Source organism: Anas acuta, chromosome 4 (genome assembly GCF_963932015.1).
Source record: "Anas acuta chromosome 4, bAnaAcu1.1, whole genome shotgun sequence".
NCBI classification, from domain to species: domain Eukaryota; kingdom Metazoa; phylum Chordata; class Aves; order Anseriformes; family Anatidae; genus Anas; species Anas acuta.
In genome coordinates this window covers 13382475-13503829 of record NC_088982.1, presented here as the reverse complement: position 1 = coordinate 13503829, position 121355 = coordinate 13382475, and the positions used below count along the sequence as shown (strand labels likewise).

At 38.3% G+C, this 121355-nt stretch overlaps 5 protein-coding genes across 10 annotated transcripts; 1 reads left to right on the top strand and 4 right to left on the bottom strand.

The window, feature by feature from the left end:
* Positions 1-21178: 21178 nt before the first annotated feature.
* On the bottom strand, positions 21179-27176 carry DRD5 (dopamine receptor D5). The gene has a single exon (XM_068679914.1). It carries the CDS (start codon positions 26848-26850, stop codon positions 25387-25389), a length of 1464 nt encoding a protein of 487 aa, XP_068536015.1. The 5' UTR covers positions 26851-27176; the 3' UTR covers positions 21179-25386.
* A 12975-nt stretch (positions 27177-40151) lies between these two features.
* On the bottom strand, positions 40152-53893 carry OTOP1 (otopetrin 1). The gene is made up of 6 exons (XM_068679309.1): positions 53475-53893; positions 49855-49991; positions 46440-46498; positions 44458-44588; positions 41225-42171; positions 40152-40860 (listed from the first exon to the last, which is right to left on the bottom strand). Exons 1-6 carry the CDS (start codon positions 53758-53760, stop codon positions 40690-40692), a joined length of 1731 nt encoding a protein of 576 aa, XP_068535410.1. The 5' UTR covers positions 53761-53893; the 3' UTR covers positions 40152-40689.
* Positions 53894-55549: 1656 nt separating this feature from the next.
* TMEM128 (transmembrane protein 128) lies at positions 55550-63006 on the bottom strand. 2 transcript variants are annotated; one of them, XM_068679913.1, is made up of 5 exons: positions 62754-63006; positions 61740-61878; positions 60043-60204; positions 58792-58900; positions 55550-57246 (listed from the first exon to the last, which is right to left on the bottom strand). In XM_068679913.1, the coding sequence occupies exons 1-4, from the start codon at positions 62980-62982 to the stop codon at positions 58801-58803; spliced, it is 630 nt and encodes a 209-aa protein (XP_068536014.1). In that variant the 5' UTR covers positions 62983-63006; the 3' UTR covers positions 55550-57246; positions 58792-58800. The 2 variants fall into 2 exon arrangements, with proteins under 2 accessions (XP_068536014.1, XP_068536013.1); XM_068679912.1 differs by having other exon boundaries at positions 61740-61881; positions 62754-62997.
* A 10777-nt stretch (positions 63007-73783) lies between these two features.
* On the bottom strand, positions 73784-82681 carry LYAR (Ly1 antibody reactive). 2 transcript variants are annotated; one of them, XM_068679910.1, is made up of 9 exons: positions 82550-82681; positions 81817-82002; positions 80301-80415; positions 78708-78815; positions 77749-77832; positions 76804-77149; positions 76422-76526; positions 75458-75543; positions 73784-75128 (listed from the first exon to the last, which is right to left on the bottom strand). In XM_068679910.1, exons 2-9 carry the CDS (start codon positions 81936-81938, stop codon positions 74994-74996), a joined length of 1101 nt encoding a protein of 366 aa, XP_068536011.1. In that variant the 5' UTR covers positions 81939-82002; positions 82550-82681; the 3' UTR covers positions 73784-74993. The 2 variants fall into 2 exon arrangements, with proteins under 2 accessions (XP_068536011.1, XP_068536012.1); XM_068679911.1 differs by lacking the exon at positions 82550-82681 and adding an exon at positions 82253-82400.
* On the top strand, positions 82585-101264 carry ZBTB49 (zinc finger and BTB domain containing 49). Of its 4 annotated transcripts, none has more exons than XM_068679908.1 (8): positions 82585-82720; positions 83806-83979; positions 86117-87222; positions 93004-93050; positions 96857-96930; positions 97602-97684; positions 97764-97925; positions 99909-101264. In XM_068679908.1, exons 2-8 carry the CDS (start codon positions 83828-83830, stop codon positions 100577-100579), a joined length of 2295 nt encoding a protein of 764 aa, XP_068536009.1. In that variant the 5' UTR covers positions 82585-82720; positions 83806-83827; the 3' UTR covers positions 100580-101264. The 4 variants fall into 4 exon arrangements, with proteins under 4 accessions (XP_068536009.1, XP_068536007.1, XP_068536008.1 ...); XM_068679906.1 differs by having other exon boundaries at positions 92971-93050; XM_068679907.1 differs by having other exon boundaries at positions 82671-82720; positions 83788-83979; positions 92971-93050.
* The last annotated feature ends 20091 nt before the right edge of the window (positions 101265-121355 follow it).

Here is a 121355-nt window from a genome sequence, read left to right as displayed (position 1 = left end):
AACAATCTTGCTGGGTAGAATAAAAGCTAGTGGGGTTCAACTGCAACTTGAATTTTTTTTTAGAGCAATAAAGCAGTACAGGCTCTGGGAGATGGAAAGGTTTCTTCTTGGGTTATTTTCAGGAGTTGTACAAAGGTGGTTTGGATACAATTAATCTTTCTCCAATGAGGCACTAGGTGGCTGCTGTTGATCTCCCATGGCTTTGCACAATGGGGCTCGCAGGTTTTAGCTTCTGGAGTAAATCACTGGGACAAGGCAGGATAAAGCCAACAGAATCACAATGCAACTATGAACAGCCAGAAGCTGCATGGCAGGTAGGAACATAATTTCTCCAACTCCTTTGAAGTGCCCCTGAATCCCTATGGCCCTGCCTGGGAGTGAGATGCAAACAGGAAACTCCCAAGCCACAGATCAGACACAGCTGTTTCTTCCTCCGTGTGGAATAACCTGCATTTCAGTGCCTTTAATCTTTCATCCTTTTCTCTTTTTTCCACACTGTAATCAAAGCTTTTCAGTGCAATTTTCTTAACTGACAGGATACAAGAGATAATTGTTGAATTTTTGAGTGATTTCACCCAGAAAAACCTCTCTTCTGTTAATCTATGTATTTGTGGCTCTAACAGGAGGAAGCTGAAGCAGCTGACCATTTTTTACATGTTCAGAACTGATTTTACCCTGAAATTCTTTTACAGTGCATCAAAAGAGAGTCTTAGCTGTGTTGGTTTTTTTTTTTTTTTTTTGTATTTTTTCCAGCTACCACTCTTTCAAATGTGGAAAGCTGCTCTCAACTATATTTTTCCCACAGACAGTATATGACAGTGTGATGTCTGTGATGGAAAAAGGAAAAAAAAAAAAAGGAAATCAATGGAAACAGAAAAAATGTTTTAATTAGTATCTAGAATTTACAGTGCTGAACATATTGATCTGGAAAGTCTCCTAGTAATTACACATGAAACCTACAACATATAAATGACACAGTACTGAGCTACACTGCCCTTTAATGTCATGTGGCAAAAATAAATAAATAAAAATAATAAGTACTGCTGAATAATTTTATTCTCTTTGCTTGATTTTAGTGGCAGCAGCAATTTTGGTATATATTCTGGAGTGAGAGACTCCAATTTGTATCATTGGGACTGGACCACGGGGTACTGTAAATGAGTGCCTCATTAGGGTATAAGGGAGGGAACTTGACCATTAACCATGGAGAACTTTCAAAGCACCTTGCTGTGTGCTAGAAATTTGGTATGCACATGTTTAGTCTTCCCAAATGGGTCACTATAGTATAGACTCAAGCAACAAATACCATGCTGAAAATAAACAGAAAACAGAGTCTCTGATATATATTCCAAATCCTAACATCTGCAATCCTAACACCACATGACAAGTGGTGGAGTTGTGCTGGTGTGAGAGATGTTGTGATGGGAAATAGTGCAATGTGCCTGTGGGGAGGCTGATAAAACTCCAGAACCCATCTACAGACCCTGCTCATCCTCACCTGAGAACAGAGCAGCGGGACTCCTGAGGAGCTACTCTCATCTCTGCTTGTCATCTCAAAGTCTTTTTCTCCCCTTGAAGATGACATTTGGAGTCAAGGGGAGACCTGATGACTCTTTCCCTGACACAGATTGTCATACAAGGCTGCTTGGAATCAGGGAAGCTGGCCATCCTTATCAGAGCCAAAGCCAATCACTGTGCTTCTGAGCAGCAATATGCATATTTTTTAACCTCAGTCTAAGCTGGGAATGCAGCACCTCACAGGGCACATGAACAGGGAGGGGGTTAGACCCTTAACATCCCTAGCTTAATTTGCCAAGTAAATCCCACCACAATTTGTCCTCAGGACATGGAAAATGCTGAGGAAGGTATATTACTATGTGCCTTACATACTTAACTGCTAATGCTGTTCGAAGCTGGAACCCACTTCAGTATCAGTTACCCACGTGGTAACTACAGAACGCAGTTATCCTGATGGAAGGGGCCTTCTCTCTCTGTACTGTCATTTCATTTCATTTTTACTGTTATTAAAGGCATTCTGTAGTGTGGATGTGACCAATCCACACTTTATTGGCCCCAAAAGTACAAAAGTACTCACGTTGATAAATACGGTGAATAATTGATGAATATTAAGAATTATCTTCACTCACCAGTGGCATTTTGTCAGCTGCTGACAAATCTGAATGACCAAAGGACTTAGGAAAATAATTAAAAATAAATTAATTAATTAATTATTTAAAAAAAAAAAAAAAGACAAAACCTTCATAGAATCATAAATAGTTTGGGTTGGAAGAGATCTTGTTCCAACCCCCCTGCCATGGGCAGGGACTCCTCCCACCAGACAAGGTTGCTCAAAACCCCATCCTGGTTGACCTTAAACACCTCCAGGGATGGGGCCTCCACAGCTTCTCTGGGCAAGCTGTGCCAGTGCCTCACCACCCTCTGAGTGAAGAATTTCCCCCTAACATCTAATGCAAATCTCTCCTCTTTGAGTTTTAAACCATTCCCCCTTGTCCTATCATTATCTGCGCAAGTAAAAAGTTGTTCTCCATCTTTTTTATAAGCCCCCTTTATGTACTGAAAGGCCACAATGAGATCCCCTGAGCCTTCTCTTCTCCAGGCTGAACAACCCCAACTCTCTCAGCCTTTCTTCATAGCAGAGGTGCTGCAGCCCTCTGATCATCTTTGTGGCCCTCCTCTGGACCTGCTCTAAGAGCTCCACATCCTTCTTTTGTTGGGGACCTCTGACCTGGATTTAGGACTCTGTCCCAGAACTGGACTCATGACTTTGCATACATTAAAAGAGGGTAGGTTTATATTAGATATAAGGAGGAAATTCTTTTCTATGAGCGTGGTGAGGCACTGGAGCTGGTCTTTAAAGACCATAAATGAAGTGCCATTTTTTTGCAACAAGGTTCACACAGAGATCAAATCTGCCTCAGTCAAATTCATTTGCAACTGCTCAGTACTCTAATGATCACCTTCCTATTTTACATGTTACAGAAATTAATTTTAAATAGAAAGATATGACATACAGAGAGAGAAATGAACCTAAGAATTATCTAAATTATTCTTTCACTGTCTATCTTGACATTGCCTATTTGTCAGATACATCAGGGTTGCTGGAGCCACAGTTATAATCACTCTGCACTTGGAATATCAGGCTGCTCAGCTGAGAAATGTGGGCATTTTGCATGAAGACTGAGAGAAATAAGTAATATCTGGATACCATGGTGATAAGCAAATGATAGCATTACATTACTTCCCACCAAAGGTACTGCCCCAGCTAAAACAAGGCCTAGATTCAAGTCTTTGTTTCCAAGGTCGCATAATTAAATTTTAGATCAAGCTGAAATAAAAAATAGTATTTTCCTAAAGTAAAAATCGGATGATTTTTCTAAATTCTGTTGAGATTCTGGCTGTTGTTGTGCCTGTGTAACTTTGCATACATTAGTCCTGGGTTTATGTCACTATAATGGTGATAAAACCATAGTCCTTTACACTTCCAAGAAGAAATGTGAAGTTTATGCTAAGCTGAGATGTGAAATATTGAAACTCTCCTGGCAATAAAGAATGCTCATAGGAGGAAAAGTCTTATGGGCTTGCCAAGGCACTGAGAAACATCTTGCATAAGTCGCAGACATTGCCATGCTTGAATGGGTGCTGTTGGAGCTCCTGCACCACCCCATCCCATGCCCTTCCAATTTCCCCTATGCCCTGCAGATCCTGCCTGACTGAGGTGAGGGGACACCCAGCTCCAACCTCTCTGGAGCCCCAAGCAGGCACGAGCAGGGAGTGGAGGGAGTGAAGGCAGAGAAGATGGGATAGAGAAAGTACAGCACACATTTTAGCTGTCACAAGTTTTCAGCACTGCAGGTTATCAGAAATGCTTTTTCTTAAATATTTCTGTAGTTTCATATTACATACACGAAGAATCAAGGTGTTGTATCTTCAGTGCATTGACAAAGCCTACTTTGTGGTCAGCTAACCAGTCTTATTTTCAAGCACAGATAATGGTGTGAAAGACTATGTTGAAGGAAAAAAGGCCTTTACTCTATTTTTCCCCTTCATAATTTACTTAAATTAGTATTAGTTTCATGGCTGGAGATGCTGTGTAAATGTTATTACTGCTATTCATAGCATACGATCAATCTGCTTATATGGTTTCTTCTGATGGTAATGTGCAAATACCATGTCTCATGTTTTGAAAATCACTTGACTTACATGTAATTTGTACAATGCTTTCAGACCCTTCCAGTCAGAAAAGATGTTATAAACACAAGCTATTGTTTCCATGTGTTACTTTCTTCAAGTGAGTATAGCCTATCTAGACTCCAACCTTCCCGAATCTCTCTGTTGATTCTTAATACAAAGGCAGACACTAAAATATGATGTTAATTATTTCCATTACAAACAAAGATAAGACTATTCAGTAACGGGTTTTTCCTTAAAAATAAATAAATAAATAAATAAATAAATAAATAAATAAATAAATAAATAAAATAAAAAATCACTCTTTCTAGTTATGGATTTATCTAAATATGGTTTTAAAAATATTTAGCAATAGAATAATTAGTATTTTTCTCACAGCAAAACCCATTGTCTATTATTGCTAGATTTTTAGTGAGCACTTATTAGTAAGAATAAAATAAGTAAAAAACGTGAAAGTAGTAGGCCAAAACATGTGGACACGACTAGCACAGAGTTGAAATTTATGGGATCAGTCCCTAAAACCCTGTGTTTGGACAAATGAGTATTTACAATCCATTTTCATTCACTTTTGTATCTCCACAGGAAATTGCTCCTTATTTTTTTTTCCCCTGCTAATCTCTTAAAAGTTAAGAATTCAAATATCTTTAGTTTTAGTTTTTTGTTTTTTTTTTTTTAGTAGTATCCTTATCTTTATTTTAAGATAATGAGACCATAACAACAAATATCATTTTGTTGCAGAATATTAATTCAGCCATTGCAGAACTTTTGTATTTGCTAATGCTTTCAGCCATTGACCATGTTTTGGGTTCCATAGAGCTATGTATGCACAATTTTCAAATAGTTTATCTGGGAAGACAGGAATGACAGAACCTGTTTGTTTTACCAATATTCCTGAGAGTAAATCAACCTAAAATCTGACTCAATACATCCACAGAGTTCTATACCAAACTCCTGGACCCTGGTCCCACTTCCCTCTAAAAAAAGCCAGTGCTCAAGTGTATCAGAGCTAGAAACTTTTCAAGAGTTAAAGTATGCTTTGTAGTCAAGACTCATTAAGTACACACAGGCTGTTGCATTTTGATACACCATCAGTCTCCCAAAAAGTTCCCAGGCAGAGTCCAGGAGTTGGGACAAACCAAGGACCATTCCTGATAAGCAATTTCTCATTTCTCTGTCGCGGCTTACTGTTGAGCACTGTGGTGAGTTAGGGCATCTTGGTAGTAGGTCATCTTCCCCCACTTTTTGGAGACACTTATGCACAGCATCGCTGTGCCTCAGTAAATGTTATGCAAAACTTTCTGATTATGTTATGGTTATGGAGCTGAAAAGGACATAAAAGCTTCCAGTTTCACACTTGTCACAGTTCTCCAGTTTGCTAGCCTATAAGAATTTTCTATTGGATACACAGACTCCTATGCAAGGCAGAACCTGATGACAAAAAAGAAAAAAAAAAAAACAAAAAAAAACAAAACAAAACAAAACAAAACAAAAAAAAAAAAAAAAAAAACTTTTCCTAGATACTTCCGTGCATCTTCTGAAGTAACATATAACGCCCCAGCAATCAGACACAGGCCAAAGCCCATTACACTAACCACAGTGCTGCACTTTCAGGCTGAGGAGAGCCATCCTTTGGTTTGCCATGTTTTTCATACTGAACTCACTAAAAGAGATGCCTAAAAGAAAAGGGCTTTCTTAATACTTTGTCATTGTCAAGTGTCAGGGTAGCAGGATGTGACTCATTTTGAACCAGAAGAAAAAATCGAGAGAGAAAGTAAATGCTAAAGTTCCCAAGTTCAGCACTCCAAAAATGACTTTCAATTTGACAAGCATGAGTGGAAAAAGCTCTTCACCAGACTCTGAACTGCAGCTCTGCTTAGCTCAGGAGCTGCAAAGCACAGGTCAGGTCAGTGAGATATGCAACGGAGAGCAAAACAGAGAATACTGAAGAGTCATTTACCTCAAAAGAATAAAAGAGAGGAATCATTCTGACATGAATCTTAAAAGCCTGATGAGCATTTTGTTCTTAACTGGACTAAAAGAGGAGTGGATATAATTATAAAAAAAGGGTGTAGAGCCCCTGGAGGAATCTGGAAGACTCTTAGAGAACCTGTACATGAAAAACATGAAACACTAAAACAACTACAGTATTATTGAAGAAGTTCCCTGGGGATCTCTCAAACACACAATTCAAGCTATTCCCTATGAATAAAGCTGTTGCTATTCTCCATGGAATCTCCAGTGGGGCATAAATCAAAAGCCTGAAAGCAAAAGAAGATTATTCATTTCTTAAATGGGCACCATCTTTGCCTAGAACAACACAGAATAACCTGTTAACCCCCTGAACAAGGTGATCAAAGAAAGCAGTGATTTCTAAGTAACCTATTTCCAGATAAAGGCACTGTCTTGCAACACTGATAGTTTTTATGGGTTGCAAGTTGCAATATATGTTCAAGCTCTTAATCTAATTAATATATATTTCTAACGTGAATTCACAAATGACATGAATTCTTGTTGCAGTTCTCCACACATTTTTCATTTTAATTTCAAAGCCTTTGTAAAGAAAAATCAGCTTTTCTATAAGGGAGAGACAGTTTGCACTGTTGGGGGGGAGGGGAGGCAGTGGTCATGAGTACTGCTGGGTTGTAGTCAAAGGAATACCTATATTTTGGGCAGAAGCAACTGCAGCCTTAGAACAGAAATGCAGCGTGATAATACTCAGTTTAGCTGCATACAATAGTTAAGGAAAACAGCAAGGATTGGTCACTTTCTGAATTTAGGGTGGTATCCATAATATCTTAAATGGAGCTAACAGCATGCAGGTAAAATATTGTAACCAAACCTATATAACAAATACATTTTACTTGTCCTCTGGGCATTTTCATCTTCACACACCAATCTATCTTCCAGTTAGATTACTAACATTTCAAATATGTCAGCAGTTTTCAAGGAATCATTGTGCCTTTTAAAGTAAGTAGCTTCAAAAAAATTATTCTCCGAAGGTCATTAGTAATATAGTAGTTCATTCTTTATGTTGGTGAGATGGAGACTTTTTGAGCTAGCACATGTTTATTTTATTTTAAACTAGAGGAACCATCTGAGGAAGGCTCACTGCAAATTAAGGATGACTATCGAAGTGGGGCTGGGGGATTTCCCTTCCTACTACAACTGTAGCAATGAATAAGAGACCATGGCCAGAGGATTTACAAAGATCTTCATTAAAGCTACTGAAAGTTTTCCATGAATTAGAACAACTCTAGAGCAAATGATTTAATAGTATGGTGAAAAGTAGATAAGTAGATATATTTTTCCCAAGCACAATTAAACCGCTGTGACATAAGGTAGACCAGCAAAACATGCACAAGCAGGAATCTTCATGACCTCTCCTTTTAGCTTCCACCACAGGCCCAAGCTATGAATTTGCACAATCATACCCAGCCAAGTGGTGTTTTGGCAAACAGAATGGAAAAGGAAGGTGTATTAACCTCTTAGAGTACATGGGGCATGTATTTACATCTGACTGTCTATTATGGAACTGGTCACATAATTTACAGGCCTGTGTTTTCCTCAACCTTGGTAGGCTCCCTAAATGAATTTGACCAAAGAGTTTGTCCAAATGGCCAGCGGCTGAGTATAAAATACCCAGGCTAGACTAGAAAGAAGGGAGCACCCAAGCAGGAGAGCTGTAGCTGAGCTGCTGTGGGCTAAGGCTGCCAAAAATCTGCATTGACCACAGGCAATGGGACACAGCCCGGTCTCCCGGCTGCAGCCCAAAGGCACAGGAAGGTGTAAAACTTCCACATTCTGTGAGGAATACTCAAAGGGCTTGCCTAAAAATCCCCCAGGACACTGGAAAGAGGTATCTAGAGCTGGTGTGAAACTACGTCTCTTGAGTAGAGCTCAGGCCTCACAGAGTAACCTGGCAGTTAAAACACAAGCATCAGGCCTGGTTTTGTTAATTTTTTTTTTTAGTCTGGGATGGGATGTTCAAATTCTACCTTCTCAAAACAAATTTAGACAAAGCAGCTACATCTTTCTACATCGCTTAGGCTTCTGGAGACATGTCCCAGATGCCTTTGTGACTTTCACCTCTTTAAATTAAAGAAAAATAGTCTGTCTTTCTAGGCCTAACTAGGAGTTCCTGTGTTGCCAGCTCTACTGTTCAGATCATGACTCAAACCTGAAAATCATGAGACAGAGAAATTGTCTTCTATTCTAGGGGGAAGCAGGAGGGGAAAATAATCAAATTTCAATAATAGGCTTTGTAGCATTCTAACTCACCTCCCTTTCTGAAGGAGCTGCGGTCACTGTTGTTTAATATATTTTCTTGCTAATTTCTCAGAGGAAGAGTCTATGTTATTCTCTTCAGACAATGGAATACAATGCTCAATTTTCAAGTTGATTTCTTTCTTAGTTTCTTTTTTGCAGTGTGTAAAATTTCTTTCCAGATTTCCCCCTCACCTCCATACTTTCTCTTGTCTGCAAGTGAGCCCACTCTCACAAGACAGTCCATCAGAGTGCTTCACTTTCTTCTCTTGCACTCCTCTCTCCTGCCTTGGATCCTCTTTCACCTACCCTCACTGACTACGAGTACATCTGTAATTTACACTGAAGATACATTAGTGAAAAAGAATCATACTGATCCTCCAAGCAGCAGACAGTCCTCTGCAGTCCCAAACAGCCCCTGTGCCCACAACCCCAGGACATGAGGTCAATACAGTGGCATTTCTATAAACTGACTGATGTTTTAGAGAGTCTGTAAACCTCAAATTTAGGGCGACATCTTGCAATCACTTCCATTTCTTTAGAAGTTCTTGGCATGGAACATGACTGTTTTTTTCTGTAGAATCCTGCAAAAGTTGACATAAATGAAAAATGAATGAGTGTTTTGATCTTGGATGCTGCTTTTTGCTGCTATATCTAGAAGTGGGGATGACGGTGTGTATAGAACACCCCCTGTTTGCTCTTTGCTGTGAAGCAGTGTGATTGCACAGGATGTCGATCCTACTCACACTGGTTTACCTCTGCCCCAGCACTATACTGAAATGCACGTGCTCTACATCATATGGTGTTCTGTAAAAGCACCCACAGTGATGGCTGCAGGATGACCAACAGCCAGGGAAAAAAAAAAAAAAGGTATCATCAGGGATTAGTAGATGTGGAAAGACAAACAGTACCTGGAAATTTATCCACTTTTGTCAGCCTGTGTCATTTTTAGCTGAATTGGAAAGAAAATTGCTAAATGAACTTTTGGCTTGGATTGAAAAAGGATACCTGAAAAATAGCTTCTAAATAAGAACAAATGGAGCTTAATAGAGTTGTGAGTCAAGTTGTTGGAAGAGAAAGAGAAAAGATTTCTTTTTATAACAGTAATGATAATTCCACTAGCATAAGTATCTCTTGATGCTTGATTGAAGGTAGTACTCAAACAGACAAATGTCTGCATCATTAGAGACATAATAATCACCCATAAATTTGGGGTATATTCAAAAAATTGAATTTCATCAGATCAGCCATGCAAACAGAAAATTCTTCAAATCAGTCTGCCTTCATCTTGCTCTGTACCCACCTATGAAGGCAATAGGCATCCATCAGCTCTTCAACTTGTCTTTTATTTTTCTCTTTTTAAGGCAATTTTGCAGATGTGTCAGGCCACTGCACTACCATTATGTATGCTGTGGTATAAGTGGGAAAGTGGTGGGAGACATTACTGCCCGCAAAGAACCAGAAGGAACAAGTCCCAGAAACTTACGGTAAGAGCCCCTATGCCCTGCCTGCTCCCTATCCAGTCGTCTGTGCCTGGGGTTCACAGTGCAGGGTCCAGCAAGCCCCACAAATATCACAGAGCTCCCAGCACACAGGACTATCCCACCCAGCTGCAATTACAGATCCAACTGGCTTTCCTTTCAGTTTTTTCCTTTGATCTACAACAGAGAGAAGAGAGCAGAAAAGACTGTGCCTGTGAGCAGAGGTATACTGTAATTTATTCTTTCTGTTATTGCTGTGTTTTTTTTTTTAACTTTTTCTCAGTTTTGCAATCTTAATCTTTGCTTTGCTAGTATAATTCTACCTTTTTATTTAAAAGTGTGTACATTATAAACTCTGCCCAGCACAGTGCAATAGCAAGGTTTATGAGCATGGTGGTGCTGACAGTCTTTGGGTCTCCAGGTGACCTTACATTGAAGTGGATGAAGCACTAGGTTGAGTTTATACTGACAGGTCACACAGTGATCTAGAAGCACACACAAAACAGATCTGAAATTATTGCTGAGAAGAAATGGAGAGAAGCAAGAGAAACAAGAAACAAGGATCAAAATGGCAATAATAGCCTGAAAAGAGTTTTCCTGAACAAAAATTGTGGATCTATGAGAAAGGGATTTACAGCACAAATAATACAAGGGGCTTCCTTCCCTGTTAAAACATTTTACAACTGCCATCAAGAAAACAAAACCAAGAAAGCCAACAAAAGGAAGGAGGAAATAAAATACTCAATTATTCTTTTCTTTTCAAAGTAGTAAGTAATTGACAAAGCAATGTGAGGATCAGATACCTTTGCAGTTATGGTTTTGTGCTAGCTGTTACATCTCCTTCCTGAAATGCAATGAAATTGGTCCTAAAGCCCACCCAAATTTCTGGGGGAAATGAATAGTATGTCTGAGACCTTCTCTTCTCTAACCCACATGTTTCCTGAAATTTTAAGTCTTCAGGAAATGAGCAGGGAATTTAAAAAAAAAAAAAAGTTACATTTTTCAGTTAAAAGTTAACGCATTCAGTGAAGTTGCAGCTGTCTGTTAATTCAGAGTCCTCCTCTGCTCTTCTTTCTCATTTCTGGGGTGGGGGAAGTCCAGCTTAAATCCAGATACGATATTATGCATCCTCATAGCCTTAGATGACCTGAGTGCTATGAAAACCTCATTTTGGTCCTCCCCACCTTCACCCCCATGGTGATATCCAAGCTCAAACCCTCTCCTTGGTCCTTGGTCCTTGCCTGAGCTATGCTTCATGTATGTCAGTACCCTCATGTACCCTACTGACCTTGACCTGCTGACTTGACTTCCCAGCTTTAACTTGGACATTCTCAACCTAATGGACTAACTGGTGGCCACTGGAATCTCAGCTGAATCATATTAAAGTCACCAAACGTGCTGCTCTCCTTGTTGAGGTGCAGTGGGACTGCACCCTTGTTGTTTCCTTTTCATCCCATGCAGAGTATCCCCCCTTTTGCTGCTCCCCAGTGCAGCATTTCCACCCCATATAATACTGTATCAGCCACAAAATGACTCACTTTGGGGTCAGTTTGCTGAATTTATTTATTTATTGACCTTTTGTTGTTCAGCCTCCCACTCAAAGCAGGGCTAACTTCAATACTACATAAGGTTGTTCATGGCATCATTCAATTGAATTTTGAGTACCTCCAGAGAGGGAGGGAGATTCAACAACCTCTCAGGGCAACCCCACCCAGAGCTTAACGATCCTCATAATGATTTTTTTTTCTTTATGTCTAGACAGAATTTCCCTGATTCCAGCTTCCAACTGTTGCTTTTTGTCCTTTCTCTGTGGACACTTCCAGAAGAGTCCGCTTCCATCTTCTTTATAACCCTTTTCCCAGCTAGTCCCACTTCATGGTATCATAAACTGACTCATCTTAATTTAAGTGTCAGCATGAGTTGGCTGCAGATGTGTTACTTTTCTGCTGATCTCAGAGCAGCACAACGCTACAGCTTCTCTTCCACACAGGTCCCCTGCACATCACAAGCATTTCAGGAGGATCTCAGAATACATCAGACACTTCTTCATTATAAAAGCGGTCCTATTGTAAGAGATTTTTTTTGCCTTCTGCCACAAGATTTTGAACTTTATCTTCTGATAGTGTTAGGAGAGCTACTAAATAGGGCTGTTCATACTTTGGATATACAGCAGAGAGATTAAACCAGTTGCAGTTTCTTTTCCTTTGACACAGAAAGCAGAAACAACAGCTTTGTACTCAAATATATAATCACAATCCGTAAAGATCCAAATGGCCACTGGCAAAGTGGAGACAAAAATTGTTTACCCTAGAAATTTCAGTAATTTGCACCACACTCCATGTTTTCATTATTTCTTTCTTTGGTTAAGAAAGTCAGTGTTACAGGACTGCATTCCACAGTTTTTATTATAAACAGCATTTCTTATGAACACTATATCAAGTTTGATGTCAGCATTATGTAGCATAAAGCAGTATGTTGGAGAGTTTTTGTATGAATGTATGTTTGTTTGCTTGTTTGCTTTTTACAGAAAAATACTTTCCTTAAATTGCACCTAGCAGCCTTGTCTTTACTTTTTTTGTTTGTTTTTTGTTTGTTTTGTTTTGTTTTTGTGAAGGAGGAAAAGATCCAGAGGAAATAAATACAATTTCCAAACAATTTAGCAATCAACTAAGGAAATACAAATGACTTTAAATGCATCTGATTGAAGTATTTTGACTTGAATCCATACGTTTCAATTTGTTATTGGTAGTCTAAGTTATTACGTTTTAGGTTGGGAAGGGGGAGAATCAACCTTAGCAAACTTCTAGGCCATCAGACCTTGTACTGTCAGCTGCACCTTGAAAGCATGTATCTGATGCATGACAAGTCTGCTTTCGTTATATGTCATTAGATTTTGAATCAGATTTGGACTGAGGAAGATATAAAAATGACAAGCTCACTCAGCAACAAACCTACTCAGTTACTCCCACTAGTACAGAATGTTGTAGTTATCATTCCTTTGTAGTTCCCTCCAAATTTTAATACCAAAATAAATATGCTTCCTCATTTTAATTGCGGGAAGAAAAACAACAGTTGGTATCTGCATGCAGACCGAATCCTTCAGTCATGCCATGCACATATGGCTCCTGCCATCACTGTCACCCACATACCCACAAATGCAGGACTGGGGCTCCTATGCAGCACCGTCTACAACATGTTCTGTCACTTAAAAGCATTTGATTTGTTTCCTCAGCCTAATATGTATATATTTTTTTCCTACTAAACCCTGTGTATGAAAGTAGCTGTAATCTTTCAGGCAATGAAAAAACACTGACTGAAGAGGATTTTTGAATGTCATGTTATGTGCACAGCACTGACTCAAACAGTTAATGATGTATGGAAATGTTAAGTAAAACTTGACTCATTTGCTTTTATCCACCTGCTACTTCTTAGATATATAATTTGAAAAATACCTTCCACATTTTCACAGATTTGCATAGGGAAAGGCAGTCTCAAATCTTTTCTGACTGAACAGACATTGGATCATTCTTTGTCTAATGTCTCTTTGAGTTACAGCAATGAGTTCTCTTCAGAACCATGTTCCTTGCTTGTATTGGTGTGGGTTTTTTTTTGTTTGTTTGTTTTTCTGTTTGGTTGGTTGGTTGTTTTTTGGCTTTTCTTTCTTCTGCTTTGTTATCAAATAACAATTCCCACTGCTCTATTCCAGTTTTGCACCCCTGTGCAAGTTACTGAGAAAATTATTAAGCAATGTATTATGGCAAGGTAAAACTGTCATAGTTCAATTCTGGTTAAAGCCAACAGTGATTACAGGATTCTTCAAATTAACTAGGCAGAACTGTAGTAGGCAGAGGCTTAGCACAAGAACTATAAAGGACATTACACAACTCCCCTGTAAATAAAGTGCAATTGAAAAATTTGGACCCATTTACCATTAAGCATATAAACTCACAGATAAACTAGACTGGGAGTTATTGTTCTCTTTGCCATGAGACACAAGAAATAATGAGCCGTCAGATGAAACAGAGAGAGGCAGCAAGTCAAGAGCTGATCACAGGAACCAATTTTTCAAACCTTGTTTGATATCCTCAGATTTGAAAGTAAAAATGTAGTGAATTTATAAGAGAAAATTGAATATTTACACAATCTTCAGAAATATCTAAAGTTAAAGTTAAAATTGTACAGGAATGCCAGCTTGTCAAGACTAGGACAGCACTGATTGTAGCAGAGTAATATCTTATTATCCTGTATGGTAAACAAGCAGACTTTCAGGCACACACACTTTGCTTCATAAGATATAGAGGCTAACTACTTCAGAACTAAGAAGAACTTTTTTCCCCAAAGTTTGACCATTTCTTTATTAAATACAAGATGATCTAGTTTTTTAAAGATTTATAATCGTCAATTACAACAACAACAAAAGGAAGGAATGTAAAACATCATGCCTCAGACACTGATATTTTAAGAATAATTTAACATGAAACAGCTACAGAAAAGGAAATGCCTTCATTTTGAGTTGCAATTTCGGAAAGACAAATTGTGCAAACATCTCATCATGCATGACAGTTCCTTTCTTCTGGGATTTCGGAGCAAGATCTTCCTGAAGACTTCAGCAACCTTTGTCCCAATTCCAGGAAAGAGTTATTGGTTCATTTTCAAATAACTTCAATACTAGAATGGTAAATAGGACATACGTTTTCTTAACAGTGGAAGAAGTTACACCTAACATTTTGTTATACCCACAGTAGAGCTTATTAAAGCTTTGACAAGAGCAATTTAAGACAGTTTTCAGTGCTTTTCCTCTATTTCCTCCCACAGGAGAGGCCCCGTTGCTTGGGCTGTGGGAATACAAAAGTTATCTTACATAGGTCAGTCAATGGACTTCATTGATCCTATACTTACTAACAAGGTCTGAGTTCCAACCAGAGAGCAAACACAGAGACATAACTTCATATAACTCACATTCTAAGTGTCTTCTTCTCCTATATCACATATTTGTTAGGAAGCAGAAGTGGGAGGAAGCCACTGAGGTTGAAATGAAGTCAGAAAGCAACCCAATTACTGCTTCCTGACCATAGACAGTTTTTTGTTGGTTTTGTTAAAGGGAGAAAGTCTGGCTCCTATACTGGAGCAAAACTAAAGTCAGTCTACTGCCCTGATGGACCTTGAATGCACAGGAAGAATGCACAGAGCCACAGAGGTATTTTCACATGAGCTGAAAGCCACTGAGTTTAACACAGAACAAGTCATGCAGAAACGAGTTTCCTCTGAATCTGGAGATCAGAGGGAAAAGAAAAGGGAAGTTATAGAGGACAATTTCTAGCACAGATTCTTTTCTACCTTTACTTTAGGTGAAAAAAAAAAAAAAAAAAAAAAAAAGCGAGCTTAAATTGGGGATTTAACAGGCTGCAAATAACTAAAGGGAAGGAGCAAGGTCTGAAATCAAACTTTTGAACTCTGAAGCAGAAGTCTGCTACCTTCTAGCTGCAAACAGCACAGGTGTGTAAATTTTGCTAAAAGTGGACTGAACAAAAGCAGTGCATCCTGAATCCTCCAGTTAATAAAGAGATGTGAGCATCACCACTTAAGAGGTTGATCATGCAATGTGCTTCTACACATAGCCTGTACAGTGCACTGCAGAAAAACAGGGCTTCCAAAAGGAAGTTGCCTTCTTGTAAAGGGAGCCCTGAGATACGAAAGTTAAGATCTTGGTTAGACAAAAGATCTGGAAAATACGTCTCCCTCTGCTACTGGTTAGCAGCTCCTGAAGGAGACTATAAAAAACTTTCAGGAAAATTTATTGTATTTAATCGGTTTGAAAATAACTTTTCTTCCTGCACCAAATAATTTTCTCTCATGCTCCAACTAATATGCTCAGAAATGAAGAAGGAGAAGGGAGACAAGAAGAAAGGCAATTTTACATTGGCAAAGTCATCTCTTTACATTGCCTTCACCGCTGAATGAACTGTCCTAGTAGATTAAAATTATAGAGTTTGTACTGCTGCCATCACTGAATTCATCACATTTGCTTGTATATACAAAGCACTGAAGCATACCATCTTTTTAAACAGCAGTAGAAGGTGGGCTGTGCCTCTGTGAGCCACAAAATAAAGCTCTCAACCCAGGGAGGTGAAGTTGGAGATAAATTTAGGCCTCCCTAAGGCTACCTGAACCTGCAAACTGGCACAGATGTAGCACAAGCCCTACTCCAGCCAGCCCAATCTGTGCGTGGGGACACATCATATAGGATTGTCCTGATTTTACATCAGTTGGTCCTAGTGCTGCAAAACCTCGCTCCAGGGTATGGTAACATCCCCTGTGCATGAATGGACATGGCAGCATGTAGTGCCAGTGCTTTGCTTCAGCTCTCAGTGTGGGAAGGAATAACACAGCCATAGCACTGAAGGGTCATTCCCCTGCCAAGTGGCACACAGCAGGCACAGAACAAGAAGATGCTCACAAGTGAGGAGGGGTGCAAGTTTGCTCTCCTGGTTAATCTACACATGCAAAATCATCCAGTTTACACAGCTCTGTGTTTTATTTCAAAGCCTGTTCAGATGGGATCCAGTTTCATTTGCAACATGTACAGGGTGTACTTGAGTATCTACATCTCTACCTTGAATATCTGCATCATGTACGTCTATAACCTAGAAGGTATTGAAATGATTGAATGTCTTTTAATGTGGAACTTGGTGCCTAAGTCAGGACAGAAGTCTTGAAACAATCCCACTTGCACAGCCAGATGATTTTTAAGGCAATACTGTGTTCTCAAGCCTAAAGCTGTGCCATCACATACACCCAACAGGCCCTAATTTTTGCTGAGACACCTTCCCACCCAGTATGGAGGGATGGCACCTGAAGACTAGGCACTTCTACATTGCTGGATTTTCTTGATTTACCAAGCACACTCAGAGCCTGCTGTTTAGCTGGACCTTGAAATGTAGTCAATATGGACAGTACTTGCAATGTGTATCATAGACTGGTAGTGAGAGGCCTTGCTGAAAACAGAGAGATTTGTGTTCTGCAACCTTCATGGATTTGAACCAAAGTTCCTCTCCAAGGAGAGCTGTGGAGCTGCAGTGTGGGCAAGGGCACCGCCTCCCCTTCTCAAACATGGGGCACTGGATCCAGAGGAGTGCAGGTAAAAGATGTTCTGCTTTACCTGGCACAGAACTTTGTGCAAATATGGTGAATATGATCAAGCAGAGGTACTGTCACTTCTCATCCAAAGAGTACATTATCAAAACAATCAAATTTAACAGTTTAACAGTTTACTTTGCAGATCTCTACAGGATGTTACCGTCACCTGGGTATTCTGACAAAAGTGACCACAAGATTAAAAAAAAAAAACATTCTGCAAAATTCTGCAAAGATGGAAATCAGCATGAGCCTTGTATTGTATAGAACAGAATATTTGTCTAGGAAATACTACACAACATACTTCTATTTATTTATGAAGTTAAACCTTCTGTTTCCAAAGGCCATCTCCAACAATCCCATCACTGACTGTACAAAACTATCACAGAATCACAGAACTGTAGGGGTTGGAAGGGACCTCGAAAGATCATCGGGTCCAACCCCCCTGCCAAAGCAGGTTCCTCAGAGCAGGCTGCCCAGGTAGACATCCAGACAGGCCTTGAATATCTCCAGAGAAGGAGACTCTACAACCTCCCTAGGCAACCTGTTCCAATGCTCCGTCACCCTCACTGTGAAGAAGTTCTTTCACATGTCAGTGCGGAATTTCCTGTGCTCTAACTTGCAGCCATTGCCCTTTGTCTTATCCCCACAAACCACTGAGAAGCAGTTGGCTACATCCTTCTGCCCCCCACCCCTCAGATATTTATATACACTGAGGACATCCCCTCTCAGTCTTCTCTTCTCCAGGCTGAACATACCAAGGTCTCTCAGCCTTTCCTCATAAGAAAGATGCTCCAGGCCCCGTATCATCTTTGTGGCCCTCCGCTGGACTCTTTTCAGGAGATCCCTGTCTTTCTTGTACCGGGGAGCCCAGAACTGGACACAGTACTCCACGTGAGACCTGACCAGGGCAGAGTAGAGGGGGAGGATCACCTCCCTTGACCTGCTGGCCACGCTCCTTTTAATGCATGCCAGGATCCCATTAGCCCTCTTGGCCACAAGGGCACAGTGCTGGCTCATGGTCAACCTGTCGTCCACCAGGACCTTCTCCTCAGAGCTCCTCTCCGGCAGGTCATCCCCCAGCTATTCCCTCATCAAGGTCGTCGATGAAGATGTTGAACAAGACCGGACCCAGCGCCGACCCCTGGGGAACACCGCTAGTCACAGGCCTCCAGCCAGACACTGCTTCTCCGATCATCACCCTCTGAGCTCAGCCACTCAGCCAGTTCTCAACCCACCTTGCCCTCCACTCATCTATCCCACACTTTCTCAGCTTTGCTAGTAGGATGTCATGGGAGAAATCCATGCATAATGAGTATCCATACTCATTAGGCAAAACAATAGAAGTTGCAACTTCTATATTAGAGGAAAAAAAAAATAAATAAAATCTTCTGCCTTTATTTCTATGAAAAGCCAAACTAAGCCTCTTGTTGGAAAAACACTGTTTATGCCTAATACCTATTCAGTCTTATTCTCTATAATCAAGAAAAATCCCTAAGAACATTTTAGAAAGTCTGTTTATGCTTGTCCTCTAAATTACGTTTCATGTGAATAATCTTGTGTTGAAGAAGGAAATGTTGCTTGAGACAAACTATAAATAAATAAATAAATCTAAAATATATCCTTTGGTCTGGAGACTTAATTTAAGTGTAGCTTGAGGTTGTTCCAGATGTGGTGACGATGAGGCAGGTACCCAAGCAGCTAACCATGCCAAGAGCTTCTGTTTACTGCAGGAGACTAATTATATGAATTTAACAGAGAAAGCAAAAGGTCAAGGCCAAAGGCTAAAACTGTAGATTTTTAATTTTTCTAAAACCTTTCCAACTGGAAAAATGAGGTTAAAGGGCAAGAGAGGGCACCTCCTGAACTTCCTTGTTAATGTTTTGCTTATGAGACACTTTCAAAGCCACAGCAGGTGAGCTGCAGCCAAGAAATCTCCAATGTCTGTGGTAGGAACTGTGCTCTGACTGTGGCTGAGTCTCATCTCAGCTCTAAAACTACCAGGCTTTGCTTTGCAGTGCTCCCCAGGGAAAGTTGTATGAATTTAGGATTCTTTCTGTGCAATATTAGACCCCTAAACTAGGACATGTGCAGTTCATGATATCTACACCCCCAACAGCTGCTGTAGCCACGTCAGCTCAAGCAGTAGGCAGGCAGCTGGTAAACCTTGCAGGCTGCTCTCTCCCATGAATGCTGCCATTGGGTGGCTGTTCTCCAAATAGATTTAAACCACACTATTTGCAACCGCTTCCTTCAGAGCATAACTTTGAATAAGAAAACAATAACATTAAGGTGAACAATAGTCAGAGCAGATGTAAAAAGTTCATACTTCCTGAGGGTTATACACAGATTTTGAGCATCCACCTCAGGATCCAGGGCCCTGCAGCACAGCCAGGGCCTAGGGAGTTTGCATTTATGGTCAAGGACTTGTGTGTCACAGGGAATGGCTCACTGAGGTGCCATCACCTGCTGGGCCTGGCTTACACTTCTCTATTTTAACACACACTGAAAGTATCTGTACATGTTGCTGTCCATTTCTATATATTTCAGACCTTCCTCCTAATGTGAGTCAGCAGGTTACTAGTAGCACATCCAGAGCATTCCAGCCTGTTCTGGTAGTAATGACAGTGCAGTACAAGACACAAATATTTGTTGTTAATGGTGGGGAATAATTCATAAGAAGAAATTTCTTTCATGGACTGGAAAATTTTAGTGATTTTTTTTTCTGATTGCTGCATTGCATTTTGCTAGCCTCACACACCATGATGGTTGTGATACAAATGATTAAGCCAATAAAAATGCTTATCTTCTTTAAACAGCTATCTTTCCACTATAAATCTTGTAGAACACCATCTCCAGTCACAACCGAAAAATGATTTAGACATACATGTATAATAAGATAAAATAATCTTGTAAATTTTCTCTTAAACTGAAGTATCCTTGGAGAGCCAGCAGGCTTTCCAAAATCAGCAATCCATCATCTGCTTCAGATGATAATATTATTTGTATTTTCACTCTTTACTCCCCTAAAACTATTATTGCTCCCTGCAATCTTTTCACTGGTATAATAAATAAATAAATAAATGAGGAGAAAGAAAGAGTCACATTTTTGGTGTTCCATTTATAATGGAAAAGATCCTCATTTATAGTTATTTTTGTGCACATCAGTGCTTTTAGACCAAAAGTATACCTTCATCTTTACAAACATTGACTTATGCCTTACAGAGGCATAATTCTGTTCAAAACAGGCATAATGCACTATGTAGTTACCAAGGCACTAAAAATGGATGCATTGTTGCTGATCTGAGACATGATCAAAGAGCAGAAGCTCCGCGTTGACTTTGTGCAGTGTCTGGAAAGTTTGAAAAGTCTTCAAAAGTTTGAAAACAAATAAGCAAATCTGAATAAGAGAACTATTTCCACATACAATCTGGCAAAAATACTTTGTTCAGCATGCCAATTTTAACATGCTATCACCTGCTAGCAGGGAATACCAGTTGCACTATTTATAAGGAGCCAAGACAATTAATTTCATTGCTCTGTGACCCAAGCCCACATCCATCATTGAGGTCTTCTACTGATTTAAATAGGCACTGAATCACTCTAAAGATCTGATGAATCTAATTAAACAGTAGCAAAGATGGCCTCAGAGGAAAAGAAAAATCTCTGCATTATTATTAACACCAACATAGGTACATACCCTGCCTACTGTGTGACAACGTGACAGTGACTCAAATGCCCTTTGAGTGGCAATTTTGGCACAAAAAAAACAGCCAACGGACACATGACCTCTCATACCTGCAGCCTGATGCATGTTCCAAATACTGCCTCCAGTCAGTCTCTTGAATACCAAGTTTATATGATTGACTTCTGAATGGTATAAGATTGTGCTTAGTGGTTTTTCTATCAGAAGCCCGACTAATTTTGAAGGCTTTTTTGTTATGTGTTACAAAAATGCAAGAGCTCTCAGTAGGGAGCCTCCCTGCAGAAACGTAGATTTAGCAGGCAAAAGTTAAAAACACAATGAAAGCAAAAAGAGAAACTACCAAACATACAAAAATATATATATATTTTATTTTTTTTTCTGCCTTTGAAAAGTGTTTTGTTTGTGTTCACCTTTGAGAAAGTCACCTACATTTCTTCAGCTTGCAGGAAACAAACCAACAAACACACCACAATGCACAAAACAACCCCAAATGTAAAAGCCAGTGCTAGTAAAAGTTCTTTGGACATTTGAATAGTGAGTCTTTATAGTGTTTGCAGCATTTCAAATAAAACACTGTACTTCCATGTCTTTCATGTCCTGGCTTCTTAAAAATGAACTAAGATACCATCATACATAGATTTTTTTTTTTTTTTCATTAAAATAAACTCTTCTGTCATTAGTTAACTTAATCAGAAAACATACAGACTACTGATAGACTGACCTTCCTTTGGTATAGAGTTTTCCAAGGCTAACAGAATACACCATATCAGAAGACTGGGCTGACTCAGAGGTAATTTAATGTGCATTGCAAGGTAAGATTTATAAACAACAACACAAAATAGAAACTGAAAATAATCAGGGATTTGAAGATCAGGCATCCCTCAGAGCTAGACTAAGTGATGATAACTCAGAGCCAAACTGCACGGTACATTCAAAGCATTAAAGGCCAAAAGGAAAAAAGGCCAAAAGGACAAAAAGGAAAAATCCCCCCAAACTGAGCTGCCAATACATGATCATGCTTAATTAGGGAGTAAAATGCATAACAGAAACAAGGTGACTTTCATGGGAAAAAAAACGTGTTGATGGGAGGTACAAACAGATCAGTTCCAGAGTGACGCCACAAGGATATGATGATTATAAAAACGTACTTACAATTCCAATGAACTCTGCTCTATGGATAGGCAATGCATTAGTCTTTAAGAGGGAAACCATTAAAAAAAGTAGGGCAGCAGTTTCATCTGAAAGAAACCAGTTTAAAAAAAGATCCTTCTGGGGGATGTTCTCATCAGAAAAGTCTGTTCTTTTTATACTTCAAGGCAAGATACATATTTCTTTAAAAATTTCATCTTTCTGATTCTGAGTATTCTAGCTTTGTCAGTGAAAAGAAATTATAAGAAATTAAGACGTATTAAAAAACAACAAAAGCATCTCCATGTTACAAGTCAGGAACAAGGTTTTCTTTGAGATCCTTAAGGTCAATCTGTGCTCTTAGCAAAAAAAAAAAAAAAAAAAAAGCACCTTCTCTCTTCTCTCTGCCTTGTGAAGCAAAAATGTTCCCTTTATGATGCTTCTGGGCTCCTGGGCTCCCAGAGCTGAAGCCAGTGACATGCACATATTCCAAGGAGAGAGAACACCTTGTAGAGTGGCCATCAGAAATCATTTACCAGCTGAAGTCACAAACTAAAAATTAGTAATGAAAAGCAGCAATGAATGGTTTTCTTCACTGTCCTAATTATGCTCCCAAAGTCTGGGGCCAGGCTAAAAATTGCCTGCCTTCAGACCTGAGTTAAGATAGGACTGAATGTTTCTAAAATACCATGAAAAGCTGTTATCATATGAGCCCACTGATGGACATGTCATCTTCTTGCCCACCCACTGATTCTGGAAAACCAGGCAGGTAGAGACTTGGAGGAAGGCACCTGTCAGGTGGATGCTCTACTTCTTGTACCTATCCACCCCTCCAACGCACATGCAGGGGACTAGATCCAAATGAATTGTCACACCTGCAGCACAAGAATTATTTAGTGAGGAAAGCTTACTGAAAAGGGGGACTCCTTCTTCACTGTTACTACCAACACTCTTCCATTGCTCAGAAAGGAACAAAACTGTTCCTGGACCATGGTGTAACACTCAAAGCAGCAGACTTCACAGCCAGTTGGTACGCAGGTGCTCTGGAAGAGACAGTCTCTTTTCCCTTCCCTATTTCCCTTGACTGTTTCTGATTTAAAATTGCATAAAATATAGACACTGTCCTGGGAGATGGAATTAGCAACAGATGCTTACACCTCTTACATCTGCTTATCATAGAATTTTTTATGCAGATACAGAAAGTTTAACATACTGTACTGGCCTCAAAACGTGAGTAATCAACTACAAAATGCAAAAATCTAAATTCTGATTGGGATAATTCATCACCAGGAACCATTTTCTTCATTTTTATTTGCTAAACCGATTTAATTCCAGGCAAAGACTATCTAACCAGAAAGGCTAGAACTATGGTCAACTCCTGGAAACATATGACTGTTTTAGTAGAGAAATGACAACCTGCTCACCCTAGATGTCAAGCCATTAGTGGGTTGAACCTGGTTATGGGCATGGGATTTCTATTTTTCAAGCCTTCCTAAGCCACTGGCACAATATACTTTTCTAAGGATAACTGTAAAAGGATATTACATTGAGATACCAACAGGAAAGAAAATACTCAGGGAAAAGTCAATCTTCAGTGACAAAGGAGCAATTGAAAAGATAATCCAATATAATGATATAACCAACTAATGTCAAAGACCACAGACACAAAATTACAGCAGGTGCAATCACAAAGGGACCTCAGTCAGACATCTCCAAACTTCCTCCACCCCATATCCTGAGCAAAGATAAGGCAACCCCTTTCTGCCCATGATAAGGGGTTCAGCTTCCAAAGAGGCTCAACCCTAAGTGCATAACATTCTCAAATACTAGTATATGCTTACCAGACTTCCCCTGAAGCATGCTAACTGGTGTAAGTCATATTTTCCCCCCATACATCATACAGGGACCTTCAGTTCCCATTTAGGTGAGATGGTGAGATTTATGGGGACATGGTGAGGCCGGTCAGGGCCATCCCTGCCATCAGGGCCCTGAAAGGAAGTGCTACTGAATCAGTGTATACAATTCAATTTAAGTCTGCTCAGCTCATGGCATGGAGATTTTTAAAGAGTAAATTAATTCAAATCTTATGCACAAAGAACTTGCTTTTAATACCTTTGATCATTTGTCTTGTATCACTTGTATCATTTCTGAGCTGAAAACTTGCAAAATTTCTAAACAGTACATTCCACTTGATCTAAATGTTCAAATAGATACAGTTTGAAATACTTGTTTACAATTTTTAAGACTGCTTTAAAATGTTTTGCACAGTCAAAGCACTAAAAGTATATTTCACACTTTAAAAAATGTAATTAACTTCTAGCGAAAAAGTAAAAAAAAAAAAAGTATTTTTTTTCTCTCAGTTTGAGTAAGTTCTCTAATATGCTGTGTCTACACCAGGAACTGCTAATTACTAACATCATTTTCAGACATAATTAATGTTTTTAGACACATCCAGCTGCTAATTCTATCACCAAACTCTTCTCATTAATGGTATTTTTAAAAGGCAATTTCAAGTATAGAATTAAGTGGAAAGCCTTAATAGCTTGCAAGCAGGCGTGCTTGATATTCTTAGCTGCAGAAAGGAAATCATAAATAGGGACAGTATCAGCTATACTAAGAAGAAAAACAGGCATAAATCTAGCCATAAGTAAAGCCATATAAAAGAGCTCATTTAAGTCAATCATTTCTATGAGCCTTCCTTCTATTCAAAAATTGTATTTCAGTGCAGAATATTTTGCTTTTAAAATAATAGGGTTTAGTAGTTAGTCATTCTAACCATTCAAAGAGAAATGGTAAAGTTTGAATACTGGTTGTAAACCTTTCAGGGTGATAAATGAAAGATAATAACCCCTTGATCAATGTAACTTTTATTTATTCATCTGGGAACATGGCAAGGATATCATAGGCAACAACGCCGCCTAGGAGAACATGGATTTCACATAAACTGTTTTGGCAGAAACACGCATTTAAATAATCATCCAAATCACCACCTCACTATTTCTATCTTCAAAGAAAAATAAACGAACAAAGAAATAAACCCAAAGAGAAATGAAACATAAGACCTGAACAAATGAACAGTCTAGATTTTTTTTTCTATTTAATGTCTATGCCAGCCCCAACATCTGTCCTTGTTTTTAAAAGTTGTAATACTTAGCACTGACGATGGCAACTTTCATTTGCAAACACATTATAAACACGAACTGACTGCAATTATACCACGATACCTCACCACAGCTAATCAACAAGCCCACCTAGTCCTCTCTCAGGCTGGGGAAGTGCTGCATGAAGTTTGTTCTGTCAGCTCCCTGTGTGACAGTGTCTACATCCTGCAAAGTGCTACACGTACGAGTTAGTTTAGCATGAAGTGACTGACCAAACTACAGCATAAAATCAAGCAGGTTTTTCCATTCAGTGCTAATATTTTGTCGTATAATCCAAGCAGAACTGACCAGGACAGGACACAATTTAATGTAAACCATTTGGAGTGAAAGGTGTTATTTTGCCTAGTGAAATCTCTCCCTCGCAGTCCAGCTCACAGACAGAGTCAGTGGCAACCTCAGGGTCAGGGGAGATCTGGGACATCCTATCAAAAGGGTCCTCACGATTCTCCTCACAGTCAACCACATTTGGGATCATGTTAACATAAGCAGTCACTATCTCCTTGTGGAAAAGGGTGTCCTGGTTGTAAGAGATAAGCTCGTTGCTTATATTAACAGTCTCCACTGGAGTACTAGAGCAAAACTGGCTGCATCCCAGGAGGTTGGAGAAGACCTTCCTAAAGTCAGCATTGAAGGCATAGATGATGGGGTTGAGAGAGGAGTTGGCCCAACCAAACCAGACAAATATATTAAAGGTGGTCTCGCTGACGCAGGGAAGACCTGCATGGGGGTCGCTTGGTGGGCTCTCGCAGAAGGGAACCATGCAGTTCAAAATGAAGAACGGCAACCAGCAGCAGACAAAGACACCCATGATAACAGAGAGAGTCTTCAACACTTTGGTTTCTTTCCTGATGGAGGACTTGAGGCTTGTGTGATGGTGGCAGTCAACGTGGTTGCTCCGGCAGCTCTGCGCGTGCTCGGCTGCCCTCTCCAGGGAAGAGATCCGACGGATCTGCACCTGGGCAATGCGGTAGATCCGGGTGTAGGTAACTATCATGATAGCCACCGGGATGTAAAAACTGATCAAGGAGGAGGAAATAGCGTAAGTCCTGTTGAGGCTGGAGTCACAGCTCTCTGATGGTCCAGAGAGGGTATCGTTGCTGCCGGAGGTCCCATCGGAGGGTGTCATTGCTGCTAATGCCACCCACGTGGTGCTCAAGTCTTCCGCCCAGGTGGTGACAGCACCCGCTGCTGCCCAGCCAGCGCCAAACCCATCTCTGAAATCCCCGACAGCCACAGCAGCAGCATCCCCACCTTTGTGCCAGTTGAGCTGAACAGGGATGAAGGAGATGAGCACGGACAGAGCCCACGCCACACCGATCATCAGCAGAGCCAGCCGCTGGGTCATCTTCCTCTCATAGCGGAACGGGCTCGAGATCGCCCAGTACCTGTCCACGCTAATCACGCACAGGTTGAGGATGGAGGCCGTGGAGCACATAATATCGAAGGCCACCCAGACGTTGCAGAAAGCCCCGAAGGGCCAATACCCGGCCACCTCCGCCACCGCCTTCCAGGGCATGACGAGCAGAGCCACCAGCAGGTCCGACACGGCCAGGGACACGATGAAGATGTTGGTGACCTTGCTCCTCAGGTGCCTGTAGCGGACGATGGCCGCGCACACCAACACGTTCCCAAACAGCGTCCAGAGAATGAGCAGTGCGAGCAAACTGCCCGCCGCCACCTGCGCCGCCCCGGGGGCTCCCGACGACACCCGGACCCCTCCGGGGGACCCCGCCGCGGGCTGCAGCGGGCTCCGGCCGCCCCGCAGCATGGCTGGCGGCTCCCGGTTCCCGGCGGCGGGGCGGCGGAGACCGGGGAGCACCGAGCAGCCAGCGCCGCCCCAGCCCCATAGGGCCGCTGCCCCCCGCCCCGCCGCCCCCCGGCTGCCCTCCGCGGGCTCAGCGCCTCCCCATGCCCGGTCTTCGCGGCTCCGTTTGCTCTTCTCCTTCTCGGGAGCCCCCTGCCCGGCTGTCTCCTGCCCGGTTTCCCCCTGCCCGGTTCCCTTCTCCCCGCTCCCCGCCGGGTGGCTCCGCGCTCCGCCGCCCGAGGTGGCGCCCGCCCGGGCCGCCGGCTGCGATCCCCGAGCTCCGCCGAGCTGCGCCCCCCCCCTCCTGCTCCCCGCCGCCCCCTCCCCGGGCCGGGCCGCCCGCCCCCGCCGCCCTCTGAGCATGCTCGATGCCGGGGACGCCCCGTCCCGGCCGGAGGGGAGCGGGGAGAACGGGATGGAGGAGACTGGGGGGATGCCCCGCACCGCTCCATCACCCCCCCTACACACATACATACCCGCATCCCTGCCCAAAAGAGGCGTCCTGGCCATCACTGCGCCGAGAGCAGCCCCGCCGGGGACTCTTTGGACGGAAAGTCCCCCTCGTCCCATGGAGGGGAGCGGGGCAGTGCCCCCCTCGACCCCGGGGCTGATGGAAGCTGGGGGGCAGCGGGACGGCCGCGTTTGCCCTCTGCAAGGATCGGAGATGGAGCCCAGCTCGGTCACTGCCCCGAGAGGTTCTGACCGGGATCTATCGCAGGCAGGGAAGCCGGCAAACGACATCGGATTCTCCCTCGTCTCAGCCCTTCCATGGGATCAACCGTGTGTAAAAGCCAGAAAACGGAGTTAGGACCCCTGGCAGCCCAGGTGTGAGCGCTGTGCGGTGGGACTCACCATGCACTAATTTACACCTACGTTTCAGACGACATACTTCAGCGATTTTCGATTAAAATACTACAGACTTAGTTTCTCCCAAGCCTGTTTTATTTTTAAAATATCTTTCACAGAGATCAAATCTGTTCTTGATTCAACATGCTCTTTTGGCACTAAAAGGGCTGAGAAAGCCACTCTCAGGAGCTATCCAGCTCCAGGCAGGTGGGCAAGAGTCGCTGAGCCTTGCCGGATCCAAAGTGACATGAGGGAGGATACAGTGTTAGTGTTACTAAATACGGAGTCAACAGAATCAACTCTGCAACCTTTTAGGCAATTTTCTAAAATTGTCACAGGAAAAAATGGAGCTGAGCTTCAGCTCTCGCTTAAGAAATTGGCACTACTTTTCCACATTTAAGCAGAGTTATATTTAATATTGGAGGGAGACTATAGCTTTTGTCACCACTGAATTCTAAACAGCATGACTAAAGCAGGGATGCTGAGGCAATGTGTTGCTCACACAAACTCTGCTTTCCTAAGCAGTGCCTCCTACAATTTATGTAAGCGAAGGACCAAATTCCACAGGCACTTGTGCACGTACACACAGAAGCCGCTGGTCCAGAAATGTGGATATTTTATTAAAAAAAAAAATCTGATTTGCTTGTTTAGCATGTATGCATTGCTCCACCAATGCAGAGATGTACATAGACATGTAAATGCACTGACACAGTTTATGTAATACATATCTGCATGCATTTACATGCATACAGTCAGTATGTGATATATGTTTAAATAAACATATAGGTAGCTATCATTATGTAATACCACTAATACCAGTACCCTAATAATAACATAAGGTGCCCAGAGCTCAGCAGCAGCAGGCACACACACCGGCGGCTTGGTACAAATCAGCGCTGGCGTTGGAGGCGGCTGGGAGCAGGCACACGTCTCCTTCGTCCAGCTCTGCTGCCTGTGCTGGGGTCAGGCAGCGGGGAGGTGCGAGCAGCTGGGAAAGGTGCCTTAACCCATCGAAGCAAAAATTGCCTGAGTGCATTTGTCAGGCATCTGAAGAACGAAATTTGATTCTGCTTTCCGCAGTACTGCCTTCAAGAGACTGACCTGAAGTAGGGAGGAGTTTTCAAAGTATCTCTTAGCAGCCAAGTATGGCATTTGGATGTGTCTGGCTCCTGTGCAACTGAGAATTCAGAGCATATAATGCTCTCTCACATATTTTATCTCTAGCAAATGTTCTTGCGTTTCAGCTGCTGTGAACTGAAGTTCACAGAGGTACCTATGGAAAGAGACCTAGCACTGAGCTGAGGCAAGTATCATCAGCCAGAGATGTGTCTGGATCTGTAGGTGCACTGGAGATACGGTTTTCAATGTTGATGCAGCATTTTGTGCACACTCAGAACTTATTTCAAGTCACAGGAATGCACATGTGTTCAAGAATATCTTCAGTGGTAGTAGAAAAACATACAGGTTTGTGGTGAGGCTTACAGCCCCATGCTAGTGGACTCAGGGGGTTTGGCAGGGGGGCAGGAGAGAGAAATGAGTCCAGTGGCTTTCCTGCAGCTCTAGAGGCAGATCATTCAAAGCAGCACCAGGCCACAGCAGCAGTTGTATAATGGGGATGTTTATGGTATGTTACAGTATTCCACTCATTTCATCAATATTTTGGGGGACTGGGATAAAAACCTTTAGCATTTATAGGTTACTATCATCTTTTATCTATTTTTTTTTTATTATTCTTTTTTTTTAGTTTCTGTAGGTAGTTTGTATATACATCTCATTTTAATAATAGTCCATTAAAGCCACAGCTGTCGCTTGCTGAGAGATTTGGAGTGTTGTTTTTTTTTTGTTGTTTTTTTTTTTTTTTTTGTTTTTTCATCCTGAAATCATTTTTGTAATGGCATTTGTGCTTTTCCTTCAGAGCTTTGTCTTCTTTCTCTCTCTCTCTCTCTCTCTTTTTATTCACCTGTTAAAATTGCACTTGTCTCTCACAGCTGGCAGATTGGAAGTAACTGAATTTAACTGCTATTGCAAGGCTTCTGAGGGAAAAAAATAATCTTTGCAGTTCCTGATTTTGGAGATGTACGTTTTACTAGCTCTCTTTCCTTTTATCACAACACAGTCTACTTCCATTTCAAAACACACAAACCCACTGTTCTCACAGAACAGTCACAGAATGGCCAAGGTAGTCAGGGACCTCTGGAGATCCTCTGGTCCACCCTCCTGCCAAGCAGGATAACGTCATACATGATGCGTCATACAGGATGGCATCCAGATGGGTTTTGAGTATCTCCAGAGAAGGAGACCCCACAGCCTCTCTGGGCAGCCTGTGTCAGTGCTCTGTCACCTCACAGTAAATAATTGCTTTCTCCTATTCATCCGGAACCTCCTGTGTTTCAGTTTGTGCTCACTGCCCCTTGTCCTATCACTGGGCACCACTGAAAGGAGTCTGGCCCCATCCTCTTGCCATCCTCCCCTCAGATATTTGTACCCACTGATAAGATCCCCTCTCAGTCTTCTGTTCTCCCAGATCAGCTCTCAGCCTCTCCTCATAAGAAAGATGCTCCAGTCCCCTGATCATCTTCGTAGCCCTGCACTGGGCGTGCTCCAGCAGCTCCATGTCCTTCCGGTACCAGGGAGCCCAGAACTGGACAAAGTGCTCCAGGTGGATTGCACCAGGAGCTGAGGAGAGGGCAGGATCACCTCCCCTGGCTGCTGGCAACGCTGGCCCTAATGCAACCCAGGGCACCATTGGCCTTGATGGCCACAAGGGCCCATGGCTGGCTCACCATTAAGCTGCTGTCCACCAGGACCCCCAGGTCCTTCTCCACAGAACTGCTTTCCAGGAGGCCAGCCCCCAGCCTGTACTGATGCCTGGGGTTAATCCTCCCCAGTTGCAGGACCCTGAACTTGCCTTTGGTGAACTTCATGAGGTTGCTCTCCCCTCATCTCTCCAGCCTGTCCAGGTCCCTCTGGATGGCAGCACAGCCCTCTGCTCTATCCTCCACTCCTCCCAGTTTTGTGTCATCCACAAACTTGCTGAGGTTGCACTGTATTCCGTCATCTTTCTATAGAAATACATTTATTTAACAATTTTTTACACTCCCAAAGTCACCCATTCTAGCCAAAGAGGTACTCAATGTGAAGAGATGGAAAATAATTAATGCCCAAAGGATGTTAAAATCTATAGACACGGACATACTGCTGAGGGTTAGGCGATAAAAGCATCCCAACAAAGAGCTCCCATTACAGTTAGGTCCCAGAACAGGGAAGAAGAGGTAAAGGTGGAGGTGGCTGGAAGTCACTGCACATTAGGTCCTTTTAGCGAGGTAGCTGGACATGTTCTTAACTTTAAAAGCAAGCTGAAGTGGAGCTATATTTAGTAGTGTGTTTGAACATATGCTTAAGCTCCATCAGTTTCACTCACTGAAGCTGAAATGCTTTACTGCACAGGGATAGACAAAGGTGCGTGTGTATATATATAGGAACATGAAAATATTGAGGAAGGAAGGAAGAGGAGAGAAATGGTATCATCAATTTATTCATCACAAAAAAAAATAAAAATAAAAAAGTCCTTTCAGACTTGGTCTGGTTCTGCTGTTCTTGTTTCAAATAACATGTATAAAAATATGAGCAAATGGAAAATGATCGGAGAGGAGTTATAGGAATTTTATCTAGGAAACTTTCTTAGCTGAACAGAGGACACCAGAAGGGTTAGAACCAGCTGGGAAGATCTGGCAGGGGAAGAAGTTTTCTGGTAAAAGACGACTTTTATTCTTTCAGGTAAAGTTATAAAAACTGCAGAGACTCGGAACTGAATCTACGAGAAATCAGGATATAGACAGTGTGCGTTTTTAACAGTGAGGACAATTAATGGCTAATAAAATTGGTTCAGGGTTGTAATGCATTTGCCATTGTTTGAGGTCTGAAACTCAAGGCTGAATGTATTTCTTAAAGATGGTGCCTTAGCTCCCCTCCCAGCTCCATCCTGCTTCAGATGGCACCAGGCAGGATTGCGTAGTCTGTGTTGGGAGGAAAGCAATTTTGGATTATTGCAGTTCTACCTTCTGGCCTTAAAACCCATTTAAGTTTTTTTGTTGTTGTTGTTGACTTGAGACTGTGATGGATAGTATTAATTAACCATGTAAGAGAATAAACAGCCCTCCCAGTATCTCTGCTGATTTTTTTTTTCTGTAATGAGTGTGATATGGTTCCTACATAAGCTGTTGATCATTCTGTGGTTGAAATCATGAAGTAATTGATGTTACCAGAAGCAATTTCCACAGACTTCCTTTTTTTTTTTTTTTCATACTAAGCCTGACAATTTAAACCAATGGTGAAAGATGGAAGATGAATATTAATCACAACCAAAAGCAAAGGAAATATGACTTCTGTAAATATGATTTCCAGGTGGACTGACTTAGTTCATTTTGTGGTTTCTGTCTCATAAAATATCTTGTATCTTTGAATATTCATAATTATATACTAAAAGTTAGTATCTATATTTTTTCAGGGGTGCAGCTAATACAAGAGGACCTCACATGATGAAAAACTACTAAAGATTAATGGGATCTGAAGCAAGATCAAGAAAAAAGAAGGCAAACTGATTTATACAGTCATACAATTTGGCTACATTATTTGTATTCTCTGTGCATACACAGACACATCCAAGGTGAGCATCTGTCCTGAGAAAATTATTAAGATGAAGAAGCTATCTAAATTTTCTAATACTGACCATTTAAAGATTTAAATTTTATCTATTTATTTATTTATTTTGTCAACTGTATTGCCAGACTGCAAATAAAAAGTAGGTGGGCTTAATTCCCAAAGAAGTGAGTGTAATTTCTTCTCTAATGATTTGGCCTATGGGGTAATTTTAATAGATTTTTTTTCATTGTTCTGATTTCTCTGTTTCTCTAACCTGCTGTATATTAACAGGGTCTATGAATATTGAATAGAATATGTAAATCACTGGCTTTTTTAATTAATTATTTTTTTTGGAACATTTGCCATCAACATCTTTGGATGCTTCCCTGCCCATTAACTTACTGTGAGATGGTCTTGCACAAAATGTGTAGCATGGAAACAAACAAATAGCAATTTCTGTGGTAAAAATGGACTCTGTTCTGAAGATGTCTGGTAGAAAACAGGGACTCAGAGGACAGAGTACAGGTCACTCTCTGTGCTCACTTTTATCCTTCTTTTAGGAGCAAAACCAAATGTGTCAGCACCTTAAGGCAGCCCCCACTGGGCTGTTAACAGGAAAATATGAGCCTCAGAGCCAGAGAAGACATTCTCTGAAGAAATGCAGCTGACATCTCCAAGGCCTGGATGAGTAACTTGTTGCTGGGTTTCCCTCCTCCCATAGATAGGCTGCTGCTGGATGGAAGAGACCAGCAGTGAGAAGCAGGACCCTCATGGTGGCACTAAGGGACAGCAGTGTTCTCGCAGTGCAGCCTGCTGCAAAAGCTAAAGAGAAAACTGCAGTGCAAGGTGATTTTATAGGAGACTCACCAAACAGTCGATATGTTGGTAGATCTATACTTCTTAAGAGCCACATAGGACCAGGGTTAGATTTTGTAGTTCAGGATTTATCTGGGGGAAGAATTCCAGTTTTTAAATGCAAGTGGTTGGAATGACCAATTTTGTTACTTTGGGATAAATAGGAGTAAATTACTGTTTTTATTTAGTCTTATTTATCTATTTATTTATTTATTTATTCCATAAGTAAGACATAAAGTAAAATGCTCCTTTAAAATAAAGAGGTCTTATTCATTTCCATAGTGGAATATCAGCAACAGGGATGAGAAAGTTCTTTATTAAATATCTATTGCAATAAGCCTAAGGACTACTAGTGTTGTTACAGAGCACAGAGCACCTGCTGATGAAGACATCATTCTGCCAACACAGAAGAGAGTTGTACTGAGATTGACAAAGACAAACTAAAGAGCATTCTTCTGTCAATCAATGACAGCAAAAGCTATTTATTCTGAATTGTGAATAGCCGTCTGGATGATAAGCAGAGGCATTTTCTCCTACAGCATGTCTAGAATTGCCATCCTATTGTCTTCTTCTCTGACACACCTAATGAGAGGCAAAGCAGAAACATGCATTATTTCAAGGGCTGAGAGCACCCCCTATAACACTTTATGACCCCTGACACACTGCAAATCAGAGGAGGGAATATGCAGGTCAAAATCATATGCTCCAATATGATTTCCAAGGAAAATACCCTGAATTCTGCAAAAAGTCATAGCTACAGTGGATTGGCATAGCAGGCGTCCTTGTAGCAAAAATCACCTCTGACATGTATCCGTGGATGAAAAAAGAAGGCAAGCACAGACAGGATCTTGACAGTATCGTATGGAGCTGGCCACCATATGGATCACATCGTATATGATCAGTCGTGACAAACTGGTCAGTCCAGGGTTCATTTAGGGAACAGCACCACTTTGCACCCCTCTCAGGGAAGGTTTCTGTGTAAAGGTCACAGTGAGACCTAAACTTACTGGAAGCTTGTCCCAGTGGTAAAATATTGTGTTGGTAAAATAGTAACTGAACCCAGTGAGATTTTCTTTATGTTATTTTGGTAGGACTCATCATTTGGAAGACTCATATATGTATTGACTTGCAAGATATGCTAAAAGACTACTTTTGCCTTGGGCATTCAGCGGAGGTGACTGTACGTAGGCAAACATAAAATGTGCATTGATCTGAGAAATAAAAAAGAGTGGCTGTAGGCAACAGCAGGTTCCAGAATGTCAGAGCAGAGAATGAGACTAAGGACAGGAACTATCAATTGAAATGTTGTCTAGCTGCTTTCATCAAAGAAAATATTGCGGATCAAATTAGCTGATATTTGTGAACTGTTTGGTGCTCACAGGCTATACTAATTGCAGTAATTACCTAAAATAATGATACCCTGCTCTGAATTTTTATTTTAGAATAATTTGGAACTACTTACCTTTGCTGTCATGGCCTTTCTAGTTAAAAATAAATAGCTACTGCAATTTCTTTTAGTACTATTGACAGACATCTGTGACCTAAAGAGGGCTGGGTTATTTTATTTTAGCTGCAGTTCTACTCAAACATAAAAGATAATCATGGAAATTATATTTGCACAAAAGTTTAATGTTTGTTTCTGTTTTGACAGAATAATGCAAAGTGATAGGAGGTAGTTTCCTTCCTGGAGTAATTTATCTAATAACAATACCCCACTATTTTACTTTGTCTCAGTATCTGATCCCCACCTAGTGGTATGCAGACCGTGCCAGAGTCTGTTCTTACCTGCACTTGATAACTGCGTGCCACAGATCCAGTTTTAGTGCCACACTGAAGCACATATCTGATGTCCAGTGGAGGCACAACCATGTTTTCCTGATATACTGAAGTTTTCGTTCTGGATTGTTAATGCACTGGAAATGTTTTCCAAAATTATCAGCAAAGAAAAGAAAATTAAAGGTTTGGAGAGAAGAAAGACACTCTGGTGCTTGGAAACGAATGTTCTCAAAAAAGATTTGACTATTATCATGTCTTATTAAAATGTTTCTCGGTAATGAAGCTACTTGTTTCCAGCAGGCAGTGATGGAAAATCCCACCTGAGGAGCACTGCTGACTGCAGGAGCGCTCCACTAAATTTGGAGAGGAGCACCAGGAGGGATGAGGAAGGTATCCTGAAGATATTATGAAGCTGTTGCTTATCACCTCGTAGCTAATAATGGTTATTTTTCTACAAAGGCCTTTGTCTGTTAGAGTTAGAATTACTAAATTCAGAAGATGATTTACTCAAGTATGACCCAGAAACCAAGTGTGGATTTAGCCCTAAGTATCTTACAATTTTGTTCAGTGAATTTGAAAAAAAAAAAATAAATAATAATAATAATAATAATAAACACACTAACAAACAACCCAAAAACCAACCAAACAAAATACAATAGTAGATGAAGGCAGAAAAGATGCTATATAGAACAGTAAAAGTTGCTTTAAATCTCAGACAAATTAATATGGGATACAACACACCTCCTAATAAAAATAAATATATAAAGATGACTCTTAACCATTGTCTATTGACATTGAAGTGAGATTTTCCAGAACCATCAACTTCTGGATGAAATTCATCCTATAGAGTTGATAAAGCCAATCCTCTTTTTCAAGATTACCATTAACAATTGCAGCTACTTCAATTCTGCTTCAGTCTAGGTCTCATTTGATTTATGTGTTCACGGAATGAGGCCAAATCCTTGAGGATGAGGGCTCACAGAGAATAAGCAATACAATGAGCCATCTGTATGAACACTGTCTCAAGTGTGACAGAGCAGGATTGTAAAATTAAATGCACATTTAGATTTGCCAATATCCTTGCTAACTGATTTGTTATATACTTACAGGTATACTTTAGTGTTATCTCTTTCTTAAATTTTCTTAAATCCCTGGTTTCTTAACCATATGAACATAATAGATGTCAGTATTGTTCAGTAAATGGGGAAAAATACAGAAAATAAAGTTAATAATTTCCTTAAAGGAAGGCAGAGAAGGCAATTTAAAAATGACTGCTTGTATTTAAACCTTGAAGTTTGGGGATCTTTCTAGCTTCATGGCTTTTAAGTGCAATTTAATGAAGCACATTGTTTTTGATAATACGTTATATAAGATATGGTCAATGGCTCAACAGATTCATTTTTGGGGATCCAGAAATGGATCCAGAAATCCATATTTAAGGGAGTTTGTACATCATTACATGCAGATGCTCACATTGTTCAGCCTGTCTTTTGAGTACTGTCAGGTCATACAGAGAGTACGTAATGTTCAAGCAGCATGCACTTGTTTTGCTGTACTGCTTTCTGACCTGCTCTAATGAAACTCCAACAAGGCCTCACAGGCCTGGTTAGACACAGTTAAAATGAAAGCACTGTTTGTAAAGCCATGGACTAGAGTCCAGAAACCTCAACTTAGAGAAAGCTTTGAAGAACTGTCCTATTAAAGAACCTTTTTCTCTATATCCTTGCAAATGTGATATATACGCTTTTGTTAATCTTAGTAAGTAATAAATTGAATTAAAACTTGTATTGGCTACACAAAACTTTGTTATCAAATTTCCAAGCAAGTTACCTGGCTCACATTATTATGGTGATTTAATTTGCACTCCATTTTCAGCCAGAAACAACTCAATAAAGTTTAAAACTTAATAAAACTAATATATCTTTAATCTCTTTTAGAAATACAGGTATGCTCATTATCATCTTTCCAGGTAGTATGACAACTTCTGTTTGTCAACATGACTACAGGGCAGTTCACTTTTTAAATTAAATTCCTTAGGTCCAAATTTCAGCATCTCTTTGGAGTCAGTAATTCAGAGCTGGCTGGATGTAACCACACTTTGTTCAAAGCTTTTGAGGGAAAAGGCAGAATAACACAAGCAAAACGTACTAAGTGCCCCTGCATACGAAAGTCTCAGTGGATTAGATCTTGTAGTATTTATTACATGCTGCTCAACTGAAGAGACTGTCAGAGTTTTTTGAATTAACTAATTATCCTCATAAGGACCTTTAATTCCCCAGTCAGTGGAAAGAAGCATGTACTTAAGTTACTTGGATAATTTCCCTCTCTGCTGTTTTTTGAAGCTGCCGCCTTCTCTTCAGTGACATAGTCCACTCAAACTCTACAGACTGCAAGCAGGCTGTACAACACAGGGATATATGCAAAATGATCATGTTTAGCATTGGATTTTTTTTTTTTTTTAGGTAATTAAAAGAGGAAATTCAAAGGATTGAGACATACTTGTAAATGGAATTCATTTATTATTTCAGCTCAACCATGACACCTACAACTTTGTGCTATTCCTTAGAATATTTTTAAAACTGTTACATATTAGTATTGTGGGACATATTAGTATTAGTATGCCAGAGTGGAGCTGGGGGAGGTGGTGTAGAAGAAGATAAGTTTGAAAGCAGATGTTTGAGAAAGCCTGGATTTAATCAGAAAGCTAGAGATTATCATTCCTAGTTAAAAATCTGTTTCTTCAAAAGCTATATTTCTAAAATGTTCAGAAATTCATGACTTGCCATTGCATCAAGAGTAGTCTTACTAAGATCTGGTTCCATAAGATATTCTGGTTTTGGATAAAACAATATTTTGGGGTTGAATCTTGTCATGAAAACCTCCTATGTCTATTCTCTGGTTCCTTGAAACAGAACCATTTAAGTCAGCAGGGTTTCATCAGTGAAGCTTGGAATAGAATTTGCTCATTAGAATGGTTTAAGCATTTGCTCGCTGCCAGAGTGCTGCCCTAATTCACTTTTCTGAATAAACTTTAATCTTAGCACTCAAAATCAATTTAATACCATGAACAAATTAAATTATTTCAATAGCAATGTTGAGAAACAGAAAGGACTAAGTAATTGCAGATGAAATATAACTAAGTACTGATGTTATTTATTTTTGAAACTTCCAAATGTGCACTAAGTGTTTATAATAGGGCATATGGGCTCTTTATGCCCGTGGGGATTGGCATGCTCTGCTTTAGTTGAACACCAGTGGTGGGAGTCAGCTAAAGAGCACCATTTTGAGCTGAAGAACGGCATGCGACCCATTCCACAGAAAGAAGCAGTCTTTCTTGAGCCATTTTTATGACTGCCTAAAAGAAGAAATGGAATTTGTGGGCTTACCTAGTGAAGTGAGCTTTCTCTGACACCAGAAGTAGCTGAAAAGTTGTTTCAACAGTTGATTTGGAAGGAAGATGAAAGCTTTATTTGATTATACAGATTGCCCTATTCATTCTACTTTAAATGAAACCGGTCTGGGAGAGAACCAAGTGAAGTGGTTAGAGCCGCATGAAAGAAGGTGCATGAAAGAAGGTGAGATAAGGTTACTGTGTTCAATGGAAAAGACTACTCTTGAGAATGAAGGTAGGAACTAAAAAAGATGTGATAAAAGACATGACAAGCAGCACTGAAGAAAGGCAGAGGTTACAGCAATGTGACCGGGCATTGACTTCTAAAACACACTCAAAGTCTAACAACTGAACTTGCTCTGCAGGAACAGAGGTGCTCTCACACTCAGCATCGCCAGTGGTTAACCTAATTCATATTCAGATGGAACTTGCTTTACCTGATCTGGGTTTTGCAACAGATAGAGCAGGTGGCAAAAATTCCTTGGTGTGTTATGGCTGTATGTACTACAGAATAGAACCGGAGATTAATCATGACGTTGAAGCAATGCCTAGAAGGCATCAGGTCATTTATCTGATGGTCCGTGCTTGCCATCTAGTGGTACAAAGCCAAAACTTGTGTTCTGTTCCGTGAGAGCTAGCTGAAACCTGCCAGGGAAGCATGCCTGTCCCCTTCCAGCTGGCAGTGACAGCGGCGGCCCAAAGTGAAACAGGTCTCTGAGGGGCTGGGAGAGAAAGGTGGCAGCCCCTGATCACAGGATCAAAGAATAATCAAGGTTGGAAAAGACCTCCAAGATCATCTGGTCCAACTGTCCCCCTACCACCAGTATCACACACTAAACCATGTCCCTAAGCACCAGGTCCTCGAACTCCCCCAGGAACAGTGACACCACAACCTCCCTGGGCAACCCACTCCAATGCCTGGCTACTCTTTCTGAGAAGTAATGTCTCCTAATTTCCAACCTAAACCTCCCCTGGAGCAACTTGAGGCCATTCCCTTCAGTCCTAGCACTGGTTATCTGCAAGAAGAGGCCAACCCCCAGCTTGACACAACTTCCTTCAGGCCTCCCCTGAGCCTCCTCAAGACTAAACAAGCCCAATTCCCTCAGCTGCTCCTCACAGGACTTGTGCTCCAGGCCCTTCGCTAGAGCACCAGTAGTTGCCTATGGCAGAGCTGTTGCTTCCATTTTAGTGCTCTGGCCGTAGCTACAGCCTGTCCATCTTAACAGACTGTTTTCTAAGAGTATTCAGACACCCACCTTTTTACTGCTTTCTGTGAGAATTCAGGCAACTAAGAGTCCTAAGGATTTGAGCTTATGTTTTGACAGCTTGTAAACCAGGCTTGTAAAATCCTCAGCCTTGCAATTTCTAGAGGCATCAGCTATGACTACAGCATCCCTGTGTGAGTACACACAATTACTTTCCATCCAGAAGACTGAAGCACAATGAAATTAGCAGCCCATTAAAACAAAAACATACAGGGGATAGATACCATTGTTGCAACAGAACACATGTACTTGAAACTAAGCTACAAGATGAGTTTTTCACTTTTAAAACATATCAAGGATGTGTGAATAAAGAGCTTTGTAAAAGAATTAACTTTATTTTGGAGTTATGTCATTTAGTAAATACAAGAGAGGTTCATCAATAGAAATATTTTTAAAGAAGTTATATACAGCATGATGTTTAACATACATGCTATTTACTGGGATTTCATGCCATATAGTTAAGAAATTAATAACTATATAGATTGGTTTTCTATTGCTTTTCAGAAAGATTAATGTAATTCCCATGTCCCAACTAAATAGCACATGTTTTTGTGTTTTTACTATAAAAATGCAGCTAGGAATTAAGAGTTTTCAGAGTCTGTGATTCAGAAGCATCACTCAGTTTAGCAGTCCTTGGGATTTTCCCTCTTAAGTCACACAGAATTTTTGTAACCACTTTCACAGGCCATGATGAATGAAAATAAAGCAATACCAATTATTTAGAGGACAAATCTCAGATGACCTAAACAAATATTAATGAGATTTAATTAACTTTACTATGTAGAGTTGACACTAATATGAGTTTGAAAAGTCTACCTTGGCAGTAATAATACATATATAATGAAATGCATGGAGGGAAAATAAAAAATATTACTTGCTCTTAGCTATGGTCCCTTCTTTTAGAAATATGTATTGAATCTTCTATTAACTGAGCAGCTGTGGCTATGTTCAGTCACTCATCCACTCATTCATCTCTTATTTGTTTAATTAATTATTCAATCAATTGTTCACTGAGGGACTGTATACGACCTATGTTTTGCAATTGACTTCAAAGAGTGAGGCAGCTGAATGCATCCGATAGAAAATAGAAAAAGGCATTGCAAGGTTCACAACAATTATCCAAGGTTCAAAGCCAAAGACTATTTCTTCCAGTCCATTGTCATACTCTGGGCGGCACCCAAATGCCGGTGGTATCCAAAGCTGCAAGGAAAGAAGGCAATGCCAGTATTAATCATAAATTACAAGTGACTGTGACCCCAGTGACCTGCAATTTAGTTTTGGCAATCTCTAAGTAAGCCCTCCCTGTTGTTACCCGGGTACACCAATGGCAGAAGATTTCAGCTTCTGCTGCTGATACAGTTTTTCATGGTGATTAAAAAGAGTTTAGACTCTTGGATTCCATGTTTAGATAAATTTTGTTCCCCAAAGGCATATTCACTTATTCTTCCAGAAGAAGTAAAAATTACTTGCTACAAACTATGGAACCATGTAATTTTAATATGAGGCTTGAAGGGTTGGGAAGCATTTGTGTATTAACTTGCAAATTATGTTCAAAATGTCTTACCGAAAGATTGCATAGGAATAAAAAAGCAGCAATGTTCTTGAGAATTCTCCTCTTGTTGTCAGCCACTGAGCTTCTGCTATAGAAGGAGAACTCTGAGGCTGAATGCATGACTGGACTGTTACCCTGATTTGTCTCTTCGTTGGCACTGCCACCACCGTCACTTTCTCTGGCGCAGATGCTGCTGCTAACCAGGCACGGTAACTCCCCGATGTCACAGGTGGCTCGGCCGTTGTAAATCTCCTTGTATGAGGGGGTAAGTGATAAAGTGCTCCCCCGAGATATAGTCACTATTCGAAGTGTTTTAATATCATCATTGGCCTTTTCCTGCTCACGGTGTATGGATTCAATGATAAAGAGGTTCTGGATGTATTTCTCAATAATTACAAGGACAGAATAGGGGAGGTTATACCACGTGTATTTGGGGTGAGCTTGGGCACAGATGATTGCTAGGATTGACCCCCAGGAGAGGAGCCAGGATCCTGCAGCTGTGCCAACCAGCAGTTCTGCATCCAGTTTTCGAGCAGGATTTTTTGAGTTATCCAATGATCTATCCTCCAGTCTGTAGATTAGAAGGGCAACAACTCCAGCTGTACACATGAGAGCCAATACAAAGATAGCATGGAGGTAAAACATAGTAAGTGCCAACTCACTTTTGACTTTTGAACGTCCAATCTGAATTAAATACACCACAACTACTGCTATTGTGCTAGTTAACACAATTAGTCCAAAAATCATCCCAACAGTTATGCCGTGGAATTTGAATGGAGTTTTGTGTTGCTGGTGGTGTTCTACTTTGCGACCAATGTTTTTCCACAGGACATAGAGCATTGTGGATGCTAGAATGTGGTACTCTATATTGAAGGGATATAGGTAATATATTCCTTGAGAAAATATGGAACAGAGAGTTGTCGTTGTACAATTGCATTGAGGTGCATGGTCATCTAAAACTAAAGGAAAGGGAGAGATTACATATGTGCATTATAAGGATTTTTTGTTTAAAGCAAATAAATAAAACATAAATAAAACAATAAAACATAAAAGGTAAGATTTCAGCCGAACAACATATCATACTCTCCAGTTAGCAACCTAAAAAGGACCTGTGCCATTTAAATCATTAACCTAACATAGATTTTGCCTGGTCTCCAAAGCATAATCTCTAACTCCACTGCTCAGCTGCGTAGCAATTGTCACATCGTAAGTGAATGCTGCACCAAAGTGCAACAGAGCCTTTCAAATACTACTTTTTTATTATACAAATGTCCAAAATCTCAAGGACTTCAGTCCTCAGCCATTTGGCTTAGGTAGATTTTATAGAATATTGAGGAATTCCATCTGTGAGTCAGATGAAAAATACAAACTTAATGAGAAAATGACTCCTCTCATTTTTGATAGTAATTTACACTAGAGTGGTTTCTAATAATCACAGCACTTTATTAAAAATGTGTTTATGTATACAAAAGAGGTGAAGTAAGCCACAGATACTTTCACTCAATGTCCCAGTATAGGTTGAAAGTAAAATAATTAAAAATCTATCTTGTCCTTTTGAGAAGAACCTATTAAATCATTATCCCTCTATGCAATAACCTGCATTGTAAACCCCTAAAACATCTCAGAGAACAAATTGCACATATTTGTAAAATAAAAGTATTTAATGTGTAATCACAAACAAATAATTTAAGAAACCAGAAAATTCCATGGTGTCAGAAGATAATTATTTACTTACACTTATATAAACAGAAATGCTTAGGCATTTTTAGGCATTCCAGAGGCTAATCTTAGATTTGTGCCTGTAAGTTTCTTTTTTTTTTTAATTTTGTTATTTAAAAATATATATATATATATATATAAGAAAAAGATGGGAGAAAGCTGGTATTCTTTCGTCTTAAGCATATACGCATAAGAAGTGAAAAAACACTTTTGCAGTGGATTATATGTTAATAGCAAATTTGTCTTGTGAATCACTACTTTGCTCCTTGTTATAGAAACTATTTCTGATTATTCACATTTGTGCAACAATTCTTGCAGCAGATTAATAGGAAATAATATAAGGAAACTGTTTCCATTTAACAGTGGAAATATCAGGAAGAGACACTAACTTGTGATTAATATTGATGCTTTTACTGTACAGCTAAATCAGAGAATTGCAGAGTGGCTGAGGCTGGCAGGGACCTCTGGAGGCCCACTGCTCCAACCCCTGCCCCAGCAGGCTGCCCAGGACCACATCCAGGTGCCTTTTGAAGATCTCCAAGGAGACTCCATAACCTCTCTGAGCAACCTGTGCCAGAGCTCTGTCACTTGCACAGCACAGAAGCACTTCCTGATGTTGAGAGGGAACCTCCCACGTTCCAGTTTGTGCCCATTGCTTCTTGTCCTGGCACTGGGCAATGCTGAAAAGAGCCTGGCTCCATCCCCTTGCAAATGGATGTAAAACTGGGGTCATCTTTGTCTTTATCCTTGTGAACACAACCAAAATCCTATCAGGTGGGATAAAATTACCTGTAGCTGCTGAGAACTTACACTGCCCATTGAAAGCCAAGAACTCCAAATTTCCCTAGGCTTCAGTGGTATTTGAAAGCAAAAGACATCCCCAGCAGTTTTAGTCAATGTGTGTTGAAACTTGCATTATCTTACCAGTGAAGAAGTGTTTGTTATATATAAAATAAATAAATAAATAAATGAATGAATAAGAACCACCCAGCTAAAAGTCTGTGTCCTGTAAAGCAGCTTTAATGGATAACCTTCATCTGTCTGAGACATTCCACCAAATTCCATGGCACCACACAAAATTCCATAGGACCACACACCCTGGGAAACCACTATATGGGGAATGATTTGCAGGATTATCCATTCTTGTTTTTCTACCAGTAGCTTATAAAACTAGTAAATTGTGTTTTAAAAAATACTGTATATACTTTACTTCTCTAATTTACTAATAAAATGATTCTTTAGTGATGTTATTCCTCAAAAGAATTATCTTTGTTTGGAACTTCTGGCATTTATTTTTATTCTGGACCTCATCCAAAGGGGAGATAAATAAGCAGAAAATCACAGCCTGAGTCATGTATATGATAATGATTATACATCATTTTAGTTACTATATGAACTGACCATATATCAGTTGACTACCATTTCCCTAGTAACAACTATACAGCAAATACCCAGATTTGTCCTACAGAGACATAGTATTTTGCATGGGAGCAGTAATTCCAAAATGTACCAACGCTTTAGCTTACCTATTGTTATGTTCCCAAAACCAAGTGTGATTAGTCTTTCTTTATGTTCATTCAGTTGATGTTTTGACTCTGTTAACACTCCATTTGTCCACAGGAGTAAATTTGTGAACACAGAATGGATAACCCCAAACCTACAAAATAAGGTAATCATTGAAGGAATATGCACACAGTATTTCTCTACACACATGTTAAATACAGTGCATTAATTTTCTGTAGACACCACACGTAACACTATTTAGTTGTCAGTACAAGAAAAAAAAAATCATAACTGATCTCTCTAAAGATGTTCCACAGTGGAGCACAATGAATGTTAGACTTCCAAACTATCACAGAAACACAATGGATTAATGTATTAAATCATAGATAGGATGCTTTTATGCTCTTGTATGTGATGTTTATTATTCATTGGTCTGCAGATGTTAATGACAGTGACTGAATGGCCTTATCAGGGTGGTTTTGCAAGTTTCATTTCTCAGCCTTCTGCAGTGCTTCTTCATACTCACTGTGGATGGTCTTTCTTCAAAGAAATAGCACTTGTCTAACTTCTAGTCCATGCATTTTTGTCTCCTGGAGAGAGCTGAAGACAACAGAGGCCTTTATCCCATTCAGACTATTGGTACAGTGAGGCTAAGTCTCCAAGTGGCTTTAAGAGTCTTTGTATTGGACAAGCCCTTTCATGGCTTGGTGAAACAAAATGGCATCAGAGAAAGAGGTGGGTTAATGATTCTGAACTTTCTAGTAAAACCCAGACAATAATTGTTCTCAATTGACCAGCACTTCCCTCCATATCTTCCCACCCCACCCCACCCCACCCCCTTTTTTTTTAATAGATGGCCATGGTATCTATTTCTTGGGCACAATCCTTCCATCTGACATTCTGCCAGGCATTATTCTCTTGCACCCAAGGCTGAAAATGTTCCTTCACCAAGAAACAGTTCTTTATTACTGCACTGTTTGCAGTGAATGACTTGAATGACTTGCAATTAGGTACTTTAAAAATGGTACTTGTCAACAGAGCTCGTTTCACCAGCTGACATTGCAAGCCTTCCATGATCATTCCACTTGTTGGCATGAGGCTGAAATGCTTACCCAAGGGAGTAGAACAAAAGTAGAGCCACCACTGCGGCTGAAGTTTACGAGTAAGTTTCTGTTACTTCCTATAGAAACTGGCCAGCTTCTTGATAATTTTAGATTAATGTTTTAAAAGTTAATATCCTTGTTTATTTGCATTCTATGTAAAGGCATTAATATATACTAATCCACATTCTTACAGAAATGAAAATACATCAGAGCTGGCTTTGCTGCCTCAAAGACCAGTCCTTAGCTCCATAACAAATAAATGTATTCATCTGTTTCAGAAGCGACATCAGTTACACCATGAGAACCAAGTTCTGGTGTCAGAAATAAGAACAACCCTGACTGATTTGGGTGTATACATACTGCTGGAAAGGTTGTGTTTCTCTGTGTATTTGAATGTTTGCATCTAGTTCTGAAAGGTAATTTCCATAAAGGTCAATACAAAAACCCCAGATATACTGCACTAGCTGCAGGTTGCTGATGCAAGTTCCCTTCCAGTATCTTCAGTACGAAGATACTGAAACCTTTCAATTTCTTCAGTACGAAGAAAACTTCACGTAGTACATAGTTCTCAGACAAAAATCTGGCGCTTCCTTCCTCTGAAAAATGCATGTGACACTGTAGTGTCATACATTGCCCTTTCCCTCTCTCATGATAAATGCATACTTATTCTGTGACTATTGTATTTTATGAAATACGAGCACAGTTTAAATAAAAAAAGAATAATTCAAACTAATGATTATCCTCTCAGTTGGGTGAATGGAGTTACTGTCTATTTATATTAACACAACTGAGAATCAAACTCTGCAAGTTCTCAATGTCCATCATACAGTACAACTGTAGGTGTTCAAACACAGTGCAGACATGCACCTATTTGCATTCCAGATGAGGATCAGATACTTTACCTTTCAAGTGTTTTGAAAGACTGGATAATATCCTTTGCATGACACCAAAGAAAGTACACCTAAGTTAAAGGAATACAGAGAAATGTCATTACACTAATGAATATGTATGAAACACAAAAGGAAAGTATATCTGTAGGCAGAAACACTGATTAGATCCTCTGATGATTTAAACTGAAGTAGCTCCATCTCCATGCATGTGAAATTATTCTTATCTCTTCCAACATTCAGCCAGAACCTGGCTGGCAGGAACCTAGGATTTTTTATATGCAAAGCCAGTGGCTCAATAGTAGAAAGCTTCAATATGACTCACCAAAACATATCATGCTTCTGTAGCTGCAGAGGCTTTTATTTCAATGGCAAAGGAAATAAAACTGCCAGCTGTAGACAGCACTATAACTACTGCAGGGCATGGTGATGCTAAGTTTGAACAATTTACTAAAAATATGAAATTCTATGGAGGGAGAGAGACACGTGAAAGGATTCCAGATTTGATTAATAAAACACACAATGGATGACCAGGAAGCAAGAGAAAAGGTCATTCTATCAGTTTGAGGGGTAACCGCATTAGGAGGAACAAATGCAGTTGCACTCAAATGTAGTGCAGAAAGCTCAAGCTGGAAAACAGAAGAGACAGAACAGTGCTGACTTAGCAAGTAAAGGGGAAAGAAGTATTAAAAGTAGGAGTCTCTTTGTGGGAGGATAATGGAAACTTCAGGGTATAGATTGTTGCTAATATAAAACATGTTCCAAATCCTGGTAGGTGTGAGCCGTATTCCTCGGGGATGCTAGGGTCAAACTGGAACTTCTATTTATTCAGAAAAGTTCCTACCTTACTGAACTGAATAGTATGTAAACATCGGGATAGAAATGGTCCAAAGGGTTTGTCTTAGAAACCTGCTGGGTGTGGTATTTCTGAAGTGGTCTGAAAATTGCAAAGAACTTTGTGTTCTTCTGCAGCAATTGCAGTGACTGGAAGTCCATTTTCTCACTGTGCCCATTAACAGGGTGCCTCCACAGCTGGTGTTGTCTGAGACATTCAGTACCTGGTCTTTGAAAAAGCTAGGAACGTGCACTTCTCTGTGGCACCTACTAGAAGTTCAGGACACACTTCTGGACTTGAGCTCATTCAGCTAGTGCAAAGCCAGGAATCCATCCCCCTGCTCTCCCTACTAATAACACGTTAATTCAATCACCCAGTGAAGCATTTATCACAACAAATTGTGATAAATACAAAAATACAAGATGTCATGGAAGTTTAAATTGAAGTCACTAATTAGCACCATAGCCTCATCTATGCTATGTTCAGATGGCAGTTCTGAGAGAGATGCAGTAAAATCTGACAGCAGATGTGAAAGCATTCTTCAAAACTTAAGAAAAGGAAGTTTAGAAGTTCTGTTCAAATACTAAAGTCAAGAAAGTCAAGGGAAAATAGGAATAGAAAAATCAGTAAGGTAGAGAAATGACAGAAAATAGTTTTTGCTCCCAGAGCACGCATTGTCTCAAAGGGACTTCTGTCTGCAAAAGAGCTTAACACAGAGGCAGTGGAAATCAGAAGGTCGGTGCTAGTTCATTGTTTGCACAGTTACAGTGTATATTTGCTCATTTATTGGCAAGTACCAGGATGCCTCGTTAGAGTGAAATACAACAGCATCCAACACATGTTCTGTAGAAAAAAAAAAAGTCCTCAGGTTTTTAGATGACACATCATTAGGAATCCCCTCCACTGTAATTTTATCCCGTGTTTCAAGGACATTATATTTGTCTTAGGCAAAATGTATTTGATAAATTACATCCTTTACCTTTCCTTTGAGTGTTCACACTAACACTCAAGATTTCATTTTAAGCTAAGTAAATGATAAAATCAGCTATATTAGTGATGCAATATGATGTGGTGTAATATCAAATCAGAATGATGCAATATTAAATCAATATTAAATTAAGTATTAAACATTAAAGAATGATGTGATATTAAATGAGAATGTCACTTCTCAGGAAATCGGTATTTCCTTTTGTTCAGCTCAAAGTCTCTTCCACATTCTAGTTCACAGTAGCTAGAAATCTCAGCAACTCGAGGTTACTGGATGCAATGAGGAATGCTGCAAGCAGATCAGCAGGAAAGGATTTCTTAGGTTTGTTTGTCAGAGGTAAAGCAAATAAGTTTTTCCACATGGAGAGTGGATTTTAAAAGAATGTAAAATTATGACTACTTCCATCAAGTCAGAATTTCATCCTCAGATAAAAAGATGGAAGTCAAAGTTACTGCTCAATTTTCAATGTTTTTACTGTTAAACAGAAAAATGTAGGTGGTTCAACTGCTCATTTACTTGCAACCACTGCTAGGAAAATCATTCTTTTCTCTTCTTTTCTTGCTCTTATCATTGTGTTACTTAATCATCTTGGAAAGTGCATGAGATGACCTGCCTCTAATGGAATATTTTATTCTAGTGGCTTTTCCTTTCCCTCTTTACCACAAGTCTCCTCATAGGGATCCACAGGAATTACAGTTTTAGATTATCCTGACAAGAAGGAGGACAAAATCTGAATCTCCACCTTACCATAAGATGTATCTGGCTCTTGCAGCTACCAACAATTCTCACTATCTCTGTCTTCACAGACTGGCTAACAACCTGCGACAGAAGAACTGGAAGCTGTTCATGATTCAGGTATTCAAAATAAGGAAAACTATTAGGAAAACTGTCCAGTATCCTTTTGCTCCATCATGTAATAAAAGAAAGGGCAACATTTATTCATGCAGTAAACAATCAGCTATGGAATATCACCATATAATACAGAGGCAAAGCCTGAAAATAAACAAATAGCTGAAATATTTTACAGGAGTCAGTAACTATGCTTGTTAGTGTGCAGCCACTGGTAAGTGTAATCAAATGCTTCTGGAAGGAAAATCTGTGTTCATTTTTTACAGGAAAGATGTGCAAGCGTCTTATAACCTACAAAGAAAGGGGGGTTCCCCTTTTGAAGTATCGGGCATCCACCGCTAACTATTCTGAGATATCAAGACAGACAGGTTGAACTGAACTTGGGTGGCAAGTTGTACATACAGAAAGAAGTGAAATAGAATAAAAAAGAATAAAGTTTTATAGGTAACTTAAACTAAAGAGCATGCAATTTCAACTATTGACAGCATTTTTGATTAGTTCTTTTTAGAACTTTTTTTTTGGGGGGGAGGGGAAAGGAGGAAAGGGTATTATGGCAAGCAATTACTGAAATTTCAGGTTGCCAAGGCTGAATTTGCACATAAAAGGGTATACATGCACAAGAACTTAGCCCTCAAAATCATTCTGTGATATGTTTAGAAATCAGGTTAGTATAAAATCCATGATGATGAGAAGAAAAAAAAAGATATTTTTTATCAGAAGTATAGGTATAATTTAAAACTGCAACCAGTGTCTTTTACCTGTAAGATGGTGTGCGCTGCATGTGTAACAGGAAAAATGCCTTCAGTTGGTGACAAACAGTTTGAAAAATCAATATAGTATCCAACTTTAAAAGAATCCAGAATTAAAGTAATCACTGCAAATAAAGTAATCCCACCTACAAATGAAAAGATATTAGAAAACATCAATGTACAGTTGCATTGCCTAGAGACAATCCATAGCACTATGCCAAAATCTTGTTTAGAGAAATAATGATAGATCAATAGTCATATTCTTGCTTAGGGAAATAAAAGTGGATCGAGTTCATGAAGATAACTGACTTGATGAAATAAGACTCTCTAATTTGTGAAAGCCTCTGCCCAACGTACTAAAGCACATTAGGACACACTCCCAGCATAGGCAGTACAGAGGAGCCCAGACCTGAAGACACGCAGCCCCTTGCATATGGCTCCCAGCTCCTTGCAAGATCATCCTCCCAGGTAACTGTAGCACCAAAGCAGCCATACAGCGCATGAATTAATGCTCCATACGGTCACACAGCAAACTATACAACTCAAGGGAGCTGAACAATAATGTTACAGTCTCCGGGCCCAAGAGCTCTACAGTGGGCAGTAACACAATCACTTGGTATGCCAGCGCCATTGTTGGGGAGGTTACCTGTCAAGTCAGGGAACAGAACTGCAGTGAGCTGTCTGGTTTGGTTTCCTAGAAAACAACCAAACGATGAAAACTTACCTTAGTACGATATACTAATCCTAAATACTCGATATATACCAGTAATTAAAAACGATGAAGATGATTCCATCATTTTGTTATTTCTAAAGTTAAAGAATATAAAGAAATGTTTTTACTGAGCATTATACTATTTTTTAAAAATGTGGATTTTTTTTTCTCCAAATATTCATTGAAATCTCTGTGTTTCAGGAGATCCAGAATAGGATTTTCAGTATTGCAAAGTGCTGGCATAATTCTTCCTATTAGCCATCAAGAAGCAGAAAGCTATAATGATATAGCTGTCAAAACGCCACTCTAAACTTAAAATATTGTTTGGGTTTTGATAATAGACAATTTAATACAAGCAGAAAAAAGATATATGTTGAAGTCTGCCAAGGGCTGTGTAAGGTGACTAGCTGCCTATACTTTAAACAGAGCCATGCTGCTAGAGGACATAATAAAATAGAGCTATTTGTGAAGCTAATTGATTTTCCCTTTGAGCTCTCTGTCCCACCTGGCTGAACTTCTAAATGATGGCCATAGAGCTTTCCACTGCAGGAGAGTGTACTCTGGGGATAACATCTGGGGTAAGTCAAGGAAAAGAGTCTACCCTGTATGCAGCCTTCCTAAGCTTCCCTGTGATTATTTGGGTTGTGATAACCTCACCTTACTAAAAAGCTCTTTTCCCACATTCAGACTGTAGGAGTGGTTCTTGGTCTCCCACACAAGCTGGAAGAGAACCATACTTTAGGGTTCACGTAGTTCACATCTTGGTACTAAAAGGATCCAGGAAAGCTTTCTGTGAGCAGTTTTTGTAAAGTGGCCATTAGTCCTTCCAGCTTTGTTAGCTGTGTGCAATGACTCTGCCTTAAGTCTTTGTTAAGCTATTCTTTTCCAACATTTCCCATAGCAAGGAGCTGTAAGTAGCCAGCTGCCACAACTTTTACTAAAATTATATTCACAATTTGAAAGGCATCATGAAAATACTCTGAGCCTACATTTACATTTCATACCAGTTAATTCATGGCTATTTTCTTCAATGATGAGAGCAAGGAGACATTCTTCAAAAGCAGCTGCTCAAGTTACTCAAGAATTGCCAAGAGCTTTCTGTGGAATAACGTGATGAAAATTTGTCCTTTCCCCTTTTTTTTGGGCTTTTCTTCCAGACACAAGATTTCTGTGACAAAACCACTGAGACAGAGGAGGGCAAGAGGGTTCTTGGCAGAGGAATTGCCACCCGAGTTTTTCCATAGTTCAAATAAGTTTTCTCTTAACAATACAGGATAAAGGAGTTTTACAGAACGGTTGTAACTACAAGAAACTCTTCAGAATGGGAAAGTGTAGGACTTTCCTTAAGGGCGAATTTGCTGAATTGCAGCATAGACATCCAAGAGAAGCTGTGGAAGCTGCCACAGCTGAGAACATATTACAATGAGCAATCCTGTGCTGGTAAAAGAAACGGATAAGGTAACCTAGTAGTGCATTCCAGTATCTTATTTCTAAATGTCTGTGACTCCTTATATTCTGTAGGACAAATGAAATGCTGTGATTGCTGTGCCAAAAGAGGAAAGGGCAGGGGGTTCTGCTGTTCTTAACCATGTTAAGCAGTACTTATTCCACACTTGAGAGGAGAAAGCTACTCTCTGTAAGAAAAACATAGCCTGGTCCAAAATAGGGTCAAATTAAACCTTGCAATAATGAATTTCAGGAAATTTCACAGGAAAAGAACAAGAAAATGTAAGCCACGCTAAGGTAATAAATGAAAAATGCCTGGGAGATGAGGATTATGTTGGAAAACAGTGCATAATCGAGGAGAAAACAGTTGGTACATAACACCATACATTTCAGGAGAGAGTCTACAATACATGGTTGTATTATGTTAGACATAAAAAAAATAATAAATTTTAAAATGCCACTGAGCTATTTTATAGCATAATTGTTAACAGTGCAAAGAAAAATAAAAGACACAAAGACACACAGGCACTGAGAACAAACCAAACTTCCACAATACAACCTTACTTCTCAAACTAACCAGACTTTGGATTTAGATTACTTTTTCATTAGCTGCTGCTGCAGTGACTGATTGCTGCATCTTCGCTATTGGGAAGGAAATATTTTATGGAAAAGCTGCCTTATAGCACTCAACGTACTTACTTTCCAACCTACTATTTATAGTATCGAAACTGGAAAAGCGGTCGATAAAAGTGGGCTTGCCTCCTCCTGTACGTAGTGCTGAGCTGAGTTATTTCCTTTCCCTGGGACCCAGACACACAGCATTCGACATGACTGTGCCGTGATCCCCAACCACCTGCCCTTGATACACCTTTGCATCCTTACTCCAGTAAGTACCCAACCCTGCAAATAAGGGCCATCACACCTTGCCACCAGCCTTGCAAATTTCCTACAAGCTAATGCTACTTTTAGCTTTCTTGCTTTTATATTTTACATGCTACACTATAAGCTGCTCTGGATGAGCACATTGTCATCTTCTAACTCTAGATGCTTCCAATGTTTTAATGGTTGAATTTGGTGATCTTGAAGGGTTTTTTTCCAACCTACGTGATTCAGTAGTTGTAAGGCATCACTGTACAGGTACAAATGGGAATCTCTGAAATACTTTGCTTTAGAGAACCCTCAAGGACCTTTTGGACTGGTGCTAGTATAAGAAAGTTGCATTGCATTGCCTGGAAAAGGTGATAATTCCTCCAAGAGAGCTGCACAACACCTTAATAATTGCCTTTTCCAAAATCACTCTAAACGTGCTCAGCTTCTGCTCATATTTAGAGTGCACTGTGTGTGCATGGCATCATGAATGTGAGGATGCCTCCTGGTAGGGATGGAGAGGTAACGAGGTAGCAGCAGAGGCAGGTGACAGCATAGACGTCCCATGCCCGGTGCCACCGTGGGTACCACGGCCAGTACTTACACTTGAGCCAGCGGGCTCCGGCATGCGTGTCCTTGTCACGGATCAGCCTCCTCTGCGTGCAGCTCCTGCACAGGTACCACAGCATCCACAGCAGCTGGATGAGCATCAGCGTGATGAGGTAGGAGAGCAGGTGGCTCTTGCTGATGCCCACGGCGTGCACCGCCCAGGCGAAGGTGAGCAGCAGCCCGGCCAAGAAGAGGTTGATGCCGTACTGGCTGCTGAGGATCTCGGCGTTTTTCTGCGGGCAGCTCCCGCCGGCGGCGGGGGAACCGCTGCCCTTCTCCATCTCCCGGCCGGGCGCTGCTGGAGCCCCGGGGCCGCCGCAGGCCCGGCCCCCAGCGGAGACCGGGGGCGGAGCGGGGCCGCCGGCTCTCCCCGTGCCTCCCTCCGCTGCGGGGCCGGGGGGGCGCCGAGGTGAGCTCCGTGCAGGGGAAAGCCGAGGAACGACCCTTTTTTCTTTTTCCCCTGACCTTTAGCAAGCCCCGTTCTGAGTACAGAGCATTGCAGTGATTGCTAGGAACCGGTAGCAGGTAGATTGCTAGGAACTCTAGCAACCAGGAGTAGCAGCAACTGAGCTCAACGAAGCAAAAGCTTTCACATAATTTAGCTCATTTCTTATTTATCCATCTTCCCTATTTCTAGACATATTTTTTACCATATATATATGTCAAATACTTAATTCTGTGACCTATTATATACAAAATTTTTACTATATATGTGTCAAATACTTATTTCTAACTATGCCCTATAGCCAGAAGACATGAATATATTCCAACCTCAAGGTCTGGAGCCCCAGTTGGTTGCCTACAGGGGTTGACAGGAATTCATCCCAGTGTAAACCAGAAAATATTTTAAGTGGTGTTTTGGTTGCATACAGCATGAATTTGCTTAATTCCAGGTATTCATGTACCTGGCCATGGTTGGAGGCCAAATACGAAGATAGACTGGTCCTTCTTCTGACCAGGCAGGTCTTACAGTTTCACCCTTAATCTGCTGGTAGCATATCAAATATCCAAAGCATTGTGGCTTTTTGCTTTGTTTTCTTTGTTTGTTTTTGTTTTAACTGCATGATCTATGTCTCACATGAAATTAAGCCACTAATTCAACTACTTGGAAAAAAAAAAAAAAAGGAAGAAACTAAGAGGTGGTATCGATTTTACACTACTTCCACAGGCAGAACTTACTGAGGATTTAAGATTTTTCTCTTCTGAAGCTGAAATACAAAAGTAACAAAAGACATGTCTGGTAACAGACGAACAGTTAAGTCTTCAGTCACCTCTAGCTCAGAACTAAACCCATCGCTTGTAAAGCTTATGGAAATGCAAAGACCTACTTTAATCTTATAGAATTGTTAGCCTTAAAGAACAGGAAGATGTTCTCATTTAACAGAGCTTCTGTGCATAACTGTGATAAATAATCTCCACCGTCTAGGCTTTTTTATTTTTATTTTAAGGTTATTCTAGAATAGCTTTTGTCACCATGAAGAAAAGCTCTTTGGTGCTGGCACAGATTCTCATCCTCAAATGCAATTAATGTAAATAGACACAGAAAATATCTACGGTAGTCTGAAGCCAGCCAACATACTCAAGTAGGGATTTTGACAACCTAGTAATTATTTTCAGGAAGCTGTTAAGATATCTTTCTAATCTCTTGCCCTAAATACTTTAATTAGTAGAAGGAAAATAATGAAAGCAAGGAGTTCACACAACTGGAAACAGCAGCAAGATTTTGTCAGGTTGTTAATTACAGCAAACATTGTTTTACATTCTTACCAGACTCACCCCTACTTGCTTTTGAGCATACAGGGGAATGAGTATTGCATTTGATACCTGTAACTGTTACCAATAGACTCTGCAGGACTTTTGTGAAATAAACTTTATCTACCTGGGATTTTCAGGAAAAGACAAAGTCAGAAGGTAAATAGCTCTTCCAAATCATACTGAATAGTATTACACTGTCAATAAAGCCAGCTGAGAGGTCACAAAAGACAAAATGAATTGACAAATTGATGGGCTGACAGTCCCAAGAACAGTGAGGTTAGATGTTTAAATAATTAAGTATTAAACAATGATTGCTCACTTTTATACAAAGTTTATTAAGATGTCCAGAAGAGTAAGTTTGAAGAAACATGTAGCAAATATTATTTCAAGAGTACAGGGTCAATGTAAAGCACCTAGAGCATTTGTACAGTTGATAAATAAAAATACAGTGATAATTACCATCCCTGAGCAAAAGTGCATTTAAATAATAAACAAAATCAGTCAATGTACATCTATGCAGACATAAAATTGTTCAAGTTTGTTAAAAGATGTAGACCTTAAGATAAGCAAATGCAAAGTATCACTTCTAAATGCACAGTACAACTGTTTTTTGTAAACTCAAATTTTACATTAAAAAAAAGAAAATCAAACTATTGACTTCCTCTACAGGCTACTTAGCAGTAGTGCTGGATGTATTTTACTTTGGTTTGACTGATCCTTTACACTGCCTACTGCCATCAACTTTTTTCTTCAATGGAACTTCAATGGAACTGCAGTAACTTCAGTCAATGCCTTTTTCATTACTGAACGTTTCACATAGTGTGTATTCAGCAATGGTGTGAATCTGAAAGTCAGAATGAACAGCAGTCTCCTCGAACAGTCTGGACTCCAAGCAACAAGAGTAAATTTCAACAAGTTTCAATAACCAGCTTCTATTGTCTCCTATCTTCCAAAAAAGAATTTAACACAATGACCTATATAAAATGGTCTAGCAACTAGATGGTGCCCAGGTATATTTAAGTATCTCAGACAAAGTGAACAAAGGGACAATGTTATTTTCCCAGCTGTGTATGGCTAATGGCATTTGATTTAATAACAACCTCTACTGCTGAGGAAGAAAAATGGCAATTTCATTAACAAGCATTATTATGAACAAAAAGTTAATTTTTTAGAAGAAAAACATCCTGAACATTGGGAAATAGTATATACAACAAAATAATTAACTTTGTGCTCTTCAGCTCTTGCTTAGTGTTACTATTGTTTGTTCTATTGCTGGTTATTCACAGCTTCATCTCCTGTCTTTGGCTGTGGATAAATTATGTCAGTACAAGGGCAATCTATTTATTTCACTGTTGGCACTAGCAGATTAACAATGATGGAAATTTCAACCAGCTTTCTAGGCCCTTAATCAGATACATATCTTTTTTCAAATACTAACAGATCTGAAATCAAGAGGTTAGATTAACAAAATATTTCTTCCGTGGTAACACATGTATCATTACAAATTTATGGACCAAGAAGTGTCTCCCATGTTGTAAATGTGTATGTTTAGAAGTTCAAAGAGATTCCAAATATCAGTATTTTAGCTATCACTTGAAATGTAAAAATAACGTATTAAAAAACCCACAACACTTGAATTTAAATATCAATTGTTTTCAAACTAATCAACCTGCTTTAAGCAGGTTGGGCTAGGTGAAATCTGGAGACCCCAGATAGGATTTAAAACCATATATCTGACCCATTACCCGTCTGCTTAGTATTAAACTGCGAATAAAAGCTTTATAAAACAAGCTACATCACAAATGAAGTGCTTTATATTACTAAGAGAGATAAAACCTATCTATCTTTCAATTATTCACTTATCAGTCGCTTTTTCGAAGCCACTGGCTGAACAATGGGTTTATGTCCATTTGATTTATACATCGGGTAGTTAAATAATCAAAAGACTGGAATGTAACTTAAAACAACACCCACTTTACAGGGTAACTGTAACTGGAGTCCTTCACAGAAAGCTGAAAGAGAAGAAAAAACAAATCCAACATAAGAAATACTGTAAGGCTATATATACTGCACAAACTGTATCTTGTATAGTTTGATATTCATTAGTTGGATGACTTTGCATCACCAAGTAATAATTTACAGTATAACAGAATTTACTTGGCTGTTCATACAGAAAAAAATGTTTTCTTCACAAAGTTTAGCTGTTCAGAATATCTGCATTTAGCTTGTACGTCTTACTTTCTATCTCCAAGTACAAATTAATGCAGAATGGTTCTCTTAGTCTATTAATATGAGCAAAGCTCTACCAGACCACAGCACATCCTTTCTCCACCTTTCCAGTGCTCAAACAGAAAGTTGCTAATGACAAAAGGAACAGACATGCATTGAGGAATTTTGCACTAGCAGACGTGACTTGAGCTCCCGTAATAAATTAAAAGAGGTTCTGAAATAAGTACCATATTTTTCAGAAGTCCACAGACAGGGTATGATCTAAGTTAATTAGTTCCTTAAAAGAGTTTTCTTGATATTGAGGAATTGGTGAAAAGGTGTATGACTAGTTTCAGTTCACTTATGCAAGTAAAAGCTGTGTATGTGTGGCTGACCCAGCTGTTAAATATTTTAACTAAATTAACTAAATTTAACTATTTTTTAACTATTAACTATTAACTATTTTTTAACTAAATTTAAATATTTTAACTAAATTAACTATATTTAAATAATATCTTACAATTCTGGCACTACAAGAGGCTATACTCAAAATCCAGCACTGTCACATTCCTCTTGCCACACTCATGAAAATGCTGGGGGACTCCTTTACTGAAACAGATTTGTGACAGCAGGCAAAAACAGACTTCCTCACACTCCCTTGTGAGCAAGTACAGCAAACAACCTGCTGAAGGAGTCACTTCACTAGATGATGCAGACGTCAGTGATCAGTGGACATCTCTTACCCTATTACTGAGCTGTATTTAATATCTTCTTTATTAAGCTTTTCAATTTCATGGGATTCATCTGAATAGCATATCCTAACAAAAACGTGAGAACCCCTTTTCAATGTGACAGGTATTGGGAATTAATTTTTCAAGTCAAGAAAATATCTGTTTTTGCCTTAAAAAGGTTGCTTTTTAGGAATATCCAAGAAGTGGACTGTTCACCACAGAAAATGAAAGCAGCATACTTAAAAATAACAAAGTATTTTGATTCAGAGGGGAGGAGGAAGAAGGAAAGAAAGAGAAGACAGTTGCATATGGACCTTTACAGCTTCTCCCCTTTACTATATGTCAAGCAACTTCCCTAAGAGAAGTCTGGGTAAAAGCTGCAGATATTTGTCCTATACTCCTCAAAGCCATCCACTCTCACTTATCTCTTCTTTTCACTGTCTAAAACTGAATTTTTTGGAAGAGGAAAAGGATATTCTTTCCTTCAAGATCCATGCATATTAACCAGTAACTCCATTTGCCACAAAATTTCAATATCCTAAAAGTGCACAGAATCCTTGAACTGTTTGTATAACACGAGATAAATACTTTCATGTGCTAAACAATTCTATTATTTACCTGCAGGACTTATCCCAGGAGTGACACAAGCATCACAACACCCATAAACTGAATGAAAAGCAACAAAGGTGTCATAAACGACCAAACAGGCCATAAGGCAACGTTGAAACTGGGAAAAAAAAAAAGAAGAAAGCTTTAGATAAAAGTTCAGTTGTCAAGTTGTGGAAATACCAGGCAAACAAATAAATCATAGCATGAGAAGAAATTAAATTTAAACAATGGAACCTGGAAAAATAGTTGTTTCTTTACAACTTGAAAGAATAATAAAAAAAAAAAAAACACACTTATTAAATTGGTAGTTTAGTTTTCTGCTTATTTACTGACAACTCATCCTAGAACACCAGTAACTGCTGCAGATTTGTTTTACACTGAGCAAAACCACTCAGACCCATCAAGAGTAAAGATACCTTTTACTTTCAGAATCTCTGTGTATGAACCATCTGAAAATGAAATACTCTTTGATTTTTCCAATAGGCATGCATGGAAGCTGAGTAAAAAAACACTTATAGTTACAGACAATTAGAACTGAGAATGAACTAACTAAATAGAAAGACTGGGGGGAGGAAGGGAAGAACAATTTATTTTACAACTGATTTTAAAGGATTATAGATATGACTATCTCTAAACTATAGGGAACATTTATCTTTTTCAGTCTTTCTTCCACCACCACCCCACCCCCAGCACTGCAATACTGGTGTTATTCAGACACAGCACCTACACTGAAAGGGTCAACCAGCTTTCATACAGAGAGCGAATATACTTGCACACATAAATAATTTTTCACTCCCATGCACATTTGCCCATTCTGACTCTTCTCATCTCATAAACAAATTACCTCTTACTAAACGTACCATTCTCTGAGAAGACAAACTCTTAAATAAAGCTCATATAAGAATGAGTTGCTGCATACTTGCTATTTATACATATTGTGTTTGATAATGAAGAACTATGCATTAGGAATTGATCAGGTAAAATTTTCTCTGCTAGAGAATATACCTTTAAAGTTTAAACCTCACAATGCAGAAAAGACCCAGTACATCTAAAAGTATACTTACTACACAGCTTCAACTGCTACAGATCTTGCCTCATCAACAAATTTTGAAGGCAGAAGAAATCATGCTGAGTGGAACTAGTACTGTCACCAGTACATTCAGTAAAATTAAGGGCAATGGGCTCAATTTATAAGCATTGTTTATGCAGTTAGACCTGTACAGTTTTAGCAGAAGGTTGTATATATGTGTTTCAACTTACCAAATTGCTGCTGCAATAAAAGTGGCTGTTGAGACAGGTATCAGTATGGGATACTGCACATCGTAGTCCTCAATTCCACGATACCACTCAAGATATATTATGCAGTAAAAGGCAACAGATAAACAAGCAGCCAATAAGCAACTGCCAGAGGCAAACCACCAACTGTGGTGGGGGGAAAAAAAAAGCATGTTAAGTATGGTCACATTTCAGTTCACATATTAATCTTCATTCTAGGCTAGAAACAGGACAGTATTTGTTAATTACACACATTAGCCTGGAGCTCCTTTACTGTTTCTTAAAATTACTTTTACAAAACACATAACTACTACAGTTTGATTTCACAATGCATCATTCCTGTCATTCACTTTTCCCTCAAATATTTTGGAAATGCAGTGTAGCAGACTTTGTCACAGTGATCTTCTATACTAACACACTAAAAATACCTCATCAGTAATTAAATTAGGCTCCACGGTAACTGTGCTTCTTACCATAAGGTTGACATTACCAATTTTTGTGTAGCATAAGCATTGTAAAAAGCTTTTAATAAGCTTTCTAGTTTATGAACTCTTAATTTTAAGAGAAAAAATCATGGGAAAAAAAAAATTAAGCTAACGAATAAAACCACAGGGAAATCCAGGATTTCAGATTCATAATTAAAAAAAAAATAAAGTATGTGATTATTTGGAATGGTGCACTTGTGAGCCTATCTGGGAACATAAATCCAGATTAAGATGGGAAAGAAAAACCTGAAACAGCAGTTTCAGAGAAGCTCACAGCATAGAGCTTAGGCCCTGTTCAGCCTCCATACAATAATGACAATGAGAAAGTTCAAAAGGCACCTCCAGGTGAAGTTATCTGAAAGTGTAACATCTATCAATCCCGCTGAGAATAATTTCATGGAAAATAAATAGAATTTAAAAAAATATGTAATTATTTTGTAGAAATAATTTATTTTCCTGGTCTACTCAAAGAAGTCTAGAGAACAAGAGGGAAAAAAAACAAACAACTTCACTAATGTTTTATGATTAATTTCAGCTTTTTTGAAAGTCAAAACTCCAACACTTTCAATAGAATATGCAGTGATTTCTTGTACTTGAGAATAATTTTAAAGGTACAGTATTAAAATGTCTTGCTAATAGAACAAATTTTACACGTACACAGATGGCTCAGTAGAACTTGAAGAAAAAAAAAATAACAACAGATTTATTTTTCTTGAAATCTTACATTTACACATGATATTTACCAAAATTTAATAATGACTCGGGGAGTCATCTGGTCCAGCCCCTACACTCAAGCAAGGCCGCTTAGTGCAGGTAGCCCCGGACCATGTCCAAGCAGCTTTTGAGTACTTATAAGGATGGAGACTCCAAAACTGGGCAGCCTGTTCCAGTGCTCAGCCACCCTTAAAGTAAAGAATGATGATCTGATGAAACCTCTCATATTTCAGTTTGTGCTCACTGGGCACCCCTGAAAAGAGCTTGGCTCCATCTTCTTTGCCCCATGCCTTTAAGTATTTGTACACATTGACAAGATCGTCCCCCAGCCTTCTCTTCTCCAGGCTGCACAGTCCCAGCTCTCTCTATTCCTATTGTAGATCTTGTTTATCAAAGATTTAAAACACACAGTTCAGATGTAAGTATCTCAATACAACTATAACATGAAAACACAACTTTTCTTTTCAAGAAAAGGTATCTTACCTATCTGCTTGGATAGTTTCTTTAACAGATTTTAAAAAGTCAAAGTAATACGTCACAGCAATTGAAGCCAAAATCCAGAATGCCGAATGAAAATTCAGTCTAGGAGAAGGTTTCTTCTTCTTCTCTACAGCTGTAGACTCTTCTGTAAATATGAACATAATTGTATCACTAAAGCTTGTCATTAAATGCAGTATGATTATACTTAAATGAAACACTATGCTTATCTTTTTAATTATTTAATATTTGGAGATGATTATGCTCAGTATAATACATTTTGTACTAGAGAGGAAGCATTCTAAAAAGCTCTGTACATTTATTGAAATAAGAGTCTAAGCAAGGTGCCCTCTGATAAAAATAAACATAAAGCAGTAACAACCAGCACACGCTTTGTCTGCATACCTTTCCGGGAAATTAACAGCTGACTCGGTTAGGAAAGGGGCATTTAACTACTTATGAACAACAGAGCAAACACATTTGAAAGTGCATTTTTTGTGCCTGACAGTAAAAAAAATACAATACTCAATAGATACACTTTGTCAAAAAAAGAGGTGAAACAGGTATCACTGAGGTACGGGTGTGTTTATTTCATACTGTTAAGTTCCTTTATCATTAAAAGTTATTGGTGCTTCATATGCCTTCAGAGCTATGCTAGCTCTGCACCTCTGTAGATGCATTCCCACCACCTGAACGTACAAACAGCTCTGCTGGAGCTTACAGCCACCCATTTATTTTTATTCATGTTTTTATTTATTTTCGTTGAGCTTCTTCCCCATCTCCAGAGGCGAAGCTGGTCGCAGCCCTGCGCCCTCTCGCCCCAGCACGCCCCGGCTGTGCCATGGCTCCGGCCGCTTCTCCCTCACGCCGAGCGAGGGCGAGCGGTGGCGGCGGGCACCTCAGCAGCCGGGGGGCGATGGCACAGCCCCCTCGCTGCTGAGGGCTTCCAGCACCACCCGTCCGCTTCCCACTTCCCCGAGGGAAGGCACCGCAGCCCCAGCCCGTCCCGGCAGCACCCACCGGCCGTCCCGCCGCCCTGGAGCGGCGGCTGCAGCGGCAGGGTGCGGGGCTCTGCCCCTTGCCGCAAATGGCGCCGGAGCCTGGGGAGCGGGTCCCCTTGCTCCCCGCCCGCCTCCATCTTGGGCAGCTCCGGCAGTGACGGCAGGGTGGCAAAGGAAGGGTGGTGGCGGCGCTGCATTTGCGGGCGGAAAGGGCGGCCCGGGCGGCTCCTCTCAGAGACGGAAGCCATTTTAGGCGGCCATAACCGTAGCCGAAGAAGCTGCCAGCCCTCCGTGTCGGGAAACGGCTTCTAGTGCCCGCCGCGGCGGCGCGTGGGTGCAGGGGGAGGGCGCTGGGGGTGCAGGCAGTCAGGTAATGGCTGCTAGTGAGGAGCACTGTGTGCCCTTCACCTCACAGAGCCGCAGTGTCATGGCACCACCAGGCCAAAGGGAGGCTCTCAGGATGGTTCTTCAACAACACCAAGTCGCATCGAGCTGTAGCAGCCCTCTTCTTCACCACCACCCACCCATCTCACTGTAGGCACAGCCTTGAAAATATTAGACTGCCAAATCCAGCTTTAAATCTGGCTCTTGCCCTCTAGAAATGAGAGGGTTTTTTTGTTTTTGTTTTTGGTCTTCAAGTGGTAAAGAAAAACACAGAAAATACTACAGTGAGTTATGCGTTCGAAAATAATCCCTCAGGTTCTAGCTATGTGTGCCTTTCAATTTCATCTGGATGATTTCTTTCTTGAGTTCTCTCCTGATAAAATTAGACTTTTTCCTTATTTTTTATTCCTAAAGGAATTTATAAAAATCATGCATTATGTCTAGAGAGCAAAAAGGTGTGTTGTTATGAGTACAGCTCTAGTAAATGCTGGCTCTGGTAGTAGTCCAGTAATAGAGCTCAGTAGCGTCAAGAGTGACACTAATCCCCACTGAAAGCAGTAAACACTATGATGCGTATCCAAATGTACAATACAGACCTGTTTTCTCAAAACAATTAAAAAATAAGAAAAGTAGGGGAAAAAATGAGAGACTGGGTAGCATATAAATATTTTGACCTTCAAATTTTGCAGCCCATATACTCTCAATGACAGCAGTGATTTAAATAGTACAGGAGTCAAATATTTTTTTTTTTCTATTCAGTAAAAGCTCAGATTTGTATAAGGTAGATTGAAAAAAAATAATAATTTCAGTATGTGTTTTACTTAACAAAAGCAGATTTACACTCCTAGCTGTATAGAAATTGAAATTCAAAGCAAATGCTTTGTTACCTGATTATACTTTTCATGAGTATTTTCAAGTTTTTTTCATGAAAACAGTGAGTACGAGAAATATGTTGTTTTCACATACCACAGTCATTCCTTGCATGCTGCATGGCTTTCATCAAGATAGAAGTTTTGCAGATACTTCTGTTGCTTCATGTTGAGAAAACAGGAAAAGCAAAAAGAATGGCATGTAGGCTGTGATTAAATATATATTTTATCAGTAAACCTTTATAAAGTTCAGGCCGTCAGAAGGGTGGAAACTAAATAGTATACAGGCTAGACGTGCTCTGACCTGCAACGAGTACTGTTTTTAAGCACTTCTAAACCTCTTGATTAACTAATGACCTTATCAAGTGCCTTTTGAAGTGGTTATTAAAAACTGGGATAAGTCTTGATGAAATAATAAGCCTTCTGCTGATATAGCCTAATTCTGTACAGCAGCCTTACAACTCAGTACACTTAAATTCTTAAATTGATGTAACTATTGAAATGATAACCCTAAAAGTGTATATGGCCAAGTTTTTCAATATCTATAACTAACACTTTTTCTTATATTTGGTTTGAGTTGTAGGTGCTGAAATAATGGAAAATTTGGGTTAATCTGTGTGTTTTGCTATTAGAAGAGTAACACTTGCTCTTTGTGTATATTCAGTTGAAACAGCATGACTGCACAGCTCATCAGCATGCACTTAGCTCCAGCACCTGCTGTATCCTGCCCAGCATAAAGGTGAAACGAGGCACAGGAGTTATGATGAAGGAATTGTGGACAATAATTTGCAGTGATAAAGGAATTTATTTGAAAGGAATTCAAATGAATTTGAGGCTTCATTAGTTAAGCTACTCAAGGCATATATTTTAAAAAGACAAGTCCTGCACCTGAACTGACATAATCAAAGAGACAAGGAAAAGAGAAGGCTCACGGAGGTCCTCACCTCAGTATTCCAGTACTAAAAAGTTGGCTTCAAAAACAGAGGGAAGTACTCCCTTCACAAGAAGAAATATAGAAAAGGTGAGGGGAAAAGGTTACAAGCTATATCGGGAGACATTTTTGTCTTGAAATAAGAAATTTTTATTTATTTATTTATTTATTAAACAGAACAATCACTGGAACAAACTCTGCTTATGTGGTGCAACCCACTTATGTGGTGAAATCCCCATCAGCAGAGACTTTCAAGATGCAGTTTGCCAAATTGTTGGATAATCTCATCTAGGTTCCCTTTTCCCATAAAGGGTTGGACCTGGTGATCTGTCGAGGTCCCTTCCAACCTGAGCTGTTCTATGATTCTATTTTCATGTAACCTGGTATGTAGATACACTACATTGCATAATCTACCTGTAGGTGTTAACTTTTCAGTGAAGTGGCTGCTAATGCTAATTTGGACTGTTTTCCTAAATATCCTATCACCAATTTTACAGATGAGTGAGGCTCTAGTGGTGAACAAAGCAAGCTTTCTGGTTATTCTTTATTACTTTGCATTGACTCTTTTGAGTACATTCAGCCGGAAAGATACAAAGATGGAATGTTGTTTTGTTTTGTTTTCTGCTTTCATTTGCATCTGAATTTTACATGAGCTATGGCATAGTAGAAATTGTTTTTCCTATCCTTAGAACATGTCTTACATAAGGATCAACCACATCACAGTCTTTACTGACTACAGTAATTATTTTTCATTTAGATCAATTGAATATTTTGAATTTAACAGATCATGGGAGCCTCTGAGCTCAGCTTTCTTAGCAATGAAATAGAGGTTTCTTTGTTTTACCTCCTTTGAGAAGTGATTACCTCAGCCTTCACTTTCATGCTAGTGATTCAAATAAGAAACAAAGGAAATCATGCATTCTCTTTGCAAAAGCTATCCAAAGGAAATATCTTTGATTTAAATGCAGTAATTAAATAAATGTGTGTTTGAAAAGGTTAAGATACATTAGTGTTGTAAACTGAAGACTCCTGTTTACCTACAGAGTAGGTATTGTGCAAAGAGCTGAAATAAGAGCTTTCCGTCCCTGACTCACTGTTGACCTTAACCTGGACCACTCATGTTCAGTGTTTGTAGAGCTGAGATGTTTTCTGTGATCTTTTCACAGAGCTTCTCTGATTCAGACGTTATTAATCTGTTAAAGAATAGATAGTGATCAGGAGCTGAACTGAGACTGTTACATAATCAACAACATAATTAACAAAGCATCTGAACAATGGGCATGTTATAGGTGATTAATTCTTGCAAATGAAAATTTAAGAATTCCTGTAGAAAACTTAGGGAGTATTTTAAAATATGGTGCTTTGTCTGAAAAATGTAGATCACACTCTGTGAAAGGAATTTGTGAATTTGAAGATTCTGTGAAGGAAACGTACAAAGGTTGGAGTTAACAGCAATTTAATTAAAATAATTGCAGGTTAACAGCAATTTTTGTGTTAAATATTTTCCTCATCTTTCACAACTTGACTTGTGTCCCTGTTTTCAGAAACTCATTTCAACATCTTCAGGTTCTTTTATTTTAAGTAACAAATAATGTTTCTAAATTAATTGAGAGTTTTTAAATATTCAAGTTTTGCAGTTATGAATGAAAGATGAATTTTGTGATCTAATTATATATATCTTAAATTATTTTTCTTGGTGCATGCTGAGTATTTGCCATTCACTGGCTAGTTGTTTTAATGTTGATTTAAAGTAACTATTAATGATGCACGAGTGAAATCTCATATTCCTTGACTGGGTTCATATAAATTTTAGAATTAGTTTTCTCAGTTACTCTCTCACCTTTAGAAAGTCAAATTAGTTTTCTGATATTCTAGTAAATATTGTTACTTTTTCCCTATTACAAAAGTCATTAACTAAATGTGCCCAAATATTGTTTGTTGACAAGAAACCTGAATGAAATTTTCTTAATTTCTTACCTAAGTAGGACATTTTTAGTTAAAGGAGATTGGCTGTAATGTAGGTGTGTTCTTCACTTTGAGGAGTGAATGTGCAATGTTTTCTGTGCTTTCTGTTCATGAACTAAGAAATAATACAGTAAGTAGTAACTGGCTGCTTCCCCCATCAGGACTAAAAAGATCACATGGGTGATGATTCTCCATGTGTTCTGAACATTGTGCTTCGATTCAAGCATTGCATCTGCTTACGCTGGGTGAAAAAGTAAATGCATTGTATAACTCATCCAGGTAAGACAGCCTTCAAATAGTACTGCTGTTTTCTTGCTTTCATCTAGCATTCCTTTATTTTAAATTCAGTACAATGGAAAAAATCAGCAAAGGACTGAAAGCATGTGATGTTGTTAGTAACTTAACGCAGATCTGAAACACAGCCAAAGGTTAAAACTCAACCTAATCCAAATGTTGTACATACACAAACCATTGAACTCAAGTTGAATTCTCAGGTGAGTATTAAATGACAGTGCAGCCCTGAACTCACCCTTAAGGAAGGAAACAATGCATCTAATAGTGTTTGATATGGACAATGCACTACCTTTAAGCATGCAAACCTTTGAACTTCATGAGGAAGAAGAAGGCAGAAAAGATAAAGACTGTTAAAAAGGGGAAGAAGGCATCTAAGAGAATTGAAAAAGAATGCACCACATAATGTAATCTGATTTGTCTAGTTATGTTATTCTTCACCTTTAAAGTTGTCAATGCAAATTACAAAAATGTAGCTGTTCCAGAACGTTACGCTAGTCTGAAATATCCATTTGATGGAAGACAACACCTTTAATTATCCTTGTTGAAAATCTCAAGTAGCTTCACTGTTTGACTCTTGTCTTTTGCTATAATCTGTATTAAGAATATATGTTCCAGCTTGGATCTTCAAATGTGTAAAAAATAAATAAAAATCTCTTAGAAGTTGGTAAGTAAATCTTCCTATTGTGTCTCCTAAATAATTTCTTGAATTTAGTTTCACTTAACTATGCTTACTTTCTTAGTAAGAGACAATGACTCTCAAAATGTTTTCCCAAGACTACAGTTTAATGATACAAAGCATTTGGCAGCAATACTCCACCTATAATTGTTCTTGACTACTCATTACCAAGTAGTGGTATATAATACCTCTCAGATAGAGGATTTGATCTGGTTTTAAAAGCCTGTGAAAAAAATGCAGGGGACAGCAGAGAGGCAAAAGCAAATGGCCAGATGTGAGAGGGTGGGAAAGGGAACACTTGTGAATTACTGAAACTGATTTCCTCACTGAGGAAAATGCCTGTGCAGCCATGCACATTTGTAACACTATGGCAAAATTTTCATACTTAGTGCATTTAGGAACATCCTACAGTATAAATTTTTTTTGAGTAATGAGAGCATATCTAATTATTTCAGGAAGACTATGTATCAGTTGTGGGTATGGGCATTTGGGCATTCAAATTTATTATTCATAGAACTTTCTGCTTTGTTTGCACTTGATGCTTACTTCTTACTCTAGGAGTATTGGTCTATTTAGACTTGATGCTTTATTTTTATATTGCTAGAGGCTAGTTTTTTTTTGTTTGTTTGTTATTTTTTTTTCAAGGCTGCTGGTAGCATATTAGCTATTTGGGGGGATGGTCTAATGCCCTCACTGCCTTTGATTTGACTGCAGCAATGAAATACAGACAAAGCTGCTTAGGCGTGTGGATGTCTCTGCTGCAAGATTGGAAAGTACAGATGATTTTCATAATGTGTACAGCATGGAAGTCATCTCTTGCTGTTTGTTTGGTTGTGTTTGTTTGTTTTTATTATTATTTTTATTCATCCTTCACAGTCCGTTACCACTTATGTGTTCTGTAGGGTCAGTTTTTCATTTATTTTGATGCAGCATCCTGAGAGGACAACAGAGTTAAAGGGAACTGACAGTGCTGTAGTGTAGAAGGGGAGAGAGAAACATGTTGGTATAAAAACAAAATTCAGCAATATGTCAGTGTGAATCTGGAAGACGCTTGTGTTGTTTTGACTAATTGCCTGCTACTGTTCTGGCTAATCTGCTTAACATTAACGTGTTTTTAAGAACATACAACTAAGACAGCGTTTGTATTTTTTTCCTCTCATAGAAATATTGCCCAGTATAAACTCTGAAATCACTCACTGTTCACCAAAAAGCTGAATTTTCAAAGGTGTAGAATAGGTGATAGAGTTTTGCAGCAGCAAGAAAGAAAGAGGAAGCACATTTCATGGTGTAAAACAGGGAAACTGTAGGAACAAAGGATCCATAATATACCTTGTAGTAAATGGTAGAGTGGATAGATGGGAAAAAAATCAATAAAACCCTGTAAGCATAAGAAATGTCTGTACAATTCAGTAAAAGCTTTTACACTGGCAATTGATTTTGAAGTCCAAGGCAGAAACGCTGGTAAAATAAGTATTGGCTTCAGTCAGTGAAGCACTTGCTTTAATGGTTTAAAAAGAAAAAGTAAAGTCTAGGAGAAAATTCTGGTCCAGTCTCACCCACAAAAAACATTGGATTTGTCATGCATGGATACTGTATAATGTCAACAGCAGAATATTTCTCCTTGAATTCCTTATCATCAAGAATCAAAGGCCATCAGAAAAGCAGAAAATCAAGCACATAAAAGCGCACTTCATGCTTCCTATTTATACATTAATGTCTGGATCTTAAGACTTCATTACATGGCTCCTAAAACAACAGAACAAAGGAGTAAAATTCACAGATTTTGAGCCATCTACAATGCAGGCAAGTTTCTGGTGTTATTTTTCATTGTTTGTCATCTAAATGAGATGTGATTTCAAATGTATGGATTGAGTGCTTCATGCATTTTAGTGGAGAAAGAGTCTGTTAGGCGAAAGTCCTGATACCCAGGTAGAAGAAAGAAGTATTAAAACGTAAAAACAAAAGGGGAGGTGTTGAGGTTTAAGTATAGATTTACACTTCGTCTGATTTTCCAAAAGAAGGGATCCAATAGTGAAGGATGGATCAATGAAATGTTCATTTCCAGAGCAATTTGTAATGGCATTTTGAATTGTCAATGAAGTTTTGTTAGTCTGATTGTTTAAAAGAAAACATGAGGTATCAGTTTCCCTGTGTTTCTTGCTGATAGTATTACTCTGCACATCCTATCAGATACCAATAAACGTGTTCTCTTCTGCTTTTATTCATGCTGTCTTAGATGAAGATCGTAGTATGCTTAAAAGCACCTTCTTTTCTAATAAGACAAATGCATGTGAACGTTGAGCTTAACTCAGTAATCAGGCTTCAATTAGGGTTTTGACTTTAATAGTAATGCATTCTACCTAAAAGTCTGAGAATAGCATTGGTGGGTAGGCAGAGACACGGTTTCTGTTATTCTGTTTATTTCAAGTAATTTTGGGTATGATAAAACTAATTCTCTATGAAGTCAGTTATTTTACTTCTGATATAATTCAGAGGGGAAGTTGAATATCGAGAGCTGTTGCTATACAAAATCTCCAATCAGGAGCAGTGTGCAGTCTCTATTTGAAATGATAATTCCAAGTCTTCTCATATAAATTAAAAAGGAGAGATAAATAAACCATAAAATTTGTTTGACAAAGGACTAATGTCTGGGATCGGCAGTCTTGGGGAGAAAAGAACCCAACAATCTAAGCAAAAAGTTTCAGGGTGTTTCAGCCTTACCTTGTGAGACTGTAAAAGCATGAGGATGCAGGTGCAAAAGGAATTGTATCTGAACAAGTACAAAGAAAACCAGTAGGATACAGGTGCAAAAGGAATTGTATCTCAACAAGTGCAAAGAACAGTTACCAGTAAAACTTCCTCTAGTCCAAGTGAAATTTAGAATTCAATATAAAATGACACTTCCTGTAGAAGTACTAATGGGAAACACAATATGCTGCTTTTCTTGGCTGACAGAGCAGAAAAGAAACTTAGAGGACTTATTCTTGTTTTTTTCTTGAAAGCTAAACTGGGAGAAGAAAGGGACAAATGCTGAATATATTGATTGAGATATCTTGTGACCTGTGAATACAGCTCAATGTATAGAACAATATGCCCTTTTTTGCTTATCTTGCACAAAAAGTTTAATATTTGCTCTCTTATTTCCTAATAAGGGTGAGTGTTACAGCTTTAGAAGTTTCCGAATGAAGTAATGTATTGGGTCTCTGTATCCTGTGGGCATCAGCTATGAGCCGCTACTCATGTTGGGGTCTGACTGCATTGTACTGATGCAATCGGATTGTAGCACCAGGTGGGAGGATTGGTTTTCACTGGAAGAAAGAAGAATGAACTACTCTAATGCACCCGCACAGTGGAGTGCTGAGCACAACAAATAAGTACACATCCTTTGAAGCTTTTTTCTTTTCAGTGATTAAATTCTGATGCTGTACTTATCAAGAAAGCCACTAGCTTTAAGCAGTTTTCTAATCTACTTCCATTTTCCTCCTTCATCCCAAGACATCCAAGTTCCAACACACTATTTTAGAAAGGAAAATTTTAGTGATAATGCATATCTTATGGAGATGGCAGTATGCCATTTAGAAAGCCAACAGACTCTTGAACATTTTGTAATGCTGTATTAATACCAAGTGATTGTTCCTCATCAACTTACCATGACTGCTTACATTACCAATGTCTGCTAAACATACGATTTGTGGAAAGTTAAAAAAATGCTGCAAGAAGTGAATGCAGAACACCCAGAACCACTGCAGCCGTGGGTTAGAGCTTCCTTCTTCAAATACATGCATGCACAGGTGGATGACAGTCCTGTTGCGTTCTTGAAGGTTACAGATGCCAAAGTCACTCAGGACTTTGATTTAAGAGCTATTTAATAAAATTAAAATAAAATTAATCATCTGACTGAAAAGCTGGGATCAGATAATGTTTAATGAATGTATTAATTAAACTCTAATCAGCAAGTTTCCAAATTAACACCGTGGGCTGCACCCTGCTGTGCTAGAATAATCCTTTTTACATATTGCGTGCTATCTGAATGCAATCAGAGATCTTAGATAAACTGATACTCTTGTCCCCTTGGATTAGCTAAATCTTAAGGCTGTACAAAAAAAAAAATAAAAAAAAAAATAAAGAGAACAGCAGAGCACGCAGGGTACATAACTTGTACATGGGCTTCAGTAGCACTTGAAGGGATCTGTTATTAGAAGTGTAGCCTCCTCTACCATAGTATAGTATTTCCAGGAACATGCAGAAAGAAAAACACACTACCTTAAAAAGCACATTTCTTCCCCAAACCCTTTTTTTCTGCCAACAGATAATGAATACTACTCTAATAATATATAATGAAGTAATACTTTAATTATAACAGGATCACAATAAACTCCCACTACTGACCATCAATAAGGAGGCATTAATTTGCCCCAGATCTGCCAAATGTTTACATCAAAATTGACTGGCAGCTTGATCTGCCTTGCCCTGTACAGAGAGAGTGGAAGAATAAGATGCAGAAGTCACAGTTATAGTCCCTCATAGGCACTACTAATACAACAGTGCCTGTGCACAGTGCAAGTCAGGCATTTCAACCATTAAAAATCACAAGTTACAGTACGAAAAAATGTCAAGGGCAAATAGGGCAAATCCTTCTCAGCTCACGTGTACTGTCATTTTGAGATGATATTCCTTATTTTCTGTTTTAAACCAACATTTAGTGTTTCTGATCATTTAGTCTGCTGCTTTGCCTCATTCCCAGGTGTTGTGTAGTGATCAGAAGTAAACCCTGAGCATGAGACAATAGAACTCTGAAATGACAGCAACCATGTAAATATCTGGTTATCTGTTCACCTGCATAAATACAACTGTTGTACAGCTTCAAAGGTTCTTTAGACTCTTAAAACTGTTTCATCTGATACAGATCCTTTTTTTTTTGTCTACAGATTAGGAAATGCCGATGCTTTCCATGAGCAATAAACTGTCATTCTCCCAACCAGTGAAAGATAGCTTGCAACAAACTCCAAAATAAGAATTTGCCATGAATCTTTATTTTTAAATGCATAGAATGAACAATCCACACTGCCCTTAGCAGTTTGACAAAGGAAAAAAGATGTAAAAGTATCTGATAATTTCATGAGCATGTCACAACAATCTTAAGCCTTTAGTGAAAATATGGGCAGGTAATGCAGGTTGCTGACTAGTAGTGTAACCAGCTTTGCTACTACTCAAGGCACTGGGCAGAGGGAGCTGGTGCCATCCCATTCTCAACTTGACCTGAGCTATGACATGCGCTCCTACAAAAAGGCAATTAAAAGCAGCTGGCTGAGAATGGGGTGGATACAGAGAAAACCAATCCTGAGATTGGCATTTTGAAGTGTAGGATAGAAAGAGATACTACAGCTTAGTTTGAAGGTAGGGAGAAGAGGTTGGAGACATCTCAAATTAGCAGCCACAACTGCAGCAGCTGATGATGACTGCACCTGTGACTGTTGGCGTCATCACAAGAACCTAGGGTATAATTAGCAAAGTACAAGAGATGTCTATATTTTTAATATAAATGTGTATAATTTCTACATGTTTGTGTCAAAAACGTGTTATGGTCAACAATGGTGGAAGATAAGTAAGAAAAGGGCATGATTTGGAATGAATTCTATACAGACAAACAAAAAAACTGTAACAATTCCTGTAACAGAGATATTTAGGATCTTTATGCAACATAAATATGTGTTGTAAGATTAAAAAGCGAAAAGATTAATGGCACTGTATTAATGTCAATTTCACTGGCAAGGCCTTATTCATGTCCTTTCGCAAATTAAAAACAAACAAAACAAAAACACATATCAAAGCTTTTGAAATGTGTTTAAATAACTTCAAGTTTCTCCGTAGTTGTAAAAAAGTTTTATTCACCTCTCTCCAAAGCTATTTGCGTGAATCAACAACAAGCATTTAGTGAGGAGACCTTATAAATTTATTAGGGATTTTTATTGCAAGCTTTCTTATAAACAAGACAAATATATACTCAGAAAAACTGGACCCAGAGTATCAGACAATTAAAGTTTTCATGCTTTTAATATATTCAATATTTCTATAAATTCTGATATTTTAGTTACGAACTTTATAAAGGTATACCTGCATAGCTTTCTGAAATCACTACATAATTTTCCAGAACACCATTACCACCTACTGCAAGAAATTTTCACTAGCTTTCCACTACTGTTCTTAAGAGATTACTTCATGGTATGATATTCCCTGTCTGGAATTATTTTGCATATGATTAAAACCCTATAAACTTACAAATTTATATATGTTTATAAACTTATAAACCCTATAAACAAGTAACTTTTCCCATGTAACTCTGTGTCTTGTAAGATTTCTGGCCTTTTAAAATTCTTTCAGTGACTGCAACATAACAAATTATGTATACTTATGGATTTCATGCACAGTCTTTGTATAATTGTAAACAGAAATATTTTATTTAAGGTGGTGTTTTAAAGTCATTTATTTTAGGTCATGTGACACCGCTTACAGCAAAGTTGGTTGAATTACTTGTTAAAACATTAAGTAGCTATGCATGTACAGGTAACAGTCTTTAGATTTTCACTGAATGTGCAACATCATATACACAAACTTGACAGACACTGTAATTATGCATTTTACAACACAGACTTAACTGGTGATGAAAGCCTGTGTATAAAAGCTATAGTGCACAAAGGGGCTAGCAGTCATATCATTTCAAAAAACATGTATTTCCGTAGTGAGGTTTTGAATGTGAAAATTTGCTCTTACAATAGTTTCTACAAAAAGACACACAATCCAAGTCCTGAAAAACATTCATGCCTATAAATTATGTCCATTACTGGAAGAATTTCAATATATTTAGGCAACAACTATTTTCAATGCCTCTTAAAACTTGTACAAAAAAATATACTTTTCCATAAAAATCAAAAAATAAAATATCTGAATACAGATATGCAGCATATCCCAAATGTTCCGTGATAAATTTAGAAAAAGAAGAGGAATTCAGTCTTAAATTCTGCTCTCATATATACAAACCATTTAAACTGAGACCTATGCATGATGTTTGTACACTTGTCAGGAGCATTTTACTCAGTCTCTAAGTCTAAAATGCAAATGTTATGGAAAGTATGAAAACTCTTACTTCAGGAGTTTCACTTTGTCCTTTAAAACTTTGAATTTGGGATTGTTATTCACTTTCTTATTAAATATGGCTAGGATATCCTCTTCTGATTTGTGCTGCTCACCAGCTACTGCATAATACTGAGCTATAACCTGCACAAAGAAAGAGGAAGAGATTTCAGTTAGTAAAGATGATACAATAGAGCAATAATACATAATAATACATGTTAATGTACTAAAAGTACCATGGAATCCATCGTGTTATTGTTTCTTTGCAGAATTTCCTGCACTGAATTTCCTCTCTATTCTAGTAAGCTCTAAAAAAATATGTCCACCTGACATTCTGTCAATTGATGTTCTGTTAAATAATGTCAAACATATTTGTTTATATGGGAGAGGTTTTTATAAACTTTGTAATTACAGAAAAAAAAAAATCTCAAGACCAAAGTAGATTTAAGAACAAAAAAGGTGTTCTACTATACCTTTTTTCGTAGTTTTTTAATTGAAATTTCATTGTCTGGAGCTTGTTTCAGAACTGCTTTGATAGTTCCTTTCCAGTTGAATTTACCTAGAGAATAATTAAGCAATTTATATAACACTGTAAGTAAAATTAGGTATTTCCAAGTCTTCTCTAGTAAGAACCAGCCTTCAACCTACTACTTCTAAAACCAATCCAGCTACCATCACATTTCACTGTTACCTTACTGACCCTACTACAACAGGGTGTCTTAAGTCAGTATATGCTGTTTCTGAAGATTTTAATAGGATAGCCGTGAAGAACCAAAATGCTGGGTAGATTTTACTGAAGTTCTGTGTTTCAGCTATAAAGCAGTAACCCTTACTTAACACAGGAGCAGTTGGAAATATCCCATCTTCCCACCCTTACAGCAAAAATAGAGACTTTCACACAATACCCACTTCAGAGGTCATTAATTGGTTTCCAAAATAAATTAGCAAATTAAGTTTCCAAATACACAATCTCCATGTTCAAGTACAGGTATTTTCCAACAGTAATGGAGTGCATTGGCTTACCTAAGCATAAGCTAAGGTCAAACACAGATAAACCTCAAATTTATGATTCAATGAGCAAAAATGGGGATGTAATAAATACACAAATACAAGAGAGACAAAACTGCCATCATTTTTCTTCTATATTGGCTAAGGTGCATTGCAGCAGGGAAGAAACCTAACGTGGTGAAACAAATATGCCAAATTCCTCACTGTTAGTGAAAGTAAGAGTAGCTAAAGGTTGCTAGCACAAAAGTAACATGAGAGAATTCAGCACCAGGTGTACAGTGTAGCACAGGCTACTTCCTTTGGAACAGAATGCTATGACTGAGGCACAACTTATTTCATGGCTTGCTGCAAAAGTATTGCACTTAAATTCTGCACTAGGTCTTTTGCAGAATAGTTTTTTAACTGCTAGAACTCCCACTTTAAGAATACCTTTATCTGTTTCCACGGTTTCTTCATTGCCATTGGTGTTTTCTGTTTCCATGTCTTCTGAAATGCTTTCAGTTTTCATTCTCTTCTTTGTGATATGAGGTTCCTCTAGAGGTGAAAATTGAATGAAAATAATATTCACAAAAAAGCAGTAAACTAGAAGAAACATTCTTTAAAGACAGTTTCTGTTCTTGTAAAAGAAGATTGCATTGGCTAAGATGTTCACATTTTGTAAAAGGACTGACTACAACCAGCGTGTTAAAAAAATAAATCAAATTTTGTATATGCAATGTTAATTGATTGAAAAATTCTACTGAAGTAGATTATTGATCTTTAAGGCACTGGCAAGTCTCTAACACAATAATACATTAAATAGGATGGATACCTTCTGCATGTTTATGTTTGCGTTTCTTTCTATTTGTTTCCTCTTCTATTTCATTCTGATGGCCATTTCCATTTATTTCAAATTCATTCTCCAAGCTCTCCTTTCCTTTTTTAGACTTTTTATTCTTCTTTGTTTCTGAGTTTGCAGGCTGGTTTTCCAATTTCAGTTCTTTTTTCTCTTTCTTGTTGTTCTTTTGTCTCTCTTCTTTTCGTTCTCTCTTATTCTTTTTCCGCTCAATTTTATCATCTGTAACTCCATTTTCTTTTGCCACTGTTTTTTCCCCAATTTCTGCAGTCTGGACTTCTTCCTTCTCTTGTGATTTGTCAAGTTCTTTTTTGCTTGACACCTTTTGTTCAAAGACAGATTGTTACAACTTTTACATGCCTTTTTTGATAATGCAACTTTTATTCAGTAGATTATTCATGAACGCCACCAATATCCTGAATTTGGTCTTAACATCACAGGAAAACTGTTATCTTGCAACAAAAATCTTTAGATCTGATTAATTTTATTTTTCTATGTTTTACAAAATATGTTGCATTATGTAAATAGTGTATTTATTACTTTGATACATGTTTAAATACTCGATTCTCAAGGCATTTAAAATGCAGTATTGCAATTTCTAAGGGCACAAGGTTGATGCGAATGCCAGAAAACATGAATATGGTAAGACAGACCATTAGGTACTTCCTACATTAAAACAATAGTCAGCAAACCCTCGTTAGCAGGCAAAGATACCTTTCTGAAACTGCTATTAGCAATTAGTCATATTACCAGAATACAAGTGATAGGCAATGTGCAGCTCAAAGAAGTGTCCATGTAGTCTTTTAATATATGTTTGCTAGAAGTAGTAAGAGTTGTCTCTCCTGTAACTTAAGAGCTATGCAGATAAACATTTTTGACTGCATTCCTGTTGTTTGATATTGAACATCTAACTTAACTTACATCTCTGGTTGCTTCAGAAAAAATATCCCACACCTGGTCTTGCAAAGTTGTGTCAGTAATTCTCAAACTGTTCTTCATCCAATTCTGTGCAGGAAAAAAAAAACAACAGACACAAGCAATAACTTAAAAAGGTGCATCTCATTTTTTTCTTGATTACCGTATGTCCAATTTTATTTTTTTTTTTAATTTAAGAATTTGATTACTGCTTGTGATGAAGATCTGGTTGGATCTTTAATTTCTATGAATACCTTGTAACTCCATGCTAAATTGTTCTGTTTTGTACCTACATATTAACGCCTATGCCATGCCTTTCAGTTGTCTCACCAACAGTAATCCAGAAGAGGTTAATATTAAAGACTACTCTCAAGTTTTTTAACGGTGCTGGTTGTGTTAATGTCCTGCTAAACCTTTTGGCAGTGGAAGGGGAAAAAAAAAAGGCCTAGTTGTAATTCTTTATTGATACAACATAAAACATTTGGAATCTGCTATGCCTTGTGAAGCAAAATTCAGTGAAGCATCCTTTGAGTCAGAATGCTGAGCAACAGAAAAATTCTGAAAGAAAGAGCATCTCAAAGAAACCAGAGTCACAGAAATCAGAATTCTTTAAAAATATGTCTAAGAATATGGACATTCAATAGAAATTGCAAATTAAAAAAAAAAAAGTTTTTAGAAAAATGAACAAGTCTACACATGGAATCATCCAAGCCTAATCTCCAAGTCTGACAAACTTTGTGAATCTCTGGCTTAACAACTAATTAAAATTGCACTGTAGAGAGTCCTTCTATGAAAAGAGAAATATGTTTCAAACATATCCTATTTGAAACTTGGCTATTACACTATCCACTTCCCAATGCTCAAATAAAGCAATTTGTATCACCTTTGTTGAAAGAATGGCACTCGCTCAGAAAGTCTATTTTTAAGCTCACTGCACAGACCACTAAAAATCTCTTAAAACATACCTGAAATTTTGCTTTTTTTCTTGGAATGTTATCAAAGACACGCATTTGCTCCAAAATGTTCCGCACTTTAGGGCTGATATTTGGCTTCTTCACTACTTCATGAATTTTCTGAATGAAGAAAACCAGAATGAAATCAGCAAAGCAGCGTAACGATCAAATGATGCGTGCAAGGTATGCAAGTTGGAAATACATTTGACAGAAATCACACACAGACTGTACAGCCTGCTGAAACCACTCCATAAGCATGAAAAAAACCACTAACCTTTAGTTTTATCATTAGATTGCGTAAGCATCAGTTACCTGTATAAATATTCATACTTATGCACTAAGCAGAGACAAGCAGGACTGCTCACCAAGTTACAACCTATAATAAAAGCATTTTAAAGTAAATTAACTGTATTATACAGTGGAGTCCTGTGAAAAGGGTCTGCATTGATTAAAGGAACCATCAACTGCTTGATTGTTTTTTGTAGAATTTTAATTTCTGGAGTTAACTATGAAAAGCAGGCCCAAGTTACTTGAACAGCACTGCTGCTTGCTGTGGCAGAAAGCTCACACTGTACTCTGAGCTTACCATTATTTAAAGATGCAGCCACTGGACACTGGAAATCCTTCCTCTACTTGTGAAAATCTGCTTACCGAAAGGTTTTATGGACCTGTCAGTAATTCCTCTCTTTTCTGTGCAAAAGATACTTACTACTGACATTTTTCATAGCAACAGCATTCACATCATACTGCCTTCGAAATTCTGATGATGTTATATCTCAACAACGACACTAACCTGTTGACTTTAACAGTATTTTTTATATGCCTTGAGGATGAATGTAGTACTTAATACTTTGTTGGATTGTCTTCTATATGAGATAGAAGTCAACAAATCCGTGGATAAAGATGAACTAAATTTATGTAATGGGGTTTTAAAAACATGCTTGTAAGTTTCTTCTTAAAGCCCTTAAAGGAAACTAATAGCCAAAAGAGGGTAGGTTATTAGGACAGGAATTGTAGGAGACGTCTCCTGTGATCCATACTCTGCTATTCGACATATTTACAAATGATCTGAAAAGAGGGCAGGAAAATTTTCCTAATGATATGAAGCTATGCAGGATGAGGACTGTGAAGAATTCCAGGAAGGTCTTTAAAACGACAGGGTTTAAGTTGACCACTGGTGCTTAGAAACAAGATCTTGGGATTGGAATTGCCAATTCTATGAAAATGTCAACACAATGATCAGGAACAACCGGAGAAAAAGAGCAAAATAATGGACAAAAGTCATTAAGAGCAAAGAAAGAAGCAGCAAACATCATTGTGACACAGAGTAATAAAGTCTACAGTTCATCTGTATCTTGAACAGTTTATGTAGTTCTTGTAACCTCATTTCACAAGGATAGAGTGGAACTATAAAACTAGGAGGAGATAGATTTGAAATAAACACAAGCTGTATTTCTTACCAGCAGGAGCAACAGACCTGCCAAAAGAATGTCGTAAATATTGGGAAACACAGATCTTCGGTTTTATCCAGTAGAGACTCTCTAATATCTTTAACAATTATCATCAACAGTTATTTATCGTATCAGTATTTAATATAAACCTTACCTGAATCCACTCCTGTTGTTTAGCATCTCCTTTGTTAGCTTTGGCTTCAAAATCCTTTCCACCATATTTCTGGTCTTCACTTACACACTTCACATGGTCCTTATAGTCATCACCCCTGAACAAAGAAGATTTTTAACTACAGTTCTGTAAAGCATTTCAGTCCTACAAACTATGCAACACTTATGTAATCGGAAACTGAAGTAATAGGTAGTATCTGTCATTTATGCCTCAGTACTGTCAATGCTCATGTAAGAAAAGCTCAACATGGTTAAGTACATGCTTATATGACTGCTTACATTTTTGTCATGCTACAGCATTCAGCAGAAATTTGACTTGCAAAATTAGATCTGAGTCTTCAGTATACTGCTGCATTTATTAATAAGTCTTACACACATTTGTTCATGTAATATGCAAAGCTGTTAGCAAATACTTGTTTTATGACTCACATCGACACACTTTAAAATTAGTAAGACAGGTAAAAATGCTTGCAAAAAACTAATTTCTAAATATGGATACACTAGCATAGTAATGCAGCTTTAATCAACGTGTAAGTGACCCCAAAAAGGAACAATTACCACAAATCTTAATCTTTTGTCAGTGAAGTAAGTACCTGGAAATAAAACCATTATTTGAGAATAATCTCATTTTCTTAGACAAATACATTTGTATTTTGAAAGCAGATAGTAGCACTGCTTTCTTCTATGTGACAAGAGAGAAGTGCTTTTGAGAAGTGACAAGTTCAGCATTTTGTACATTACTGACAATTTCACTCTCTCTGCAGTAGCAGAATAAAAACAGCTGTGAATCGAAAGATGAAATAATAGTTAAAAAAAATAAAACACTGCAATTCTGTTTACAATGTGGTTTAATTGTCCTTTGGTCACAGATCACAATGCTTAAGAATAGCAGCTTCTTACTGTGAACACTCTAATGTCACCTGGCTGTTAGGCAACTTCCCAATACTGTATCTTGGAAACCCATAATTTCCCCCAAAGGATTTACATTTTAATATTCAGCTGCCTAACTTAATACTTCAATTAACATTTAAGGAATGACGAGCATAGCAATATTACTTCTAGCAATGCCTAGAAGTAGTATCCAGTGTGTAGAAACGGTCTGAGTGCATATTCTCAGCCTGCTTTATCTAATGCTAACGGCTTTCCCAGAAACATAAATCATGATTCTTGTCAGTCTTATGCCAATGTCCAAGTAGGATCAGGAAAGATACCCAAAGCTGCTCACACTTCCACTCCAGACAAGTGCAAGGAGTATTGCTGCACATCTTTCTGCTAGTTCAGGAGAACCTCCAAAGCCCTTGTTCACACTTTGATGATTAAGTTTGAAATAAACGTTCCCACTTAAATGTGGGAATATAAATTTGAATTATTTGAAAAGTGGAATATAAATTTGAATTACCCAGAAATTGCTAAAGTTAATTCCAACACACCAAAGAAAAACTTTAAATTTGTGACACCCACTGCAGAGTGAAGAAGGCTATTTCCCAGAATTTACCTACCAGAAATCCTTGCCACAATCCATGCAAGAAAGGCACTGGCAGTTTCTGCAGATGTTCACATGTTTTTCAACTTGTGCTTTCTTCACAGACTCTCCGCAGGTATTGCACGTGAAAACAACCATGCTGGCGAGCGGGCGGCAGCTCCCCTCTAACAGGCACGATCCTTCTCCCCACACAGGCACAGCCCTAGGAAGACAAAAAGGAGGGCCTTGCTTTTACAACTTGAAAGAAGCGTTCAGATGGTTGAAAATCGCTGAACATCTAAAGCAGGCTGATTGTGAACGTGCAAAACGTTAAGCGGGAAAAGCTCATTTTGTCTGGTATCTCGAGCACAAGTGAAACCAGCAACCCTGAACCCAGTAACTGTGAAACCATTAACTCCCCCGATCTTCTCGTTTGTCCTCAAACTTTATGGCTGCCAAACGTTGCTGCCCACCTTTAACAGAAAACAAAAAGTTCTGACTACGACCACTGGCGATTCCTCGTGAAATTCACCTCTCCCCTTTAACAGTCCTACGGCTCGACTTTCACCAGCGCCTTTCCCAACCCGGGCTGGCTGCAGCACCCCGTATCCCCACCCCACCAGCTCTCCCCACCCCGGGCTTTCTTCCCAGCCCCGAGCCGATCGCTTGGCAGGCGGCGATTCCCGGTCTCCCCAAATCCTCCCCCTCAGCCCCCAGCCCCGCGGCTCCCCGGGCCACCAGGTCAACCCGTTCAGGGCAATGGCACGTGCCTGCGCCCGCCGCCCCGCTCCCGCTCCGGCCGCTCCGCGCCTGCGCCGGGGGCGGCCCTCGGCTCCCTCCGCCCCGCTCCTCCGAGCCTCCGCCGGGGAGGAAGCGGAAAGAGCGGCGGCGGAAGAGGCCGGGGCTGGTGCTGGGATGGAGCTGGGTGGTGGCCGGAGCCGGTAAGAGCAGAGCAGGGCCGGCTCCGTCGCCTCGGGGCTGAGGGGAGCCTGGGGACTGCGCCTCAGAGCTGGCGGGCGGCGCTGGGTGCCCCCCGGGTGGGGACGCGCACGGCTGAGGCGGTGTGCTGGAAAGTGGGTTTGGTTTATTTGTTGGTTTATTTATTTTAAAGCCTGCTGAAAGGCGTGATTAAATAGCAGGGAGAAGAAAAGCCCGACACGCTAACCTGCTTTAATGTGATAGGAGAAAAAGAAGCACGGTATAACAGTAAATAAAAATGTTGGAGCCAGCGGTGCTCATCAGAGTTGGGAATGAGGGCAACCACTTCTCCAGTTTAAACCGATGTGGTTTTTCTGCTTCATTTGTTAATTAGAAGACTGGCCTACAGGTGTCCTTTCATATTCACAAGTGTGTTGGGAGGGAGTTTCATCTTGCTTCCAAAAAAAAGGAAGTGTAGAATTCAGTATAAATGTACTGTAGTGGAATAATGTTACTTGTTTTCTCTTCAACCTATTAAAAAAGTGACTCTTAAGAGACTTTACATTTTATTAAATTAAATATTTACCATGCTAACTTGTCTAATGAATCAGATTTGTGGGCACTGGGTCTAGCTACAACAGCAGGGAGTATGATACAAACAGTGCTGCTACAGAGTCCCCCCATGTTCAGGTTAAGGATGAAGTAATTGAGGTTATCCTCTACAAATACTACTGTGGTTTTAGGTCTGGTATGTTTTTACCTTAGAAACTTCCCAACAAAGTTGTGTAAATTGATTGTTCTGTGGTTATAGAGTTCTGTTTATTGGCAGCACCGCTAGCACGTTTTTGCAGAAGCTTATCATAAAAAAAAAAAAATCATTAAAATAAATATTTCATATTTATACTGTTAATTTGTACTGGTGAACAATATTATGCCTCATCTTTAAACAGACAAATGTGGCAGTTTAAACTGTCCAGTTTAGACCTGCCCAGACTGTAAAAAGCTGTTTCCTTTGGGAGCTAAAAGTTGTGAAAATGTTCTTCATATTCTAAATTCATTTTGAAAGTTTGATATTTAAAATTCATCTTAGCATTTTATTTCATTGTAGGTAATGTAAGTGATTTTCTAGCATGGACACTGTTGCTAGCCATAGTTGTCATCTTCTCCAGCAGCTCCATGAACAGCGCATTCAGGGTCTTCTCTGTGACTGCATGTTGGTGGTAAAAGGTGTCTGCTTCAAAGCACACAAAAATGTATTAGCTGCTTTCAGTCAATATTTCAGGTATGTGGTAGAAAATTCTTCTATTAAAAAAGTGAACTAAGTGCTGTTATTTGAGGTTTTCTCTGAGAAGGGTATTTTTTTTTCTGGTAGTTCTAGACAATGTAACTATTAGAGGAACAGGTAAAAAGTTAAACTGTTTGTCCAGAGATAAATCTGTATCATGCATTACATCTAATTAAAAACTGTGACCATCCTAATTTATTTTCTGAGTGTATGTAATTAACTACTACACTGAGTTCAGAACTTTCTCGTTCATTACTGGCTTACAGTGCTTCATATAATGGATTCTTGGCAGAGGCCTGCAAACAGTAATTCAGTATAAAAATATAACTGTTTACAAGGAGTGTAGTACTGAACACGAGCAGAGACAGATAAGGGATATAATGGGTGAAACGATTCACATCATCCATTTCTGTTTGGTAGAGTCTGAAATAAAGTTTGAGTGGATATATAACTATTGAACCTCTACATAGAACACATTATCAGAGACACAATGTCTGCGTCTTATGCAGGTGGCTCACAAAGCAATGTCACAGGTTTCCTTCCTCTTCCTATGGCCCTCCCATTGACCTCCAAAATTTCAAGGGATGCTGGTTCACACAATTTAGTGTTTATTTATGAGTAAGCTGTTTGATACGGCTTTTTTGACTTTGCTTCTTGAAGCATCTCAAAACCTTGACTACTGATGCTTATAGAAGAAAATTATTTCATATATTATGAACAGGGAAAAAAAGAACAACAGCTTTTTTTGCAGTAGTGTTGTAATCCTGATGATGATGTGGAATTGTGCCCAAAGACTAAATTTTTAAAGTAGTCAAAGAGAGCTAGGCACTCAACTCTTTCTCAAACTCGGTAGGATATAGGTGGTTAATTCAGTTAGACTCTCAACCCAGATCTGCTTATTATAGTTCTGGTTTTAATTTAGATAATATGAGCCAGATTTATGAAAAATTTGGATGCAGATACTTACGTCAGAGTAGCGTGTAAGTATGAGGATAGGACAAGTTGCAGGGATGCGCCTGAAACTGCTTTTCTTAAGTTTAAGCCTAGGCTCTAATTTGCTTAAGTTTCACTGCTTATTGGTATTATGCCTAGCTTTCAACAAACCTGACTTTGAGAGTTAAACCCATGCAGAGGGATCTTGAGATTCAGGGTATTTCCTGGTGTAGCAGGCTATCTACATAGGAATGACCCGACCCCATATACATCATGTATATACACACACACATACATGTACATACATATGTGTGTGCGTGTGTATCATCATCTACTGTGGAATTACTAGGTTAGAAACTGGGGATTTTAACAGAAGAGCATGAAGTTCCTGACTGAGACAGAGTACAAAGTCAGTCTAGAATTAGTTATGCATATTAAGATCTACAGCTCTGATGTGAGAATACTTTACATCAAATAGAAGTCTCATGAATTCAGACACTTTAAGGATACAATGATGATACAGTGGGGAATGGTTGGGCTACTGTTTTAGGCTCACGTACCTATACTCTTCATTTTTCTTTTACTTGGCTCTTGTTCAGTACCAGTAAAAAATACTCTCGGGGTGATATGACAAAAAGAATTGAAAATAATGCCATCCTCTTATTTACTGTTACCATCCATGTTTACTTGCTGAAAAAGAGCAACCAGTTTTTAGTACAGTTCACTGGTTGTGGTTGATGGACAAGCTCAGTTGTCAGAATAATTTTGCTGACATTGAGGTCCACCTTCTCCTTTTTACTAGCAAATTGCCATGATGGAAGGGGAAGCATTGTTCTGGGTCAATCAACTTTTGCAAACAGTCCACAAATACACGACTGCTTCTAATATTTAAATAACATTGGATAAGGAACTGCAAATATAGGGTGTGTTTTGTTTTCAACACATTAAAAAATAGGCAAAAATTCTTAAAGGATCTTATGCTTTGATTTCTACTTAAGTGTAATAGTATAGGGGTAATAGTATTCAACATATTCAAGCAGTTTTGAAAAGTTCATATGCAAAAACAGCAGTGTAGGTAAGACCATCTAGTATAAGTTTTTGATTCTTAGGCAGTCTGTTGGAAGTGTATGTGTGTATATATATTTTCATAAAAGTGTTTTTAAATTATTTGTGTGTTTGAGTATTTGCCTTATTTTATCAGGACCCTTTTTCAGAATTCTTCAGGCCAGAAGAATGATGTCTTTCATTTGGACATTAAAAATGTAGGTGGAATAGGCCAGATCTTGGACTTCATGTACACCTCTCATCTGGATCTTAGTCAGGACAACGTACAAGCTATGTTGGATATTGCACAGTGTCTTCAAGTGCAAAATGTGTTGAATATTTGCCACACCTTTTTAAAATCTTCTACAGCTGTAGAGCAATCAGCCAGCATGCCTTGTAGTAGTGTGTTTTCTCTGCAGAACACTTTGAGTGCGGATACTGGTTGTGCTAGTGACAGTTATGGAACAAACCTGTTACATGAATGCTCATCTGACACACAAGCTAGTAAAGTCTTGGCTGACCACCATTCTCATGCATCGCAGTCTGTTAATCTTCATGCACCCTCGGGTGATGTACAGAAACAGTCACCTGACTCCTTAGATGGCAACTGCACAGAGCTCCCATTTAAGCAACCAAGTTACTATTATAAACTACGCAACTTTTACAGCAAACAGTTCTATAAGCAAAATGCTTGCTCTAATCAGGAGAGGGTAACAGAACAATCCTTTTCTTACAACACATCTACAGAAATAAACACAGCAGAGAATAATTCTTGTGCTGTCAGTCACTCTGAATGTATTCTGGACACCTCAGATCACTTACCATCAAACTTTCTGGTTCAGTCCTTGAATGAAGCTGCTCCAGATCAAGATGCAGACAGCACGCTTTTGCAGCCCAACAAACAGATGCGGCTGAAAAAGGCAGTGCATCTCAAAAAGTTAAATTTTCTGAGATCTCAGAAATCTGCAGAGCACCCTCCTGAGCCTAAAAGTGATGACAGTAGAATAACAAGAGTAAATGAATCTGTAAATGAAAGTACCGTGGACGTGACAAATGTCAGAGTTACTGAAGAAAAAGAAGCTGAAGACTTGGTGAATTCTGAGAATTTTGAACAAACTGTTGAAATTGAAAGATCTCAAGGGCCTTTGGAACAAGAAGGCCAATCTCAGACTCTTCAGTCACAGAGACAGTATACTTGTGAATTATGTGGGAAGGCTTTCAAACACCCAAGCAATTTGGAACTTCATAAAAGGTCTCATACAGGTACAGTAATCAATAACTTGGTCTGCAGACCAAATATTTCAATTGATGAGATTAAATAAAACTAAAGCAGATATAGTAAGATAACTTTTATAGTTTTAGTTTTTAGAGTCCTATTTTGAGGAACATTGTGTGATATTTCAATGAAAATTTAATTTTTGACATGCGTTTAAAAGAGGCATTTCTAGTCAGTTTGTCAGATTGTTCAGAAGCCCAAGGCAGATAACAACAAAAAATGGAAATGGATAGAAGAAAACATAAGTGTTCTTGAAAAACACAGTTCTCTCTCATCATATATTCATTGTGAACCAGAAGTGATAAGAGCTTGGTGGTCATTTCTTTTTGACCTGTTAAATATAGTATTTAGTTTATGTTTTTTCCTAGTATTAACAATTTTCATGATGTTCACTTAGAGAGTGATGCAAAAATAGGCTGCAGAGTAAATGGGATTAAATTTACTTTGTTCTCAATACTTACAGGTAATGCTGTTTTTAAACCTAGCACAGATTTAAGTATCTTTTTATTCTAGTGAAAAACAAGACCCAGTCTAATTTTGAATTAAGTAATTTGTCTTTTCAATTTAACCAGCATGTTCTATATTTCTACAACTTTAGCTTTGTTTTTCATAAAAGGTATTTTTTTAAAAAATACCTTTAGTCAAGTAACACCATCGATTTCATGCCTTTGAGATGGCATTGTTCCTGATTAACCTGTTGAATACTTCTATCCTTTTTTTCCCTATAATAAATATACAAATGTATCTTTCTTGGTCTTATCGGATAAACAACACTTTCCAAATGATGCATGTATTGTTACTTTGATAGCAAATGTGAGTCCCTCTTAACAGACACTAATTCATTTTGTTAATTGAGCCTTAGTATTAAGAATTTATTTATTCATGTGAGTAGTAGAAAAATCATTCCAGAAAATAAGAACAGTTTGCACTGATTCCTGAAGTTTTCACTCATTATATTTGACTTTCTGTATGTTCACATTACTGGTATTATTGTTTTAATTTGGTCTCCTGTGACACAGTTGCGTGTCTTTTACCTCTGTATTCTCTTTGCCTTGTATTTTTTAATTTGAACTTACATCATCAGGTATGTTTTAATATCCTACAAATTTCAGGAAAATAGGTGGTCAGATAGAAGATAGAGCATCTAGAGAAGTCCCAACTGGGGGAGAAACTCTGAAATTGGTAAAATGTGAGTTTATGGTAGAGAATAAACATGGGAGAAGCCTGTTATAATTTGCACTTCCTTAAGATATCTTAATCACTGGAAGGAAACTGTATTTCATGAATCTGATGCCCATTAGACTACTTGCTTTTTTTAAGAGTTTGTTGCCTGAGTGATAGACTTAATTATTGTATGATCCTGAGTCTGGTAAACCATTTGAAATAACTTTAGAAGGGGTAAAGTGAACTATGAACTTAATGTATTTATTGTAACTTAAAGGTTAAAGGAGTGGACCGGGTACTAAACTTCATATAGCAAATTGACTAGGACTCCTGCTATGAGTGTTTTAAAATTTTGATTTCTATAGATGCAGTGATCAGCAAATGCTTACCAGTGTAGGAAATGGAAAAAGAGGAAAAGGATTGCAGTAACTTTGTAAGGTTATTTGTGTTGCTACTAATTTCTTCTTTTTTGACTTCTGTACATTTACACCTGCTTCCACTTCACTTGAGCTCTAGTAGATGTTGTTACATTCCACACAACGCACCATGTAAGAAAAGCGATCCTAGACTTGATTTTGTTGCTGCTGTCCTCTCTACTAGTCTGTGTTTATATTAGATTCAGGAATTCCATGCAGTTTTTAATGCACTGTGTTCTTCCCATAGTTTTCCAAAAGTTCCAAACTTGAATACTCCTTAACGTAGCATTAACATTCTTCTGTACGTGTGCTAAGCTGATAAAGTTTAAGAACATAAGTTTAATAAATAATAATCACATCAAAGAAGGATGAAAAATTATTGAAAGAATATAAATGAACATGCCTGTTTGCTTACCTGTTTTTCTGGGGTCATGGTACTTTGTTTTTAAATACCAGCTAGTGTGAAAAGAATACTTGGGAAATCAAAGCAGACATTGAGTAGGATGTTAGCACAGGAAGGATGTATAGCTGAAGGTACAGAGCACATCAGCATCATTAATAAGTACACTGCTAGTTAAGTATTAATGTAAGTATATCCTCAAAGCCATTTCTATCCATATTCCACCTCAGAAAGCACAGCTAAATATCACAAACTGTCATCTGATCAATTTTATTTTAAAATGTGTCTTTTCTAGAACTGAGGGCAAGCAAGCACTTAAGTATTATAGTTCATACTGAAAGTCCTTCATATCTGGCTTTGGTGAACTGATAATGGAAGTAAGTTACTAAAAAGGATTTTTCACAATGGGAAGCCATGTTTTAACCCACAAACGACAACTTTTTCAACATAAGTGCTGTAGTGGCCTAGTTGTCAAGAAAGCACATGTGAAATTCCCTGTCCCTGAGAACTAGGATTACTAAAGAATTGACAGGTTTGTATGGTTGCATTGATGAATTGTTTACACAAAGCACAAGCATAATGTGTTCAACACAAGGCATTGTATTGGGCTGAGTAGCTGTTTTAATTGTATTGCTAATGGCCATTTAAAGGAATCTCTAAATAGAGATTATTGGATTTACTTATAAGATTGGCTTTGACTTGATTGAGTATTGTAATTTGTTTTAATTAGATTGGCCTCGGTGGCAGAACCTGTCTAGAAAAAAAGGAAGCAAATAAGCAGTTCACACCTATCCAGTAAAAAGCGATTATTAATTTTAAAAAATATTTTCAGGAAATATCTCGTTTTAAAAAAATAAATTGTCAGGATTGAAAAAAAAACAGGAGCGGAGTTAACTGTAATGTAACATACTGTTGATCCTCAGCATTTTCATTCTGAGCTTGGCTAGAGCAAGCTGCCAGCGCTCCATGCATTAGTGGGTCCTGCTCCTCATCTTTATGATCTCTTGAGGACTTGAGGAACACTGCTGCCTTCATGCCTTTCTTCTCTGGAGCCGATATACTGCTGCACTGATCCTACTACTGTGTACTTTATCATTTCTTCTTGCAGTGTTGAACAAGAAGGATGCAACAGAAGATAGAAAATACAAAGCAGTCTAAAGGTTTAGTACCTTAGTCTCCTGGATACTCGTTTAAGCGTCGTTATAATTGTAGATCAGGTACTTTTTTAATGCAAAAAAAAATCTCTATTGCTTTTGATCCAACAGTGTTATTTGAGAATAACACAGTGTTGATCTCAGATAAGGTTTTCCTTTTGGAATTCAATGACAGTCATAGAATAATTTAGGTTGAAAGGAACCTCTGGAGGTCATCTATTCCAACTCTCTGCTCAAAGCAGAGATTTGGGTTGTCAAATCAGATTGGATTGTTTTGTAATATCTACAAGGGCAGAGATTGTCCACAACCTCTCCAGGAAACTAGTTTGAGTGTTTCACCATCCTCATAGGGTAAAAGTTTTTTCCTATTATCTAATGATATAACTCATGTCTGTTGCCCCTTGTCTCATCACTGTGTAGCTTCAGGAAGAATATGGTTCCATCAGCCTTCCCATTAGATGATCGTAGACAGAAGTATGATTTCCTGTTAGCTTTCTCTTCTAAAGGTATGGTCTCACCAGTGGCACGTAGAGGAGAATCATCTTCAGCTTGCTAGCTGCACTCTTCCTAATAAAGCCTGGGAAGCAGTTAGAATGCATTACCTTGCATTGCTGCAATACTCCGAGTAATTTAGTATTTCTGCTGGGATTCATCTTGCAATAGGCTACTTGGTTGTTTGCAGTTTTATGCGAGCACAGACCTGTTCTCCAAAAACTAATTGGATTGTTTTTTTACAAAGTTTTTAAAATTATTTTATCTTTTATCATCGGGGGTTAAAAAAAAAAAACTAATTATTTGAAAAGGAGAGTACAGTTTTAATGAGATTGCATGCAGCCTACAACAACCATTGTGAACAATTTGAGTCTTGAATTTTATCCTTCCCCTTCCAGGTATTTTAGGGTGGATTTCTGTTCAGTTGACATCTTTTGTGTCAACATTAGCTTTTTGCTGTAGGTAATTTCTGCAGAAGTTGCCACTATAGTTTTTTGTCTTCCATTCCAAATTACTGCAATGCCTCTGTGGTTGTCAGAAGCTTTCCCAGTTGCCACAGTTCTGGCTTCCTGTTGGTTTCATGTATATTTGTGCTGTCAGTGCCAGAACTTTCAGTGTTTTGAGTACTTAGAGACATATTGAAATCCAGCCTCTGTATTCTTTAGAGTTGATTTATTGGTTTCTTAATTTTTAACTTTAATTGAATAAAAGCTTTATTGAAATTGAAGTTTTCTATTCATCAATACTTAGAAAAAGTAGATTTAGCCTTAAATTGGCAGAGTAACTGGAAGACTGCTGCCTGTTTGTGAAGCCATATAACTAACTATGTTGACTCAGTGGTTTAACATCTAAGATAATTGCATTTGATCCCTGATCCTGAACGATGCTGAAACAGCATCACCTTTATTTGGCAGCAGAGATGGAAAATGGAACCTCAACACCTGGATATTGCAGATGATGCTCCTAATGAGGATGGAGGAAGAATGGTGATGTAGTGAATACCTGCTTGAAAATAAGGCCATGGCCAAGAGGTGCTCTGTAAAACCAGGAGAATGATTATTAAAATAAATGACTCAAAATCTAAAGATTTTTATTTATCACAAAGAATGAAACAAAGTGTAAAATCTGTTTTTCGCTCTGGAAACATCTGCATCTAAAGCACAGTGATTTATACTAATTCTTTAGTTTCCTTGTATCTGTGGGCCAGATTACAGATGTGCTTTTAAAGTACAGTTAGACTCGAAAATATCACTAGAAGTCTGACTGTCATTGAATTCAATGTTATTTGAGCATTATTATTTTCTTTGAAAATTCCAGAAGATGTGTAGAGATTTTTATCAACTGTAAAAAACACAAACTATGCAGGGAAGAAATACTTATGAAATACTCCAGGGGATAAAACGTAATTAGATTTTTGTCTCTGACTAACAGCAATAGTACTGTAGCACTCTAGATTGAGCATCAAGTTATTTTCAAGTGCTAAAGTGGGCTGCACTAGCTTTTTACTAATGTTACTCAAAGCTAAAGTTTTTGGAGATTCAAAAATACAATTTTTAGATGAATAAATTCAGAATTTTAAAGCAAAATATTTGGGTTAATTTTCTTATACTCCTACGCAGATTGAGAGCTTGAAGGCAAGTATGTTTGCTGGGAGTGAATGGCTACATGCTGATCAGAGATGGTATGGTACCCTTTGAGTGGAGAAAACAGAAATTAGCTGCTCTGCATTCCATATTCTTTTTAAGAGAGGGCCTTTGTGAGTATAAGTGGAAGGACTGGTGTATTCTGTAAATTTTTTTGTTGTTGTAGTAGGACCCTGTCATCTGTTGTGTTCCAGCAGGTATGGCACTCCTTTCATGTGGGGGAAAAAAAGGAATTAATAATAATATGTAGCACTCCCATTCATATCAAAATTCTTCTACTTATTTTGAAAAATAAATTCTGTTTCTGAGCAAGTTTGCCTAAAAAGCTCAATGGTTAATGCTGTACTCCCCTCTTATGTTTCCCCTTAAATATATGGGTAAGTGTCCTTTCGGGGATATTCTTATTTTTACATTATATGTGTTTAAAGGAAGTGTACCAATTTAAAGGATTTTTGTTCTCTTGCAGCTATTAGAAGTTCTATGTTTCTTCTCCTTTTAGGTGAAAAACCTTTTGAATGTAACATTTGTGGGAAACACTTCTCACAGGTGGGAATATTTTATATTATGGTATTACACTTGAAATTGAAATGCATCTGTGTATTGATTTTAAAAATAAACATGTCCATAGATTAGTTAGTTTTGCTCGGAGAGACTTAACTTCAGGGGTAAAATATTAAAACAACTTATACGAAAAAAACACATTAAATGTTTTAGATTTCTTTTACATGTTTTGTACCTTTGATTCTGTCTGCTCTCAGTAGATGTTTGTTATGTATTTTGTCTTCAAATGAGTGTTTAGACATGGAGTCACAACTGATATAAAAGAGCACTTTCATTCTCACTGTCCTATTGCTTTATATTTAGGAATGCGTTCTGAATTTTCATCAGTGTTTAAAAAAAATAGAATTTTATGTGTATTGTATTCATGGTAGTTTCATCTTTGTAAATGGCAAAAAATAAGCAGTTTTTTTAGTCAGATTAAAAAAAAAATGGCATCCATATAACTGAGCTCCATTTCCTCTATAATTAAGTACAGCAGGGTCTGTCTGAAGTTACAAAACTCAGGATTTTTAAGAAAATTCTCATGGAGTTCCCTATTTATATACCGGGCCTAAACTTTAGCCCTCTTATTTTGCCCTTCATCGCATGCTGTTCTGAGTACAGCAGTTTGTTTTCATTTCTAAAATTTTGGTGCCTAGTTGTCTTGCGTTTCCAAAATTTCTATACCTTTTCTATTTTCTTTGGAATATTTACGCCTAAGTATGGGAGGCAGTAGACAGGTGCATATTTTTATACTAAGATAGCATAACAAATATCATCTAATAAATCTTGGTTTTATGTGTCCTGGTTTAAGGATTAGACATGTAGAATCTTTGTCCACTCACCCCCCAGTGCTTGTGTGTATCTTGCTCCAATTTTGTAGTCCACTTGTGGGGTTTTTTTGGCCTGTGAATCTGATGCAGTTGCACACTCCACCCCAGTGGGGTATAACAGGGGTATAATGCTGCATCCAGTGAGCAATACTGTTTCATCGTGATTATCAAGCCATTTGAGCAAAACTGGGTCTGCTTGTTAGCCAGAGAAAAAGCTTTTTCATTCACTTTGATGGATTGAACTAGTAGTTACTAAAAGAAAAATAGTGGGTATTTCCAAATTCCATTAAAAGTACTTTTGGCAAATGGAGTTGTGTTCTGTACTCTAGATCCTACTGTGGGGGGAAGAGGGAATAAAAAAGCTTCTTGTATGCAGGGTGTATGACAGGTAGGACAGACTCCTCATGCAACACGCATTGCATTGCTCCTATTTAATAAAGAAAAGAAAAAAAAAAAGGAAATTTCCACTTTTTAATTAAACACTCTTAAACAGTTTCTCTCCCCTCCCTGTTACCTCACTTGTCTAAAGGTATGGATAGATACGTGGTGATGTGTGATATATATTCTTCCAGAACATGAGCCATGGCATTCAGCTTGTGTATTACACTTCTTCCTCACATCATAAATGGGAACTTACACACTTGTGAGTGTACTCAGTACTTGAGTATACAGATGGAAACTTGCATACTTCTTGCTTTTGAATTGTGCAAATAAGTGAGACCAGAAAGTAAGATTTGAGGATAATTACTATCTTTTTTTTTTTTTTTTACTGAAATGACCATCTCTGATCTTGGGCTGTGTTAAACTTCTCAGCCTACAGGCACAGAAGTAGTAACACTTTTCTTATTTAAGCTTTCATGTTCTGTGCTTTGGAGACAACACAGTTGTTATGCTGAGTATGTCAGCTCCTCATGAATTTTACTGATGTTCTACTCGATGCAACGTGAAAGAGAAAATGAAGAAAGCAGAGAAAACTGAAACAGGAACTCATAGTCTGGAACAAGTAACAGTAAATTATTTTAGGAGAAAAAGGGTTCTTTTGTACTTCAAAGTCTGCATCTTTCCCTGCTAGTACACAGCCTCTGGTCTCCTCTTACTAGTGACCAGGACATCATGCCTTACCTCCCAACTGCCTTCTGCTGCAGAGCCTCTTCAGGGGGCTGAAAGGCATTAGCTGCTTTCTAAACACATGCCAATTGCAAATAGAGTAAGTCTAGTATCTCTGTCTGGTCTCTGCACTTATGAGGAGTGGTGTGCAACCGGTGTCAGTAAGATGATTATTCTGAATATTTATTTTCCTTCACTGAAATGCTTGCAAAAGTCCTCTTATGTTTTTTTATTTGTCTGGCATGTCATGCTATAACCAAGGCTGTGTGCAACATTACAACCTTAGGAAGGTTACTAATGTATTTTTTTTTTTTGAGTATCTCAGAGCAGTTAATAACAAGCTCATACCCTCATTAGGAAGAAGTGACAGAAGATTATAATAAATAAATAAATCTGCTTGCTACTTTCTGTAGAATGCTATTATTCTAAACTAAAAATGTCTGTATGGGAGGTATTTCAGAATAAGTGTTGCACTTCAAATTCACATTCTCTCCTAATCGAGAATAACAAATGCATTTGATATATTTTCTTTTGTGGCATGGATAGAGGTAAAGGTTCTGTCTCTCGGATGTTGCTCTTAAATGCACTTCTGCATAAATCCTCAGTCTTTGCAACACAAAGTCTTTACAAAAAAAAAACTTTATTCCATGGAGAAGTCAGTTCAGTCCATCATCTCCCACAGAAATAGGTACCCAGTGCCTCTTTTTGAATCAATTTCAGTGTTGTAAAGTTCAGCTGTAGAGGACAGTGGTTCAGTCATCTATCTGAAAAACCGTATGGGGGTTACAGAAAGCTCTCTGTGTACAGACTGATTCATTTAATATTGTTTTGTGTCTGTGTCTGCAATAATTTAGTTTTGGTATATCATAACCTGTGATTACAGTCATTGATCATTAAAGGTAATTTATATCTAAAGGAGTTAGGAGAAATTACTGAAGGGTCCCATTTTTGTTGCCTTACTGTGACTAAGGAGGATGTGATAATCTTTCTGATAGAAGAGACCTAATATTCCTTCAGTGTACTTAGATAAAACTAAGCAGTTATCCATCAGAGGCAACAGAAGCGTTAAGAACTGACCCTGGGATAGTGTGCAGTTTTTTGTGGAACATCTGTAGCTCCTCTGTCCAGACTGGCTGTATTTTATGCCTTAAGAACTGGATTCTCAATGGAGCAGCTGTTCTGAAGCACTAGTGGTTTATTAAAAACGCCATTAGTAGGATGGTTTTGTCTAGTTGTCATTGCCTGGCTTGCCTGCAAGCTAGCATGATTTTTACAGGATTGGGAAAAGAAAGAAGTGTAATGAAAATAAGTTACAAGTAATCCTATTTGTTGATTTCTGTACTTCCTGTTCCATTATCTTCTGATATGAGTAAATATTTATGGCTTTGGAGCACTTAGCTGTGAGTGTTTTATGGATAGCAAAATGTTTACCCTTTTTCTTTTCTTTTTAACCTTCTGGTAGGTGAATTCAGACGTCCCGATGTAACAGTATATTGTTTGTAGGACAGGGAAAATGAGACTAACATGAACCATATCGCTAGTAAGTTTTCTTCTTGACTGCAATCTAGATAGTGTCATTTTCATTTATAATTGGATCTGTTTTCAACTATAGGTTTTTCTTTTTTCTCAGTGTTTGATTGCAGGCTTTTTTTTCTCCTGTTCTTGTCAATGTATAATTGCATACATAAGCAATTTGTAGTTGGAGTACATTGTAGTCTATCTTTACTGCTTGAGTTTCTACATGCCTTGTAGTATTAACTGCTTCAGAATTAAGAACAAAAAGCCAGTCTCGTAGTTACCATCATTAAGTTTTTATCTGCATACAACAACAGATTAGTTAAATTTAAATGCTTAAATTACTGTCCCTTTCAGGCAGGTAATCTGCAGACACATTTACGTCGACATTCTGGTGAAAAGCCATACATTTGTGAGATCTGTGGGAAAAGGTGAGTAGAATTGTTCATCCTGGTAAAGTTACCATGTTAGAAGTCGATTGTTTTCTTTCATCATCATGCTAAACTAAGGGACAAGAGCTAGGGCAGTGTGCTGATGAATTTTGTCTAGAAGACATTGAGTTTAAATATTAACATACATAATATTTGCAAGTATCTTCTTGCAAGTCTCAGTAAGATAAATGTGTCATACATACATACGTAGTCTGTGGTCTTTGTTTTTTTATATATTATCTTTCGTTAAGGTTATACTGTTGTGTATTTGTTTTCATTATTTGGTCATATTGTTTACATTTTTGTCCATTTTCTGAGAATTATGTAGTATGGGAAACTTGACAGATTTAAGTGAAGTATGAAATATTTCTGCCTTCTGCTAACAGGTGACAAAATACACTAATTTAGGAATAGTATTAGTACTTAAACTATGTTCAAGAAGAAAAAAGGTGAAGAAGTGTTTTTTTCCTATTATAAATTTAAATAGACATTACCAGCTTCAAAATGTTTGCTATTTTTTGTTTTGTCTTTTAACATTTGGGTATATGTGTTTTAGATTTTAATCCTTGTTCAGAACATCAGATATTCATAGTTAGTTTCCATTTGATACTCAATAAGGAGAATAAGGGTTCTTATAAAGACAGTAATTGTGTTTCCATGTTATGTTACAGATTTGCTGCTTCTGGTGATGTTCAGCGTCACATTATTATTCATTCTGGAGAGAAGCCTCATCTGTGTGATATCTGTGGCAGAGGTATGCCTTTAAGTTTGTTTGTTTGTTTAAGTTAAAATGTGAGGAGTCATTTTAATCTGTGACTGTCACATTTTTCTAGGATTCAGCAACTTCAGTAATTTAAAGGAGCACAAAAAGACTCATACAGCAGATAAAGTATTCACCTGTGATGAATGTGGGAAGTCATTCAACATGCAACGAAAATTGGTAAAGCACCGAATTAGGCATACGGGAGAGAGACCATACAGCTGTTCAGCTTGTGGTAAGACTTACTCTGCATAGTCTTGGTATGTCTTTGCTTTTTAAATAAGGGAAATAGGCTATGTCAGCAGAATAACAATTAACTAAAATAATTTTAAATTCATATTTATGAAGGTTATGAAGGTTTTTAACAAAACTTTCTGTTTTGCATCCTTCATAGTTTATCTTTTTGTGGATCAAACTGTTTTAGCTATTGTAAGTAAGTTCAGAAATGATTTTCAATTGAAGAATGCAGAAAGGAAACAAGGAATCAATATGTATCTGTTTGCTATAGGAACACTGATACTTGCTGCTTCAAAACATTTTTTATTTTCTGCTAGAAAGGTAGGTTTAGAATCACTTGGCTGTTAGTGGAATCTTCTTCTTTTCTTTCTTCCTTTTTTCTTTTTTCCCAGTTGGGTACTGTTGAGATTGAGCTGCATTAGACCAAAAGAGTTGTTAGTAGTGTTTTACTACTTTGCTTCAACCTCTGGAATAAAATCAAAACTTGATCAATGCTTCATACCACAGAATATCCGTTTTCAAACTCTGCTAGATGGGTTATGTTTCCAAGTGGTCTGCAAATTGCTCTTTGATCAGTGATTCATCCTAGTATAACATAGTTTTCAGAAATTTCACTGTGTATCTGTATCTCCGTGTTACTTAGTATCCTGCATAGTACTTAATTTTCTGCCCCTAAGCGCTGTTTTGGTATAATTTCATCTACTTTCTGAGGAAACAGCTTTGGAGGAAGGTACTTACCATATGATAATATCCAACTGCAGTATGTTTTATTTGTAATGTCTTGAGGCAACAACAAAATCTATAATTATTAGATCTTGCATCAGAGAGAAGAAATACAGACACTCAGGATATGAAAGTATAAACAAAGATTTGCTTTACTGCCATTAAAACAAATTTATTTTCATCTTGTCTTATAGTGGGCTTTTGATCATTTTTCAGTTTTAGCCAGGTCATCTTGTACTGAGAGCAAGAATTGTGCAAAGACGTGATCGAGTGTTAAGTCGTTCATTCACATTAAATTCACTAAAATTCCACATGTACTTCTGCAGTAATTTGTAATCTTACTTTTACTGTTTAATGGCTTTTTTGAGGAGATATCCATGCAGTAGAATGAAAAATACACCAAAAACTGAGACTGTAATTTTACTGGGCTTTCAGATAATACTGTTTGTTTTAGTTGGTATCTGTCCATACAGAACAACGTAATCTTTAACATAGCTAAAGTGAGATAAAATCACAAAGAGGTATGAAATTATTCCTGTTCTCCTAAAGAACATGAGGTGTCTGAATCATATTCTGGAAATTAATGCTTTCTTTTTCTGTTGCACTTCTGCACTTTGCCTTGGTTTGGCCCCAGTCACTTTTTTCATTAAAATGTGGTAATTGCGTTTATTTGAGCCTGTGGTTCTGAAAACTGGCAAACAGCTAACTATTTAGTTACATTTTAATATTTACAGCAATAAAAAGTTAGTTTTGACACATTCTCTGGATAGAATATTAAAAAAAAAAATGGTCTGCTGCAATATGTTAGCTCACTGTTTACAAAAAAAGCACTAGAAGAGTAGTTCCTCTCTAATGAACAAATCATTACTTTCTGTGATGCAGTTCTCACTGGAAGAATACAATTAGAAGCTTGTCAGCATGCTGTTTTACGAGACAGAGGAATTTGATTGATCTTTTTATTTTACTTTTTTTTTTTTTCCACAAAGATTGATACAAATCGAGGGCACTCACAGCTTTCAAATACTAATGGATATTCCTGTCTCTAGAGACAAAAACAAAAGCACTGTGAAATCCAAAAATCAGATCAAGGAGAAGAAACAAGTAATTGAATTGTACGAATTGAAGGAACTTGCTTGAACCCATTCTAGATAAAGTACCACAATTGGCGTGTACCATAGCTCATCCTTTCTCAAATTAAAATATGTTTATGTACTTGTGTTAAGTACAAAATAGTAATATTAACACTTCTGTCTTGTAGGGAAATGTTTTGCAGGCTCTGGTGACCTGCGTAGACATGTGAGGACTCACACGGGAGAAAAACCCTATACCTGTGAAACTTGTAACAAATGCTTCACTCGCTCTGCTGTTCTGCGGCGACACAAGAAAATGCATTGTAAAGCCACCGATGAAGGTCCAAACACACTCGACGAATTTGCTCAAGGGATGGAAACTTCTGATCTTGAGAAATCTCAGAATTCAGACACTTTTAGCCAAGAAATGTCTGTTACATTATTACCAGTTTCAGTTAAATTTCCCATTCGTCCAACTGCAAATTCAACTGAATTTGATAATTCTGCAGATTCTTACTGTAAGCTGCGATCAATGATTCAACACAATGACTCAGCAAACCAACAGAAAGTGAATGTGGATTCTGCTAAACTCCCAAAAGCTCAGACGCAGCAAACGCCACCAACACCATATGCTTATACAGATGTAGATGGATCTTCTGCAGAAGAACCCTTACAGGCTGATAATATTTCCATGATTCGTCCCTCTATGGTTACTTTGGACAGTCACTGTAATGATCCACTAGGCAGTCGAACATCATCTGCTGCGTACAAGAATACTGAAGGACCGTTTTTCTCTAGCATGACCCTCTGGGGTTTAGCTATGAAGACTTTGCAGAATGAAAGTGAATTGGAGCAATGAGGGCTCAGGTTACTGAATCAAAACTTAGAGGCATTTCATGCAATAGATATATCTGTGTTGTGATTACACTGCAGTGTAGAGAGGTCTGAGCTAGTTTTTAAGCCAACTACTTTGGGTACTGCAAGATCAAGGTACACATGCCCAGAACCCAGTGTAGGCTGCCTTTGCATTGCTTCTCAGCAAAGTTCAAATCTAGTTTTGGGGATCTTTGTTCTTCTGTTACTGCACTGTGTAGCTGTTCTGTTGTCAGGATTTGCTAAAATTTGCCTTTTTTGTTTTTCAATCTGGTAATGGAAGAAAGGATGGCCTAATGTCAAGTTTCTTTCTGAGTGCAATTCAACTGTGGGTTGTCAGAGTTTTATGAGGATGTAAATATGAAAAGAGGGAAACATTTGAACAAATCCCTGCTGAACCTGAGTTTGAGTAGTGGCTTTCTTACCAGTAGGACCATTGGTTTACATGACTTGAGTATTGTGGTATTAAAATTAAATGTTAAATACTGGACAATATTTGTGATAGTGCAAAATAACTGTATATCTAGAAACTTTATTTTTTTTACAATAAAATCTTTTTTTAGTATTTTATAAACTATTTTGCACAGATGATTATTTGTACAATGAAGACCGAGGTCAGGAAATGCTAACTTAATTTGAATAAATGGAAGTTGTTTTACATTTTATCTTAATTGCGCACTTGGTTTCATCTTTTTGTGAAAGCTTTTCAATAACAAAATTCTATCTGTTCCAGGAGTCTTTACAATGCTAATGGGAATATAAAATACGTGCAGTCAAAGTACCAGTAGATTGCCTTGTATTTCAGTGAATTAGTGTAAAACATTAACTAATTAATGGAATTAATAGCTTATTACTGGATAGAAAGTTTGCTTACAGGCATTCTCTGTTCTGTTGCTTGGTTGTATTCATTTTCAGTATTGATCTGTTCCTGCATGTTTGACTGCTTGCTACGGTCATGTGAGTTTTGCAGGTCTGACTTTTTCCAACCCATCAGAAAGTTTTAGCAGCATGTTGTCAAGTTTTACTCTAAAACTTTATTTAGATTTAGTTTCTGAAATGAAAATATCCCTGTACTAAACTTCTGCTCTTTGAAGTTCATTCACAGGCTGGAAAGTCTGTTTGAAGTTCATACTTCTCATTTCCTACAAGAAGTCTCTATGTTTGCTGCTAGCATGACAACTGTGAGTATGGGTACATCCAGTATTATGTGATAGCACTGCAAGACTTCAGAGTTGTACTTGCATGAAAAATAGTCCAATGTTTATTTGGGACTACAAAATCACATTGAATCCTAAACAGCTAGTTATTTATAATTTTTGGTTGTGAAAATAAGTGGTTTTTAGGCTTAAAACTAGATTTGCATTGTTTTGCAACAGCTAACTAAAGATCTGGTATCACCACTATTTTCATAACAACGCAGTTCCTCTGATAATATATATACAAGTTTTATGTAAACCTGATAGCTGGAACTCTCTAGTAGTTAATAAGTAATGTCACAGTTTCATGGTATTAGAAAAAAAGTTGTCATTTGTCTTCCACTAAAGCACAAAGATGCAAATCTATTTTCATTGGATAGTTCTTGGTAGAACAAAAATTAATTTTTCTAGAACAGTGGTGTAGACCACATATGACTTGCAGTCCATGACTTTCATTCTGTGGAAGATCAGGGCCTGGTAAATACAGTATTTTTTAAAATGTTAAAGATCTCTCTGCTTTTTATTCAGGAATACAAAACTAGCTGTACAGTTTCTTACTGTGTTAACACTAATTTATGTCTTTGCTTCCTTTGTTTGTGCTTTGTGATTCCCTTTTTATGCATGCTTTCAACCTGAATTGAAATGAGTAAGTTAATATTGTTGACCAGAGATAGCACTCCTTTTAAAAAAAAAAAAAAAAAAAAAAAAAGGAGGGGGCAGAACATTTTTCTGTATGAGTCTTGAAAGATGAATTTCTCTCAATAATCATTTCATGTTAGGAAAAACTTTTTTAATGGCATTAACAGGCCAGCTAAAAAACACTCAGATGCTCTGGGGAAAGCATATTAGGAATTTTTTGTTTACTTTCTCTTCCTGTAGTGCATTTATACTAGGAAACTAAAATGTCTTCATCTTTCCAGCTAGTGAAGTCAAAACAAAGCCTTTTCAATGCCTGATTTTAAAAATAGCATGTAGGGTAGCAGAATGCAGTCTCACTTAGGATTAAGGAGGTAAAATTTTATGTATTTGAACCTTTAGTTCTTTTGTTCATTGTCTTTTACATTGTTTGCTGGTGAACACTGCAGATCTTTGTGGAAATCGTTCACATTCTAGTCAACAATCAATGTATTACAGTGACCATGTGTGCTCATGCATGCTCTCACTCTTTCCCTTGCACTAGTGCCTGAGGCAAAATGTGGGGATCTGCCAGTCACTAGTCCTCTAGTTCTCCCCTTGTCACAAACTGTTTTAAGATTTACTTATCCCAGAAGAAAATAGAATTTTGATTCTCTTTCTACGTGGCTCCTGTTGCTTGGAGAGTACAAATCTGGATTTTGTGAACCTCCTAACCTTTTAGATGGCTCTGGTTCTGAAACTCTGGTCTTGTTTTCCCTGTTGGTTTTTGGTGGAGAAAGTACAGAAGGACAGGTGTAAAACAGAGACTGTGCTGCTACATTTGTGCTCTTCTAGCATGAAGTTGCAGTTTTCTAGTGCTGGGTGTCTGTACACAGTTTTTTGGAGGAACGTGGTGTTGCTGAAAACTTAAAGTGATTTTGAGTGCTGCTGTAAATATGTAGTAGAGCTCGTGCTCTACTCTGTGCTGCTGCGGCCTCACCCTGAGTACTGTGTGCAGTTTTGGGCACTACAGTATCTTTCCTATGAAAGATACAAAGCTGTTAGAGTGTCTAATGGAAGGTAATAAAGATGGTGAAGGGTCTAGTGGGCAACATATGCGGAACAGCTGAGGTCCCTTGGTGTGTTCAGCCCAGAGCAGAGCAGGCTGAGGGGAGGCCTCATGGCGGCCTGCAGCTCCCTCATGAGGGGAGCGGAGGGGCAGGCACTGAGTTCTGCCCTCTGGGGACAGCGACAGGACCTGAGGGAATGGCATGGAGCTGGGACAGGGGAGGGTCAGGCTGGGTGTTAGGGAAAGGTTCTGCACTGGGACAGGCTCCCTGGGGCAGTGGTGACCAGAGACTGCACCAAGCCTGCTGCATTTCAAGAAGCATTTGGACAATGCTTGCAGACACATGGTCTGATTTTTGGGTGGTCCTATGCGGACCCAGTGGTTGGACTCAATGATACTAATGGGTCCCTTCCAATTCTGATATTCTATGATTCTAAGGTGGCTAGCAATCAAGTGCTTTTTTTGCTGAGAGGACAGTCATGCTGCACAGGGGATGATCTTTTGTTTGGCAGCATTTCTTTCTGTGAGAAAAAGAAGCATTTCTTTCTTTCTTCACAACAAAAATATAAAGGTTCTCAAACCTACCAGACTGAATTCTGTTGGCAATTTGGGGTGTTTGATAAAACGTGTTGTTGTAATGTGGCATATCTGAGAAGGAAGTAGAGAAAATAGTGGTAGGAGAAAGCAGCCCATTGGAGTCTGCACAGCTGGATCAGAAAAACAAGAGTCGCAGCTGCAGACAAGAGATACTGCAGGAGCACTTCTTACTACTTAGTTACTGCTACTTGGCTTAAAGGAAAGGCTGAACAAGAGAGAAAATTCCAAAAATAATAAATACATGCTTAGAGTCAGATACAAGAGAGTTTTTATGTATGGAGTAAGAAGTTGTTGATTACAAAGGCCTGTCCTGGCAGCTGCTTTGCAGTAAGACTATCACTGCCCAACTTGCAAGAGACATTTTGCTTCTGTTTCCAAAATCAGATATAGTACATCATGCCAATTTATTATTATCTAGTGCTTTTCTCAGTGAGACTTCTGAGAAAATTGCCTTGAAAAGAGGATTTGTTACTATATCCTAAGAACTTCCTATGTCAACCTGTAGGTCAGTAATCAAGAGGATGTTTGAGTGGAAAGGTAAATATGGTCTGATAGCCCCAATGCTGGCACAGTTGGAAAACAGCAGCTACCCCGTGACTTTGAAGAACAGGTGGAAACCGTAGCATAGTTTTTGAGCCAATAGTATTTCTCAAGCAGCAGACACCCAGCCATAGCTATTGCTCATAAATATCCATAGCCAGCATGCTGAGGGTATGAATAAGCATCAGTCAACTGGCTAGTAGCAGGCACTGCTGAAGTGCCATTATTATCAATGTAAAAGGCATGCTATTTTAAAAAATAAAATCATTTTTTCGAAAGAGGATGTTAACCAACATGGTGTAGTATAATCAAACGACTGCTAATTGTTATTTATTAGAATAGCTATCCTGCAGTTCTGAGCTGCCATTCAAGTAATCTTGTGTATTTAAACCACTTTTTTTTTTCTTTCCCTTTAGAATATGTAGGTAATTGTTCAGGGCTTAGTTTGGGTTTGTTAAGTGCAGCATTTTCTCTGTCATTTGACTTCTGCACAATATAAAAAACATAATAGTAGTGTTTCAACTTTTAAAGATATTGCCATGTTCATTGGACAGTTTAAGTGCATTCAAACCTTATATAAAATGTAACCCATTTTTTATATGTAGGTATATTTTCTGCATATATGTAGGAAAATGACGTATCATATAATTAGGTGCAAGTTTAAATAACTTACAATCAAAAAAAAAAAATCCTCTATTACTTATCTTGAAGATTATCGTCTAGTTTGGTTAGAAATAAAAAGTTGTACGAGGAAGGGGAACTTCACTAGGAACACTTAGCATTTGCTTACTACCTGTTGCCAGTGACCATTCATAATGTAGTTGTGGTCTGAGACTTTATCTACATTCTCTCATGCTCTTTTAAACCTGGCCCTACTAGATCATCTTTCAGAATGTGAAACTTGCAGCTTCTTGAATTTAGACATAGAGCTTTAGAGCAGAGCACTTACGCTTTGTTTCCATGGCTTCTTCAGCAAATCCAAATGGGCTTAAACTCCTGTTGATAATTTTATAGGGAAGTAATTGCTACACATGAAGTCTTCCCAAAACATCTAAGTGGCATATACATGAGCAAGCCAAATTTAAGACAAAATCAGTGTGAAGCAAGTGGAACTGGCCCCATAGGCCATTTGCTTCTGGAATCCACTTTTTTTTTTTTCTTTGCTTGTATTGTCTCCTCCACTGTGGGTAGCTCCATTCATATGTGGACAGCTGCATTCAATTCTTGCTGCTCACTTCATGCCACTTATGCACCCCTCATAATCCAGAGCAGAGGTTAATGTATTCAAGCTCAGTGAGGAAAAATGTAGAGGCATATAGGTAAACAGAGTCCAACGTAGCTGTAAAACACAAGTTGTATATGTGTGTGTGTGTGTATATATATATATATAAGTATAAAATCTCTAACCTCCATATTCTGGAGCATGTACTAAGATTTTGAATACTTAGCTTTCTTGCTATAGGACTCTCAGGAACGTGTTTGAGAAGTGAATGAGCATGCCAAGGAACCTAGATGGTCCTTCTTGTACAGAAGACTGTTGATAAAATGTGAGCAAGAATGACCTTCATAGGCAGATTTGAAGGAGGAAAATGTGGTAGCTTGGGAAATGTGCTAATGACAACTGAAGGGCCTCAGATGCAGCTATTTTGTAACTCGGAATGCTAATGACTTCAAAGTGACCTGTGTTCCACTGTGCTGCAAATAGATTTCTTTGTATTGGTACACATGGGCTTGTGCTTTCTGGTCCATAGCCTTATTCATTAATCCTTACTGACATCTATTATTGAATTTGCCTTCTCTAAACAGTTGGTTTCCATCTCTGTTAGTAAATCTACATCCTAGCAAATAGATAAAAATTACCTTTAAAACACAGCCTAGTGAAGACACAAGCTATTGACCCAGACATTCATTTTTGTAAAGGCAGTACCCCTACTGCTTAAATATAGACTTTTATTTATTTTTTTGGGGAGTAGTTGATATTCACATGTGTGTGCAGATCTGACAACAGTTTCGTTCTCTTGGTGAGGGAATTTTTCCTGGAAGGTTACAAAAGCCCATTAATACAACCACACAATGCAGTGCTGAGGAGCGTGCATGCATGAACTACAAGTCTGCCAGCTTTTTGTTAAGCTCTGCAGGGGGCAGTATAGTGAAATAAAGCCTTTCAGGCCCTTTTAATGTAGTTCTGACCTTCCACTCTATAATAAACAGATGACTGGAACCAGAAAGATAGGTCATTGTGATTGCAGTTAATATTTGTAAGGACTAAAGCAGCTCTCAGCCTTTGAGGTAGAAGGGAATCATCTTAAGTGTGAAAATGTATCATCACAAGAATGGAGAGGATCAAAGGAAGGCCAGCTGGTGCTCGGACATCTTTTCATAACCTTTATTACAATGCTAGAATACACTAACCTCAATGGGAAGTCTATTCAATTCATGTATTTCAAATAGATAATCTGTATTCTGGTGAAACAAAGAAAGCTAAAAAAGCCCCTTCTGAAAAGGGGGTGGTCGACACAAATTTGCCTATGATTTAATCATACTGGTTTTCTAAAATCAGCTTAGCTTTTTGAATGCAAATATATGAATGTATGACATGCTTATTTTAGAAGTGGCTGAAAATTTGTAAATTTAGGTACAGCATTTTAGCTATGTTCTTCTTCCACTACAGAATAAAGCTGCTTTGCGTTTTTCACTTGCCATGCACCAAAGTAATATGCAGTAAAAAAAAAAAAAAAAAAAAAAAAAAAAAAACCTATACAGAATAACCATTAGGATTGAATCAGCCAGGAGGCATGTTTATGTGGAGTCCCAAAAAGGCCAAGATTAAGGCTGACTAGTTTTGTCAAACATTGAAATTTAAGGTTGGGTCTCCAGGAAACATCATACCACTGCAAGCATATATGAAATTAGCAATATCAGTGGAAAATCAATGAACATTGCTGTTTAGAGTTAGACTGCTGCAGTGAATTCCTGTGTCCACAGTTTGAGGGCAGCGCTGCCAGATCTGTTCTAACTGTATGGGGAAAAGCAGTGGGGCTGCAGGTATGGCCCAGAGGTGAGCACTTCTGCCACAATATTTTTCAGGTGCGGACAGGAATGTGCAGTAGAGATCCCTGGAACGTTACAGTTCAAACTGAAGCATTGAATGGCCTAGACATCACTTTGAGGTTTGGATTTCAATCACTTTCTGAATTTGTTCTGTTGGTCCAGAATGTGGAAGGCATCCCTTCTTTTTGAGCAGAGGCGTACTTCCAGCCAACTTTATTTAACATTTTGTCTGAAGATTGACACCTATGTGAAGGTTGCATTATTTATGAAGCTAAGTCTTTGACAAGAAATTCTGCGGTCAATCCCTTAATATTGCCAAACAGCAAATGGACAAAAGAATATTGCCTTTTCCTACCCAAAAAGGGATTGTAGACAGTCAACACATCAGCTGAGCAATGACTGAAGCCTGTGAAGCAGGTCTGAGGGGTGCTGCAGTTCTGACAGTTTCAGGAGATGCAACAACTTAGTTTCAATTCAAAAGTCATTAATATCATTCCTAAATTCTATAGCTCAGAAGAAAAGGCATTTCATTTCTTTTTCTCCAAGTAATTTGCATGTCAAATCTCTCTCTCTCTCCCTCTCTTGCGCACCCTCTCTCTCCTGTCAGTGATGTCTCTCTCAGCAGCTGTCTAGTAATGAATCACTCCTGTCATCTGAAGCATATTTTTAACACTTCTGGACGTGCTCTAAAAGCAAATGCTGTTAAGCAAAACAATTTGCACTGTTTTTTCCTTACGCTCTCTTCTCTTCCCAAAACCTTTCTTAATCATGGTTTTAGAAGCTGGGTCACAGGGGAATCACGTACTGGAAAATACAACCTTTAGTATTTGTGAGAGTATCATAATGTTACATCAAGTCCTCATGTAGTGCAGGTCTTCCGTCTGACTTGCAGCAGAAATGAAATTGCCTGAAGCTTGAGAATTTTACTTCATTAAGATTCATACGAATGTTGCCTTTGGTTTCACTCATTGTAGTCTGTACCCTCTCAAGCTTGAACTTCAGTTTGAGTTTAGGAATTGAGCATACAAAAAGAAAATCGCTGTCAAAAGCTTAGTTCAGCTGCTGATACGGTAAAGTAGATTAGATTAGGCCATGTTCACTTCAGAGCAGTTATTTTACAGCCTGAAGTGGAGAACATAATCATGGGACCTGAAAAATTCTTTGTCTTGTGGTCGTGAGTTTAAGTTTTAAAAAAAAAAAAAAAAAAAAAAAAAAAGACATCAACCTTTAAGAGCTTTTGCTCTTTAAAAACTTTCACTTCTCTCATCTCCTTGATGGAAGGATTCCTGCTAGGCTGTTAGGGTGCCCAGGTTCTTTGCTAGGTGCCTAGAAGGCCTTGCAGTTCCATCCAGTTACAGTCACAGAGGAAGAAAAGTGTATTTTTTCTTCTGCCACTGGCTAGTAAGTGACTACTCTTGCAATTCTAATATTTGTCAGGAATACAAGGTATTAAACTCTGGATCTAAATAATTAATTACATCAGCACATGAGAAAAATGGGAATCCTGATAGCTCCCAACCTAAAAGAACTTTCTCCTTCCAATTAAAATTTGGATTTTAAATGCCTAAGGCCAAGTCAGCTTTGATTTTTCCAAAGCCTAGAGGCAATAACCCTTAAGGATGCTTTTGACTGAAATCTTAGTGTAAGCATTACACAGACAGTATTTATGAACTATGCACTTCCACTTTGTGTTTTCATCTGGAATTTGTTTTATTTTCTTGTTGCTTTATGTCATGCTTTTTTTTTTAATGTCCTTAGAAGAACCCTAGTGTGACCAAGTATCAAACCATCTTAAAATATAGGACATAAAAGGATACTGTGTAATGCATTTCTGATAAGGATGGCTCTTGTATGTGAACTGCAATATAGATTGAGTGACCTGATTATCCTACATATATCACATTGTCTGTGGTAGTAACCTGATTGTAGTGGAATTATCAGAGAATTACCACTTCTGAAAGTTTTGTTTTAAACAAGCTTTGTCAACCAATATTAATATTGGCCCCATTCAGCAGCTTAATTATCAGATTTGGACTGTTTGCTGTTCTCAAAAGTTCTGCCCTCTGATGAGGTGAATTAAAAATGGGTTAGACTTTGGCATTGCAAGAAAAGACTGACATTTTAAATGCCTAGAAATCAGACGATCAAAAGCATTTCAAAGTATTTGTAGCCATTATTTGTAAGTCACATTTATGATACTTTAGGATATACTCACTTGATTTTTAAATGAGTGGTTAGTATCAAGTATTGGATTGCTTCGCCTAAGTTCATAGAGGAAGAAGGGAGAGAAAACAATTTATTTCCTCCTATAAATCCACTGGGCCATTCTCTCCAGCAGTGGTCCAATATAGATTAATTCAGAGGTGTAAATCGGTTTGTCCACGAGGTGGCAGTGAAAGCCTGAGTTAATAAAGGTGAATGATTCCTGTGCTCCACCTTCTCTAGTTTCTCTTGTGTAGTCAATTGTTCAGCTTAGTGTTACCTTTTCGTTATACATCGTAGGTAATCAGACTGTGGCTTTATTAATAGTGATAAAACTTATTTCTTTGTTAGGAAGCTATAATTTGGTTAACTGGTTTTCTACCTATATCTTAAACTAAGAAAACAATTTCTTACTCAAGGCATTCCCTATGACCATATCTTGAGATAGAAATTCTAACACAGTCAGAATATGGCTGTACTTCACACTTCTTGCTATTGTGATATAAATAGAAATAGTTTTACAACTGGCCTTATCACCATATATTTTGTGAGCACATGCTTCTGCCTTATCCCGTACTTTACAGCTGTTCCTCCTGCTGCAGATTGCTGCACAAAGCAATCCAGCTCCCTAGCACTTCTGCAGCAGCCCTTTGGGAAATGTTCTGGCCACCTGACAGAGCTCTGTAGGCTGTGACTTATACTGTTCCTGATACGATTCTTTAAAGAAGCCCTGTACTACTTCTTCCACATAACCAAAAAGGATGCTCAGCACACCACGTAGTTTGAACACTATTCTATACTGAACTTATTGCTAATGGCCTGTTTCTTTCCATCCTTCCACTGGGTGATGCCAACCTGCTAACTTAAGAAGTCATTCCTCACTAATGTTCCCTACAAAACTACTGTCCTGGCTCTTACTTTTGGCAAGGATATGAATGCATTGCCTGGCTGCATATATTCAGACTGAAACGGTGAGGATCATAGGAACCAGTCAAAACCTAATCTAAGTTGTCTGTGTTCAAAATGATTAAAGTGTTTGGAAGTTGCAAGACAGAAGTTGCTTTGCTGCCATGTCCCCCAGATGGGAGGAAAATAGGTCAAAAGTTGAGAAATAAGAATCTGAAAATGGTTCCTTTAAGAGTTAGCAAATACTCTCTTAAAAACGTATGAAAAGTAGAATCTTATACTAAAGTGAAAAATAAGGATTTGGTCCTTACATGCAATTTTCAAGGATGTTGTAATATGGAATTGCAGTATTTGGCTTTGTGGTTTTGGCTTTGCAGGTTAGTAACAGGTGTAGATGAAACATTATGATTGGTTTTAATAGCTCTGGCAGCAATTAAGACATCTATAAAGTATTATGAGTCAAATAGTATGACTTTGTCAGTACAACCTGTTGTTTTACTATTTGTGGTAAAGGCTGTTACCACTATAATTGGCATTACCTCGTTGTTAGTACCTGTGTCACTGCCAGAAAAGCAGCAGATTGCCCAAGCTGGAGCAAGACGTGCGCTTCCCTCTTGCTTCAACCAGGATTTTACTACTATAGCATTTTCAACTCTGTTCAGTAATATTTTTTCCAGTGAGTCTTAAATGTAAATGTATTTATTTAGTTGCTATTCTTTGAAAGCATATTGCTTTCTATATTTCCTGAGTGCACAGCAGCTGATAAGCACAAGTACTGTGCTTGTTTTTCACATGTATTTTAAGTACTCATCTCTACCAGAACTGTCAGTTGCTTTATTTATAAATGTTTTATAATGGAGCTCTGTTAAAATACTGTTCCCTAAAAACATTCTAAAGCAACTTGCATCAATTATTTTGTAGAAAACATTTTTTTCATATGTTTTTAATATAAGTTGGTAGTGTTTTTGGTCAGTTGGTTTTCTTTAAGTAATCTAAATGAGTTATGTACATTGGACAAGGATATTTAGGGTATTCAAGTCTTTTGTTAAATTTGTAAAGTCACCTAGCTGTCTCAAGAAGACACCTTCCTATAGGTAGGTGCCTATGTAAGCTTATGTGAAGTCTTTAAAAGTTGGCCTTCAGTTTTGAGCAAAGCTAGACTTTCAGCTCTTTGTGTATGCAATCTGTGTTGGGTTGGTTAGATCATTGTAGGTTCACATGAACCATATTACTATCCATTTGTAGTTTATATCATTATATGTGCTTGACATAACTGTATTTTTTCCTAAGAGGAAAAATAATCTTTATCAGTATGAGATGTCTTTATATACATAGAATTGTCATTACCCTATGGTGTTCTGTGTGCATATTGATACTCATCTGAAAATAAATAAATGTCCCCAACTGACATTATTGTAGTTTGAACAAAAATCATGTTTCAAAAAAGGTCTAAACTTTCTCTGAAATCCCATGAATTAATATGCTGATTCTTTAGAAAAATGTCTCAAGAAATTAATTAAAAGCCTCTATATCTTAAGATAGTAACTTTTCCCCAAAAACAACGTTAGAGATTTAGATTTACTGAAGCTTATTATGATCTGATTTGATAAATATGTATATAAATATATATATTATTTGATAAAAAACAATATATATATATATAAATTAAAATTTATCCCTGTACAGTGAGAAGGGGGCAACCAGTCCCTGCTGCTTCTATTTCTAGAATGTTTTCATGATCTCCACAGCTGCATGGTACATTGGCACACTCAGCAGGTTAGCTCTTTCATGTCTGATATCCCTCTTTAGTAGAAGTGATAGATACTTCCTTGCCTTTGTCAAATATGTCCTTATGCAGCTCTTGTTTTTGACTTTCTAGTGGTTGACATCTATGTGCAATGATTGGAGACAGAAGGAAACAAGAACAGACTACTGGGAAACTACAAAAAATGTCCATCTGCTCGTCTTTTTGTCCAGAGAGCTTTATGGTCTTATGACTATCCACAAATTCTTTTTTTTTCTTTTTTTTTTTTTTTTGCCTAGAGCCAGTTGGCTTGAGTTCAGCTGAGCAAAATATTTTTTTAGGCAATTGGGAAGGCGTTAAAGTTGCCCTTTTGACTTTTTTGTAGAGATTATAACCTGAAGATTGTCACTAAACTTCTACCATTGATTAGCTTGGCCATCCCAACGCTCCTCAAAATAATTGTCCTTTTCTCCCCCTCAAGCCTCAGGACTGATTTGCTTTTCTTTTGGAATGCAGCTTTATCTATAATGAGAAACGGAGCATGGAAATGTTAGTTCATCTCTGTCCAGTGCTTTGTAAATGTAAAGTATTTTTGGAAGCTGTGTGGTTCAATTGCTTATACTCTCCTCAGGCAAAGCAATCTAGCATTTGTTCTTCACAGCTTGCCCATAGCCTAGCATTCAAGGAAGTCTTGCTCCCCTTCTGTTCCCACAGGGCAACTGGTTGCCTTTACTGCCAGTTCTGATCAAAGGTACTCATTCAAGAACCCATTTTATGGAGAGTCCTAAATGCGGTTAGTGGAGTTGCTGTATTTTAGTGCTCAGTGGGAACCCTGTCTTTTTGGAATTGCTCCTTCCTTGTCATTTTCTTCCCCTATTTTTCACTGTTTTCATTTTGACTTATTCTTTTTTGAATGTGCATCACTTCTAGAGATTTGATTGATTTTAAACACCTAAGATTAGAATTCTTAGCATCTAGGATGCTTAATGCCTTAAGATGCAGTCTTCTAAAGTTACATAAAATAATTTAAGTATAGTGGTAACATTGCGGCATATTGTACAGAATACAAGTAGCTTTTGTTGTTGTTTTTTAAGTTCTCAGATCTCTTGCTGTGCAGTATCAGTAATCCTGCATCCATGGTGGGATCAGTAATCAACATCCATGCTGTTTGGGTGTAGCTAGTCTTGGTTTTCTTTTTGTTTTTCAGCTAGTAGAGCAGAAACTCTTCCTGTGGCAACCAGATCCTCTGGGGTTAATACTATTTCTAGGAAGTTTCTACAGATACTGCTTTTTGTCATGGTTTTTCAAAGTATCTTCTCTGACATGGATTGTCAGTTTAAAAGAATGCAAAATCGGTTACCAGGATTGAAAATCTCGACTGTTTTAAACCAGTGATAAAGCTCTAATCTTACAAATGAGTGTGATGTATAGCATACATAAGATCTCGATGAGGTTTTCCTTTTATAGTTCTTAACAGCAGGCAAGATTTACACATGTAAAATCCTTTCCACACAGAATATAAAATTGGATTATTATGTGTTATGGATTATATGTGTTAATAGAAGTACATTTTAAGTCAAGGATACCTTTCTGATATTAGTTAATTGGAAGAGTTACACAGTTTCGCTTCATTCACAGAATTGCTCCATTTACTTTATTTCATTTGCTTCCCCCTGGAAAACATTACTAGTAAGCATAGTACCTTGCTGTTTAGTAACATCTCTGTAGTACTGTTTTTCAGTACTGTGTTTAAAGCTTTATCATAAAAAAAAATTACTTGCAGTGGAGAGCTGCTGCAGCCTAGGCACCTAATTTTAATAATTCATTACTTTCAAAAAAGAGCAATTCATCCGTTCAGTAAAGGTAGCTGGCTCATTCATTACTTGTTTTGCAGGCTCTGTCTTATATTTCTTCATAATTTCACTTGTTATTTAGTCATTTGAAGTGAGTAGATGTTTTGTATTTCTCTTTGTCTTCAGACATCTAAATATCTTTGTCCATAAGAAACATTTAGGAGATACAAAACAACATGTGTGAAAACTGCCATAGGCAGCATTCAAAATTTAGGCTCATCTCTCATTTGGTTGTTTTTGAACACTTTGACCATTTTTCTTTCCATTCATTTTAGAATTTCTTCTCATCATATATTTAGATATTGAACAACTTTTTAAAAGTACTGACCTAAATCATCAAAAACAACCATTAATTTCCCTTGCCTCAGACTTTGAGTGCTCAGATTCAGAGCTAATCTTGAGTAGCTGGCTCCATTCCTCACACTTTCTTGAAGCCTTTCAGTTTCCCTTCTAAAGAGAGAAATACCCAAAAATCACTTGCTGCTTTTGGAAATTTCAGTCTGGAAATGAAATGAAAATGAAATCCTCTTAGAATGCTATCACAGCTACAAATTGAATGAAAGAGCATAGCCACAAAGATACAGACATTTGAATTTGCATGTACATTACAAAATGCCTGATTGCTTTTTTTTTTTTTTTCTTCTTTGTCCTGGACAAGTATTTGCAGACTGAAATACAGCAAGATCAATGCCATATGTAAAAACTTAAATGGCAGCTTTTGAAATATTGCCCCATTAACCTGATGAGTTTCTAATTACAGTAAGATGTAAAAGCTTTTTTTCCTGTACTATGTAGGATTTTGTCCTAACAGATTTTTTTAAAGATACCCTGCTGTTAAAATAATTTAGCTGCAGTGTTTGAGTATAATTTGTCCTATATTTCTTTTGCTTTCTCTGAGGAGTTACATAACTTTTTTGTTTCTAATGACTTTTCCTAAATATAAATTGTGATGTTATATTACGCACCTCCTTTGGCTCCAAACCAATTAATTTGAAGTGGTTCAAGGCCAAAGAGAAGTCTAGGATTGCATCCTAGCATTTCTGGTGAAAGTTTTGTTTATGCAGCTTTTGTTTTAAATAAATGCTTCAATGGTTAAGTCGATCTTCTGTTGAAATTAATCTTATCTTTTAAGTTCATGTAATGCTCTAAATTAATAGAGGATCATTTGAGTATCTGTATGGCCTTGTGTAACTTAGATGCATTTTAAAATCCATTTGTATAACAGCTAAAACATTATTTTGCTTTCCTAAATCAGATAACTTTAGCCATTTAAAGCATAAGCAGGATTAACCTGGGAAGAGAGATCAGTAAAAGATCAACCTCACTTTACCCCTAAAGCAGTGCTTCCTATAAGTGTTTCTCCCAAATTCCTCTGCCAGAGCTCTGCCTCCTCCTCATCGAACTGTCATCTTTCTGCCCAGCTTCGCAAGGTGGTGGGTCTGCTAGCTGCGAATAGCAAGGGGCCTGGAGAACAATTCATCTCACAGCACTCATCTCTCCTGCTGTATTTTGGCACCTTATCTTCGCTACGAGATGAATCTGCAGCTCTACAGGCAGGGTGAGGAGGTATGCTACACAACCTGCCTTACAGCACTATTTCTCCCTCCTGCTGCATTTGCAAGCTCAGAGCACTGACTCTCAGAGCAATGCTTGTGGCTTTTATTGCTTTGTACTTTATGGGGTATATCACTGATGTTTGCTTCACCACGTGAGAAATGCTGCTCTTCAGAATCTGCGTGCTTAGACCTTCCTCTGTCTCAGTGTTATTACAATGCATGGTCTATTTTCCTTCTGAGAAATCTTATTTAGACATCTACATATGAATTTAGGATGATTAACATTAGGAAGACAGGCTTGAAGAATTGTTTGATGTTTTGAAATGTTCACAGCTTTCAAGTGACTGTTTCTCAGTTTTTCCTGGTCAAAGAAGAATTCAGCCTCCTCCTTTTCAGTAGTTTTTTGAAATTATAGATACACTTTCTTCAATACCTTTATTTCCATTCAGCAATTCTGCATGTCTGACAGTAACCATCAGAAACTGTGTTGGGTTGAGTTTTTTTTCTATGTGTGCTTTTTTTTTATATATATTACTGTCTTCTATTATCAACAAAGTATCACTTTTGTTCATGCATAGAGGTAGGTTCACTATCATAGAATGGCTTGGGTTGTTCTCATATGCATTTCAGCATGAATTTAGCAGTTCCAGAGTGGTTCATGCATAGGCCTGTCACATAGAGAGATCAGAGAAAAAAATGCTAAGGAGGAAGGATGCATTTCATTGTGTAAAAAGGTAAGATTTGGCTTCATTGCTCACCAGGTGTGGATTTACTGGGCAGGAAGAGGAACTGAAGGGGCTACATAAACCTTAGCACAATCTGGTGAGGTCAACTCCTTGTTTGTATCATGCTAATAGCCCTGTGGGTGGATGTACCTGTTTGAATTTGCCATGCATTTCTTCAATCTTCTTTGTCACAGCACTTAATCTGTTTCCCTATTGCTAGGAGTTTAATAAAATTTCTGAAGACGAATTGCTTTCTTAAAATGGACCTGTGGTTTGTGAGCGTGGATATGAATCTGTTATTCTCCTTTTGGTATTTGCAAGTAACCTCAGATACTGAAGGGATGGACCACTTGATGCTTTAGAGTAAGTAAACTGCTGGGACACCTGACAAACAATAGGTAGCACTTCTTTACTTCAGCAGTTTGTCCCTTTTCATGAATGCTTATGTTGCACAAGCAATTGCTGCATTGCACTGCATCAGCACTGTTCCTAATCCTGATTTGGAAACATTAACTGATAACTTGACAAAGCGTGACACATGGTATGTTGAAGTGTTTTCAGCTGCACTAACACAATAAATTGTAATGGCTCCAAAAGAGCCATTTCAGTTGATTGTGTCAATAAACTACAGCCCACAAAGAAAAAGACATGTGGCCAACCTGAATAAAGTACTGTCAAATCACAAATAAGAGGTTAATGGTCCTCTTTTTTTCCTCCTTTTTAGAAAAAAAAAAATTTGCAGGGAAAAAAAAACAAACACGCTAATTTCTTGAGCATTTGCCTCTGATGAATCAGAAGTCCAGCCCTATCATAGAATCTTAGAATGGTTTGGATTGGAAGGGATCTTAAAGACCATCCAATTCCAACCCCCTCGTTCCTGCCCATGGCAGGGACAGCTCCCACTAGATCAGGTTGCCCAGAGCCCCATCCAGCCTGGCTTTGAACACCTCCAGGGATGGGACATCCACAGTTTCTCTGGGCAACCTGTGCCACTGCCTCACCACCCTCTGAGTAAACAATTTCCTCCCAACCTCCAATCTAAATCTTCCCCATTTTTATTTTAAACCTTGGCATGTGATCTCAGTTTAGGTCAAAATGCAGGGTGTCCCATGCACTTGGTCTTTCTCCTGCTTTTGTGTGACATAGCCCTACTGTTTTTTAAGGAAGATTTCTCTATTTATTTCCTGGACCAAGTGCCAGCAGACACAAGCTTAGCATTACTTCCTATTTTTTCCCCATTAAGTAGATCATTAGGAAGAACTACATCTGCATGATGGTAGTACAAATTTTCTGCTTTCTTAGTAGGGCTGATGATACAAGGCAGTGTATTCTTGCCTCAGTGAGACCATTAGAGTTTCGGAGTAAGTAAATCAGGGTACAATCTGACTTAATGAGACTAGCCACCAGGTCATCAATTCTGTGTATTGGCTGCTTTTTCCATTGCCTATATACCAGTCAAAACCCATGAGGAGCAATCGTGTTTCCTCAGAGATCGCTAACATTAGATAAAGATTGCAGTCTGCGACTCTTAAGTGCCTCAGCAAAGATGTGCGTTATTTGTTAAGCACCTGGAACTTGCTGCGTTACCCTTAGAAAACAGAGATAGGAGGACAGTCCTCTCCCAGAATTTACAACCCACTGAATAACCATAGCAAAATGACCTACAGCGGGAGCCCTGGCAGAAGGATGTGTGCTAATGTTGAAGATAATGTTACTTTCCAAATATTCTTTACATTAATACTTACTTTTCTGCATCCTTAAGACAGCAATTTCTGCCTAGAAAGAATGGTAGATTTCTTAGAAGAAAAAAATGAGATAAATTACTAAAACCATTGGTAGCAAACTGTGGTTGGTTATTTAGGATTAGAAATGAAATCCTCTTAACTGCTTGTTCAGATACCTAGCAAGCGGAGACACTAACCACAGATATTAGTGTAATATACATACATCTTTTCTGTTTTATCATAGTATATAGGGTGAATTGCACCTAAAATGAAAGACAATAAGCTACTTGGAGTAGTATCAAGTAGCAACAGTGCAGTATCTAGATGCTTAACAAAAATACTGCGTGTGGATTTTTCTGTAAAAACTGGAGAACTGGGTAAGACTGTGCCTAGTTAGGTCACAAAGGGCAGATTGCCATTAAAGAAAAGCACGGTGCCAAAGAGGAGAATAACTTGCACTGTGGATATGCTACCCAAAATTCATTTCTCTACAAGACACACAAAACCAAGTGCCTTGTGAGTATACTCAAATAACTTTTTTTTTTAAAAAAAGCCTCACCAGTAAACTGGGGAATTCACCTCCATTCATCTTAATCATACTGATACTTTCTCAGGCACGCACTAAATACCCAATGGCCCATTGCTTTTGACAATCTTCAACCAACAGGAGGGCTCGGCTATAAAATCACAGAAGCTGGAGATGAAAGGACCTAGGCAGTCAACTTGTTTAAACATTTGCTATGTTATTTTTTGCTCCCTATAGCATACTGTCAAGTGTAGTTCTGATATTCACTTGGACTTTGATGCCATTTGGATTCTGAATGACTTTGGCTTCACACACAAATGAATGGATTACACTCATCCATCCGTGGGTTATTCATCTGTTCACTACAAGAATATTTATTTGTAATACAAGGGTATTGCCAAAATTAAATAAATAAAGTGCTTCTTGCTTTTAGGAAACCCCTTCATTTCCTCTTGCAGGTGTAATTTTCTCTATAAATCAGGTAACATTTTTTTCTATTTTCATAAATTGTACTTGGATATTTTATGTTTCTCAAGTAAGACAAGCTTATTTTACGCTTTATTTACTTAGAACAGAACACCGATGGGAGAAATAAATGAGATAGACAAGATCCATAGTCAGAGATGTGATTTGCTTTATTCCACAGCTAAGAACAGACTCTGTGCCCCTTGCATCACAGACCATTGACCAAAAAATAAATAAAATAAATAAATAAAAAAAATCTGTAATGCATTTTGGACTGGATAACTGGAACAAACCACAAAAGAAATCAGTAGGTATTAAGAGCTAATGACTGAATGCTGGCTATATCTGCCAGACACATGGGTCAAGATGCTCTGAACAACGCTACAAAAATAAGGCATCAAGAGGGACATAAACGCTGCTATCCTTATCTTGCTCAGGGGTAAATTCACTATTTTAGAGTCCTCTTCTTATTTGGTACAATCATCATCAGCAACAACAACAAAATCAGAACTGCTTGCTCAGTAATTGAGAGGCACAACAATCAACTTCTACCTTGAGAATGTTTTGTGTTGGTCTGGGAGTATTCTGTTCTATATTTGAAGTATGGTATTCCATTGAGAATGTTTTAAAAATAAGTAACAGCCTACGGTTCATTCTCATCTTCCACTATGTTTGTTTCACTGCTGCAAAGGTAGTTAGCCAGCCAGCAGGTTAACTAATTAGACCGTACTTCCCAGAACTGCACTGACGACACTAGCATTATCAATGACGTTTATGACAAAAAACAAGTCCAATGAAGGAAAATCCATTTTCTGTGCTCTCTGAGAAAGAAAGGGAAAAAAAATCAATTGTTTACGAAACAGAAAAAAAAAAGAAGAAATTATAGTAACCACAGCATCTTTCTGTGATTCTGTGATCTTTAAGGGAGAGGAAAAAAAAAAACCATTTTTTTAATTCTGTGAGATTGAGATTCATTTTGATAGCAATAGGATGCTGAACAGTCTTGAATAAATTTCTTTCATTATCTCTACATCATATTCACTGAAATTCTCCTATCTGGAGTGAAATCATGACTATTGTAAAGTCAACAGACTTTCTCCAGTGACTGTAATTGAACTCAGATTTAATTTGTACTCTTAATACCCAATGAAGGGTTTGTAAGAGAGCTGAAAAAGGGTGTAGGTGACTAATGTTATTTTCAGACAAATGGGTATACCATTCTTAGATTAAAAACAGTACTTATCATAAAATAATAAAATTTGTAAGTTGAGGAAAAAAAACAACAAACATCCAACACACCACAAGCACAGTTTTGCTATGCTCTGCATAGAGAAGCCTAAATTCCTATTAAAGACACAACATCCTGACTTTGAGGTAGAAGGGCTCGCTCCTGAAATCTCTCTGACATTCTCCATCTACTATCTCAGATCTCTGTGGACTCCACATTAGGAAAAAATCCCATGGATAGGGAGCCTCGAGATCCCACGTTTCCACTGGGTGCACAGCTGCTGCTGCTAAACTGCGGGGAAAGCCCCAGGCAGCAAGAGATGGCACACATCTTTGGAAATGTGCAAAATTAAAGGGCTGTTTGAAACTCGCGTGGTGTATATTCACAAGATCCTACCAACTGACATATGACAACTTTTTTATGGGGGAGTTATGTTAAAGTGGACGGCGTAGAAAATGTATATAGACTCATTTGGAATTAGTGAGTCATGCAAGTTGCAGAATAGAGGAAATAAAGTTTTGAGGCAGCTCAGGCTTGTGTCTTTTATTGGTCTCAGCTCCGGACTGCTGACATTTGGTTCCGGCAGGAACTGTTGCTGAGGAATGGTAAATTTAAATAAGGGAGCCTGCACCCCAGAAAACGGGCATGTATACAGTAGCCGCGTTACAACCTTGCCCATTTTAGAATTAGATCCAATCCAGCCACTGATGACCAGTGTCTGGTGCTGTTAAATGTGAAAAAGAAAAACCATGTCTTTAACGTACC

What these genes read in the sequence shown, in the direction of transcription:
- OTOP1 (XM_068679309.1), bottom strand. Translation starts at nt 53,760, where the DNA reads ATGGAGAAGGGCAGCGGTTCCCCCGCCGCCGGCGGGAGCTGCCCGCAG. An exon ending in CGGAGCCCGCTGGCTCAAGT is followed by an intron (nt 49,992 to 53,474) that starts GTAAGTACTGGC and finishes TTTCATTTGTAG; the next exon opens with GTGGGATTACTTTATTTGCA. An exon ending in TATTCCTATGCAATCTTTCG is followed by an intron (nt 40,861 to 41,224) that starts GTAAGACATTTT and finishes CTTTCCTTGCAG; the next exon opens with CTTTGGATACCACCGGCATT.
- ZBTB49 (XM_068679906.1), top strand. Translation starts at nt 83,828, where the DNA reads ATGGACACTGTTGCTAGCCATAGTTGTCATCTTCTCCAGCAGCTCCAT. An exon ending in TGTGAGATCTGTGGGAAAAG is followed by an intron (nt 96,931 to 97,601) that starts GTGAGTAGAATT and finishes GTTATGTTACAG; the next exon opens with ATTTGCTGCTTCTGGTGATG. An exon ending in GTGTGATATCTGTGGCAGAG is followed by an intron (nt 97,685 to 97,763) that starts GTATGCCTTTAA and finishes ACATTTTTCTAG; the next exon opens with GATTCAGCAACTTCAGTAAT.
- LYAR (XM_068679910.1), bottom strand. Translation starts at nt 81,938, where the DNA reads ATGGTTGTTTTCACGTGCAATACCTGCGGAGAGTCTGTGAAGAAAGCA. An exon ending in GATTGTGGCAAGGATTTCTG is followed by an intron (nt 80,416 to 81,816) that starts GTAGGTAAATTC and finishes TTCTTTGTTCAG; the next exon opens with GGGTGATGACTATAAGGACC. An exon ending in AACCGTGGAAACAGATAAAG is followed by an intron (nt 75,544 to 76,421) that starts GTATTCTTAAAG and finishes ATTATTCTCTAG; the next exon opens with GTAAATTCAACTGGAAAGGA.
- TMEM128 (XM_068679912.1), bottom strand. Translation starts at nt 62,982, where the DNA reads ATGGCTTCCGTCTCTGAGAGGAGCCGCCCGGGCCGCCCTTTCCGCCCG. An exon ending in GAAACTATCCAAGCAGATAG is followed by an intron (nt 60,205 to 61,739) that starts GTAAGATACCTT and finishes CCCCCACCACAG; the next exon opens with TTGGTGGTTTGCCTCTGGCA. An exon ending in TTTATTGCAGCAGCAATTTG is followed by an intron (nt 58,901 to 60,042) that starts GTAAGTTGAAAC and finishes TTTTTTTCCCAG; the next exon opens with TTTCAACGTTGCCTTATGGC.
- DRD5 (XM_068679914.1), bottom strand. Translation starts at nt 26,850, where the DNA reads ATGCTGCGGGGCGGCCGGAGCCCGCTGCAGCCCGCGGCGGGGTCCCCC.